At 50.7% G+C, this 144,179-nt stretch overlaps 1 protein-coding gene across 3 annotated transcripts; it reads right to left on the minus strand.

Annotated features, from left to right (window-relative positions):
- Positions 1-1,844: 1,844 nt before the first annotated feature.
- On the minus strand, positions 1,845-120,028 carry SYNDIG1 (synapse differentiation inducing 1). Of its 3 annotated transcripts, XM_049699130.1 has the most exons (5): positions 119,236-120,028; positions 98,880-99,000; positions 58,822-59,376; positions 36,185-36,322; positions 1,845-3,086 (listed from the first exon to the last, which is right to left on the minus strand). In XM_049699130.1, the coding sequence occupies exons 3-5, from the start codon at positions 59,296-59,298 to the stop codon at positions 2,928-2,930; spliced, it is 774 nt and encodes a 257-aa protein (XP_049555087.1). In that variant the 5' UTR covers positions 59,299-59,376; positions 98,880-99,000; positions 119,236-120,028; the 3' UTR covers positions 1,845-2,927. The 3 variants fall into 3 exon arrangements, with proteins under 3 accessions (XP_049555087.1, XP_004270480.1, XP_049555088.1); XM_004270432.3 differs by lacking the exon at positions 98,880-99,000; XM_049699131.1 differs by lacking the exons at positions 98,880-99,000; positions 119,236-120,028 and adding an exon at positions 118,766-119,058.
- Positions 120,029-144,179: the final 24,151 nt, after the last annotated feature.

Genomic DNA, 144,179 nt, shown 5'->3' on the forward strand with positions numbered 1-144,179 from the left:
CCACTGGCAAAGACTGGCTGCGAACATAAACCAAAGTCCTCTCGGGTCCCTAAGAGTCCTGACCCACTAATGTCTGGGCGCAGATGTGATTCCTCACTGTTTTGGTAAACCACAGCTGAGGCCGCGTGCCGTAAGAGGGGGTGACGGGTTAGGGTCTGACCATCTGGGTGGCAGCTGACTTTGCTGTTTCCGGGGAGCATGACTTCGGAGAAATTACAGGCACTGGGTCCCCGCTGCAGAAAGTGTTTTGATGAGAATGCAATGAGCTGGTGCAGAGCGGACACTGTGTCTGCGGTTCCGCCAGGCACCCTGTGGCCTGGGGGGGGTGGTGCCGGGCGGGGCCTGTCCTCACTCTCCAGATGACATTTAGTTGGTGCCGGGCGAGTTACCTGCTCTCACCCTCAGCTCTGACTCCCACCTGCCGGGACTCTCGGGACTTTGTGGGGAAACTGGGCCCAGGGCCTGGGGCAGGGCCTGCCTAGGTGGTGCTTCGTCTGGGGCGGCTGCAGTGACAGTGGGACAATGTAGCCCTAGGGGGCGCACGGTGGCCCCCAAACACTTCGAAGATGCCGTGTGGGCAGCGGCCGCCCACAGAGGCACCTCCCCGACGAGGCCAAGCTGGTGGCGGTGCTGGGCCGCGCTGTGTCCACCTGTCAAGTGAGCTGTAGGGCCACACGCGGCCGGTCAGTTGTCCTCGGACAGGCTGGACCCCGCCCCCTGCACACTCATGGCCACAAGGCACCATGTCTGGTTGTGGTGCGGGTCCTGGGGAGGCCTGGAGGAACCGAGAGGATATCGGGAGGGCTAAACATTTTAAACGGAGGCCAGGGGGAGACGGGAAGAGGGTCCAGGACCCCAGAGGGGCTGGCGTAGAGCCCCCTGATGGTGGCGGAGGAGATGGGGGAGAGGACATAATCAAACCCAAAGATAGGCAACTTTGGGCACCTCTTGAACTAAAAATGGACAATTTAGGACACACACAAAGACCATTTCACACAATGGCTCACGATGAATAAACCCTAGAGATTGGGCTGAATAGACAGGAGGGCACAAACCAGCCGGTGGACGTACCCTCAGGGCCTGAGTGACCGTGACCGCCCATCTCTGCATGCCCGCGGCCAGGCCTGGCCTCCCCGCTTCCCCTACCAGCTGTCCAAGGAGGCGGCCTAACCGTCACCCTCCCCTAGAGATGAGGTCCAGAGAAGTGCGCCCACCTGCCCAGGATCAGACAGCTAAAAATCCCAGATTGGTTTGGTTCCAAATCAGCCTTCTATCACCAGGTTCCTCTGGCTCATCCCGGGATGTCTGGGCATCTTCCCTGTGTCCTTAGAGCGTGTTTTTGGTGCATCTGTAGATGCAAGTGCCTGATGGATCTCGGATCTGACCCAGGAAAGCAGTGCTAATGATTTTCAGAATATTAAGTGTTTAACGTCGAGGAGAAGAGAGGCAAGTGAGGGGATCAACCCTGAGTCCTTATTCCAGGACAGTGGTTCTTAATTTCTGCTGCACTTTGTAATCACCAGGCTGCACCTCTGCTCAACCACATAAGATTTCTGGGGCTGGGACCCAGGCAGCAGGGATGCTATAGGTGCTGTGGGTGGAACCGCTGCCCTAGAGAGACGGCCTCTGTGTCCACTGAGGGTATCGGTATAATAATATTTACTAATGTGTTCAAGTGGGAACGTCAGCAGCTGGGAATGCTGTGATTCTCATCTCAGGACCCCCTGCTACTGCTCCAGCAGCTGAGCCCTGGCGGCTCTGCAGCTACTTCAACAGCAAGGAAAAGGTATTAGTGAAACCCAAGGGTTGATATTAATCAGAAAGAAAAGCCTTAAGCAAAAAGGTAAAAGGTAACTTTTGTTCAACAAGGAACACTCGTGAAACAGCAATGAAATGGTATTAAAATGTCTGTGATTACGTATTTCTCAGCATTCATCTGATAACTAAAGCAGCATGAAGCAATAGTTGCACTTAAAAAAAATGACAAGAAAATAGCTATTCATTTAGTTGACAGAGAAGGTTCGTGTCCTCTGTAAGATCACTAGTGTCACTGTCATCACCAAGGTGAATGTCAGCGCAGGCGGGTAGAAGCATCCCCCTGCGCTCGTCCTTACGCTGAGGGGGCGTCTTGGCTCCTTGGCCTGGAGTTCCTGCAGAAAACCTGGGTCCTTCTGGGAGGAGTCTGGGGAGGGGCTGGCCTGCCCTGGGCCCCAGGTCAATGAGGCCCCGGGATTGCATATTGCCGCGTGGCGGCTGCGGAGTATGGACACGTTCCAGAGGAGGCCTGACGTTCCTAGGCTGGGGACAGCGTGGAGGGAGTGACACTCTGGGCCTGGAACGACTCTGGCTCTGCATTCTCAGGGCTGGACCCCTCTGGAAAGCCGTGACAGCTGGGGGTCCTGCCAGCAGCTGCTCTGTCTCTCTTGCCGCCCAGCCCGTTGCCTTCCTGCAGGAAAGGCACGTGGCCTGGGGGGCAGTGCCAGAGGAGTCAGGTGGGGCCACAGACAGAAGAGCACGTGTCCCCTGCCCCCTGCCTGTTGCACCATATTCCATAAAAATAAACACGTGTTCCTGTTCGTCTATTGCTAATGTTATGGCATTCCAGGCACTGGCACCAGCGTTAATCCACCAGAATCCATCCAGAGACAGCCGCGAGGGTCGGGATCTATGGAGCTTCCACTTAGAAGGGTTAGCAGTGCCCATCTGTCCCATGCTCTGCACAGTGCTGTGAAAACGATATGAAAGGGTGAAAACAAAAGGAATCCATGGGCAGAAGGTCCCAGGGCTTTATGGCGTCGTTGGCGATGACTTACACTGTACAGCATCACGCAGGTGTGTCTGCCTGTGTGTCCACCCTTGCCAGGCCCGCTCCTCTGCACCCGCACACAACTGGCCCAGGCTCTTCATGCGCATGCGCCCGGGGAGGCTCATAGGTGGTTGCTCTTGGAGAGGTAGGCGATGAGGGCCACGGCCACGCCCACGTAGATGCCGGTCCCGATGGTGATGGAGAGCACGGCCAGGAAGAGGGCCCGCCGGGAGCTGGTGCTGGCCTGGTGAAAGTCCCCCTTGGCCACGGCTTTGTTCGTCTGCAGCGGGAGGAGGGAGAGGAAAAAGGGGGCCAGGATGAGCAAGGTGAACCGAGAGGGGACTCACCGAGGGGGAGTTGTGCAGGGAAGGCGGGGGGCTGTCGCTCACCACTGCTCCCCACTGCCCTGCAAGGCAGTCAAAGCTTAAAGCAAAGAAAGCGAAGCCCCAGGGACACCCAGGCCGGCAGTTGTCAGCTGAGCACCAGCCACGGGAGTCCCGGGTCTCAGGCACCAGGACGCGAGGGCGGGGACGTCACAGCTCAGCGGCCCCCTTCTGCCCGGTAAAGATACGTGAACAGTTTTCTAAAGTGTGTTCACACTTACCTCCTCTGGTCCTTACAGCCTACGGCGGTGTGGGGAAGGAAGCGGTAGTGCTCGTTACCCGGAGAGGAACCCGAGGCATAAGATCCTTCAGTGGACGGCGGGTACTGAGACTCCGCCCCTCAGCCGGCGGCGCGGGAATCTGCGTGCCCGATGGCCCCTCCCTGCCGTGGCGGGGCCGGAAAATTCATCCACCAGTGAAATAACTCGAGGTGAGACCAGCGCCTCTATTTCTGGTCACCCGATTGCACAGTGAGGTGTTAGTTTAGCAAGATTCATGTTGCCTCGGGGTCATGAGGCAGCTGGGAACATGGAGGTTTCAGGTGTTGTGTCTGATATGGCGTGTTTTTTTTTTTTTTTTTTTTTCGGTACTCGGGCCTCTCACTGCTGCGGCCTCTCCCATTGCGGAGCACAGGCTCCGGACACACAGGCCCAGCGGCCATGGCTCACGGGCCCAGCCGCTCCGCGGCATGTGGGATCTTCCCGGACCGGGGCACGAACCCGTGTCCCCTGCATCGGCAGGCGGGCTCTCAACCACTGTGCCACCAGGGAAGCCCTGATTTGGCGTCTTGTGCTGGACTCCACCTCCATCACTGCCAGCCCCCTCCTCCTTGTCCCCTCGACAAGGGAGGCCCCGGGCTGTGGGGACCATCATGTGATGCAGCTGTGACATCACGTCTGATGCCCCCTGAGTGATGGCAGATGAGGGTGGAGGCCAGCAGGGCAGGTGCCCCCGGAGCGTCATGGGGCGCTGAGGAGGGCTGACCCCCGGCAGGGCAGGGTCCTCCTCGTCAGGGCAAAGGCAGAGCCCACTCCCCGTGTGGGACGTCCTGACCCCCTCAGGACCCATCTCCAGAAACCGGACTCTCACCGGATCCCATTTTCATGCGTGTTGAGTGTATTTCTACTTTTGCAGGCAGGATGGGAGATGGCATCCTGTTTACTCAGACACCGAGGTCCCAGACTCAGAGGTCACTAGGAGATGACTTTCCGTCCTCCGCAGCTCTGCCCCCGACCTGATGAGACGTCAGGTGGAGAAGGGCCTCCGGTCTGCTCGTGTCCTTTTATTTTTTCCTCTAACTTCTGTTTCTTCAGGGCCAGTTTTATGTCCTCGTCCCCAATTTTTGGGCTTGGAAGTGAGCCTGGGGGTTCCCTGTGGACGATCTTTGATGAAGCGGAGTGAAGAGAACGTGAGCACGAAGCTCCCAGGACAACAGTAACTACGTCTCAGCTGAGTTCACCCCAAACTCTCCAGGCCCCTCCCTGCTGGCCCCCGGCCTCTGTCAGGGTGGGCCCCCCAGCCCCAGCCCAGCCGGGGCTCTGCTGCAGGAGCCACAGACAGACAGACAGACAGACCGGGAGGCCGGGCCGGGCATTCGCACCCCGCGGGGAGCTCCCAGCTCCAAGGGCTGCCCGTCTCATCTGGGTCCATGCACGGCTGGAAGCCCCGGTGAGCTGCTTATAATGCCTGCATCGGCTGGGCTCCCCGAGGGCCGCCCTGGGACGGCCTAACCCGCGGGTGTGGGACCGAATCCGGGCGCTCCGTCCTCTCTCCTGACGGGTGGGCTCACTGTCCTCTGCTGACCTACATCATCCCCAGCCGGGCAGCTTAAATCAAGAACAAGCCGCTAACCTCTCCCAGGTTCCGGGGTTAGGGGTTTGGGAGCCCCTCGGTGGGTGACTCTGCCTGGGCCTGAAGGGGCCTGGGCTGCAGTCTCTTGACGTCCTGGCTGCGTTGTGGGCTGAGGCAGGAGCTCACAGCGTCCCCCTACTGGGACCCACCCGCTCCTTCCTTGTGGCCCCGCAGCCCTCGGGTCCACCTAGGGTCCCCTCCCAGACGGCGGCCTGGCCTCACGGTCTCTGGGGACCAGCTCCTGGGGCCCCTGCACAGAAGCGGGGCTGCGGCTGGGGCTTGGCTGACGTTTGCACAGCTGAAAGGAAACTCTTGTGAAGAAGGACGCACACACAGGGCGACACAGTGGGTGGCCCCTCCTTCCAGGAAGAGCAGAATCCCGGGGGGTGCAGCCTCGGGGCAGTGACAGATGGGGGTCCCGCTGAAGCTCATCCTGAGGGGGTCCCCAGGGGCAGCTTTCTGTCCGTGTGGCCTCTGTGACCCCAGAGGCCGACCCCAGGGCTGCCGCATTGGGCAGAGGGAGGAGCACGGCGTGTGTCACCGGACAGCCCCTCGGGCCCTGTCTGCAAATGGCCGTTCCACTCCCCCCAGGCTGGGAACGTGCCTGCAGCTGGTTTTCCTTCCCTGCCCTTTTGGCCAGAGATCACCAAGTGAAGTTCATTCCTTTCTTTTTTGAGGTCTTTTGCTCAGAAAAGAGGAAGTGCAGGTGACTGGCCTGGTTCTGAGCAGCATCTTCTGTGCGCCAGGGGCTCAGAGGGACCCAGAGAGTGTGCTGTCCACCCTCATGGACGCTGCTTGGAGTATATGTCACAGGCGAGGGAGAGAGTCTTAACTCAGGTCGAAGAGAGCTGGAGGTCAGAGTCAGGGAGTGCCTGGGCCCCCGAGACACCGCTCTCTGGGGACTGGGTGTAGCCACCGCCCTGACCTAGGGAAACGTCCCCTAACCTATCCAGGACGTGCTGAGCTCACGCATAGCCCACTGGGATATTCCACATTCAAACATGTACTCTGGTTCTTTAGGTGAATAACTACCCTCACTCACCTGGTTTTAAAGCTATGTAGAAAACCCAACTTTAAATTCAAGAGCAGAAGTAAAATATTGGTGCTAAAACTCAAGGAAACACTGACTCCCTCCCTTGAATGAAGTGTTATTTAAATGGAGGAAATAAAAATCATAGAAACAGAGAACGCACAGCTGGGACCAATGTGCTTAGCCCAGAATTGACCATCAGAGCCGTGATCCAGATACAGCGTGAGGTCCGTCCCAGGTGCTGCCCCCGCCAGCCTCTGAGGCTGGGACGGCTCTAGGTCAAGCACCCACGCGGAGGAACCGGCCATCAGAAGTCGGGAAGGTCCTCAGACACATTTCAAGCTCGTTTTGTGCAGGTTTCTAGGGTGAGAAATGACCCATTTGCAGGGGAACGAAGTCAAACTCACATCCTCGGCTGCCCTTATCCTCTGACACTTCCTCCCTCTGTGGTGACTGGGAGCATTTAGGGGCTGGTTTCATTGCAGGCTCGTCTCCTGCTCTGACAGGTGCCAGGCCCCCTTTCTTCTGGTGCTTCTGGTGCGTCCAGTCTGGCCCCGACCTGCGGCCATCCTCACCCACTTCCCAGTGCGCGCCGCCTCCCTCCCACCTGAGGCCCGGCTCACCTGAGAGGTTTCTCTGGCCCTCGGCTCGGGGGGCCCAGGTCCTTACTCCTCCCTCAGCCCTTTCCTTCCTTCCTTCCTTTGCTCACTTGCAACAGCTAGAGGTTTGACATCGCGACAGACAACGGCCCAGGATGGCGACGGGGCTGCACAGCCGCGTTTGCCAATTTCCAAAACGAGAACGGAACCGAATTAGAGGTTCTGAAGCCCTCCATTCCCCCGCCCCCCGAGGGGACAAGGGGCCGGGTGTGTGGAGGCGGGGAGGGGATCTGAGGGATCCCCTCTGAATGTGAGTCCGGGTTCTCTCCATGAGGGGCATAGGCGCCGCCTCCCCCTTCAGTCCCACTGAGAGCAGCTCCGACGGGACACTGGGCGTCTGTCTTGATGTGTGTCCCCTGCATGGAGGGCAGGAGACCCTTCCCGCCTGGACGACCCAGAAGGTAGGGGTGGGCTGGGCAGCAGCGTCGGGGGGGAGCCGGGGTCAGCACTCTCTGGGGGGACGGGCCAGCTCTCCCGTTGGTCAGGGGAGGAGTGGGTACTTCCTGGGGCAGACGCAGGCTGCCCGGGCTATCTTAGACCGTGTCCGACAGAGCCCAATGGAGGGGCAAGCAGACCCCCGAGGAAAATTCCAAACTCTAGTCGAGGATGCAGAGTGTGCGAGTGTGTGTGTGGGGTCTGCAGAGAACCCGCCAAATGCCTGGATGAGGAAGAGAGCTGCACACCCTTTGCAGGTGTGAGGCCCCCATGGTGATGTGAGTGGGTGAGACTTTTCTACCCCCATCTGTCTCCACTTGCCATGCTTCACCCCAAAGTGGCAGACCCCATGGTGGCAGCCTGGGTGTGGGGAGAGACCACACCCCTCCTTCCCAGGAACGGCTCAGGCATACCCCACCCGGTACATTGTAAAAGAACAGTGCTATCTGCCACCCAAGAATGGCTCCAAGGGAAGAGAGACACAGTGGAAATCCACACTCTCATCTGGTCCTGCTGAGAGTGTGAATTCCTGTCACTACTTGGGAAACGCAACACTGCTTACAGCTGGACATATAGACACACACATGACACAAGTGTTCCACTCCCGGCAAATACTCAACAGAAACGATGCATTTGTGTGCCAAGGACACCTCCAAGCATGTCTGTAGCCATACTGACCATCAGAGCCCCGGCCTGGAAGTCATCCCAACATCCAACCACAGTAAAAGGATAAATGACAATGGTACCCAATATGGTAATGAAATAAATCTCAGGAACATGACGTTGAACAGAAGAAGCCAGACACAGGAGTCTATTGCGTAGAGTACAAAACAGGCCAAAGTCATCCACACTGTTGGCAAAGGAGCCAGATCGGTGGTGTCCTTGGGGAGGGTCAGTAACCGGAAGAAAACACAGTCAAAACAATTTACTTTTACACCCTAAGATGATTTTAGAAATGATTCTACCAAGAGTTGAATGAACAAATAGGAACCATCTATAAAGAATAGAGAAACCCATTTCGTGAAACTAGTAAAATCTTGATATCAGAACCAGAGAAGGAAAGTAAGAGAAAAGGAAAGGAAGATGCTGATTCCCTACAGACGGATGCAGGTGAGATTCAGTGAGCGAGAGCCGGCTTCTTCTCCACGCTGCTCTCTGCCTCTGCATTTGCTGGGCCTTTATGATCGTCCTTCACACCATTTTCACCCCTAACTCATCTGTTATATGTCCACGGGGCTGTCCCTGCCCCCTGAGGGAGGGGAGGCCCCCGGGGCTCCCAAGTCCCCATCCCAGGCTCACCACGGAGCATTGCAACGGCAGGTTCGCGGGCTCCTCGCAGGACCACTCAGTGAACTAATGAGCCAGCGGCCTTTCCTTCCAGCTCTCGAGGGCGACACGCTTTGCTCAGAAACACCCCCACGTCCAGGAAGCCCTCGGCTGATAACTGTGGGTCTTACGCAGAGTCTACGAGCTGATTAGGAGGATATGCATCAGGCGTAGCCGAGAAGGAAGCGTTTACAACCACAGCTCCTTGCGGGGGTGGCTCTGCCAGGCACCCCCAAGGACCTGGAGGCCGGTTTGGGCAGCACGTGGTGCCTGCATGATGGAGGGGAGGGGTCCACAGTCCTCGGGGGTCCAGGAAGGAGGAGAGAGCGCAGCCAGGAGGGCGGCTGGTGGCTGCCGGGCAGGGCAGCGCTTCCACGATGGAGGCAGCTAATCTGTGCCGCCCCGCGTGGTGGCCACGAGCCACCTATGGCTACTTAGCACTTGGGATGTGGTGAGTGTGACTGTGAGTTTTAATATCATTTAATTTTAATTAATATAAACATAAATAGCCAAATGTTGGGGGCTACCACGGTGGGCAGCACAGACCCAGGAGAAACGGGCAGAGAGTCCCACGGGGAGCGGTGTGGTGGGCGGGATGAACCCAAAGGAGGTGGAAACCCTGCAGGGCGGTTCAGGCATCAGTGCTGGGGGGCGGGGGTTTCCCCGCGCTCGGGAAACTGCTCCACACACGCCTGCCTCTGTGCATTTAACTGTGAATTTATTTTGGTAGCTCAGTGTCAGGTGGAGATGAAGGAGGTTGGGGTGACCCTGTGAGAGGGCAATGCCCATGAAATCTGCAGATGAAGGGGGGCCTTTGCACCCGGGGTGTGGAGTGGGTGTCCTGGTCTGGGGTCCACTGGCATCCCTCGCAGATGGAACCTATCGGGGGCTGATGCTGGGCCCCAGGCCTCCGTGACATGTGGCAAGGTCCTGCGCTCCATCCCTGCTGGGGGACACCTCCCCCAAACCCCGGGAGACGATGCTCCCAGGGCCTGGTCCTGGACTGAGTTCACCACAAGCTTTTGTCAAAGTCCTCATTTCCTTTGGCTGTAAAATACCCACTGTTGTTTGAGTTTCAGGAAAAACATGACTTTCTCTGCAATATATCTCTCCTTTGTTTTTCTTTTTTGTTTTTTTTAGCCGCATGGCTTGTGGGATCTTAACTCCCTGACTAGAAATCGAACCTGGGCCCCGGCAGCGAAAGCGCTGAATCCTAACTACTGGACGGCCACGGACTTCCCCTTGCTTTGTTTTCCTTACGGTCGCTTATTTTAGGGGCAGGAATCGCTAAGGTTGGAGGAGTCCACATCCACGTCTTCCACAGACACGTGGTCCCGCTCCGGTCGAGGAGCTGGGTCCCGGCACAGCCGGGATGGCCTCGGCAGAACACAAAGGCCGGCGCCAGACCCCCGCCTCTGAGGCGTGTGACAGACACCCTCTCTCCTCCACAACCATCTCTCTGGAAATTTATAGCACTCTGGGTATTTTATGGCTCATTTTTCCTCCTGCACCAATATCTGTCGGGCTGGATTACATTTCTCTGCATCATTGCAAAGCTTATTTCCCTTATTTATGACTGTCTACCGCTTGCTGTGTGCTGGCGGGTACCCGGGGCTGCGCTGGAGGAGGGGCCACGTGGCGGTTTAGCAGCCTCCATGGGGAGGAGGGAAAGCCTCTCAGGCCAGGGCTCACTCAGACCCACATGCACGCTGCTTTCCTTACGTGCTTTCGTTCCAGGAGCATTTTTATGACCTCCCCTCCTCCTTTTAAAGCAACCCTTCTATTTTAAGCCATGAAAAAAAAATAAATCTTGTGAGTTAGGTCTGAATGGCAGACAGATCAGCTATGAAACAAACGTACCCCCTGTGCTTGGGTAAAACCCGATGGGAACACAGGCTCCCCTGGGTGCTAGCACCAAGCCCCTTCACCTGGCCTTGGCCTGGGTCACTGCGGGGGCGGGGAGTTACCCATGATGGTGTCTGAGGGCCCCTGTCATCAAGGTCATTTTGTAGGAAACACAACAAAAAACATCAGTACGAGCAAGGGCCCCTGTGCCGTCCTGTGCAGAAGCCTGAGTGACCTTGTTTCCATCCTCCAGCTGAGGTTAGAGGAGCCCCAGGACCCGCGGTTCCTGAGAGGCCCCGCCCAGTGCTTCACTTCCCACAGCTCAGGCCTCCCCCCTATGCTGGCCATGGGGCTCTGCTGGAGAGAAGCCTGCCTTGGTTTCCTCCTGTGACTAATCAGTATGAACTCATGTCTAGCTTCATACGGGCACAGATGGATAACACAAAAATAATTATACAGATGGAAATATTTCTCTCTATAAAGATGTAGACACATGTATTTCTACATATAGAACCAATAACATGCGAGTACACACATGTGTATTTCCTATTTCCTAGCTCTGTTACTGAGCAAACCCAGAATCAATGACACCCCAGTAGCAACAAGCACACCCAGTGCCCAGATAGTGGTTTCTAAAACCACTTTCCAATAAAAGGGGTCAGAACTCCATGGGGAAGTGGCTGATTTCAGGACTCAGGCAGGTAATACACAAGATGAGCCCGGGACGGCATTTTATAGTACAAAAAAGGAAAAGTACTCCAAGATCAAAAGGATGCGGGCATGTCAGGGGGACGCAGGAAATGCTCCCTATAGCCAAAGTGACAAAATAAATAATGTAGTATTGGATTATAAGCCAAAGTGTAAAATAAACATCCAAGGGTCCATACTGATATAAATAAATGATTGGATGAATCAGTTCACTGGGGAGAATAGACAAATCTCCCATATAGACAAGTTCCAAATAATCTATGTAGGTCCTCCGGCCTCAGGGAAGTAAAGCACCCTTTGAGGGTGGGCTGCACAGTGACTTCCTAGGACAGAGGACGGAATGGACGGCGGGAGGAAGAGTGACCTTGCCGTGAAGAAACCTGACAGACACGACCACAGCCAGCATCCGCAGTGACAGGTCATGTTGATGGGACGCAGCACTGACCTTCACCTCCATGCTCCTCCTCCACAAACCCATAACCCCGGTCTAAGCAGGAGGAAAGCACCAGACAAGTCCCGATAGAGGGACATCCCACACCGTACCCCACCAGGTCTCCTCACAGGTGTCAAAGTCATCAGAAACAGGGGACGCCTAAGACGTGTCACAGCCCAGAGGATCCCGAGGAGGCCTGACCGCCAGGTGCTGCGTGGATCCTGGCTGGGACCCAGGGGCAGAAAGAGGGCATCAGACAACCGCTAAGGCGATCTGGACAGAGCACTTAGAGTACAATGGTGCAGGAACACTGGCCTTTACCTGGGGGACAGACGAGCCCCATGTGAGATGTTGATGGGGGTTGGTGGGTGACTGGGCTCAGGGAAGCAGCCAGCTCTGCACCCCTTTGTCCATTTTCTGCAGAGCTAAATTGGTCTGAGATAAGCTGTTTATTTAAAAGGCAGGGTGTGGATGGGGCAGGTGAGAGGCCTTTCTGGTGCAGGGGCACGTTCCCGGGCTCCGTCCCTGAGAGCCGCGGGAAGGGGGGGGAGGCGGGGGGAGGGGCCGGCATACCTGCTCAAACCAGCACTGACAGGGAACTCGCTCAGCCCTTTTGCGGTATGCGGGCCTCTCACTGTTGTGGCCTCTCCCGTTGCGGAGCACAGGCTCGGGACGCGCAGGCTCAGCGACCATGGCTCACGGGCCCAGCCGCTCCGCGGCATGTGGGATCTTCCCGGACCAGGGCACGAACCCGTGTCTCCTGCATCGGCAGGCGGACTCTCAACCACTGCGCCACCAGGGAAGCCCTACTCGCTATTTCTGTGTCCGATTTTACTTTCCTCCCTAAAGCAGAGTTATAACACCTTTCTAGTGGGTGTTGTGACAATGTCAGCAAAGGACACCCTGACCTACTGCTCCACGTCGAGCTCCATGCCAACAACTCACTTGCCTGGCCTTACTTCCTCCTTCCTGACACCACAGAGAATGACTGCTGTTAATACTGGTTTCCATAAATGTACCCTTAATATAACAGTGTGTTAGGAAGACGTTCAAACACACAGAAAAGGTAAAAGAACCTGCAGTGAGCATATCAACCCCATCAGTTCACTATTAGCATTTTGTTTATGTTATTAGCTTCATCTATCCAGCTCTCTATCCATCCATCAACCCATCTTTTTTCTTTTGGATGCGTGTCAGGGTAAGTTGCAGACACTCCCTGCTAAGCATGTCTGCATATGACTCCATTGATGGAGAATGAGAGATGGGGAATTCAGGTTCGGTGTCGAGGGACAGAGCACCTGCCTCCTGGATCCTAACAGGTGCTCACAAACGGAAACTACTTCCATCATTTCATTCTTTATGCAAAAGTCCTGCTTCCTTTCTGGAAACAAATAAGGAGGAGATTAAAGATTTTAAAACCCAGGAGAGGAAAAATCAGACCTTTCTCTTTCAATACCCCTTGGGGACGAGAAAAATTTTTAGGAACAAAAATGAATGTTTGGGCCCTTTGGATCCAACAGTGGACGCAGGCTGGCCGATGTCTGCCCCATGTGTGTGGCCGCTTTCACCATGTGTGTGACACCTCCGGCACATGTGTGGTGGCTGTTCTGTGCCACCGGAAACCTGTCAGGTGCTGGGTCGGTGCCTCTACGGAATCTGGGGGCCCCCCATGTTCCCTGCAGAAGAGCCCCCATGACTGGGCTTTGTCTTGTGCACAACAAGCTTCCTCAGATTGTTACATTACGGGTGACGTGATGGTCCTTTTATTTTCCTGCCAGTCCATGGCACAGAAAACCAATCACACAGCAAACAAAACACCCTTGTTTTAAAAAGTCTTCCCATGACAGGGCCACTAGATAATCACGAATTATATTGCTCCAATGAAATTAAGAAAAGCTTGTTTCTTAAGAAGCAAAGACTAGCAAAGAGTTAAATAAAAAATGAAAAAAATTCAGTGTTCCCTAGTAGACTGGAAATTTGGGAGAAAATCTGAATGCTTTAAAAGATGAATAATTAAATAACCATGTTATATCCCTGTGGTGAGACATTAGGTCACCACAAACATCACTAATTACATGACAAGTACTCATGATATTGGTTACAAAAAGGCATATTTTAAACCCTAATCTTGCCTATACAGAGAATAACGCACACAAAAAGGACTGGACGGAACAGACCAAAGTCTTAAATGTAAATGCTGAGTTTCCCCCTGTTGCTTCACAGTTTAATTCGCTGTCCAGAATTTCAGTGCCGGTAAACAGAAAAAAACCTGTTGATCCCACAGGTGTCATTTCCCATCGGGCCGATGCCTCGGTTTACCCTTCCCAGTGTGTGCAGCCTGTGGAGTCAGTGTTGGTCGTGGGGAGGAAGCCCCAGGGCAGTGACACCCAAGCTCCCCCCAGCACAGCAGGTGCTGGGACCCCCTGAGCCTGATGCCTGGGGCCTGGGTCTGGGGGGCAATCTCTCTGCCCCAGACTTGCTCTCAGGCCTGATCTGCAGCCCCTGATGGCTGATAAACCCACACGGTCGCTGAGCTTGGGGCTGGAGGCCACCGGCTGGGGCCTGGTCCGGGCTCCGTTGGAGATGAGGCGCTCACTGGCTGCCTGCCAGCCCCTCCTAAACCTGTCCCGGCCTCGCGGCCATGGCGCCTGCACAGAGACGCCGTCTGTGCTGCTCTGCGTTCAGACGTAGGTTGCTGTGCTGTCCTTCCCGCGTGGCCTGGGTCGGCCTGGCGTGGGGACCCCGCCTGCTCCACCTCTGCTTCTTGGGCCCTGGAGCCCCTGGAGGGAGCAGGCATAGAACCAGGGCAGGTGGCCCTCCGGCTGGGTTCAGAGCTTCTCAGTGCCGAGCCTGAGAGTGCGGCCTTTGATCTTCAACATTTCTGGGCTGCCCTGAGCATCTCTCATAAAAAACCCAGTGTGTTCGCTCAGTGGACTTGGGAAAGGAAGGGTCGTACACCCCAGGGGAGCCTTTCACGTCAGACCGGTTCTGGCTTCACACTTAAGCCACCGTTTATCAGCTGCCCCCGTCCCACGGTTCCCTTGGTGAGTCTGTTGGTTGGTTTGTTCCGGCAGCAATCGCACCTGCAGATATTCATGCAGTGGAGAATTTAGAAAACATACACTTCTGTTTTTACCTTCCACCATATTGCTGCTCTTAACGTATTTGCACGTTTGTCAGTCATTGCGCTTCCTTTAAAAAATCCACTTTTGCACCTGCAGCAGCAGGTGAGGGCCACCGGCAGGCTCCCAAGGCCTTGAGGGCAGAGTCCTTGGCCGTGGGCGGCAGGGCAGTTCTGCAGCTCCACCCTGATCTCTGTTCCCTTTTAGGGCCTGTCTTCCCAAGGCGGCTCAGGAGGGTGTGTCTCTCTCAAGCGCTTTGACAAACCTTGGCAATTGGCTCCCACCTCCCAGGCATGGGAGGGAAGCGAGGGCAGGTTCTGCCTCTGGCTGAGGTACTTAGGGTTGGGAACAAGGGGATGCCAGGGGTGGCGTCAGGAGCCAGGCAGGTGGCAGTGGCGTAGGGGCTGCCAGTCGGGTGGCAGAGCCCGGTGGGGGGCAACCATTGGTGGACCCACAGACGGTGAAGAGTCAAGATGCCTCGTTTGCACATAGGGCTGTGACATCTGCCCAGACCTGAGAGGAAATGTATGCTGGGTCTGGAGGTGAACTCGACCAGGGGGAGACAGCTTCCAGGCCTGCCTATTCACCGAATTTTTATAATGGCAAGGAACTTGCTGCAGGCCACCAAGCACATCACGTTCACATTAACCGCGATCCATCCTTTGCTCCTGAGTTCCTGGAGGGGATGAGGACCAGAGCAGAACACGAAGAACCACCGGAAATGATGGGGAAGAGTATTCTGAGCTGCGGAAGGCGATGGCAACTTTATTGACCAAGAAGAAACTAAGAAACTTCACAGGAGCCACGGTGTATGCTCCAGGGCCTTCTAACATGCTATGGCTTCTGACACATTTATTCCAGAAGTGAGAAGACAGTTGTGAGGCCCCGTCTGCCAAAGCCCGGGCGTCTCTCCCGCACCCTCATCCTCTTGGCTACAGGAGACCTGTTTCCTTGTGAAGGCACAGCTGTTTGCTGCCCTCCTTCCCCCAAACACTCACAAAATATTCAAAAGAAAGGGCAGCGTCCTGCTGCCCTTCCCAGCTCACCTCACCAGCGGTCGAACTACCCTCTTGTTGCCTGGACTCCTTACAAAGCACGAGAGACGGGACCCGAGTTCCTGGGACGGTTCTGATAAAATCTCACTGAGATGACGCTGCTAGTGGTCTGCACACTGTCACTGTGTGATAATGTCATTAAGTTAGGTGCTCCGTCCAGGCAGCAGGGGCTCCACTTGACTGGAAAGGTTTAAAACGAACTGATTTCCAGTGATCTCCTCACTGCCCACCCCTCCCCACCCAGGCTGGCAGCGCCACCCCAGCACACATTTGGAAAATGAAGGGCTCTTCTGGTCTGGTCTGAGCGCACAGGATAAGACCACAGGGATGTGTTGGGTGGTCAGGGTCCTGGTTGGTGAAACTTCTAGAAATCTAAGCTCTTATCAGAACGTTGGGTCCTGGGTTTCAGAAACCGTCAACACCGCAAGCCGCCATCGAAGACAGGCGACGGTGGGGTACAGGTTAGTGTCATTACAACCCTTCCAAGGGTCCCTGAAAGCAACGCTGACCTCTCCGGACAGGGTTCTGCGTGCTGTCTACCGGGGGAGGCGCCGGAGACACCAGGAAGCACCAGGGCTTTTCATGCCATTTTCGCAACTTGCTCCTTTGCAGGTGGGACCCCCAACGTCCAGACACCCCAGAAGACCTTACACTGTGAGTGGTGCTCTGAGGTCCGTCCAGCGTACTCCTAACCAACTCACCGTATTCCTCCTCATCTGTGAGGCTAAAACATCTCCTTTCTTTGGAAATGACTGTTTTGGTAAATTCTTTCGAGACCAAGGAATATTGCAGTCGAGGCTGATAGTCCTGGGGGCCGGTGAACGATGCTGCTGCTTTCTGGATGAGACCAGGAGGCCACGTCTGCAGGTGCGGGTAGCTGCGAGGCCCGGGGACCCCCTGCTGGACCTCTGCCCTCATGGCCCGCACCCCCGGGGAGATTTCAGCTCCAGACCTGCCGCGGCTTAACTTCTCCACCTCACGGCTCAGCTGTGGGCCGATGCCAGGTCATGGTTTCAACCTGACCTGGGCCCACTGCCCAGAAATTCTGAGTCTGTTCTCTGATTTCCCCAAATGTCGATTTAAAGCCCCCCCCCCCATATCTTCCTGGGTTTCCAGTCTTCCTTGACTTCACAGACAGAAGCTCCCCAGGCTGGCCTTTAGGGACATATTTAATTCCCAGCATCACCCTGTGGATGACACGGGGCACGGGTCCGTGACGTCCCCGGTAAACCCTTCTCCCTTCACATGGGCAGCCACGCTAGTTACTCTTCTACCTTAATCACGGCTCCTTCTTGCTGCCCTCTTATCTCTGTAGTTATTCTCTGTCGCTCTTTATGGCTTTTCCCTTGAATTCCGTTTGTCTGGTGTTAATATCACTGCAACTGGTTGCTTCAGAACCACTTACCCTTCTGGCCAGGAGATTCCACAACTCAGGGGTTCTAGAAGCAATGGGAGAGAGGTGGTGCTCGCAGTGTGGGTGGCCCAAAGAGTATGAAGGGAACTGGTTCTGAAGGGTCAGCACAGGGGCTTCCAGGAACCGACATCTCAGGGGCGTGGGCGCCGCTGCCGCTACAGAGTGGGTTCTGCCAACCTTGAAACCGAGGGGCTCAGGCTGCCCCAACCAAGCTGACCCGGCTGGTAAAGCAGCTTCCATCCACAGAAGCCCTGAGATCAACCCTGGCTGTTTCCGGCTTTCCTGGTTGTTCCATTTTGGGGCTGTGACCAAGGATGCTGCTGTGAACAACCTCTGTGGCCATGTGGGTGCATTTCTCTTGGGCAGATGTCTAGGTGCAAAATAGGGAGAAGGATGTTTACATTTATAAGAAAGTATCACAGCATTTTCCACTCCCAACGGTGGGGGAGGGTCCCAGCCCGTGGGCCCAGTGATTCCAACATGAACCGGGTGCTGTGTGTGCCAGTGATTTTCATCTGTGCTCCCCTGAAGATGAATGATCAGAAGCCCACCTCCTGGGCTCCCTGGTCCTTCGTGCACCTTCCTTTGTGCACGAACGACAAAGGTTTCTGTTTCATTATTGATTTGTTGTCATTCTTTATAGGGTCTCCATGTCACTGTTTTTATAGAGGGGTGCCCACCAGCAGGTGAATAAAATGGGGGGTGGAGACGTGGGGCATCCAGGCAGCTGTCCCTGGAGCACTGGGCTGGGGATCAGCTTCAGATGAGGGCCAGGGCCACACAGGGGTGCGTCAGGCAGAACAAGGGCGGGTGAGGGGCTGGGTGCCTCCCCGCGGGCACAGCAAGCTTGGCCACGGCCGGTCATCCCCTTTCTGACGGATTCTACTGGTCTCTCTGCACGCACACCATTGTCCTCCTTTGCTTGGAGGTAGAACACCTAAAACCTCTGAAACCCCAGGCTCCGGATGCCAGCGCCCAGAGGAAAGCATTGTGCAGTTACAAGGCACGGACACCCTACCAGGTCCATGCACTTCCATGTGCCCTTTGTGCACTGACTATGACCTTTACGTGGATGGCTTCTGTTCCCTCTGCTATAAATCGATGGGCCTTGAGGGGGTGACCCCCATTGATGGCCCCCCACCAACACACAGGCCAGGAGGATGAGCCACACGGGACTCCGAGTGGAAGATGCTCCACTCCACCCAGACTCTGGGTTCATGGCCCATGTTCGCTTCAGAAGAGCCCTGGCTGCCCCGGAAAGCTTCCCACATGCCCTGGCAGCCGGGGCTAATTCCTCTCCTCTTTCCTTCCAAGGGATTTTTATGTAGGAAGGGGGCTGAGCAGCTAAGGACGGCCTGGGAGCTGGAACAGGCAAGCTGTACCCACGACTCGCCCGTTTCAGCTGTTCTTACTCGGTTCCCTGGTTCCCAGTGGGGACCACTCCCCTCTCACTCGCGGGTGTAAGTACAAACCATCAAAAATGGTTTCACGTCCACATTGTACACCCACAACATGAATAAAAGATCTAAAGATATGCCACAGCCTAGAGCACCATTCTTCCTTTTTTTATCACTACCTCTGCTTTCAGGCCCCGAGGTTCTCTGTGCCAGTGACGTGAAAACACTTTATCCTTTGTGAGCCTTTATACTGTCTACAGGGGGTTCCTGCTTCCGGGGTGGGGCTGGAGTCCTGAGGGGCCCCTTCCTTAGGATTCCTTCACCTCGGCATCAAACACAGGCTCACAAAGGTCCCTTCCACTTTGAGAACAAAGCATCTTGCTGTTGAGAATCTAAGGTTTTCCATTTCTAAGCCTGAAGATGAAAACCAGTGTCAGCTCCAGGCACTGGGATTGGGGAGATGTCATGCTTTTAGCTGTTGGAACATCCACCAAGAGAAAGGCTTCATAAGAGCAGGGAACACCATTTTGCTCAAAGGATGTCAGAACGTGGAGACACCTGAGCGTCCTGGCCCCGCACACACCCTACCCCGATTACAGAAAGATGCTTACGAGGGGGCCCAGGCAACAAGAGCTGCTCAAGGTCTCCAGGTGATTCCAACATGCAGCCAATGAGAGAACCGTCGGTGGCACAGAGAGATGGCAATTCCGGGGGAGCCAATGCTCCTTGCTTTCAAGGAATTGGTCCATTTCATCTGGGTTATTGAGTTCACGGGCACAGAGCTCTTCACACTTGTTGAATTCTCTTATTCTTCTCTTAACATCCAGGGCATCAGTAGAGATGACCCTTTCTTTCCTGGTATAGGTAATCTCATTCTCTCTCTACTGGTTAGCCTGGCTAGAGGTTTATTAGTTTTACTGACTTCTCAAGTTTTGTTGGTTTTTCGTCTTTTCAAATCTTTTCAAATAGCCGGCTTTTGATTTTGTTGATTTTCTCTACTGTTTTCCTATTTTCAGCGTCAGTTGATTTCTTCTCTAATTTTAACTATTCCCTTCATTCTTTTTGCTTTAATTTATTCTTGTTTCTCTAGTTTCTTAAGGTGGCTGGTTAGGTTCCAGCAAATGCATCTATCTTTTTCTAACAGATGCATTTGATGCTACAATTTTCCCTCTAAGCACCACTTTAACTACATCCCACAAATTTTGATGTTTTATTTTCATTTTTAGTTCAGAATATTTTTAAATTTCCTGTGAGACATTTTTGACCCATGGGTTATTGAGAAGTACATTTTTTTTTTTTTTTTTTTTTTGCGGTACGCGGGCCTCTCACTGTTGTGGCCTCTCCCGTTGCGGGGCACAGGCTCCGGACGCGCAGGCTCAGCGGCCATGGCTCACGGGCCCAGCCGCTCCGCGGCATATGGGATTTTCCCGGACCGGGGCACGAACCCGTGTCCCCTGCATCAGCAAGCGGACGCCCAACCACTGCGCCACCAGGGAAGCCCGAGAAGTACATTTTTAAAGTGCCAAAAATTTGGGAAATCCCCAGCTACCTTTCTGTTACTGACTTCTATTTTAATTCTTCTGTGGTCTAGAATGTACTTTGTATTTTTTCTTTAAAATTTTTAAGGATTGTTTTTTTGGCCCAGAATACAGCCTATCCTGGTGAACGCCCCCTGTGCTCTTCAGAAGAAATGTGTATTCTGCAGTGTTGGCTGATTAACAGTGCTGTTCAGGTCATCTATATCTTTACTGATTTTCTGTCTGCTTGATCTATCAAGTACTGACAGAGGTGGCTGAAGTCTCCAACTGTAACTGTTACCTATTTCTTCTCTTAATTCTGCAGTCTTGCCTCATATCTCGACTCTGGGGTTAGTGCATTCACTTTACGCTTACGATTGTTATTTGTTCTTGGAGAATTAACCCCTTTATCATTATGCAACACACCTCTTTATCCCCGATAATATGCCTTGTTCTGAGGTCGGCTTTGCATGACATTCACATAAGATACTCCAGTTTTATCTTGATTTGTGTTAGCATAGTATATCTTTTTCCATATCTTTACTTTTAATATTTACTTTCAATCTGTCTGGGCTTTATATACAGGTTTCTTTAAATGTAGACAGTATATAGTTTATAAGTAGACAACATATAGTGGGGTCTCATTGTTTTAAAAATCAATCTGACAATCTCTGTTTTAGCTGGTGTGTTCAGACCACTGACATATAAATGATTATTAATATAATCAGATTAATATTTACCATCTTTGTATATTGTTGCATTTGTTTCTATTTTCTTTTCAGCCTTCTCTGTTTTTTTTCTTTTTAAAATGTGGACCATTTTTAGGGTCTTTATTGAATTTGTTACAATATTTCTTCTGTTTTCTGTTTTGGTTTTTTGGCCGCGAGGCATGTGGGATCTTAGATCCCTGACCAGGGATGGAACCCACACCCCCTGAATTGGAAGGCAAAGTCTCAACCACTGGACCACCAGGGAAGTCCCCGTCTTCTCTGGTTTTAATCGAGCATTTTATGTGATTCCATTTTATCTCCTCTATTGCCTTATCATTTATACTTCCATTTAAAATATATATCTCAGTTGCTAAGCCTACTTTCAAATAGCACCATATTGTCTCAAGTGTAGTGCCAGTACTTTATGATGGAATATTCCCAAATCCTCCCTCTCATCTCTTCAACACTGTTGTCACTTTTCACTTTTACATATTCCCTAATCGCCCAGTGCACTGTTACTATTCGTGCTTTAAACAGACAGCAATCTTTTAGAGAATAAGAAAAATAAAAGATTACATCTCATTTTTATTTATTCATTTTTTGCTGCTCTTCTTTTTTATCAATGTAGATCCAGTTTTCTGACCCATATCGTTCTCCTCTGCCTGAAGAACTTTAATATTTTTCTAGACCTCAGGGGTGCTGGCAGTGAATTCCCCCAGTTGTTCGTTTGAGATTGTTTTTATTTATCCTTGACTCTTTCAGGATATTGTCCCTGGATATACACACAGGTTGGCAGGTTTTTGTTTATTTGTTTTATTCTTTCAACACTTTCAAGATTGAGTTGAACTGCACTCTTAGTTGTGTGGTTTCTGATGAGAAGTTGGCCACAGTTTTTATCCTTGTTTCTCTGTAGGTAAGGTGTTTTATTCTCCTTGGGGAATCTTCAAGTTTCTTTTTGTTTCCTACAGTTTAAGTATAATACATCTAGGTCTTTTTGTTTTTGTTGAATTCTGCTTGATGGTCTCTCTGCTTCTTGGAACATGTGTAATACTCTGCAGTATTATTTCTTAAACTATTTCTTCTTCTTTTGGTATTCCAATTACACATGTTACACCATTTCCTATGGTCTTGCAGTCCACAGTTTTTGGATGTTGTGTTCTTTTTTTTTTTTTTTCACTGTTTTCAATGTGTGTTTCAGTTTGGGTAATTTCTTTTGGGCCATCTTCAAGTTCACTGATGCTTTTCTCAGCTGTGTCAAGTCTACCAACAAAATATTCTTCATTTCTGTTACTGTTTTTTACTTCTAGCATTTCTTTTACAGTTTTTATCTCTCTGCTGACATTACCCAGATGTTCATGCATGTTGTCTACCTTTTCCTTTAGAGCTTTTAACATATTGGACACAGTTGTTTTAAATCCTCTGTTTGATAATTCTAACATCTGAGTCATAATCAAGTTTGGTTCTAATGATTGCTTTGTCTCTTCAGACTTTTCTTGACTTCTAGCATGCCTTGCAATAAAGACATCTTTATAGTGCAGTAGATATTAAAGTAAATAGGCCTTTAGTGTGAGAATTTATGTTAAGCTGGCAAGAAGTGGAGCGTGTTTGATGTTTGTTGTAGCTTTAGGTACCTCTTCGAATGTCTTTATTTTTGTCTTTCCTTTTGGCTTTGGGGCTTTCCTGTGTACTGCCTCAAACAGAGTGTACATCTCATGTCCCCCAGCTCACATCCATTGTTATCATACTGGAAGCTTATACTCACATGGTGGAAGGGTATGGGGGAGGGGAAGCTCTGTAACCCTCTAAGTCTTGTAACTGGAGTGCACAGTGGGCCAGGGGTGCACTCCACAAAGAGGGATGAACTCCACGGTCTTTCCATCTCTCCTCCAGAGTAGGGTTGCTCCCCACCCCCCACCCCGCCCCCATCAAAAGCCTGCCAGAGACCACCCTGCAGCACTTTGCTTTTAGGATAACAAATGAGATGCATGTTGGAGATTAACAAATGCTTTAAGGCGGGTCTCTTTTGTTGAGGTAGTTTCTGTTCCTCTCCTGTACACACACATACTGTAAGGCTGTAGATATTTGAAGAAACATGTTAACTTAGCTTATTTTAAAAATCATTTAGACTATTTAATGCTGTCACTTAGCCTTACCATCACAATGCTGTTTGCTTTGCTAACTGAAGATTCACAAGACTCTCAGCCCTTCTGTCTTCACTAGACAACATCTTCATCATCATTGTCATGTGTGCCAGTGTGCATTGGATAAGTATAATAGCTTTGGAGTAAAAATGCCCTTTGCTTTTTACTATAATCATGTCATGACCTCATAAACTATTAGAAGGCATTTTAGGTCTCAGAAATTTTGTTCATTTGATATTTTCTTTCTGAATATAGTATTTAGGAAAGAAAGTTGTTCTCTCATTATTCATTTTCTGATGGACCTAATAATATAAACATGTTATGTGTATACTTTTCTTTCATCCCTGTAAATGCAGCTGTGGCAGATTATATTTTCCCTGAAACGGCTGCTGCAGTGTTTTCCATCCCTCATATTCTTCTAGATCCTTGACCTCTATGTTCCTTCCCATGAGTCTGGGTAGAACTTTACCAAGGCCTCGGCCAACAGGGTCTGGTGGAGGTGATGCTGCATGGCTTCAGAGGTTGGGTCATAACAAGGTCTCATGATCTGCTCTGGTATTTTTGGGACACTTGCTTTGGGAGCCCAGCCACCATGCTGTGAGGAAGCGCAAATTAGCCCATGTGAAGGGACCACGTGGGAAGGCCAGGTACTGGGTGCCCCTGTGCTCACTCTGGGTAAAGTCCGAGCCAACAGCCAGCATCCATTACCAGACATGGGTGTGAAGACGCTGCAGATGTTCCAGGCTCGAGTGACCCCAGACATTGAGGAGCAGAGACAGGCCTTCCCCATGGCGCCTCCCGGATCCCAACCCAGGAAACCATGAGCACAATGAAAAGGTCATTTCATGCCACGAGGTTCAGGGCAGTTTTCTTTGCAGGAATAACTGGATCAGCACCCAAAATAAAACGCAGAGGTTTATCAGAAAGCCAGGAGCAGGTGTGGTGTGCAAAACACTCATTGCAGAAGCAGGAGGAAGTGCGGGGAGATTGCGAGAGTTTGCTCCCCAAGGCAGCAGGGTTCACCCCTTCCATAAAAGTCTGAGGGCATTTCTCTGGGGAGGCTGGGGTTTGTACCTCTTATTTCTTGGTATACTTTTAACGAGTCCACTTAGACACAGGGCCTGAGTTTCCTCATGTGCAGACCTTGACGGTGCTCCTTGGTCCCTGCAGGGTCTGAAGGCAGAAGGCTCGGGTTCACTCCTTCTCTACCTCAGTGTTGCTCAACTGGAAAATCTACCCTCTGTGAAGTTAGACAAGAAAGTGAGGCTGGGTCACATCGCTTGAGATTTGGGATAAGGTGTGTTCTAGTCACTGTCTAGGAGACAATCCTTCTATCCCTGGAGATTTGAAGTCTGATAAGCTAATGAAAGTATTGTAGTCAGTAAGGGCTATACTATTATACAGTGACACCACTGTATCTATCTGACTTACAAATATTAAAAATAAGTACAAGGTATGGGTAAGGTCCTTAAATTGTGTGTGTGTGCATGTGTGTGCACACACATGCATGGCCCGTTTATGCCGCCTAAAGACCAGCTCCCATAAGATCGTCTGTGGATGGGAACACACGGAGGGTAGACAGAGAAGGGGAGGGGAGAGCTGTCTTGGGCCCACACACTTTCTCTCTGGTCTTCCTTTTGTGTGTGTCTGTCCCTTTGGAAGCCTCAATATTCTTGCCACCTTCTTCTCCATTGTAAGAAACAAGCAAAATCTCTAGGAGAAAAGTGCCTTTCTGGCCGGGCAGTTAGAAACAACAGACTCATCTGAACTTTGCTCTTCCGTATTTCCCACCCCTTCCAGACAATTCCTTTTGGTGGGTCCCACCTTCGGGTCAGGTACAAGCAGGCCAACCTCTGTCTTATTTCTCTCATCACCTCCTAGAAGTGTAATATGTAGTTTTATTTGCCAAGTATACCTCAATAAACCTGGAAAAAATGATAAACTCAAGACCACAGCCTCCCTCTAGACCCTCTGGCAGTTCTAAGTAACAGGGGGCTTCAGACAAGGGCCCTGGGCCGGGGTATGACCTGCACTCCCAGCTACATCCCAAGATCTCAGTCTCCTCCTCCAAGAATCTAGGACTTTGCAGAGGCCATAACTGGAGGAAAGAAGTGTGTCTGTTTCCTCCGCGTCCTTTGATAATTTTCTTTGATGTTGTTTCTGGAAGATGGCCCAGTCACTTGGCTATAGGGGACTGAGAGCTGACATGCAAAGGGGGAAAAAAAGAGCGAAGGAGGAGGGGAAGGACCATGAGGGAAAGAAGAGACTCTTTCACGAAGAAGAAAGGTCACTGCAGCTACTTTCAGCGTGTAGAATATTCCCTTAGCTTTATTGTGTGGAGGACGTTAGCATTATGCACAGCGGGAAGGAACATTTTAATACAGAGCATCTTTTTCCAGCTTCAAAGATGAGAGTAAAATATAAAGGTAATGAAACTGCTGTTGGGATGATGTCTTTTTCTCCTTGGGGCTTTGTGGGTCGGCAGAGAAACGGGCTGGTAGGAGCACAATTTGTGGGTCAGAAATGACCCCAGAAAGAGAAGGAGACAGGCTGAGCCCTTGGTGCCAGTGAGCCCAGCATTCTGACCTGCAGAGACACTGCAGGACCACCTTTCCAGCCCCACTCCAGGACCACCCCTCTGGCTCCCCCAGGATCAGCCCTTTGGTTCCCCTGAGTTAAACAGTTTTCCCCTGGCGCTGGTGGCCACGCTCACAAACAGGAGAAATGCTGAATTTCAGTGAGAAGTTGGTGAAAATCATGAAGAACCCGTTTCCCACCAAGCCCGTGGATGTCCCGGACGGCCTGCCTGCCCTCGTGGGGTCTACGCAATCCCCCCAGAGGAGGGGGGCAGGGAGGGCAAGACGATCCAGGTGTCCGAGCTCCCTGGGCTGAAAGGACGTCCAGGACTCTGGGGACAGGAGGAGACGGGGGTGAAGGTGGGTGGAAGTGGGTGCCTATCTCAGGAACGGCATGTGGGGGTGACTGTGTCCTGTGTCGCCGCCCAGCCGCCCAGGAGGGGAGACCCTGGAGGGGAGGAGTCAGCTCTGCGGGTCCATGAGCAGGACGTGCAGGCTCATTGGGGTTCCTGGTGCTCTGTCCCCATGGAGGTGTCCTCCCAGCTCTGTCCCTTGGAGTTAGGGTGTTGAGGTGTGGCCGATTAAACAGATGTTAAAACATCATCGAGGAAGTTGCCTCCCCTACTTAAGATACTAACGTCACTAAGAATTTGATAAATGCGTACAGCTCATTGGCTGATTTCGACTATACGCTTTCGTTTATTAAAGGAGGCCACTGAAAGAACTCCTTTGAAAATAAACCACTAACTTCTAGGGGACAGAAGTCCTTGGGAGCAATACTGCGGCAACATCTGAGGATCCATGCTTTAAGGTATTGTTACCTTCTGTTCATTGCTTTCCCCGACATGCCCGTTGGGTTACATTAATCTCAGTGTAATAAAGAACTCTATTCTGAGCATTTAAATGGGTGAAGCAGGACTTCTCCTTGACAGCAGCTTGTCAGTTAGGACTTTAACCGTGGGTCTGTCGTATTTATTCCCTGACCACCTCCAAGAAGGACCGAGGAGGGTTGGCTGTTTCCCGAAGGCCAGAAACCCTTCCTCGTCCCATTTCCTCGTTGCTTCCCGAGGTCTCAGTGGACTTGTTGCCCTGACCACCACAGAATTTCAGCCTAGGAACTTGGATGAGTCCCTCTCACAGTGCCTCTTTCCAGCCAAGAAGAGCGGGCGGTTTGGGGAAGAGCTGTCTTGGCCAGGCCTCTGGTTCCTGGACCTGCTCCCCCGTCTCTGTCTTTATGCCAACCAAGCAGACAGAGTGTGTTTACTAAACTCCTGTTCAGGCCACGCACCACGAACACCACATCCTGGAGATGCAGCCGGACTGCAGCGCCCCCGTGGCCAACGCGCTCCATCCACAGACCACCGTGAGCTGAAACCCGTCAGCCAAGCTTTCTGACCGTGACAAACGATTATTATAATCCTCTGCTGGGAGCTGAGGGGGAAGAGCTCTGAGTTTAGATATATTTAGAAATATAGCTCAAGCTGATTCTGCTTGAAGCCTTTCCCCTGGCTTTTGAATTCTGTTAAGTTACTGGGAAATAAAGTTAATCATCTTGCAGGTTAGTGCAGGCTGCGTCAAGGACACTTTTACGTCCTGCTGCCCAGGCTGTTCTTCGGTTTTACAGCTCGCCGGGAGCCTGCGTCGGGCCCGGGGCGTCCCATCTCCTCTCGCACCTGTGGGGAGACCAGGGCCGCAGGTGGGCCCCGGCAGGGAGTCACGATCTTCCCGATCGGATGGCGGGGTGTTTGGGGGCACATCTGATTCTGTCCTGGTGCCAAAGGGCAAAGTCCTCTCTCCTGAGTAAAGACAGCACACCCACATCCCCAAGCCCTTAGCTGGAGTCAGATGGTTCCTGCCTGCTGGGGAAGGGCCGCCCTCTGCGGAAATGAACCCAGTTACTCAGGGCCTCCCTGGTCACAGGTGGTGACAAGGAGTACCAAAGACTTTTCAGAAAGAATTGGCCTTTCTCAGGACAGGCTCTTAGGCCAAGAATGGAGGTGCCCAGAACACCCGGAGCATCTCCAGGTCCAGGCCCGGGAGCAGATTCCAGACACTCCTCCAGGAACCGTGCCTGAGAGCCGGCCCAGGACAGAAGCAGCCCTTTGACCACGGAGCTGAGCCGCCAGCTCCTGCTGCAGCTGCAGCTGCAGCCGCAGGACAGACACACTTCCCAGAGGCAAAGCTGCAGAGGGTGCTTCCCTGCACCCCGGGCTCCGGCCTCCGGGGATGCCACCGGACAGCTTCGGGAAGAGTGGCCACATGTACTGAGGGGATCTGCAACCCTCGGGGCTCCGGCCTCCTTCAGACTCCAGAGAGTCAGCCGAACTCTGTGCCCCACCCCCCATCCAACATTCACGCATAATAAATCAAACCTCACTGTGATCAGTCCTTGCAAGACACCCCGCCAATTACCTGAAAATCAGCCTGAGAGCCAGCGCGATCAGCTGTACCCTCTGTGGGCAGAGCGTGACTCAGGATCCCAGGTCTGACCAGCACTTGCCCCCTGTGCGATGGGACAGGCACAAACGCACTCCCAGCGCCCCTGATGGGCAAGGCCCAGGGATCCTGACGTGGACACAGATGGCTCTGGATGAAGATTTGTTCACTTACAAGCTCCATTCTGGTTTTCAAACCCTGCATGTCATTTCCAGAGGAAAGCAAGGCACTTGTTACACCTCTGAGGGCCAGGCAAAATGATGCAAAATCATCTCAGGAATGCAGAGAATCATCTTAGAATTGAGCTCTAGGGGCAGGGTCTCAAGATGGACTTACCACATCTCCACTGTGTTTAGATGCCCGGGAGGACCACAAAGCACTGCCAGTCTGTTCTTGGTACTTTCTGGGCCTGTGAACCATCCTGGACACCTTGGAAGCTCTTGTGGCTCTCGACGACCAAGAAGGGACCCCCAGAGACCCAGTCTGGTGGTGGTGGGCAGTGCGGGCCTGGGATGGGGGCGGTGGTCTTGGAGGGAGGCAGGAGTGGCAGGAGGCTGGGGTGATGGCAGAATGGGGGTAATGGGGAAGCTCTGGGGTTCAGGCTGGCTTTGAAACCTCCACTCAGTTTGGATGAAGCAGGCAGTGCTGGGGCCTTGAGGGGTGATGCTGTCCACGTGGGACTGAGATGGGCCAAAGTGGACCCAAACTGTGGCACTTCCTGGAGAACCATGGATGGGCCGGGATGGGGGATGGGGGATGGGAAGTGTCCAGGGCCAAATTCACCACCTGCGTGTTGCTCTCTCCCGGCGCAGGGCCAGTTCTAAAGGATACTTTCCGCCTACACGTCTTGCTGTTTCCTGCATCCCCTAAGCAATCTGCGTCGTGTCATCTAAGAACTCGCTGCTTCATCCTTTATCTTTGAATTACTTTGGAGGCAGCCGGCTCCACAGCTCTCCCCAGCCAGCTCATGCTGAGTACGTGGGGCTCCTTCGACCCTGCCCTCGTGTGTGTGTGAACATCACCGCAACGCAAAGCTCAGACCAAAGTAAACATGGGCTGCAGTTGTGTTTCAAGGACTCCTTCCTATTTATATGTACCAATCATTTAAATAAAACCAAAGGTTAGAAATGAAGAATCCCCCGTCTAAAAGGAGAGAAGGGAACGTAAGAGTGAGAAGCTTTACACACAGGTAAGAGGCTGCAGGTCTCAGTACATGCTGTGCTCAAGGTAATTTTCCAGCTCGAAATTCAGCATCTTCTAGGCTCTATGTCTGGGATTCACGCAACCCTCAAGTGCCAGAAAATGCCAAAGCTCATCAAGGAAGCAAGAAAAGAGGGGCCCTCCTGAGAGCAGCCCACCCAGAGACTTGAGCCAGGGTCCCGTCCTCTTGCTGCACCAGTTTTTACAGCCAAGGTGCAGGTGTAATGTCATCAGTACTTTTGACTCCCATGTACAGCTAGCTGGCCCCATGGTTGAGGTAGTCCAGTGAGGGGTCTCTCAGTGAGGAAGACTTAAATTTCATCATCATCAACATCAAAACATCAGAGATGTACCCCAAATGACCCTCATTCCCACGAGAATCTATGATGTGCTCATCAACCAGTGACTCATCACAACTGTTCCCGAATATCTATGTTCTGTTGGCATCACTATACTTGTGAGTCCAGACACAGGAGGTACTGTCCTGCCTGTGAGGTGAGGCTTCGTGCTGCAGACAGTGAGATGGATCAGTGGCCTGGCCTTCCCCGTGGCCACATCCAGGGACGCCTGTGGTGAGACTGGTGTCTGTCATGGACCAGGGCATGTTCAGCTAAGTGTGTCTAGGCTCTGGGCAGGCTGGACTCAGCCTTCAGAGGCACAGCCACTGCACAGAAGCAGGAGCTCCTGGGACTGCACCTTTTGTTCGGTCCTCGGGATGTCATAGGACCTGTGCAGAGCCTCAATCTCAGAAGAGATGGGAAAGAAAAGACCAACCATGCTTTTAGGGGCTATGTCCTTACAGCTTTAGATACATCATCTAAAAGCAAAAAGATCACGCATTTGCAAACGTAATTTGAGGTGAGCATGAGGCCAGAGGGAAGAATGTAACACACGCTGGGATTTTAACTCTGGACTCCCAGGCACTGTGTGGGCTCTGCCCTTGGACAATCAACGCACGGGTTTCTCTGCTCCAGACAAATAATCACAAAATCGAGATAGTAATTACTGAGACAATGCATAAACGATAACTGCAAAAAATCCATCTAATACTCTCCAGGGAACAGAACAGATATGATGCATTTGTTCATCTATCCACCAACACAAGCTGAGATCAGTGACTCAACTCCAGCATGCGTTCTGGAGGAAGAAAAATAGATCAGAAATCTGATTTGTCCTGGCTGCACCAGATCATTAATATTTATACAGAATTGTTTAGATCCAGAAGTTGCAAAACAGCTCTCAGAAGCTACAATCAGCATATCAAATACACATATGGAGAGGGAGATAGAGATGGGGCAGGAGAGATCCAGGGAGGAGGAAGGAGGGGAGGGAGGGAGAGAGAAGGGGGAGGGGAGGGGGAAAGTGATCACTCCAGACCATTAAGCTGTGTTGCATGTTTTCCTGATACAGGTTAAAATATATCCATCTGATATATCAGGCCATCCTTCTAGTCACGTTTATACTCCATTTCTGCAAAGTCAGTGCCATTCCCGCGCCTGGTGGGGCTCCTGCAGCCTAGCCGCTCCCTCACCATAACCCTGGGGGGAGAGGTGGGCCTGGTCCAAATCCTTCCCACCCCCTCGCCCCCTTGGTAGCATCTTTCTTCCCAGGTGGTCCCATCACTCCTGCTTCTCCACACCTCCTGGGGCTGGAACAGGCTTTGCCAGGTCCTCCTCTGTGACTCCAGCAGAGTTCATGGCTTTAGTACTTAGTTACCCTGCTAAACCAGATGATAACTCCACCTGTTAGAGGACCCGTGACTCTCACGTATGAAGTTGGGTCTTGTGCTAATTCTGAATCTGCTACCGCTTACAGACGCAGTCACCAGGCGGTACTCAACTTACTATAAATCAGGGGGCATCGGAGAATAATGAACTTGAGGATAAAAGAGGTGCATGGTGACATATATAAAACATTTCCTCCAGACCTACGGATGATTATAAACCACACCACTGAGTGTGTGGAGGACACGGGGTCCAGTTTTATGTAATGCACCTGTTCTAAGCACACAACTTTGAAAAAAAAATGAGCATTTCCAAAACCTGTCTTTGTTTGTGACAAGGTTTAGCTAAGAGAACGTGGAAATGCCGGTCTCTCTGGTGAGATGAATGGTTAGAGATGGACAGGTGACAGCTCCTAAAAGCATCTGAGGCATCTGCCGCTCAAGGCTTTGTTGTAACTAAGCTCCTGGCGATGGGAGGGTGGAGGGAGGTGAAGAGGCCCGTCTCGCTGCATCTGTCTCATGCGACCCCAAGGCTGCGCAGCAGAAATCCGCAGAGGCCCTGCAGTGCCTGGCACACGTGTCTGCTTGCTTTCTTGTGAAAGGATATTCTGCTCTGAGTTGACTCTATTCCAGAACGTGCTGCTTCTGTGCCGTGTCCTCTGACCACCCTTTATGCTGTTGTATTGCCCACCCTTATTCTCTGGCTTAAAACGCTCAGTTAATAGACAGAATCCAGTTTGCGTTCAAGACTCTCCGGCCCTGCCCTGTCTTCCCTGGCCCCCCAGGTCACCTCTGTCTCTGTTGCTTCCTCCTGGGGGGAGCCCTCAGCCTACGACTGGTGGCAGCCCCTCCTTGGTGGGCAGCTCAGAGGAGGGAGCTCGGCACTGTCTCCAGGGCGCCCAGAGGAGGAGGGGTTCGTGCTGGCTGCTCACCGACCTGCGTGTGGCGCGTGCCCAGAGCATTTAGCAGCTTGACTCGATATTGAGCCGTGGTTACTCCTCCCAGCTGCGTCTGGACACCCTCAAGAGATGCCACGTTTATCAGCCACATGGTTCATCTTTACGAAATGACTGAACAGAACACGGGTGTGCAGGTCTCTGCATCAGACACACGTGTAGCCGGGACTCGGCAAGCCCCCCGGGGCTTTCCATCCTTTATTCACACGGCGATGCCACTTCTGAGTCTGAATAAGGCTCCCATGGGCTTTGTTCTCTTCGTCCCATTGCACTCGGCCACTCACGCAAAGAGCCAGGGCGAGTTCCTGTCAGCGCTGGAAGGAACGGGAATTCAGGTGACAGAAAATCTAAGTTCCTCAACCCAGCCTTCAATTTTCTAATTAAGAAACATTCCTGTTGTAAGAGGAACACGGTCTCTGTAGAAGAACTATAGATTTCTGCTTCTAATGATAGCACTAGTGATCCTTCTGCAGAAGACAGCTACAGATTCTTTAGGAAATATTAAAGAATACTTTGTTTTTTTTTGTTTTTTTTTTGGCAGTATGCAGGCCTCTCACTGTTGTGGCCTCTTCCGTTGCGGAGCACAGGCTCCGGACGTGCAGGCTCAGCGGCCATGGCTCACAGGCCCAGCCGCTCCGCGGCATGTGGGATCTTCCCGGACCGGGGCACGAACCCGTGTCCCCTGCATCGGCAGGCGGACTCTCAACCACTGCGCCACCAGGGAAGCCCTTAAAGAATACTTTGAAACGCTGGTGCTATTCATAAAATTCATAATCTGATGCTTAGTTCCCTTTTCTCATTTAATTATAGTTATAATAATGCAGTTAAGAAAGGAAAGAAACATTTTAGGAAGTGAAATCAAGACATAATAGATGCTCAAATGTAGAAGATGCCTGAGGCCGACGCAGTGCACGGAGCCCTCAGGCCTCCCGCCAGCGGGAGCTCCGGACCCACGGCCTCGGGGCCGCGGAGGTGGGCTGGGGAGTCGGGGAGGGTCTTCCAGCTCCAGTCTCAAGTTCACACCTGCCTGCTGGTGAAGGTGCCCAGGTAAGCGCCCAATCCCGTCTAGAAGGCTTCTCTTCCTCACTGTAACACGCTCCAAGCAGGTGGGGACAAGATTTAGAAGCGAGAGCTGTGCTTTTCTATTTTTGTTTGCAGATAAAAGTCAAAGTTATGTTGCAGGAAATTTGATTTTAAGTGTTAGAAGCATTGATATTTGCATCATGTATCCATACTTGCTACCTCTCTGATTTCTGTGTTATTTAATCCCTTGAAACTTCAGTCTTTTCATCCATAAAAATGGGGATAATAAATTCCCACCTTTCAGACTCATTGCCAAGATTAAATAAGATAAAGTGGGCACATCAACTAGCTCACAGCCATCGCGCAGCAAATTTGGGGTCCTTTCTATCTTCCACATCATTCAGAGCATCGTTTTCTGGGTGGACCCACCAAAACTACACACAACACCTTCCTCTATAAAAAGTGTATAAAACTTGCCTGCACTGGGAGCTGGATCAAATGATTAGCACTGAAGCTGTGGACAAACGCTGCCCTCAGGCCTCCACACTAAGGCCGGGGGCCAGGCCCACCGCCAGCAGGTCTGGCCTTAGGACGCCATCGCCTTCACTGACCCCTGATCCCATGGCCACAAAGTGACGTGATGGCAGTGCCCTGTCACGGACTTCCCATGAGATCACACGTGTGCAACTGCCCAGACTACGGCAGCATCAGGAGCGGGGGGAGGGCTTGTTCAAAAGCCGTTTCCACGCCCCCCCCCCCAGTGGCTCTGATGCAGCGGGTCGGTGGGCCAGGCAACACGCCGTTCTAACTGAGCTGGGGGTGTCGACACTGCTGGCCAGGACCACCCAAGAAGGCAGGTGTGCGGTGTTCAACGCAGGCCGGGGCCCAGAGGTGCAGGTGGTACCCACCTCTCTGACACTTTTACCACCACTGTTACTGCTACTTGAGGCCTTTTTCGAATCATAAAATCTGTTGGAGAAAAGATCCCACGTCTCCTTCCAGGTGTCCCTTGACCTGGGGACCCACGTGTGTGCTGACAATTCCGATTTCCTGCATCTACAGTCAGGCTGAAGAGGCACGAACAGAAGGCCTGGCGGGCTCAAGGCTGGGCTGAAGCACCATGTGCCAGGGGCTGCCAGCCTCCTGGGCCTGCAGTGCAGTCCAGAACCACGCTGACCCTGAAGGGACCCACGCGCCAGGGTCTCAGCCGCGAGTTCCCGTGGAGATGTGTCCACCGAGGGGTCCATGCTCACAGCACAAGAAAAAGAGGGGCTGAGGGCCGGGGACCCCAGAGCCCCTTCTCTTATTCCAACAGCAAAGGCAACCCCGCAGGCCTCAAAATGCTGGCTCTTCACCCCTGAGAATGTGACCAGCGGCCTCCACGGAGACTGTTTCACTTGCCGTTAACAGATGATCAGAATCCTTTCCCATCAAAGGTATTAAACATCCTGACTCATCAGGCCCGAGTCTAGGAGGTTCTTAAGGTGTGAAGGGTCACGTTACTTTCTGAGAAGAAGGATCTCATGCCAGTCTCCTCTGCTGTGGCTGGAGTTTTATTATATTTACCATCTTTTAGACAAGGATGCTGTGCACGGCTTGCCCTGCCCCAGAGACAGGCCTCCCCCAGGGTACGTGGAGAAGCCAAGACCAGGGATGACTTCTGCATCCCGGCACGTAGACAACATTTCCTGGGCAGCCCCACCCCCAGCCCCCGCTTATCCAGGACTCACCTGGCCTCTGCCGGCAGGTGACAAGTGACACCAATGTCCACTTGCATCTCTCTGAACAGGGAGCATCTGCCCTGTGGAACCCATGGTAAAAATATGAGTCCCGTTCTACAACTTGGCAATCAGAACACAGCTCTGGCTTGGAGGGCACGCCCTGGGGGTGATGGGGTTTGTCAGTAGGCCAGGCTGGGAGGCTGGGAGTGGGCCGCCCCCTTCACCCCTCCATGTGTCAAGACTGGGATGCAGGGGGTGGCTGACGTTACACTTGGGCCCTGGTTCTCTGGGCTCTGTCCTCCTGAGCTTCCTTCTCCTGGAGAAACCCTCTTGCCTGTTTGCAGCGCGTTAACCCAGGCTCAGGGCGCAGCTGACACGGGACGCTGGGCTCTGGGCCTGGGGTCTTCTGGGGACACCATCTGCACATCGAGGGTATCTGCCCATGTGCTTTTGTCTGGGTCCCGCTGTGCGTCCCAATCCTTGGTGCACGCAGCGACCGCGGCCACTGCTTGGGTCTGGGAGATCCCGGCCTTGCTCCACCCACAGCTGCTGAGGCCCCTGACAGCTTGGAGTCTTGCCCTGCAGCCTCGGCTTCTGCCCCCAGAGCAGAGGCCTCTGGCATGTGTGGGACAAGGTCACAAAAGAGAAGCTCAGACACATCCTCCAGGTCAAAGCTGGACGTGAAACAGCCACCTGACCCAACCCCAGCGGTGCAGGACGGTCCCCATCACCCCTCCCCGTACCTGTCCATCCTCCAGAGACGGGACCTCAAGCAGCGGCCCCGCCATGTCCCCCTGGGGCCTCTCAGTGTCCCTGTGAAGAGGTGCCTGCCCTGAGGGGGCCACCAGTGGGTCCTCTTCTCCCCCTGCTCCTCGTGGGGTCAGGAAAAGGGGGTCAGGGGACACGGGAACACGCATAAAGGGACTCTCCACTCACCCAACAAACTGAATCAGTACGGACAATGGCAAGAAGCAGTGAGAGGCCAGGGGTCTGTTCTCAGGCCCAGAGGAATCAGTGCTTCAAGCGTGAGACCTGACCGGTAGGCCCCAGAGCCCTGGATGCTGGAGAGGGAGCCCAGTGCCCTGAGGATGCGGTGGGCTCCGGGGCCAGTGGAAGGGGCTGCCTTTATCTCCCGTCTGGTGGGGATGACAGGTGATGCTGAAACTCATGCTTTAATTGGCAAGTACACATCTTCCTTTGATTAATAAAAACGGGAATGTAGATCATTTCTGAATGAAGGTTCCCCATTTGCTAGAGGAAATCTTTCAAAACCTGGGCTCCGTGAAGGCACATGGAGGACGTTTGCTGTGAAAAAGGGCTGGGAATCGACGCCCTTAAAGCACGGAGGGCACGGTTACCCACCAGACAGGCCGTTTCCTCCAGAACCTTAGTTTGGGATAAGCACACAGGCGCCGCAAGACTGGACTCTATTTTACGTGTGAGCCTTTCACGAAGAAAACCAAACCCGCTTTGCCTCCGTTCCCAGTGTGTACCAAGTCCGCGCCCAACATGGGGTCAGTCCCGCTGGTGTGGAGGCCGGGCTCCCAACCCGCTGCTTTCCCAGTAGCCACTGTCAGAGGATGTGTCCTGGGCCTGATGGGGTGAGGCTGGGCACCCCCAGCCCGGTCCCCCCAGATGGCTCTCCGCCCCCAAGCAGGCTCTCCTCGATGGCCTGGGTGCACCAGCCGCGTGCGCGTGATCCACGGGGAGGCCTTACCTCGTGGGACAGGTAGAAGGCGGCGATGCCCAGGGGCCAGAAGCAGCAGAGCATGGAGAAGACGCTAAGGCCCAGGTGGTCCCGTGGGGGCATCACGAGGAAGTTGTCCTCGCTCTCTGTGTCACTGGAGTAGTCGCTCTGCCGGGAGAGATGGGGATGGAGAGCGAGGTTACCAGGGGTCTCTCCATCATCCCCCGAAGCGGGGCTCAGGCCTGGCAAGCCCTCCTGGCAAGTGTGTGTCCCCCACAGGAAGAGAAAAACCCCAAGGATGGGCTCTGGGTTGCTCCATGGGAGACCTGTGGATCTCTGGGATGGGGTGCGGACAGCTGGGTGAAGGTTTGACCATTGGAGGATGGGGCTGGGTGGGAAGCGCACAGGCAGAGTTGGAGTCCACTCTTTGTTCCAAGACTTCAAGCTGGTTTTAGGGTGAGGCAGGGCAGGTGTCGGGGCCAGGACCTGCCCTGAACCCCTTTCTTGCCTTAGACTCTGATCTGAGTAAGGATGTCACTGGGCCTGGTCTCAAGCCCGGGTGTCCCTCCTGTTTTGGTTAATCAAACACATGTAAAACTGCCAATCAGAGCGTCTACTCAGCCTGTGCTAGAAGCTTCCTGCTGGACTGTTTGTGTCTCAGCTGAGAGAAAACAGGTGAATTTGGAGGGGCTCACGCCAATCTCAAGCAGGGACTTTCTCTAGGGGCCCAGGATGGAAGTGGGTGATGCAGTGTCCACACAGTACCCAGCTGCCCCCCGCATGTGCGCGCACACACACAAACACACACACAGACACACACACACGGACACAGAGACACACACAGACACACACAGATACACACACAGACACACGTACACACAGAGACACACACACACGGACACAGAGACACACACACAGATACACACACATGGACAGACACACACAGATACACAAACACACACAGATACACACACGGACAAAAACACACAGAGACACACACACAGATACACAGACACACACACATGGACACACAAACGCACACAGACACACCCACAGACACACACACAGATACACACGCATGGACACACACACACAAATACACACACAGACACACACAGACTCACACACAGACACACACACAGACACACAAACACACACAGACACACACACACAGAGACACACACATGCATGTACCCCATGGGTCCCAATCCCAGGCATCCCTTCCCAGTGAGGACCAGCTCCTTCCTGCGGGGCAGGCTCTTGCCCTGGTTGGTCACCGTCCCTGGGGTCATCTTTCCAGGACCCTGCAGCCTCCCCTCCGCTGGACCAGGTCTGCGGAATCCCTGTCTTTCCTCTGCAGCATCACCTCTCAAACAATAAAGGGAAAGGGAAAGGCCCATCCTCACTGCTGCAGCGAGGGCACGAGCAGCCTTCAGGGAGGCATCTCGCTCGGTGGGATCTGGGGACGGAGGGCTGAGGGGCAGACGCACATCTGCCGGCCCGCAGGGAGGCCAGAACCTTCCATCCAGCTGAAGGACGCCAGGCAGGGTCCCCAGGACGAGCTGCCCAGGAGGCCCGCGGTGTCCACGCTGGGAGCACAGCGCTCGGAGCCTCAGCCTGGGCTGCAACAGCCGACCTGCCCTGATGGCCCTGTGCACGGGGCCTGGGGAGGGACCCTGAAGCGACACTTGCAGGGCGGGATCCGAGGCCCCCGAGAGACACGGAGGATGGGGCTGAAGGACAGACGCCCCGGCGGATGCGCGTCATTCGACGGGTCTGGATGCACCCAAGCCGCAGCTCTGTCTGTGGGCACCTGTTCAGGCTTTGGGTTCGGTGGAGTGTTTCGGTTTTGTTTTCGTTTACTGAGGGTTTAAATACCTGGGCTGGCTGGAATCGTACTCCAAATCTGGAAATAGCTGCTGTGGCTATTTCTCTTGTCATTTCTACTTTACAAAGGACACTGCTGGGATCTGGGTGGTTACAGTGTCCCCAAACTACAGAACCGTCTGGCCAGTGGCCGCTTACTGCAGACTTCTGTGCTGTCAGCTGTCTGGACACCAGCGTCTGGCCACCAATCAACCCCACTGCCCTTAGTTGCTTCTTGCCTAAAGCTGGGGTGTCCTCTCTGTACCCCTTGGCCCAGGGATTTTGATAACCACTTCTCGACTGGTCTGTTGGTGGCCAGTGGCCAGGGTGGTCAGTGGAAAGTTCCGCAATCAGTGAGCAGTGTGGTGTGAGCTGAGGCCACAAACCACACAGGGCTGCCTGGGCGTCGACCCCCATCTTCGGAAACAACTTCAAATGACACCACCATGCCTGTGAAGCAAAGGTTCCCCCCACAAAGTCTTCACAGAATTTTCCTTAGAGCATAAGGGAAACACACCTGTAAATTACAAAGTTGTGGCTACACGGCACCAAAATAACTAGTCCATTTTCATTAAAATAGGTTTTTAAAAATTCAGACAAATGACAGGGCAGACAAAAACAGCCCAGCCCTCTGTACCATCTCCCTCCCATCCACGGCAGTGCTGTGGGTACAAGTGGCCATGGGCATCGCACCAAAAGATAGAGGAGAGGAGAGGAGGACCCTGGGGGCGGGTGGCGACGGAGACACCATCAAACCGAGTAGAGAAAACACACCACGCACAGCAGCTGTTTCTGAAAATCCTCTTCACGGGGCATTAGCTTAGAATATCTGCAAGGCAGGGTGGACGCTTCCAGAGACGCTCACAGTTCACGTGGTTGAAGGAACAGATACTATGAGGGGGCAGAGCAGTACAGGGGCTGCTGTCCTCCTCCCCCAGCCCACCACTGCCCACGCAGTCCGCCCTTGTCCATGACCTCCACGCAGGGAGTTGGCTCTCTGTCCCCTGGGGTTTCTTCCTCGGGAAGATTGACTAGGGTAATCATAGCACCAGGCGGGACGCACATCAGCCCTGTGAGCACAGCCCCAAGGGTGAAGGGGTGCAGGGGCTCGGCCTCGGCCCTCGTCTCTCTCAAGGTCTCACTGTCCCCTCACCACTGCCCGGCTCCCTGGAGCCCCACTCGCTCCTCAGCCCCTGGCCTTCTCTGCTGCCTAATTCTGGGGAGCGTCTCTGCGTGGCCTGGGCGGGGGCGGCGGGAGGAGACCAGGATGGACTCGGGATCGGGATGCCCTGTGGAGCCTGCACGGTGTGTCCCCGACAACACCACTTCAAAAACGCAAAATCACAGAGGACTCTACGTGGTCATGGAAAGTGAGGATGTAGATGTTTATTCATTGCCCTGGAAAGGTGCTTGTAATAACCGAGGGAAAAACCAGGGTAGAAAGTGGAAGAAGTCATATTTCCTCCAGAAAGTCAGAAATTCAGATGCGTCTGGATGGCGGGCATATCAGTGCTTTTTGTTTTTTTTTCTTTTTGCATTTCTGGGGTATAGTTTTCCTACAATAAGCAAGGTTGTTGGGCAATGAAACTCACCAAGACACAGACGTGCTGATAGGTGGGGGGTCCCCCCGCCCTCCGTCCTCCTGTGGAGTGGGATCCCTCAGCGCTTCCCTGAGGCCCTGCTTGGAGACATTGTGTCGGGGGCCCAAGGAGCAGCTGGCAGAGCAGGATGGGAACTCAGCACAGCACCCAGCTCCCTGAGATGCAGGTCAGACCCACCAGGTCACTGAGGGTGAAGATCAGAGCCTCAGCCCGCGGAGCCCAAGTCTGTGTTGACCAGCAAGGCACCACCGCCCCACGGAGCTGCTTAAATTACCCAAATCAAAGATGCCCGACGTAGTTCCTCAGCCACCCTACCACCTGCCAGGGCCTCAGGTGGCACAGGTGGCCAGTGTCCATCACACGGGACAGCACACAGACTGCACATAGCAGGTACCAACAGCACACGTGTTGAATGCATGAAGAATTCCCAAGTGCCCTTAGCCGACATGGACAGCACCTGAGAAGCAGCCAGGCTCCAGGGTTTGCCCAGAGTGCGTGGGAGGAACCGGGCCCTCATTCCACATGGGCAGTCAGCCCCGCTGCCCCAGGCTCCTCTCCTTCCTGTGAGCCCTAGGGTCCTAACCGTCCACTCAGGTGGGACCACAGTGGGAGGATGGTGACTCGGTCAGGTTCAAGGCTGTCTCACCCAGGGCAGCTGATGGACAGAACCGAGGACAAAGGCAGGTGGACGCAGCCCCCCATCCTCCTCGTGTTGGTCACAGACCCTCCAGATGTTCTGGGGCTGCAACATCCCATCCACGTCAGAGGAGCGAGGAGTGTGGGTGAGCGCCGCTGACACCTGGAGCTTCCATAGCCACGCACGGAAGTGCCTCTCCTGACCACTGCCTGGGTTGTGAGCCCTGAGGTCCTTGCAGGTAGGGCGCTGGGCCACACTCCCTCACCTGCACTGTCGGGGTAGCCCCACTGGTCCACTTGTGTCCACTTGGGGGTCTTCCGTGGGCAGGTGAGCTATGGAAGACCAGATCCCTCAGCGCTCGGCAGAATCCTCTGGCCCAGGCTCCCCTGGCACCTCAGGCCCACTGGCCTCTCCTTTACCCGGAATCAGATGAATCAAAACCAGACTCTGCTGGGGACCCACTCCGTGTATTTCACACGGGGTCATAGATGCAAAGAAGTGCCGGGGTCTGGGGGCTCAACGGCATGGAACCTGGGGGACATATTTTAGTATCTAAACACGCTGTGCCCTAAATTCTACCGGGGGGCTGTTACTCAACTTTCCTGAATTAATTTAAACACCGTTTTCTCACCAGCTATGGTCTTCAATCCGATGGTTGGGGTACGACGACAGGCTCCCTCTAAGAGTTGCCCTTCTTCTGATCTGGAAGTGCTCAGGGGTCCTGAGGACAGTCCTACAAAACGTTCTCAGGACCCGTCTTAGTTTAGTTCCCCCAGAAGCAGATCTTGAGTCAAGGACTGGGTGCACTTGTTTTCTTGGTAGAGGACCATGGGAAATGCTGGCAGGGAAGAGGGGAGGTGCCACGTGGCCAGACCAGAGCCAGTAAAGGGCGTTTTACCAAGGCAGATCCTCTGTGGGCGCCTGGAGCCTGGTCCCTCTGGGACCTCGGGGGCCATGTGGTAGAGGGAACCCCCGGGGAACCGCCTCCTGGCAGTTTCGGCAACTGCCTGGGGGCAGAGGTTCTCCCACATTGCGGGGAAGGCTTCAGGGCCCAGAGAAGGTCCTCAGGTGGGCAAAGGCCAGGCCAGGGGGCTTCTCCTGCAGGGGTGACACTTAGGGGTGGGCTGAGAGCATCTGCTGCAGAGGCTGTGGAAGAACTGGGGGGTTAAGACACCCTAAAACTTCAACCAGGGCAAGACCACCACACTCAGCGAACGTCTGGGAGGGTGAGAAGATGGGGACACAGAGGAACGTGGACATCCAGGATGATGAATCCCATCTACCTCCAAATAAACAGGCACAAAGAACAAATACACATCGTGTGTTTTCAAAGACAGAAGACCTGGTTTAAAATAACACTACAGGCATCAGGTAAAACCAACCTGCATGTAGCAAGCAGTCAATCTATGTTGGAAATTATATTATTTTTTCACTGTCGTGTTTTTGTTTTCACAGTGTGGATATAATCAGGTTATTCACTGGACTTCAGATTCTGTCCAAGAAATTGTGATTCCCCTCTGAAGGCCCCTTGCTCAGTAAGGAGGTGGGACTAGCGTGTGCAAAGGCCCTGGGCCTGGAATGAGCACTGCACACACGCAGAGCTATAGGGAGTGAGGGGACTTGGTGTGGGAGAGGGGTCCCCAGCAGACCGTGTGGAGTGCGGGCCGCTTTCCACCGCTGCGACCAGGGCTTATCCCACATCAGACAAGAAACCAGGAAATACACACAGACACAGCCCTCCAGGACCAACCACAGGTGTGGGTGTCACGACCGAGACCAGCCCTGGCGTGTCGGTTTATCACCTGCGGATCCAGTTTCTAAATGTGAATCCCTGCTTCAAACCTGCATTATTCCCACGTGTGATATTCTGCACCTAAGAGCTACATGTACAACTGCATGAGGTGATGGTCGCTGCTTTAGATCTTGCTTCCCCTTTACGTTACGGTTGCCAGAGGGTAACTTACGGTTTGCAGATGGAAAGTCCAAGTTATTGATAGTTTTGGCACCGTGGGTTTGGATTGGTTTGAACTAGGACTTGACTCACGTGAGTGCAGGGTCAGCATCTGAACTTTCGTGGCCTGGGTGCTCTGCTGGCCTCACCTGGTCCGGGGGAAGGATGTGCATCCTCACTTAGAGAAAGGAGAATGAAAACCACACTGAGATATTATGTTTCACCTATCGAGTTGTCAGCAATGAAAAAGCACAACCAGCCATCCTGTCAGTTAGGCTGTGGGCACACAGCCTGGCTGGATGCAAACTGTGACACCTTAGGAAGCAGATCTGTCGACTTGCAACACAATTAAATACGTGCTGAGTTTTTGGTTCAGTAATCTCAGTTCTAGGTGTTATTCTGAAGATTCACCTCCAATAATAGAAAAATACAGACGCTCAAGGTTATTCATGGCAACGTAGTATGTAATTGCAAGATATTGGAAACGACCTAAATGCCCATTCGAACGAGAGTGGTTACATAAGCTATGAGGCATCCAGTGGTTACATAAACTAGGAGGCATCCACCGCATGGGATAAAGCGCAGGTGAAAAAAGAGTGTGTGGTAGTGGTGTGAGCTGTTTGGATTGGATTGAGGATGTTAGTTTCTATCTATCTATAAGTAGATAAAAAATAAGTATGTCTGTGTACACACACATGATTACACAGGCGTGTTTATGTACCTATGTGCTACATGTTTCTCCTGGCTCAGTCTGCCGGAGGGCCTGGGAACAACGCGCCCACCCCCCAGGTGCTGAGAAGACCCAGTGCCCGGACGTTGGTTTCTAGACACGGCTCTCCAACACAAGGAGCCAGGGTGCTTTGGAGAAACGGCTGATTTCAGGGTCAGGGCCGTCAACATCCAAGACAGACCTGGGACAGCTCTCTGCGCAGGAAATAATGATAAACTGGCTAATGGATGACAAGCTGTGTCAAAAGGACACAGAGCCAACCAGAAGGGGCGCCTGCTGTCAAATCTGTAACAAAGTGAGAATAAACACACAGTAAATACCGTAACGGATGGACAGGAACCCATAAAGTAAGAATCAATGGTCCAGCCTGAAATGAAGTAATAAATGCCTACAAATAAATACGGGGGAAGGGAAAACTCTTCCCCACAGCTGAATGCCAGCTAATAAATACAGAAGGAACAGTGGGGTTAGGAGCTTGTGAAGGACGTTAAGACCAGTAGGGGAACAACCAGTGACAAGCAGGATGCCCCATCCTCACACAGCACCTCCTACAAGACACTTATCAATTCCAGAGAAACGTGGCTCAACCAGGAGACACTTGGCAGGCACCGCCTGCAACACGGGATGGAGTCACCGCTGGTCACGGGCACGTGCACCAGGGACACGCCAGCGACACGATACGGGCAGGCAAGCACCTCCTCTGCGGCGGTCCTGCCCAGAGCGCCGTCACCTGAATCCAAGCAGCAGGATCCCCAGACGACCCAGAGGGAGGGCTCCCCTGTGAAATAACCGACCTGCACTCTCCAAGCATGTCAAGGGAGCGAGGGTGGTGACAGAGAAGGTTCCAGATTACAGAGGACTAAAGAGGCACAGCAAGAAGATGCAAGATGGGCTCCTGAGCTGGATTCTGGGCCTGACTCTTGCCTTTTGCTATAAAGGACAATGTTGAAAGAACTGGGAAAATGTACATAAGGTCTATAGATGAGATGACAGTATCGTAACGATTTCAATTTCCCCACTTTTATAATTGAACTTGTTTTTAGAAAATACAACTGTCCTTTTAGGGGTAAAAGGACATCTTGTCTGACACTTTCTTGCGAAGAGCTCAGGAAAACATATGTACATTGAGAGAATGGGAACGCACCCACGGTAAACCGTTAAGACTGAAGGAAACCGGGTGACAACCATATATAGGGGTTGTCTGTACCGTTCTTGCAATTCTTCTGTCCGAAATTATTTCGAAAATAAAAAGTCAAAAAACCCCTCACACGTGTGCCATTTTAGGAGGAAAACAATTATACTTTAAATTGAATTTCTTTCTTTTGGGGATTAAAAATTGCATACACTTTCCCCTCTTTTTTCATTATGCTTTAATGGAAACGCTGTGAGCATTGCAGGGAAAAATGAAAAAAATATCAAATTCACTCTTTTCATGACATACGAATAATTCATTTTACGCTGGTATTTCATCAAGTTCGTCCTCTTTATGTTTCCACAGAGAAGCTGCTTAGTAGTGTTGGATGTCACACACTTGCCCTCGGGAGCTCAGAGGCCTGCGGAGCCCAAGGCGGCTTCTGGAACAAAGCTGGGGCACTGAGCAGTCAGGAGGCTGCGCATGCCCACCACTGGGGCCCGGGTCGCAAAGGTCTCCCGGGCGAATCTGGCAGCGGGTGGCTCACTAGGGCCCACAGGGATGCTGCCCTTGGCTGACAGGCGAGGAGGGTGGAGGGCCCAGCGGAGCACGCACCTCCCGGGAACAAGCTATGGGGATACAACGTCCATCCACCTGTCCTCACCCATCTGTCCACCCACCAGAAAGGCCCTGACTCCCGAGGAAGTGCAAGAGCTACTTGGTGCCACGGGAGGGGCAGGTGGGAACCACGTGCCTTCCTCTGAGAGGCTGGCGGCCACCTCCCTCCACGGACCCTTGCATGCCCTCCACCCTAGGCTCCAGAAACCTCTCTGGCTTGAGTGGGAGTCACGTCTGTGTTGCTCCGGTGAGGGCAGACTGTGGATCCCCTGCCTGGCTTGTTTGAGTTCTCCTTCATCTTCTCATAGCATCAGGTACTGGCCCAAGGCACCAGCCCCTGTACAGCGTGAGGCCCTTGGAGCTACGTCTCCCATCTCTGCAGCAAGGAGAAAGCCGTCTGCCCGAAACTTGGGAGCGGGGACCCCAGAGCCCATCACCCTTCAGCCCCTCGCCACTGACCATGGCCACTGCCCTGCACATTTGCATGTGCCCATGGCCCAGGTGGGCTCCCTAGTTTGTAAGAATGAGAATATCTTCTAAACCAAGGGCTGCCTCTGTGCAAGATCGCATTACAGAAGACCTCTGGTTGTATGTCAAGGTACTGGCTGGGGCTGTTCTAGGTCATCAGATACCAGCCGTTTTTTAAAAATCACTAATTCCCCAATTTACTGTTCTGAAATATTCTGCTTTATTGAAAGGAAAGCAGATATTTAAATTATATATTAGTTAGTTTGAAGATTATAGAGCATTAAAATTCATTAAAGATGGCCTTGTACAATATGTGTATGTATGTATACAGATAGACTATTTCACTCTGTGTGTGTGTGTGAGATGTGATGTCACATCTAAAAACTCTTCAACTAAGTCTTGGTCACAGAGATGTATATGTGTATACACACACACACACACACACACACACACACACACTTACACATACCCTTTGAAACAATTTTAGACTCACATAAAAGTTTCAAAAATAGAGCAGAGTTCCTGTAGGGACTGCAAAGATAGAACAGAGTCCCACATCCTTGACCGCCACCTCTTACATAAGCACGGCCCAGCACCTAAATCAGGACACCGACCCTGTCCAATGCAAGACCCCCGACCAGCCCCCTCAGCATGACGCCCCGAGGGTCACCCAGGCTGCTGGGGTGTCAGCAGTTCACTCTGTTTTGTTCCTGCGTGATTTTCCACGATAGGGAGGTGCCGCTGTGTGTTCGTCCGTTCGTCCACCGAAGGGCGTTTAATTCCAGTTTTTGATTCTTACTAATAAAGGCTGTGACGCATTCGTGCAGGTTTCTGTGTGAACACAGGTTTTCGTTTCTTTAGAGTAAATACCCGGGAATGGGGTTGCTGGGTTGTCCGGTGTTGGTGTTTTTACAGGAAAATGACCAGCTGTCTTCCAGAGAGGCCTTCCCGCTTCTGCGTCCTCACCAGCATTTGGTGGTGTCAGTTCTTGGCATTCTGCCATCCTAAGGGCCATGCAGTGCTCTTTCATCTTGGCTTTAGTCTGCATTTCTCAGAAGGTAGTGATGTTGAACATCTCCGTGTGCTTATTTGCCATTCGTATCTCCTGCTTGGGGAAGTGCCCGTTCTCTCCATTACGTGGCAGCTGGGCTCCATCCAAACTCTCCTGCAAATCCCTGTCACCCCTACCTTAGCTTCCGCCTCCCAAATGTAGACGCTCTGCCCGCCAGGTGGACTCCAGGTGTTATGAGAAGGGACTCAAAGCTGGCAGATCAGTGGTTGGCCTCCTGTGGGCACCCAGCCCGTGCTAAGGACAGCAGATGGGGCTGTCATGGGGGGACAGTTCCAGCTGGAACAAAGGACAGAGCTGTGAGCCCGTAGGAGCACACTGACCTCCTGTGCACACGGCCCGAAGCCAGGACATAGCCCAAGCCTCCAGCAGCTACCCAGCCAGGAGCTCACCTGCCTCCTCTGTGAAGCTGCAGCAGTTGCTGCATTTCTAGAAGACAGGTGTAGAGGATCTCAAGCCATTCTCACCTTCCCCCTGCCACCCTGAGGCTAAGCGTGAGGCAGTGAGGACTCATGGAAAGAGACTGGCTGGGGGAGGGGACCAGAGAGAGGCAGCCAGTGGTGCAGGTGCTGCCCGGTAGCGCTGGCCGGCCTTGGGGAGGGAGGGTCCAGAAAGGGGGTCAGGGACCTCCAGTCTGCTTCACAGGGGGCAGATCACCTCTGGATTATCCATTTCTCGACTCATTTCAAGAGGGATTCAGAGCGACCAGGATGGTGAGGAGAGTAAAGTGATGCCCTACCGGGAAGAGGGGGACCCCGGGGAGGGCAGGGTTGGGGGTGAGCATTGTCTCCATGTGTTAAGGGCCATCCTTAGAAGAAGGAGAGATGGGTCCTCAGGCATCCAAAGGGGTACCAGAGGCGGCCCCTCTCTAGAGAGGGAAACGTTTCCAGAAAGGGTGAGCCTTGTACCTTCTCTGTCTGTGAGGTGGGTTAGAAGCCGCCTGGACCACTGGTCAGCGGAGCTCTCTGTGCTCACTGCTCACACAGTGTGGTCCAGGGGCTGCAGTGTCGGCCTTGCTGGGAGCCGTCAGGAATGCAGACGCCCAGGCCCCACCCCAGCCAGCTGGGACCTGCCCACATGGAGGCTGCCAGGCTCAGGAGAGGTGTTTGGATGGGGAGTCACGGGGGATGCTCCATCGCTGGTGGCGGGGTCGCTGTCTCTCCACCGTCGTGTGTCAGGAACGTCCCCGGTTATCGGCCCTGCTACCTACCTCTGGACAAACATCCACTTCAGCAACTAAACAACAACGGTGACAAACTGTCGGTCCTTCTGTTCTCTGTCCTTGTGCATAAGAAGCACCTCTGACTACGTCCCTGTGACATGATGCTGGTCCTCCCCAGAGGAGTGGCATGGCTGTCACTGGGCGCTTTGCCCCCGCTCAACCCCATGGACACACCGAGGACTGGCCAGGGGCTGAGCAGGGCTGTCAGGGCACCGGCTCCTCTCCTCCCTTCCCCCTGCAGTTATGGGGCAGTTCTGTCCGGCTAGAATGACCTCACGATTTCTCTCTTTTCTAATGAAATGCCGATGGCACTGTGTTCATAACAGTCTTCACGTCGTGCTTTCTCCTTAGTCCTTACTTGGAGCCTGTCTTCGTTTTTGTGGTTTGTGGGAAACATAGTCTGCCCTTGTGTTTCAGCACAGAGTCAGCTGCTGCCAGGATGTCCCACGCGGAGGCCCCGGGGCTGCCGCAGGGCCTACGGGGCGCTAAGTACCAGAGGCCCGGGTCCTGTGTCTGCTCCGTGCACTTGACGTGGGACACTTTTTAAAGCACCTCATTAAACAAAGTCGAGGTCGCATAAATGCTCACCAGGAAGACCTCAAGGAGCCTGGGTGCTCACACAGGTAGCGTCTGGCTTCATTTCTATTGAAAAAAGCATGATACTGACCAGGAGGGCTCCTCTGACAGTCATTCATTTACTAAGAAACCAATCGGCACAAAGGATCATTAGGTGCCCACTCGGTGCTGAGCTTCGGGGTGTATCCAGGAGCTCCTGTCTCTGCTCCTTTCCCAGGAGGCTAAAATCCACTCGCCCACAGCCCCCAGGGCCATGGGGGCACTGCCCATACCTCAGGTCCCGAGGTCAGGCTGGGCCCCCTCTGTGCTTTGTCTGAAACCCCCTCCTTTCTCGACACGCTGCCCCTTGCTCCCCCGCTGACCGGCTGGTCTCCCAGGGGACGTTTCCTAGTAAATCACATGCTCATGAATCTTTGCATTGCGTCTGCTTCTGGGAAACTCAGCCTAAGATGGCTCGGCCGTGTCCGACAGGACAGAAAGTCATCAAGTAAACACACACACACATAAACAACGGCATATCAGCACTGCGACCTGGATGCTGGCGAGAAGGCAGCCAAGTGAAGGGGAGGAGAGAACACTCTGGGTCCAGAGGGGGCTGCAAAGCCGCCTGGGGGCTGGGAAACGGAGGGGGACCAGGAGGCTGGAGGTGGTGGGGACAGAGTGAGAGGCGAGGCGACGGGGGTGGGCGACTGCTCACGGGGCCCCTGCGTGTCTGCATTTTATTTAACTCAGTTTGGGTGATCTGCTACCTAACGATGTATCAAAGGGATCAAAGCAAAAGTACTAGAAGAGGAGACACAGTAATTGACTAGCTTACCAAAGGCTTGAAAATCTCCCTATTTTCTAGAAGAAACACGAGAGGAAAATCCCGTACAATCTACCATATTGAACCACGTCCAGATTTCACCCAGCCTGGGCCAGCAGAGCACGGGATGGTTTGCTGGAGAGACAGGTATCCTCTGGGATCTGACCTCAAGTTACAGCTGTCCCTCCACTGCATCCCTGACCCTCCACCACCAAGCCTCCCTGAAACACCACTGCTTTCTCTGCTAAACCCTTCCTGAATCTGCATTTTACAGTGTAGACCTCTCTGGGTAACGTCTTGTGTAAGGTTATGACTCCAAGCAACGTGTTCTGTTTCTCAATATACTTCTTTCCACTCTGAGGAATGTTCCCTGACTTCTCAAGTTCTACCTGTTTGATGATTACACAGACGCCCCCCAGACCCCCTGGTGGTTCTCACCTTTCCAGACTTGTCCACACGGCACTACCGCAGGCTGGTGTACGTTTTGCTTCATACGACATGAAGACTTACAGGTGCCTCAGATGAACCGTGCAAAGGGAACATTTTCCCACTAACACTGCTCTCAACAGCACTGCTGTGTGGATTTCTTCTTTAACTGGACAAAGGCTGTTTTCCTAACTTGGCCTCGTGTTTCTCCGGTGACGGGGCTGTGGTGCGCAGCGTGGTTTTCATTATCCAGGAGGAAACAGCCTTCCTTCTGGGACCCTTGCCGACACCCAGGCCAGGCCAGGTGGGGCCATCCCGCTTCCTCCCACCTGTGAAGGGGGGCAGCACCCTCCCTGGAGACAAGCCCGACGGGAATCCTCAGCACTTTGCACGGTGAGACCTCTTTCTTGCCTCCTCCGTGTCTGTTTCCTCCAGTGAGTATCAGCACCGAGCACCCGCTGCCCGGGGCCACGAGGAGGGCGTGCAGGCTCTGCATCCGGAACGATGGAGTCTCCCTCACCTGCTAACGGTCTGAACGATCTGATGATTCTCGCACCAGCCAAATGCCTCTTGTTATCAAAAACCTAGCTTAACCTCAGCCCACGAGTGCCGGCCACCTGCACCGCCTCCCCCGTGTTAGTTTCTTTTTGCATCTCAGAATTCACAATGCACCCAAACTACCTGTGTGTCAGTCCTGTGAGCTTTTCCTTCTGTTTTTAGGAAACGCCGTGAAATGGTTTGTTAGGGAACAAATGGAAAATATTGGCAGTCATAAAGTTGGGCTCATCCTGGATTTCTGTGGTTATGCTGCCATTGTTTCCCCAGCAGCGGGACGGACAGAAAGCTGAACAGACCATAATATGGGGGTGACACTTCCCACGATTCCCTTAAAAAGGACGTGGTCATCACCAATACTTTGAATTCAAAGGATGTGCTTCTTCTAACAAACTTGAAACTTTCTTATGACATAATGTCATTATGACATTATGATGTGGCAGGTGGGAGCTGAGGTTTTGGTTACCATGGGCCAAGGTTAAATGGCATTCCCTGGGCTCCAGGCCATGAAGAGCGTTTTCTGCACACCTGGAGGTCGCTGAACGCAGGAGTTAGCGGCAGGCCCGTGAGGAGACACGTTTCATGCACCGTTGAGCAAATTTGCCCCTCGGGGACTCCAAAGGATCCTCTTGGTACCGAGTTTTGTTCACATGAGTATTGCTTGAAATAGGTGGACCTTTGGCTAAGCTTGGGGAAACTTTATTAAACCCCAATTTGGTTTAGAACAAAATTTTACTGGTATTTGTTCAAAACTGAGTATGGAAGAGATTCACCAAAGTCACGGGCCCGCCTTTCACTGTTATTCAAACCACATTTACCGTGTTAGCACGTTCAGCTCACAGCTACCCGTAAATACGTAAAAGCTGATTTCATTACAGTAACTGTAGTCTTACAACGATGAAAGATTCCAGTTCCAGGTGGCCACAGCTACACGGATGGCTCTCTCCCACTTGCAATTCTGAGCAGGGGCTCAGAAGCCACAGCTGAGAGATCAGTGTGAGCTTGAATGAGTAAAAAGGCTTTTATTTCCTTGGCATACAAATTTGGTTTGATGTCCCAACCCTTCCGCTTATCGGAAAGTGTTTCAGGGAAACGTGACGAACGATCCCCTTGTGTTCTTATGACAGATGGGTTTATTACCTCAGAGGTTCTCTCCTCATCAAACGGCTCTAATTACAGGCTCCAGTGCCTTTTCCTGGCACGTGTGAGATGAGAGTATAACGATATTGATTTTTATTGTGTAAGAAACATGCCGCAAGTCCCACATTTATATGAGAGTTTTCCTTGACATAGAAAATTAAACCGGTAAATAGCGCACCGCTGTTCCAATCATGCTTGTATTTCACACAATAGTTTTGAATTTGTCTTTGGAAATCGTAAGTATGTAGGATGCCCTCAAAACATTTACTTCGTAAAGGTAAATTTAATTTCCAGGTGAGAAGTTATTCCCACAGGCCTCTTTACAGAATGAGGTGCTTGAGGAGTGCTAGGTAAGACGTGACTATAGGAAATAAAACAGATTTCCTGTGCGAATGGTCCACGCATAGATCCAAAGAAACTGGAATATCTAAATACATTTCTTTATTTACAGACTGTCTCAAGGGAGGAAAATGAGTAATTTAATTTCCTAATGCTGTAAGTGGATATATGTCATATTATTTAAAGATAATTAATTCGATTAAAATTCTTAACCTAACCACCAGCCATCTGTGGGCATTTGAACATATTCTTGTCCATGTCTAGTGCCTGTTGGGAAATGCATCTAGTACTTCAAATAATATCCTGCAAAACTTCTGGTATAACAGAGCCAGGAGGCAGGCCTGTCCCTGAGAAATGACTGAACAGTATTGTCCAAACAGCCTTGTCAGGGCACTCTGCACTGACCCAGGGCCAACGATAAACTGAGGGGCGTGTGCTTACGAACCACTGCTAAATTCTGAGTCAGAATAGTGTGAGTCTGGGGTGTTCCTGCCCTGGGCTGATCTAAATCCACCACCAGCTTGGCCATGAAGTATTTCTGCTAGGGTGGAGCTACCCTTGGAGACCAGAAGCTTCACTGCTAGAAGGAGCTGAATTGACTGGGGAGCACAGGGTGGAAACTACGGTCCCAGATACAAATTGGAAATCTTGCAGCTCTCCCAAACTATGGCTCTAGTCCTGGTTGGGCCAAGTGGCAGACAGCAGGATAACTCAAGAATTTAACAAGGAGCTCCTGGAAAGGAGAGGACCACAGCGGCCTGGGGATCTCTCCTCACATCCCAGGCTGATGTGAGGCTGTGCAAATGCATATTTGCCACCAAAAGGCAGTGAGAAGCAAAAGAGGAACAACAATAACAAAACATGTAGAAAACAAAACATGTAGAAAACAAAAATCAAAATGGCAGACATAAATCCAACCATTTACAAAATTACAGTTAATGCAAATAGATTAAATACTCCAATCAAAAGACAGAGATTGTAAGACAATTAAAAAAACAAGACCCACCTATGTGTTTTCTATAGAGACACACTATAAATTCTGAGACAAAAATAAACTCAAAGCAAAATGATGGAAAAAGATACCTCGTGCAAACAGTAATAATAAGGAAGCTGTGGCAGCTGTACTAATGCCACACACAATAGACCTGAAGACAACAAATACTATTAGACACAGAGACTGGCATTTTATAATGATAAAATGGTCAATATTCCAGCAACATATAACAATTATAAATGTACATGCACCAACCAATAGAGCCCAAAATACATGAGGCAAAAGCTGACAAAACTGATGAAACGACCAGGAAGATAAGCAACAAAGACAGAAAACGTGAACAGCATGGCCAACTCAACTCAACAAACATTCATGGGTTCTTCACACAACGACAAATACAAGTTCCTTCACAAATGCACAAGGCACGTTTCCCAGAACACACTGTACGTTAGGCCACACGTCACATCTCAATAAACTTGAAGAGAAATTATACAAACTATGTTATTCAACCATATGAAATTAAGTTAGGAATAAATGATAGGAAAAGTGTGGGAAATCCCTGAAATTTGGGAATTAAACAACACTTTTATAAATAACCCATTAAGAAAATAAATAAATCACAAAAACACTTTTATAAATAACTCATTAAGAAAATAAATAAATAAATAAACCCATTAAGAAAATAAATAAATAAACTCATTAAGAAAATAAATAAACCCATTAAGAAAATAAATAAATAAAAACCCATTAAGAAAATAAATAATCACATATTAGATGATATTTTGAACTAAATCGAAAATGAAAAAACATATCAAAATTTATAGCAGGCAGTTAAAACAGTGTTCGAAAGTTACAGCTTTAAATACATATATTACGAAGGAAGAAAAATCTCAAATCAATAACTTAGAAACTAGGTAAAGAAGAGCAAATTTAGCCCATAGGAAACGACAGGAAAATATCATAAATATCTGAGTGAAAATCATTGAAATGGAAAACCGAGAAGCAAGGACAAACCAATGGAAACAGATGACAGATATTTGAAAAGATCAAGGAAATGTATATACCTTTGGCTAGACTGAGACTGAGCAAGCAAGAAATGGAAACTCACCAAAATTAGGCAGGAAAAGAGGAGACATTGCCAACTGTATAGAAAGTGAGAAGATTTAAATGGAATATTATGGACAATGTTATGCTGACAAATTAGGTAACTTGGATAAAATGGGCAAATCCCTAGAATGACACAAATTACTAAAGCTGAGTCAAGAAGAAACGAAAACCTAAAGATTTGCTTTAAAATCATAGAGAAATCAGGGCTGATCAGTAATCAAAAATCTTCCCACAGAGAAGAGCCCAGGCCCAGATGGCTTCACTGTGAATATGAATGAATACCTGAGAAGAAACAGTACCAATGCTGGGCAGAGTCCTTCAGAGAGAAGAGGAGGAAACACTTCCCAACTCATCCTATGAGGCCAGGGTCACCCTGACACCAAAGTCAGAAAAAGACAAGAAGAGAAAGCTGTAGTTGTCAAGGACCAAGACCCCTCACGGGCACAGAAATAAACATCCTTACCGAGTTGTTAGCACATTAAATCCAGCAATATTTAAAGAGGAGCAAACACCATGGCCATGGGGGATTTATCCCCAAATGTAAGGACAGTTTAATATATGAAAATCAGTTAATATAATAGGTCACATAAATACAATAAAGGACAAAAATTCCCAGCATTTGCCATTTTTTATATTAAAAAAACTCCTGCTTAACCAAGTCTTGACAAAGGTTGCTCCCTGCACCCGATTAAGAGCCTCAAGGACTTGGTCCTTAATCTGAGTCTGAGCACTGACCCCGAACCAGGAGCGAGGCGAGGACCCCCAGTCACCACCTCTGTCACCAGCGCACGTGAGGGTCCAGCCCAGGTACAAGGCAAACAGACCAAACGAAACCCGGCCTCCCCGCCCCACCCCGGAGCAGCCGCTCACATCCTCATAGGATGCTAAGATCGTGGTTAAAACACTGCCTGTTATTTTCTGAGTGATTTCAGTTTCCTCTGGGTGCACTCTTCTATTTTTGTTCTTCTGTTCTTTGTTCTTCACGCTTTGGGGTTTTCGTCAAATGTTTGCGAGTCCTCCCTGCTTCGTTCGTGTGTGTGAAAGAGGCCTCTGCAAGGTGCTACCCTGAGTGTGAAACCCTGTCTCTCCCAAAAGGTTTCCGGTTTTTCACGGGAGGGCAGACTCAGGGCTTGGACAGCCCAGGTGAGGGCTCAGACACGAGGAGGTAGCTGTGTCTGAAACAGCCGTTCAGGGACCACAGAGTATCGCCATCAGGACACAAGAGTCTGACACCAGGAGAGCCACCTGGGACCCGTCCAAGCTTCCACCTCTCATGTGCAGCGTTAGGGACAGAGCCTGTCGCCCAGTGTGGCTGCCGGGATCAGACGGCAGGGTGAGCAGAGGGGCTGGCACAGGGAGATGCTCCAGAAACACACGTCGCCTTCTGCTTTCTTCCCGTGTCACCATTTCCCAGTGACGACATCCCGTGTGCTTTCCAATGGATGCTGGAGGCTTGGCTTTGTCACAAAAGGGTGAGGATCAGCCTTTCAACATGCAATGAGGCCCCTCCAGCCCTGACCCGCACCCACTTCATTTCATAACTTTAAGCTCAAATTTTATATTTTGCAGAACTGCTTTATTACTTGTGCCTGAAATCTCTCTGCTTGAGTTTGTTTGTGTGAAAAGGAGACGTGATTTCCTGCGGTTGGGGCCCCGTGAGCTGTGGTTTTAGCTGCGGTCGGGTACCAGGAGGAGGCCCCGGATCGTGCACCCAGAGCGTCCCGAGGGCCCCCGAGGCGCCTGCCCGGTCACCCTCCATCCCCTCGCACCCCTGCAACTCCCCAGGCTGACTCTCCGCTGTGACGGGCTCCCACTCTCCTGGCAGCGCACGGCAAATGCCGTGGCCGAGGCCTCCGCACAAGATGCTTTCAATCAGCTGCAGATCCGCTCACGCCAGCACCACCGCTCCAGAGGCAAATGAAGCTGCAGGAGCTCCTACAGATGTGCGCCCAGTGAGCGGACCCGTCTGGACCAGGCCACCTCCACTCCAAGTGCTGGGCAAGTCCAGGCAGAGGTGGGGGCAGAGGAAAGGCTCCAGTGACAAGGCCCTGCTCCTACCAGGGCAAAGCTCTCTGAAAACTGTGATTTCCAGGAAACAGAATCGATCTGCTGTAGACTGAGTGAAGCCATGGAACTCCCCAAGGAGTCAAAACCACATTTTCCCTTTTATCGGAAGTAGAGCTGCCTTCTGGGAAGAGCCCCACATCAATACGGACCATGTTTTTTTTTATTTGAGTAACAATACGACCAGGACTGTTCTCATTCTGTTCAGTTCAATGATCTTAAAAAGTGATGCTTGCTCTGTGGGAGCTGCTGCAGTCCTGGCCCTGTGGTTGGCATGTTCCTATCCTGTCACCCTGAGCAGCCCCTCCCACACCGACTTTTGTCTTGGCCATGTGACTTGCTTTGGAAGATAAGATGTATAACGTGTGCTCCACGGCAGAGACTTGAAAAGCCCTGGCTCCCTGCTCACCCTGCTCTCTGCTCCCGGAATCCCCACCACGGCCGCCACATGATGAGAGGCATGTGGTCCTGTCACCTCTGTCACCCGGGCCAATAGCCCAGCCCACATTCTCAGGCTCAGGCCAGTGGGGGAACCCGGCAAGCCCAGCAGAGCAGCCTCCATCCAGTTGAGACCCCTGCAGAATGCTGACCCCGAGAATCACGAGCTCACAGGGCTGTTAGAAGCTACCGATGTGGGGGATATTTGTTACACAGCAAATGCTAATGCGTACATGCCCATTATTTTTTCATGGAATGGGAAAACAGAACACTTCCTGCCTGTAGGATGTGACCAGAGAGAGGGGAGACCTGAAGCCCACACGAGTGATGAAGAAACAGCGTAGGCAGGGCTACCTCTACATTTTCAGTCTACTAAGTGTCCCCCACTTTTCACTGCTGGGGATGTTATGTGTTGGAGCTGATTTCTAAGAACTTGTGACAAAGCTGAAAACCCTGTGCCAGCCAGCCTGGCCAATGGGGGGCTTGGGACCCTCTGTGCACAGAGAGGCCCCGAGCCTTCCTTCCTATCTCCTCCAGACAATGGCAGGTACCACTTCCTGAGCATCTGTTCACTTGTAATGCTGCCCTGATTCTCTCATCCTCTTCTATGACAGGCCCCTCGTCCTGCTCTGCAGCCAGAGCAGCTCTGACGATGCACCCCTACCTGAAACACCCCCATCCCCCCAGGATCCCCTACACACGAGCCTGCATGGCGGCACCCCTGGAGCTGCAGACAGGCTGGGCTCCCAGTCTCGGCCCCGCCCCTCCGTGGGGCTCCTCTTGACCCTATTACTGTCCCTCCTGTCTCCAAGCCTCTGGGTTGTGTCCCCACCTAAAATCCAGTCTCCCCGAGACGGCAGTGAGGTCCTCAGGGACAGGACCCCGCGTCCCCTTGGTCCTGCCTTCCCGGCCCCACCAGGTCTAACCCCTCGCTGTCCCCACAGATCTAGGTTGAACACCTCTGTGTGTCATCTGCTCACGACGTCCCTTTGAATCTCACCCCCTACCCCGATGAACCTTCTTGCCGGAGGGTCTCTCTCTCCCCGGCCAGGTACAACCGGGCGCCTCCTCTGCAGGCACAACTGAGCCCCACGCTGAGCTCGGGGGTCAGCCTCTCCTTCGGAGGCTCTCGGAGCGGCAGGTTTCCATCACCATAACTCCCGCGTTTCGCTGAAATTGCATCTTTGTATGTCTGCTTCCTAAACTCCACGCAGCACTTACACTTTGGCTTTAGGCAAAACCCCAGACCTTGGTAAAGGTGGACGCTCAACAGAGGCTCCTGAATGGCAGCTAAAGCACTCGCCCAACTTTCTCAAATTTCAGCACGGCTCAAGCTCACCCCCGCTCTGCCCCTTGACGGGGTCCCCCGGGTGTGCTGGTCTTCCCGACGGCCTCCGACAGCTGCCCTCTGCTCCACTCCCTGTCAGCTGGGTTCGGGGCTCTGTTCACAGCGTTTGCTACAAAAGCACATTTTGTTTTCCATTTCTGAATATCTGTTTGGACTAAAACCACCTCTCCAGCTGCTTCTCGTTCTTGTTTTACCTCCGGTCCTGACGCCCCTGGTCTCCTGGGCCCATCAGTTCCCTGTGACCTCACTGACCTTCTCCCCAGCCTGGGCCCCCGCGGTGGGGCTGTCTACTCGACACCCTCCCTTGCTCTCTCCTGCCTCTCCCAGCTTGCAGGCAGGAAGCAACGAGCTTGCTCTGCCCTGAGCCTCCCCTGCTGAAGGGCGGCCGGCTGTCATGGGGAAGGTCACAGTGCTCGGTCGGGCCTGACCACACCTGCACACAGACCACCCCCCCCAACACTGGCTGTCTCTTCTAGGATGGTCGCTTCCCTGAGTCACTGCCCTGAGGGTCTTTACCCTCCCCCAGCTCCATGACCCTCCCCCACGTGGGCCCTCATCCCATCCTCTTCCACCTAGAGCACTTGGACTTGTTAACCTTCTCAGACAAGCCTTGTGTGGACTGCTTGAGAAAGATCAGACTTCTGCCTGGACGCCAACTCCTGCCTCCCCAGCCCCCCGGCATCCTCTGCCCTGGACGTTTCCCTCCACCCACAGAACGTTCTCACCTATCAAAGTAGGAAACCAACTTCCTTTCCCTCTGACCACACGTTTCCTCCTAAAGGTCTCTCCCTCCCAACTGACAGAAACCGGGCCTTCTCTCCCTGCCATGCATGTCCTGGAGGAACCCCCTCTAGCCTCACAGCAGCAAAATGACTGCCCCCCGGCTTGGGCGCTGGCCTCCTGGGCTCAGACCCCTGCAGCCTCACCCTCGCCCTCCACGGGGGCGGCCGTGCATCACACCCCAGCCAACACGCACGTTTCTGGGCGTGTGATCTGACGTCTGTGCCTGCCCTACGGGAGACGGGACCCTGCAATAATTCAGCTCGTCTGCCCCTTATGCTATCAATTTCAACTGTTTCTTCCAGCAGGTTTCAGCTCTTCCAATGATCCTTAGTAGACGCTCTGGAATGTCAAATTAAGGAAACCACACGTAGCAGCAAAAACATCCCAAATTGTCCCCACACGTGTACTTCCAGCCTTGTGTGGCCCTAGGACCATGAGCCCCCCTCCCCTACTCGCTTTTGCCAGTGACCGGTCTCCCCTGTGGGCGGGGTGTCAGCAGAGCCCCACCCCCTGCCAGCACTGGTCAACCATTATATCCATCTTAGCCCTGTCCTGACGGCTGTGACCTTGTGCCCTCTCTGACCAGAATCTCTGCTGAAGCCCCCCGGGTCCTGGTCCTCAGCTCTTTCTCCGTTCCCGCATCTTCCACAAATGTTCTGAGTGAAGGGCACCCAGAAAACTTCGGTTTCCCTGCACTTGAGCACACTGGCTTCACACCCCGACTTCTGCCTGGCACTCGTATCCCGCCGGAGCCCCACACCCTGCTCCCGAAGGCCCATGACAGACACGCGCTCTGACCTCCAGCTCCTGGAACCCCTCCTCCTCCACGTCGTAGGAGAGCGTGTGGATCTTGATGTCTTCGGGCGAGAGGTCGAGGAACTTGCCGTCGGGGTACTCCAGGCTCTCCTTGGCGGGCGACCGGTCCTCGATGAAGGTGGTCTCACAGCAGTCGGCCGCCACGCTGTCCCCCCAGGGGTGCAGCACGCCCTCCGAGTAGAGGATGATGTTGGGCCGGTAGAGGGACTCCACCGACTGCTGGAGGGTGTTGGGGTCCAGCAGCTGCTGGACCGGCTTGTTCCTGCTGCCGTCCGGGGCGGCCGGCGCTGCGTTGCCCACCATCCGGCAGCTCTGGTACTGGGGCGCCGGGTACACGGACACCAGGCCATCCCTGCTCTCAGACACGAGGCTTCTGGTGTTGATCAGGCCATTCCTCTTGCCGGCCTCGCCGAGCTTGCCGCGCACCAGCCCGCTCTTCTGCTCCACGACTCCAGCCATGGCGCTGTCCTCCCGGCCGGGCGTCGGGCTGGCGGGCTGGACTTGAGGGTCACGCTTGCCTCACGGGGCCCATTTCTCCTGGAGGAGGAAGAAACGGAGATGAGACAAGAAAATCACGCCTGAAGAGCTGCTCATCAGCCAGACCCTGGCTGTCTCAGGGTTTCCCGGTCGCCGGGGTGCACAGCCGCTGGCCCGAGCCCACCTACTCTGCCGAGTTAGACAGGCTCCACGGGGGCAGTGGCCAGAGGGAGCCAGAGGTGGACTCCTTGCATCTGTACTCTAGTCTCTGCTCCAAATGAAGGTGACTCTGCAGGAATTGGAACCACTGCCGCTCTAGAGAAACTCATGATTTCAACCGACCTGCTGAAACCCACAGGCACGCCTACCCTCACCAGCCTCGACCACAGGGGACGTGGGGCAGTTTGTCCAACCCTCCCAGGCCCACGGCTCCTCGTCCCAGCAGAAAGCTCACACCAAAGAAGAGAGGGCTGACTTACAAAGATCTCGTGACTTAGTACTAATGGAACAAAGAAATAAAGCAACTATTTTAGTTTTTGAACTTTTCAAACAGATTTCCAACAAACAACCAACCTACAACCTCTTGTGAATAAAATTTTGACTAGAGGGACATTAAAGTTTTATATTCTAATAAATTCAAGGATTTTTTTTGTGGTACGCGGGCCTCTCACTGTTGTGGCCTCTCCCGTTGCAGAGCACAGGCTCCGGACGCGCAGGCTCAGTGGCCATGGCTCATGGGCCCAGCCGCTCCACGGCATGTGGGATCTTCCCGGACCGGGGCACGAACCCGCGTCCCCTGCATCGACAGGCGGACTCTCAACCACTGCGCCACCAGGGAAGCCCTCAAGGATTTTTTTGAGTAATATATTTTTATCTTTATCATCTTTATTCAGGGTTTTTTTTGGCCTAGTATATCTTAAATATTGATCTATTTTATTTAAAAAATTTTTTCTGAAGAACTAAGTTGCTTTCGCATATAACTTACAATAAAATACCTCTGTGTGATAAAAACAAAAAACAAAAAAAACTCCCCACACAGATTTAGAAGTGATAGGAAGACCTACATGTTAGTGCTGTACAGGGACTAAGTTCCCCGTCTGAGGAAATCTCACACACACATTCTCGTATGTTCTTTCCTTGTGTTAGAATTATCTCAACGCTCACACTTGCCACTGGCCTTCAGCAGGGTCCCAGGAAGCAGACTGGAAATTTCCTTGCCTCAGTGGTGCTCGGCTTAGAGAAACAGCTGGGATACAATTAAGAAGTCTTCTAAACTTTCTCCCTAGATCATGCTCCTTTCTAGGGTTTCAAATGTTAAAAAAGAAAAGAAGATACCCAAGCCTAAGATTTTGGGAGACAGCTTTTCCTCTTTGCAAATTAATAACTGTTATGTAGGAAAACATTCCCTCTTGGGGCTTTCAGGTGCTCCGGCTTTCTATGAGATTTAAGAATTTTCTTACATCATAACTGCTGGGTTTGGTGGTAGCTACAGGTATCCAAATTTTCAGACCGAGCAGAGGAGGAGAGAGTGAAGACACCCTTGCGACTAACTGGAAAAGAGCAGTTTAACTGAGTCGACAGATGACCAGTCGAGGGCAGTATATGCACTGGGAGGTGTGGGTGTCACCATTGTGACACTGTGTCCCATGTCCGAGAGCAGGACACAGTATGGGCTCTGCTGCTGTGGCTCTAAGAAGCCCTCGGCCCTGGGGCCCAGTCACAATCCGAGAGCTAAAACCACCGCTTCTGAGCACCTGCGAAGCATGTCCTGTGTGTGCGCATCACCTCCGCATCCAGTCACCTTCCAAGCTCATCCAGGCGTTTCTGGTGCAAACACCCAGCTTCTCTGGCCTTCATCCTTCCACAGCGAAGCTGCTGGGCCCCTCATGCAGGGCTGGATGTACCAACAAGACCAGAATAACCTTCTTGAAACTCAGTTAGGCTTCTCAGACTCAGCTCCTGCCTGGATCCGAAGTGAGTATCTCACAAAAGACATTTGGTTACATTTATTCAAATTCCGCCTCCTGGACGGAGTCTCCTGTTGCAGTTCAGCCAGAGTGACTTTCCCTTTTCTGGTGTGTTCCCAGCAGCCGGGCTCCGGTTTCTCCTCTACCTCCTTGTGCGTCCTTCTCTGCCAGCGTGACAGCTACTCACGTCACCTCCTCCTCAGCCCCTGCCCTGCCCAGAGCCTGAGACCAAAGAACCATGGCTCCTTCACCCCTCTGGTCCTGGTATGCAGCAGGTGCCCAATGGACAGTCTCAAGGGTTATGGGATTGGGATAACGCTACGTGGGCATCTCCTTGAGCTGCACCAGCCTCAAAGTGGGTCGAAATCATGGCACTTTGAGGCAGGCGCAGCTTAAGTCTCCACCTAGAGGCGGCTGGGAACTTGCACCATTAGCACCACCTGGGATTCTGTCGGGGAGGCACGGTCTTGACCACCTGGAGCTACCGAGTCAGAATCCGCATTAACACGACCACAAGGGTTATTTTGCACCTTGAAGGGAGGGGCCCTGCTCTGTAGTGAATAGTGTGGGTTCTGGCTGTTGGCTCCTTATTACAGCTGTTTCCTATCCTTCTTTTTAGTATTTAAACAAACACATCCAACAGTTTACATTCTTCATCTTTTGGTTGTTTTTGGCCGCGCTGCATAGCTTGTGGGATCTTAATCCCCACCAGGGATTGGACTTGTGCCCTCGGCAATGAAAGCGCGGAGTCCTAACCACTCGACCGCCAGGGAATTCCCCAACAACTTACATTCTTAAAGACCTTTTTTTTCTTCTTGGAGTGAATTTTTCCAACGTTGAGTATGATAAATTATGATTACATCTGAGGTAAAGGGGCTGGAATGAGTGGAATTTTATTTCTGTCCCGTCAGCATCCTTCAATACTATTTCTTCTAACACAGACTGGCTTGTCATTGTCTCTAACCCCTAATTCCTATTCGCTCATTTCCTCTGTGTTTACTTCCACGCACTCCTCCCCGACTAGAGCCGTTCCCGAACCCGAGTTTAGCAGCTCTGAGATAAAACGTCCCGTGCCAGAGCCTGGGGTCTCCTCCAGCATCCTGGGGTCTTACCCATGATGGTGCCATTCCTCCAAGGCTCTTTGTAACAGACGTAAAATTATGTAATATAATCGCTTATATTATATAACAAACGATACTTCATTTTTTTCTCAGTCCATGATATTCAGAACCAGCAGCTGCAAAGAGGAAACCCTTTGACTGGATCCTTTCTTTCTGCTTGAACAGCCTCCGCTCTGTCGAGGATGCTGCCTGCCTTCTGGGAACAGAGATCTTCCTGGGCTGCATCAAGCGCTCCCAATTTTGTCCTCCGGTGAGGCCCTGCAGTCTGCTTTTACGAGTCTGACAGAGGAAGCTGGTCATTCGCGCTACAGCTGCTGCATTACTGATGCTGGTGGTCGGGGGAGGGGAGAGGATGAACAGGGGTCTCCTGGTGCCTAAGGTTCATCCCCTTTCTCCTCCTTCCCTCGTTCTCTCTCTCAGAACCACAGCTCAGAGAGCCCTCCCACCCACGGGTTTGGGTGAACACCAGGCAGGTAAGGAAACTGAGGGGGGTTGTGAAAGAAAACAGACAGAAAGCAGACAGGCAACAGCTGTACAAATTCTGCGTTGTACAGAAACACACTTTTCTTTACTTTGAGGCTGTCAGGATATGAGAGGACGAAACTAAGAGTCAGGAAAGCAGGGATTTACCCTCAGTTTTGCTACTTCCTATGATCTTTAGCAAGTTGCTCGTGGAGGAGGAATTACTGATAACGCAGTTGAGCGAGAAAAGCTTTAAGGTCCCTTCGGCTCTATGATTTGTACCTCATGGCCCATGAGCCTTGGGGTTTTATGGGGTCAGATGGAGCTTTTCCACAAGGTGGTGAAAAACCTCACACTGACCACAACAGGCTAGGCTTCGGTTCAATAAGATGTATATCTGTCAACTGCTTACTGTTGCGAGGCACTGTGTTAGGTGATCGCTGAAGACAGAAAGATGACTTCCCGATATTAAAAGCCGAATCAGCGAACAACAATTACATAAACCAGTGTAACAGTAGTTACACAACCAACCTGTCGGAAAGTCACATCAACATGAAACTGAAATCTAATGTTTCAGAATGAGCTACAAGGAATGGAGAGAATGGTAGACATCGTGAAGAGCAACATAAATCAGGATTGGGAAAATAATCAGAAACAACAGAATTCGAGACTAGAAAGAGACGTGAAAAGAACCCAGGAAAGAATTAGAAATAAAAGAGAAAGTAATTTCAGAAATCAAGGCTAAGCCAGAAGGGACACAGGAGCGAATAAACACAGTGGATCGTCCCTTAAAAGAAACAGAACATGGAAAACAGAAAAATGTTTTAAATTAAAAAAACATGAATACTTCAATTTATATGAAATTCTAGCGGAGTGTTTGTTGTGGAAGCAATCAAAACATTGTTTGAATCAGGGTTGGAAGGACGATTTCGTGCAAAGGGCACAGGGCAGTATCTCAGTCGATGCAATGACTCAGTATCCTGGTAGGGCAGGGGTTATGGTGGACGTTTGCATTTGCCAGAGCTAATCAAACTGTAACACCGAAGACGTGCATTTCACTGTGTGCATTTAAAGTGCTGAAACTATTGTGAAACAAAGCAATAAATGCAGAATAAAGGCAAAGAAAGTACAATATGCATATACAAGGAAACCTCGGAGAAGAAAATAAACAATGGAAAACAGCAAACACTAAAACTATGATTTAAGAAAATGTTCCCAAAGTGAATGTTGAACGGTTCAGTCAGCACCCAGAGAAACAGACCAAGAATGACTAATCCCAACATAAGTTACAGGCAATCTACTAAATGTTAAAGAAAAACAAACAAACATAACACCTTTGGTTATCCAGGAAAAAAAAAAAACCTGGGTCACTCAAAAGGATAAGAAAATCAGATTGTCATCAGGCTGGCCCACAAAATGCTTTAGAACAGAAGCCAATGGAGTAACACACTGAAGATGCAGCGGCAGGGAGACTTGAGTCAAAGGTTTTACATTGACTCAAACTGACCCCGGGCTTAAAGCCTGTGGGTGAGCGGACGGGAGGAGTGTGGGTCCCACGAGGCCTTCCTGTGGAATCCAGATGCCACGAGCTACGATGAACGACCAGAGGGGCGGGCGTGAGGGCTGGCAGGGGTCAGGGGCTACAAGCAGGACAAAGACATGTTCCCTCTTGTGGGAACATATGCCGTCACCCATGAAGCCTTCTTGCCAAACAAACACAGCACAACACAACACAGCAAAACACAACACAACCTTATTTTCATCAAATCTCTACATCTAACTACCAATTAGGAAATTCAGACAACAGAGGGACAGGTCAAATGACATCATGGGTGTATGAAACCAGCAAAATGCGGAATGTGGACAACTCTACAGGAAAAATAACCCAGGAATTGTAAGGATTATCAAACAGAGAGAGAGAGAGAGAGTCTGTGGATTAAAGAGACTTAGAAGACATAGCACCTAATTGCATGTATTAATTTAATTTGGATCTGATTCAATTTTTTGTATGTATATATATGTACCTGTATGTATCGTGCCCATGTATGTACACACAAACACATGCATATACTTACACATACATATTCATATTAAATGACTCTCTACATTTATACACACATTTATATATGTTTATGTATTGAGACATTGGAGAAATGAGTACACTGGCTGGAGCTTTGTAATTTTTTTAGGTATTGTTAATTTTTGGAAGGTGTATGATGAAGATTAAAAAAGAGCTACCTACTTTTAGAGATTCATACTAAAGTATTCACAGATGAAATAAATGATTCAATGTCTGGGATCTGTTTAAACATCATCTGGGAAGGGAAGAGCTGGGTAGGGTACAGAGAACACAAGGTCGGCTCTGGGTTGATAATCAGTGAAGCTGGATGATGGGTACATGGGGTCCATTATCCAATTCTCTCTACTTTCATGTATGTTTGAAATTTTCTATAACAAAGAGTTAAAAAAAATCAACAGATGAAGATGTGTAAGAAAGATGTTCCAGGTAGAGGAAACAGCATGAAACAAAAGCCAAGAGGCAGGGACGCCTAGCAGAGGGGCCAGGGGTCAAGTGGGAGGAGGGCAGGGGCCTCGACTGGAGGGTCTTGAATGTCATCTGCACATAAAACATTTACTGTGATAAACTCTGGGCGTCGTTGAAGATCAGCTCCTGAGTGGATGTGGTATCACGGAGGCTGCTGGGCAGTGGGGTCTGTGGGCAGCATGGGGAGTGGGCGCAGGGGACAGTGGGGGCATGGCTGTGATGCCGCGGGCACCCCTCTCAGCTCAGCTGCTCTAGGGCAGCCAGAGGCCAATGACTGCAGGGACCTCAGGGTGGCACGATCCAGGAGAGCGTGGTTGCGATTTTGCCTCTGACAAATGGGTTGTAAAGAGGCTATTTGAGTAGTCCGGGCAGTGGCCAGGGGATTCCACAGCCGGCAGCCCCTGTGCTGCTGCCAACGGACAAGAGGGCTTCCTGGGGGACACAGGCGCCTGGAGAGCCTGCGGGGACGCCCGGGAGACACACGGTCCTTCCCGGGTAACTGACGCGTCCGTCCTCTCACTCACTCACCCTTCCAGGCTGTGGGTGGTACCCAGTGTCCGCAAGGCTGTACTTCAAGAGGGTCACCTACTGAGGATCTCTGTGTGTTTCTAGAGCTGAGTGGCCGTGTGGCCCGAAGCTGTGGACACAGGCTGGGGAGGGTCCTGGGCGGGTGTACGTGCCCCCGCACAGTCCTGACCTGGATGCGGGGGCCACGTCCCCCCGCAGGGAGGGGCGGCCAAGCCTGGGCCTCCGAGCACCGCATTGCGCTGCCTGCTCAGTGCAGCATCTTCCTGGGAGCCCAGGGTCCCTGGCGGGGTGAGTGGGGCTCATGTGGGAGGAGGTAAAGGCGACAGAGTGGCCGGACTCCTACGGCTGCTCAGGCCAGACAGGACGACCCACCCGAGAGCATTTGTGAACAATTCACAGAAAATAGTTGTGAGCAGCCTGCAAGGCTGAGGAGCCGCCCAGGAAGAGGAATCAGTCGAACAGGAAGGAGAGGGATGGGGTGGGGGTCTGGGAGGAGCTGAGCGTGGAGCACAGGCTCCGGACGCGCAGGCCCAGCGGCCATGGCTCACGGGCCCAGCCGCTCCGCGGCATGTGGGATCTTCCCGGACCGGGGCACGAGCCCGCGTCCCCTGCATCGGCAGGCGGACTCTCAACCACTGCGCCACCAGGGAAGCCCCCCGCCCGCCATCCATTTTTGATTGGTTTTTTGCTTTGTTCCGCATTTGACTCTTGGTGCTTCTGTTGTGTTAAGCTTGGTTTCAAAATCGCTCTCCACACAGCTCATCCCTTTGGTCCCCCAAGTTCAAAAGCCCTTTGTTCCTCCCCCTCTGTTCCGTCCAGTCACCGATTCTGTTGATTTTCCTCAGAGATGCCCCTTGGATCCTGTGACCAGAAAGCCCCCTCGGCGGGGGTCGGGCAGTGGGTCTCAAGGGCAGGCCTGGGCCCCGCGTAGTGACTGGGTACACGGCTGCTACCTACCCCTGCTTTGCCTGTGCCTCACCCAGTTTCCATGTTGCCATGTCTAATTTTTTAAAAGATGCTGAAAATGGAGATTTTATGAAAAATCTCCCAAATTTACTCCTGTTCGCTCATTTTTGTACAAAAATTATGAGTCCATGAGATTTGCTCGGCAAATCCCTCCCCAGGGCTGCTGGGAGGAGGGTCCGGATTATGCTGGGGTTTCTGAGCCCGTCCCCCCGTGAGAGGCTCTCCTGTGCCCACTCCCACATTCTAGGCCTTGGGTTGGGCCCCCGGCTGTGACCGCCCCGTCCAAGCTCACCTCCCACCCCCTAACCCCATACACCGAGACTCAAGACACCCAGCTGTCCGCTCTGAACTGGCCTCTGCGGATGATGGGCCCACCTCTCCCACCACCGCCACCCCTCCCCACCCCCCAAAGCTGCCCTGACTCCACAACCGGCCTTGGCTTGGACGTCACTTCCCCTGTGGAGCAGAGTCTGGCCAGGCCTCTGACACCACCAGCCACGCTGCCCTGAGATGCACTTCGGACAGGACCCTGCCTCCAAGGCCTGGAGCTCCTCTGCGTTAGAGACCCACTCCACCCATCTGCGATTCTGATGGCGAGGCCTGGGTCACTCATGGTCCCCACAAACGCTTGATGAGTAACCAAGGCTGTTTGCCAACATAGGCCACAACCGGACGCTCAAATACGGTGACAAGAACCTCACTGATGAAGACAAAAATCATCCTTCTTCCTCAATCAGGAGAAATTATTTGCTTGGTCAGTAACGTGGAAAGACAGGTAACATAAAGCTCTCCGACCTTAGACCCAGTTACTGAATGCTAGTGGCTTGTCTCGATTTATAAGTAACTTTTCAGTTAGGAAGAAGCCATTCCAGCTGGAAATTCTGTGTCATAAGGGGAAAGCATATTCCTATACTTTTGGTGTGAGGGTTGGACGTTCATCAAGCAACTTCCTGGAACTTCCTTTGGCATAAAGACCTACCATTCTGTTCCCACCCAGGTGTCTGCACAGACGCCAGTGGGAAAGAGCCGCAAATGCCTATGATCCAGCTTAATCCAGGCAATGACTCCCACCTCATTCCTATTTTAATTAAAGATAATAATGCCTAAAGATAATAGAAGCACTGTTTTCCTATGACTCTGCCCGTCGAAGGCTTTCTAAACCTGGACCAGCAAACGCCCCCCAACCCCAGTGACGATCCCCTCTCCGTACAAGTGGAAACTACCCCGGGGGTGGGGAGTCAGGCTCCCAGGGGACAAAAGCCAGTGTCCAGAGTGGACGGCGGCCTGAGCAGAGGTGGCCTTAATCCCCAGTGCAACGTCACCTATAAAAGTTTCAAAATAGGGAATTTGAACTCCTGCCCCCCAAACCAGGGGAAGAAGCAAGTTGGCAGGAATCTAGCACCTAGTACCTGGCGAGGCGAGCATGCAGGGGCGCTTCCGTGCATCCGCCGAGAGGCTCTTGGTGGGCACCGATGGTGAGTGGGCAGTGTGCTGGGCGGGGGGGCCGGAAGGCCATCTGGTCTGGGCGCTGCACACAGCACACGGGAAGATGGTCTTTGAACAAGCATGGAAGTAAGCCCGGGGCTCCAGACCAGGCGAAGCCGGCCTGGAGGGAATGAACACAGCACCTGGGGTCTGGGGGTTCAGAAAGTGCCTCCTGTGCAGATGTCACTTAGGGGAGACGTGAAGCTGGGGCCGGGGTTGGGGGCCAAGGCCGAGGGGACGTGTTCCAGGCTGAGGGGACAGGCTGGGAGAACAAGGAGGCAGGGAACAAGCTGCTGGATGGAGAGAGGGCTGGGGAGACGGGCGTGTGGGAAGTGCGTCCTGACAGCCCTGGGGTGCAGCGAGGGGCGGGCTGGAGAGGAGGGGCCTGGGTGGGCATCTGAGAAGCTGGAGGCAGGGATCCCGGCCGCAGCCCAGGCAGCTGGACCTCAGGACAGGGTGCAGATGAACAAAGTGCACCCCAGGAGGTGTCGGGGGCAGGGTCGGCAGGCCCGGGTCTCCTTGAATATGCATAAAGGGGGGCATGGAGAACGTAAGGGTGAAGCACCCCCCACTCCCCGCTCCTGCCCCAAGCCCTGGTGGACAGAGGTGCTATTTGCCAAGGTGGGAAACGGTGGGGGATGGATCTGGGAAAGTTGGGGTTGGTGATGAACTCTCATTTCCCGGGTGGGCTGACTGACAGGTACCCCACCCCAGGCCCTGGCTGCCACCATCCAATGGCGCTGTCTTGGCTCACACAGGCCAGGTCAGAGGGGTTAAGGCCCTGGTGTTGCTCCAACCAATGACAGATGGACAAATGCCCAGCATCTCTGCCCCTGGGTGGGAGGGTCCTGCACACCATCCCACAGGCCGGCACCCTGGTGCCCAGAGCCTGCTTTGCTGCCGGTCGCGCCCCGTCTCACTTCCCTATTCCGCTACTGCTGTTTCCCCTGAATCCCTGTCCTGGGCCTGCTTCTTGGGGAAGGAACCCAATGCACCAGGCTCTTGTCCTCCAGGCCCGTGAGGTACCTCCCCTGCTATTGCACAGACAAGAAACCAAGCGAGATTCCTCGTGTGTCCCCAGACCTCATCTCCGTGTCACCTAATGACCTCAGCTCGCTCCCCTTGTCAGGACCTGGAGAAGAGGGGACATGTTTCCCTCCCGTCCCAAACAGAGGCCGCCCCAAAGAGCCAGCAAGGTTGAAGGGTAACACGTTGGCTCGGATGAGCACATTTTAAAGCGAAAAGCAAGAGCAGCCTGGGAGTCAGTTAATTCTCTCTGTAAATGCATAAGCTGCCGGGGCCTGTGGGGAGGAGGCGTGCTCACTGCCAACTGATAAACTGGTGGTTGGTTCTGTAGGGCAGTCTCAGAAGGCGCGATCATTTAAGCTGACCCTAAAAGATTCTCTCACAATGAGCTGGGAAACGACTAGGCTTCCTGGCCTCTGAGGCCCAGAGTGAGACCCCGACTCACCGACTCTTCACCAAGAAAATGAATGCCCCCAGCGGCCTCAAAGATTCAGCCTGGGGCCATGTCTCAGGTGGTGGCTTTCAAATTCTACACGGTCCAAAGTCATCACAGCTGCTGATCTAAATACAAATGGAAAAGATGCTCCAGCCAGGAAGAGGAACAGGTGAGATTTGAACCAGGTATGTCTGACTCCAAGGTGTACTGTCTCCTTGCTCAGCTGGAGTAACACCCTCGTGTCACCCAGAAAGTTGGGGAAGCTCGTGAGACTGTGGGCTCCATAGTCAGCCCTCTCATCTGAGGGGCGTGTAGTGTTTGAAGATCCCAGTTTTGTTGCTCTCTCGTTTTAATTAGTAATTTTGTTCATTTAAAAAAAATAACAGCATTATTGAGATATAATTCACACACCAAAAAATTCACCTGACTTTTAAAGTGTACAATTCCAAGGGCTGCAGCATACCCACAGAGTTGTGCAAGCTTCACGCCTATCTAATTCCAGAATATTTTCATCACTTCCTACACAGCAAGCAGCCACGTCCCCCTTTCCCGGCCCCTGGCAACCACCACTCTGCCTGCTGTGTCTACGGATTTCTTTTTCTTTTTAATTTACTTTTGGCTGTGTTGGGTCTTCGTTGCTGCGCACGGGCTTTCTCCAGTTGCGGCGAGCAGGGGCTATTCTTCGTTGTGGTGCTCGAGCTTCTCATTGCGGTGGCTTCTTTTGTTGCAGAGCACGGGCTCTAGGCGCACGGGCTTCAGTAGCTGTAGCACATGGGCTCAGTAGTTGTGGCTTGAGGGCTTTAGAGCGCAGGCTCAGTAGTTGTGGTGCATGGGCTTAGTTGCTCCACGGTATGTGGGATCTTCCCAGACCAGGGCTTGAACCCGTGTCCCCTGCATTGACAGGTGGATTCTTAACCACTGTGCCACCAGGGAAGTCCTGTGTCTACAATTTGATGACTGTGGACGTTTCACATAAAAAGAATCACACACGTGGTCTCCTTGACAGGCTTCTCTCACTGAGTGTCATGTGTTCAAGGTGTATCATGTGTGTACGTGTCAGTGCTTCCTTCCTTCCACGGCCAAGTGGTCATCTGTTGTGTGGCTGCATGGCATTTTGTTCGGGGGTGGGGGGGGTTCTCACTGAGATACTATGTAATACTGGATTAATTATGACTGCATCTCTCTTGTTGAGCGGTTGATAAAATTGAGCTTTCTTTTTCTGGCAAATACATAGAATAAAACTGTCTTCAAAACAGAACAAAGCAAAACAAACCCTCAGCCTGTGCCTCTGGAGTATGGTAAAGGCATTTCACATACAGGCCAGAACACAGAGTGACAGATGCCACAGGTGTGGAGTGAGCAGAGGTGGGATCTCCCCTGCATCAGCTGGACCAGAGAAAGCCCACAGGCAGGCAGGCCACGCAACTTGCTGATGGAGGGAACACCATGGGCTGGGCCTGTCTCCTCACTGGACAGAAAGCTCCGACTTTCTGTCGGAGATGCAGAAATGCAGCAGGCGCTTCAGAACAGAACATGCTTCAGATGCAGAAATGCAGCAGGTGCTTCAGAACAAGGCAGCCCAGCCTGCAGCCTCAGCCCCGTCTCCCTCACCAGAAACAGGGTCTGAGCGATACTGAGCTCCGTCTGCATCTCGCTCCGCTACACACATGCTCCACCAGCATCCTCTATTATGAACATGGCAGAATTATACATGGACCTCTCTGTAGAAACTGGGATTATACATTCCAGGTTGTGTTTTTTTCAACCTTGTTTCTAATGTTTCATAGATGCTCTGCTCTGAGGAAATAACTAGGAAATAATCAAAAGAAAGTTTTGGGAAGCAGCGTTGTAAGTGTAATAATTTCCAAACACAGGTATGAGCAATGAAGTAAAGACAAATGAAGAAGTAAGCCTTCTTTCTATGAGTTGTCCTTTTCTCTGAGCCTGTGAACAATTCTAGATTTTGAAAAAAATCTGTCTCCTGCCCCACCCCCTCACTCATCCCACCCCCACCTCCACAGGAAGACATGAGGATCTGCACTGCTGGGCTTGTTTATGTGTGTGTGTGTTGAGCGGGAGGAATTTCTCAAAGTAGTACCTGATGTCCGTGCTTCTGTGGCTAAATAAGACCCTTATGTGCCAAAGATCTTGTGCAGCGACAGTCCCATTTCACACATAAAACCACCTTTAGAGCAGCATCTCTGAGTCAAAAGAGAATATGGAGCAAAGTAGCTAGGCAGCTGACGGGGAGAATGGAACTAATTAACAGATTCGTTTAGCGCGACATTTGGGACAGGTGACAGGCCTGGATTGTTCCTCACACAATCTGCCCTCATGCAGCTCAATCAGGAAACGTCAGGAGGGCACCAGGTGCGGGGTCTTCCCTAAACCCCAACACTGTCAGACAACTTTTGTGTCAACAGCAATACTTCCCTCCTGCTAAGCAAATAATAGATGTGTTCCCACCAATGCCCAAGTGTCGAGAGAAGAGATCTGCTTGCGAATCCTTATTAAAACAATTAAAATTTGCCTTTAACACAAACACACAGAGAACCCTGTGATTTGGCACTGGAGATGGTTAATGGAGCATTCAGAACCAGATGAGTTATTGTTATTTAACGTTTAAATGGCATGTAACAATTGCAAAATGCTGTATCGCCCCAACTCATCACTTCTGGTGGCCTGGGACTTCCTGCTCACACAGCCGATCCAGACTCCTGCCAGGAGCCAGTCTCTGTCACAGCACCTCTGGGAGGAGCGCAGGGATCTGAGTCTGATTCATGAACGTGGAGAGGAAATGCTGTGATATCGGAAGTGAGAAAAGCTGCGTATCAGGGCCTCTGCTGCCTGTGAAAGTTGTGTCAACTTCCTTTAGCTTTGTGGGTCTCCATCTCAGTCTTAAAGATGTCCTGAGAAGAGCCTTCCACTCCAATAGCACCTCCATGTCCACCTTCACAACCTCCAGGTTTTCATCACCACCACCATCACCATCACCACCATCTCCACCATCACCACCATCACCATCACCACCATCTCCACCATCACCACCATCACCACCATCTCCACCATCTCCACCATCACCACCATCTCCACCATCTCCACCATCACCACCAGCACCCTCATCACCAACATTCCTATTATCACCATCTCTACCCTCATCATCACATTCCTCATCATCACATCACTACCACCACTACCACCACCAGGAAATGGCAAACTATAGCCCACAGGACAAATCCAGCCCGCAAGCTAAGAAAGATTTTTACATTTTTAAATGATTGAAGATAAGAATTATATTCCATGTTACATGAAAACTAAGAAATTCAAAAGTCAGTGTCTATAAATACAGTTTTATTGAACCCCATCCACATCCATTCATTCACATATGCCTCTGACTGTTCTGCACTAAAAGAAAAGAGTTGAGCACATTTAATAAGAGGCCATATGGTCTGCAAAGCCTAAAGTATTCACTATCTGGCTCTTCACAGGGAAAGCTGACTGATTCCTGACCATAACCCCTCCCATGCCACCACCACCACTGCTAACACCACTACCACCAGCACAAGTGATGTTGCCACTACCATCACCATCCACAGCAACGACACCCCACCCCCAGCCCCCATACCACTCTATGGTTTGGAGGTGTGGAGACCACCCACGTGGTCAAAGAATCCCGTGAAAAGGCTGTGAATGAGGACACAGAATCAAGCAAGACTATTCTTCCCCACCAGTGAGTGTGAGAGAGAGAAGCCTTGTTAGTAAGTATTCTTGTCCCTGAGATCCTGTGGGTGAACCTGCAGCCACAAGCCTGCACTCGCACCTGAGTCCTCACACCCTGAGTCCTCACCCTCCGTGTGCCTTGAACACTCAGCTTGGAGTGTCTCGGGCTGGGAACTTCCCCCCCAGCCTTCCCCGATTCTTGGCAGAAGCAAATGAAAATCCCTTCTGGAAGAATGTGCTAAAGACGGGTCTCAGAACATGTTCACAGATCATGCTCTGGAACCTGAGTCTGGGATGAAGCGCTTGAGGAAATAAGCCCCAGTCAGCAGGGGCAGAGCAAACGCTGCACGACCAGGATCACACTGGCTGCAGGTATTGACATCAGGTACAAGGTGTAGAATAAACACGCTTACTGTGTTTGAAAATGCAGGACTTAGAACTTTAAAATTAAAAAAAATTACATTTTTTGAAATTAAAACCTCAATGGACAGACTGTCCGTTCTGGCATTAAAGTTGACGAGCGGCTCCAAGGGATTCTCTTACTACAAAACAAAACCCAGGATTAGAACACATTTGGAGACGTGCTGGTTGTGAAGCAAAATCACCAAAATCACTGCCATTCCTTAAATAACTACTGGGATGGGCAGAGCTGCACTGATTTAGGATGACAAATGCAACAATGACAGTGAGTTATGCAGCCTTGGTAGAGAAACAAGATGATGAAGTTGATCCAAGCATAGACTCCCAGGCCCCCAGCAGAGTTTCTTATTCAGTGGGATGGGGATGCAGAGCCACGGACCACACTTTGAGACCCACTGTTCTGTAGATTATGACAGAGCATCAAGTAAGTGATGACCCCTGGCCACAGGCAGAAATAGAATCAAAACTTTAGGGTGGAAAGCCCCCCAGATGTAAGCACATAATAAGATCAAGCAATGACCTGACAATTAAAGTTCCCCATACACAAAGACTGTATGTCCCTGTGAGTGAGAATCAATAGAAAAAAAAAAAAGCACTTTGGACAATGAAGGACTTCAGATATTGGAATAGTAGGAAGACAGAACAATGGTTTATAAAATATTTACAGAAATATTTGTAGAAATGTAGAGTTATAAAATTTATGAAATATTTATGAAAGAAATAGAAATATTTAAAGATGAACAAGTCACAAGAGACTGTCAGAAATAAACAGAAAAAATAAAAATAGCTTGAATTTTAAAAAGTGAAAATATTTAATGTGTTAGAAAAACACAACAGAAGAATTAAAATAGCAAAATAGATGCAGCTGAAAAAAAAAAAAAAAAACAACTAGAAGATGAATCTGAGAAAATACCCAGAATACATCATTAAAAGAAAAGAGAGAAAACAGAAAATGATGGTTAAGAGTGTGGAGTGCAGAATAAGAAGGTTCAACCACTTCTAGTAGGAGTTCCAGAAAGAGAGAAGAAAGGGCAGATAAACACAGGAAATGCCACACGGACATGCTGTAGTCAAACTGATAAATGTGAACTTCAAGGAGACCTTAAAAGCAGTTGCAGGAAAAGGGCAGATAATTTACTCAGCAACAAACATCAGAATGACTACCGACATCAGGTAACAGAGATGGGCTGAGAGCTTCAGTGTATCAGAAGTAGCTGCCAACTTTAACTGTATGCAGTAAAATCGTCTTTCAAGAACAACGTGAGATAAGATAGATCGAGAAATGAAGAGACTTAAGCCAAAAAGAATTCTATACGATGCACTTCAGGAGGAAGAGAAATGATGCTGGCAGGTAGCTTGGGAGGCAAGGACTGGTGAACAGAGAAACCAACATCACATTCGTGAATCCAAACAAATAATGAGGATATACGACCCCCGCCCCTGAACTGTGAGGTTCATCTAAAAAATTTAAACACTGGAAAACAATAGTATGTAAATCAGGAAGTGGGTGATACTAAGAACCTTTCAATGTTGCACAAATGTCTTAAATTATTCAGTTTTAGACTTAGGTTAAATACGCCTGGGTAAATTTCAAGGATAACTACCAAATGAATAAAAATAGTATACACATTTCAAATCAGGAGAGAGAAAAAGTGAATAAGACTGAAAAAAAAAAGCAGTACAAAAATAAAAATAAAAAATTGAGGTAACTAGTGAAAATATGTCAGCATTCACAATAGGCATTAATTAGTTGAAAATGCCAATTAAAATGGATTTTTACTCAGGGTTTAAAACAGTATCCAGGGCTTCCCTGGTGGCACAGTGGTTAGCAGTCCGCCTCCCAATACAGGGGACATGGGTTTGAGCCCTGGTCTGGGAAGATCCCATATGCCATGGAGCAACTAAGTCTGTGTGCCACAACTACGGAACCTGCGTGCCACAACTACTGAAGCCCACGTGCCTAGAGCCCATGCTCCACAGCAAGAGGAGCCACTGCAATGAGAAGCCCACACACTGCAACCAAGAGTAGCCCCTGCTCACCACTGCTAGAAAAAGCCTGTGCGCAGCAATGAAGACCCAATGCAACCAAAAAAAAGAAAAAGAAAAAAGAATGGAAAGAAAGAAGTAAAATTGTCTCTTTAAAAATAAATAAATAAACAAAACAGTATCCAGACATATGTTATTTATAAGAGACACACCTAAAGCATAAGGACGTGAAAGTACTGAAAGCAAAAGGATGAAAAACATGTATACAAGAAAAATCCTAAGCAGAAAATAAACCTGGCACAGTTTAGTGAATCAAAAACAAAGTAGACACCAAGGAGTAGGAAATGCCACTACATAGCAACATAGATAATACATAGTAAGAGGTTCAACTCACCAGGCTCAATGATCAACTTCTGTGCACACAATCAATTCATATCATAATCTACAAAGCGAAATTGGTGGAATTACAGGGATAATGGGATATCTTCACCACCAGAACAAGAGACTTCAAAACACTCTCTATATTATGTTAAGAAATAGACCAAAAATAAGAAAGACATGGAATATTCAAAAAGCAACAGTAGCAATTTTAAGCAATGAGCATATATAAAACTCTGCATCCAGAAATTAAAGAATAGATTCTTCTAGGCACATGTATTTTTTTTCTGTTTCTCCTTAGTTTTCCTTCCTTCCCTCCCTCCGTCCATTCCTCCCTCCCTTTCAAAAGTAGATCAAGTACTAAGCCATGAAGTACCAACACATTTCACATAATCAGTATCTTATAGACCATGTTCTCTAACCACAACACCGTTGATATAGCAGTCAATACATTTAGTAAAAACCACTCTCATTTGGCAGTGAAGAAAAAAGAAATACATTCTTAAGAAACATTGGACCAAAGAAGAATCATAACAAAATATAAATTTATTTAGAACTGAATCACAGTGAAAAAACTACATATTAAAACAAACTACATGGGGGATTCCCTGGTGGCGCAGTGATTAAGAATCTGCCTGCCAATGCAGGGGACACGGGTTTGATCCCTGGCCTGGGAAGTGGGATATCCCACATGCCATGGAGCAACTAAGCCCGTGTGCCACAACTAATGAGCCTGTGCTCTAGAGCCTGCGTGCCATAACTACTGAGCCCGTGTGCCACAACTACTGAAGCCCACGTGGCCTAGAGCCTGTGCTCTGCAACAAGAGAAGCCACGACAGTGAGAAGCCTGTGCACCTCAATGAAGAGTAGCCCCTGCTCACTGCAACTAGAGAAAGCCCATGCACAGCAACAAAGACCCAACACAGCCCCCCCGCCAAAAAAATAATAAATAAATAAAAATAAATAAAACAAACTACATATCAAAACCTAGGGATGCAGGTGAAGAGATACTTAGAGGAAAAGGGATAGGCTTAAATGCATATATTAGGAAAATAAAGGCTGAAACATAATGAGTCAACATCCAAATAATAAATTAGCCAAAATAATAACAAAGGGAATGAATACATGTGACAGGTAGTAATAAAGATAAGAGCAGAAATAGTGAAATAGAAAGCAGAGGCACAACACAGGGAACCAGCAAAGACAAAGTCTGTTCTTTGGAAAACCCTCTGGTGGCCCTGATGAGAGGCTGGGTGCCCATGACCAAGCTGGGCTTCTGACCCTGGATGGAGATCTCATTAAAATACTACTGAAAGAATAAGAGAGGCAGAGTCAAGATGGCGGTGTGGGAAGACGTGGAGTTAGCCTCTTCCCACAACTAGGGTGCCTACTGGCCACTGGTGGGGGACTCTGACGCCCAAGGAGACAGGAGGAACCCCAAAGTGAACTGGTAGGACATAGTGGGACTGAGTGGGGAGGAGAAGTGGAGGCCAGACAGGATCAGGAGAGGCAGGCAGGAGGGACTCTCTGGGAAAAGCTGGAGAGGAGCAGAGGGCGATCACCTGGCCCACTGGGGTCGGAGCCTGCTGAGCTCCCAAGCTGGTACCCCACCTCCAAAGCCCCATCCAGGCCGTGTAGGTCCTGGGAGCATAGGAGAGAGACTGGGGAGATCAGGAGAGGCAGGTGGGAGGGGCCCTCTGGGAGGAGTGGGAGAGGAGTGGAGGGTGATTGCCCCACCCACTCAAGCCCAGGAAGCCTGCTGGGCTCCCAGGTGAGGTCCCCTGCCCTCTGAGACCGGGGTGGGGGGCATGCCTGGGCCCCTTCTGTTCCGTGAGCCCAAGCCCAACCCCCTACAGCCCCCAGGGGCTTTTCCAGTGCTATGGGTCCTGAGCATTGGCCCTGCCCACTGTGCAAATCTTGCCCTTGCTTAGGCCCTGCCATCCACAGTCAAGGCCTTCCCCCTCCTTTTTTTCTTCTTTTCCTTCCTCCTCTTTTTTACTATTGTGGTACTGATGTACCTTCCAGTTTACTCATCTATATTTTTATTTTTACATTCTTTCTAACATATCTTATAGTCTCCTAGTCTAATTTTATTTTTTACTTTTTTATTGTTTTTTTTTTTTTTTTTTTGCTGCCCCACACAGCTTGTGGTATCTTGGTTCTTGAGCCTGGGGTTGGGCCAAAGCTCCTGCAGTGGGAGCTCCGAGTTGGAACCACTGGACTAACAGAGAACCTCAGACCCAAAGAAATATCCATTGGAGTGAGGCCTCACGGAGTTCCTCATCTCAGCACCAAGACACAGTTCTACACAATAGCCTACAAACTCCAATGTTGGAAGCCTCAGACCAAATAACCAGTAAGACAGAAACACAATCCCACCAATAAAAAAAAAAAAAAAAAAAAGAGACGGCAAAAAAATATGTCACAGATGAAGGAGCAAGGCAAAAACGTACAAGACTAAATAAATGAAGAGGAAATAGGCAATCTACCTGAAAAAGAATTCAGAGTAATGATAGTAAAGATGATCCAGAATCTCGGAAATAGAATGGAGGCATGGATTGAGAAAATACAAGAAATGTTTAACAAAGATCTAGAAGAACTAAAGAACAAACAAACAGAGATGAACAACACAATAACTGAAATGAAAAATACATTAGAAGGAATCAATAACAGAATAACTGAGGCAGAAGATTGAATAAGTGAGCTGGAAGACAAAATGGTGGAAATAACTGCCGAGGAGCAGAATAAAGAAAAAAGAATGAAAAGAATTGAAGACAATCTCAGAGACCTCTGGGACAACACTAAACGCACCAACATTCGAATTATACGGGTGCCAGAAGAAGAGAAAAAGAAAGGGTCTAAGAAAATATTTGAAGAGGTTATAGTTGAAAACTTCCCTAACATGGGAAAGGAAATAGTCATTCAAGTCCAGGAAGCACAGAGAGCCCCATACAGGATAAACCCTAGGAAAAACACACCAAGACACATATTAATCAAACTAACAAAAATTAAATTCAAAGAAAAAATATTAAAAGCAGCAAGGGAAAAACAAAAAATAACATACAAAGGGATCCCCATAAGCTTACCAGCTGATTTTTCAGTGGAAACTCTGAAGGCCAGAAGTTTCCAGAAGTATCCAGAGTGGCAGGATATACTTAAAGTGATGAAAGAGAAAAACCTACAACCAAGATTACTCTACCCAGCAAGGATCTCATTCAGATTTGATGGAGAAGTCAACAGCTTTTCAGACAAGCAAAAGCTAAGAGAATTCGGCACCACCAAACCAGCTTTATAACAAATGCTAAAGGAACCTCTCTAAGCGGGAAACACAGGAGAAGAAAAGGACCCACAAAAACAAACACAAAACAGTTGAGAAAATGGTAATAGGAACATACATATTGATAATAACCTTGAATGTAAATGGATTAAATGCTCCAACCAAGACACAGACTGGCTGAATGGATACAAAAACAAGATCCATATATATTCTGTCTGCAAGAGACCCACTTCAGACCTAGGGACACATACAGACTGAAAGTGAAGAGATGGAAAAAGATATTCCATGCAAATGGAAATCAAAAGAAATCTGGAGTAGCAATACTCGTATCAGATAAAATAGACTTTAAAATAAAGACTGTTACAAGAGATAATGAGGGACACTACATAATGATCAAAGGGTCAATCCAAGAAGAAGATATAACAATTATAAATGTTTATGCACCCAAAAAAGGAGCACCACCATACATAAGGCAAATGCTAACAACCATGAAAGGAGAAACTGACAGTAACACAATAATAGTGGGGGACTTTAACATCCCACTTACACCAATGGACAGATTATCCAAACAGAAAGTAAATAAGGAAACATAAGCTTTAAACGACACAACAGACCAGATAGATCTAATTGATATTTATAGAACATTCTACCCAAAAGTGGCAGAATACACATTCTTCTCAAGTGCATACGGAACATTCTCCAGGATAGATTGCATCTTGGGTTACAAATCAAGCCTCGGAAAGTTTAAGAAAATTGAAATCGTATCAAGCATCTTTTCTGACCACAATGTTATGAGATTGGAAATCAATTACAGGAAAAAAAACCTGTAAAAAGCACAAATACATGGAGGCTAAAGAGTGTGATATTAAATAACCAAGAGATCACTGAAGAAATCAAAGAAGAAATAAAAGAACACATAGAAACAAATGACAACGAAAACACAATGACGCAAAACCTATAGGATGCAGCAAAAGCAGTTCTAAGAGGGACGTTTATAGCAATTCAATCTCACCTCAAGAAACAAGAAAAATCTCAAACAGTCTAACCCTACACTTAAAGCAACTAGAGAAAGAAGAACAAAGAAAACCCAAAGTCAGCAGAAGCAAAGAAATCATAAAGATCAGAGCAGAAATAAATGAAATAGAAATGAAGAAAACAATAGCAAAGATCAATAAAACTAAAAGTTGGTTCTTTGAGAAGATAAACAAAATTGATAAACTCTTAGCCAGACTCATCAAGTAGAAAAGGGAGAAAATGCAAATCAATATAATTAGAAATGAAAAAGGAGAAATCACAACTGACACTGCAGAAATACAAACGATTATAAGAGACTACTACAAACAACTATATGCCAATAAAATGGACAACCACAAAGAAATGGACAAATTCTTGGAAAGGTACAATTTTCCAAGACTGAACCAGGAAAAATTAGAAACTATAAACAGACCTATCACAAGTAATTAAATTGAAAGTGTAATTAAAAATCTTCCAACAAACAAAAGTTCAGGACCAGATGGCTTCACAGGTGAATTCTATCAAACATTTAAAGAAGAGCTACCACTGATCCTTCTCAAACTCTTCCAAAAAGTTGCAGAGAGAGAAACACTCCCAAATTCATTCTATGAAGCCACCATCACCCTGATACCAAAACCAGAAAAAGATATCAAAAAAAGAAAATTATAGACCAATATCACTGATGAACATAGATGCAAAAATCCTGAACAAAATACTAGCAAACAGAATCCAATGGCACATTAAAAGGATCATACACCATGATCAAGTGGGATTTATTCCAGGGATGCAAGAATTCTTCAATATATGCAAGTCAATCAATGTGATATACCACATTAACATATTAAGGAATAAAAACCATATGATCATCTCAATAGATGCAGAAAAAGCTTTTGACAAAATTCAACACCGATTTATGATAAAAACTCTGCAGAAAATGGGCATAGAGGGAACCTACCTGAACATAATAAAGGTCATATATGACAAACCCACAGCAAGCATTGTACTCAATGGTGAAAAACTGACAGCATTTCCACTAAGATCAGGAACAAGACAAGGATGTCTACTCTTGCCACTCTTATTCAACACAATTTTGGAAGTCCTAGCCACAGCAATCAGAGAAGAAAAAGAAATAAAATGAATACAAATTGGAAAAGAAGAAGTAAAACTGTCACTGTTTGCCAATGACATGATACTATACATAGAAAATCCTAAAGATGCCACCAGAAAACTACTAGAACTAATCAATGAATTTGGTAAGTTTTCAGGATACAAAATTAATGCACAGAAATCTCTGGCATTCCTATACACTAACAATGAAAAATCAGAAAGAGAAATTAAGGAAACACTCCCATTTACCATTGCAACAAAAAGAATAAAATACCTAGGAATAAACCTGACTAAGGAGGCGAAAGAGTTGTACTCAGAAAACTGTAAAACACTGATGAAAGAAATCAAAGATGACATAAACAGATGGAGAAATATACCATGTTGTTGGATTGGAAGAATCAATATTGTGAAAATGATTATACTACCCAAAGCAATCTACAGATTCAATGCAATCCCTATCAAACTACCAATGGCATTCTTCACAGAATTAGGACAAAAAATCTTACAATTTGATGGAAACACAAAAGACCCCGAATAGCCAAAGCAATCTTGAGAAAGAAAAACGGAGTTGGAGGAATCAGGCTCCCCGACTTCACAGTATACCACAAAGCTACAGTAATTAATACAGTATTACTGGTGCAAAAACAGAAATATAGATCAATGGTACAGGGTAGAATGCCCAGAGATAAACCCATGCACATATGGGCACCTAATTTATGACAAAGGAGGTGAGGATATACAATGAAGAAAAGACAAGCTCTTCAATAAGTGGTGCTGGGAAAACTGGACAGCTACATGTAAAAGAATGAAATTAGAACACTCCCTAACACCATACACAAAAATAAACTCCAAATGGGTTAAAGACTTAAATGTAAGACCAGACACTATAAAACTATTAGAGGAAAACATAGGAAAAACACACTTTGACATAAACCACAGAAAGATCTTTTTTGACCCACTTCCTAGAATAACAGAAATGAAACCAAAAATTAAAAAATGGGACTTAATTAAACTTAAATGCTTTTGCACAGCAAAGGAAACCATAAAGAAGATGAAAAGACAACCCTCAGGATGGGAGAAAATATTTGCAAATGAAACAACAGACAAAGGGTTAATCTCCAAAGTATACAAACAGCTCGTGGAGCTCAATATCAAAAAAACAAACAATCCAGTTAAAAAATGGGCAGAAGACCTAAATAGACATTTCATGAAGGAAGACATACAGATGGCCAAGAGGCACATGAAAAGATGCTGAACATCACTAATTATTAGAGAAATGCAATCAAAACTACAATGAGGTGTCACCTCATGCTGGTCAGAATGGCCATTATCAAAAAATCTAGAAACAATAAATGCTGGGAAAGGGTGTGGTGAAAGGGAACCCTCCTGCAGTGTTGGTGGGAATGTAAATGGATACAACCATTACGGAAAACAGTATGGAGGTTCCTTAAAATACTAAAAATAGAACTACCATATGACTTAGCAATCCCACTACTGGGCATATACCCTGAGAAAACCATAATTCAAAAAGAGTCATGTACCACAATGTTCATTGCAGCTCTATTTGCAATAGCCAGGACATGGAAGCAACCTAAATGTCCATCAACAGATGAATGGATAAAGAAGATCTGGCACATATATACAATGGAATATTACTCAGCCATAAAAAGAAACGAAATTGAGTTATTTGTAGTGAGGTGGATGGACCTAGAGTCTGTCACACAGAGTGAAGTAAGTCAGAAGGAGAAAAACAAATACCACAAATATATGCTAATGCATGTAAATGGAATCTAAAAAAAAATGATACTGATGAACCTAGTTGTAGGGCAGGAATAAAGAGGTAGACATACAGAATGGACTTGAGGACATGGAGTGGGAAGGCGAAGCTGGGGCTAAGTGAGAGTAGCATCGATATATATACACTATCGAATGTAAAACAGTTGGCTGGTGGGAAGCAGCAGCATAGCACAGGGAGATCGGCTCAGTGCTTTGCAATGACCTAGAGGGGTGGGATAGGGAGTGTGGGAGGGAGGCTCAAGAGGGAGGGGATATGGGGACATGTGTATACATATCGCTGATTTGCTTTGTTGTGCAACAGAAACTAACACAGTATTGTGAAGCAGTTATACTCCAATAAAGATCTATTAAAGAAAAAAGAATAAGAAAGGTCTTGCTAGAAAAGAAAGTAGTAATAAATACTTAAAGAATTTTGAAAAGCCACAGTAGAGCTGAAAGAAGGAAGGGACGAGGTGGCCGAAGCTTGGAATCCGGGGGGAAACGGGTGGTGGCTGAGGGGACGGGCACACAGGCTGACACCTGACTTTTCATTAGAACAACACAGGCTGGAATGACAGTGGGGTCGTGCCCTCAAAGTGGGGAGAAAAACTTTAAGTTATGCACCCCAGCAAGCAATCATTCGAGTGTGAGCAAAAACAAAAAGGAAACCGAACAACAATGGTAAATATTTTCAGCACTCAGAATATTTACCTCGCACACGCCCTCTCTAAATAAGTTGCTCACACATTTACTCCAGAAAAAAAAGTGACTGTGAAAACCAAAGAAGTGGGTAATCAGGGATAAAAGAAACAGTGAATATCCAGAAATGAATAAAAAGAAATCCCTGTATAGCAGCTTTCTTGCAGCAATCTGTTTAATTTATAACAAACATCTGTGGGCTTCACAAAGGCAAATTATGTTTGTTGTGTTGTTTCCTCAACAACAGGAAAGACAGAAAAAACACGGTGCTAGAAGACACCAGTGATGCTGGATGAAGGGACAGGGTTCTTCTCTCAATGTTAAAAGAAGGTTATTTAGAAACTGCAGGAGAAACACACAACCAGAAAAACTGTACAAGAGTTCCATGTGTCTAAATACAAAGAAAACAAAATTTCTCACTATTTTGGGGCAGCTTTGGAACATAAAAGGGCAGAACCCGTTTGACCTGGACACTAAGACTATTTCTTCTTCTGGTACAGGAGGTCTGCTACTGGCAACTAGTACAGAGGAAATAGTATTTTATCACTACAACTTGAGTTTACAGTCAGTAATATTTATCGAATCATGATGATAACTTTAATAATTTAACATTTGGAATCTACATAATTAAAAAACAGATTTTAAAGGTTACCAGTCCTGACCAAGTTGTCATCATCATCATTTTGGCCAAGAAGTGCTGGGCGTTTCCTAAATGCCAGGCACTGTGCTAAAACCTTTATAAGGATTATCCTGTTTAATTTTCAAAATAACCCCTTGAGGTAGGTATTACCGTTATCCTCATTCCATCAATGGGGAAACTAAGGACCAAGAGGCTGAGTACCCTGCCCTCACCTGCAAGCAGAGCCAGAGTCACAGCCAGGAAGCCTGATTTCAGGATCTGACTCACAGCCACTAAGCGAGACACACTCACCCCAGAGTTAATTCAGGAAACAGCCGAGCTCACAGGAAGGCACATGGTATGAGGGAAGAAGAGTGGGCAAGCGTGCCACCCACGGCCTCCTCCTGCCTGGTAGGAAGATGGGAGATGGGGGTTTAATCACGTCCATTTACAGATACAATAGTAACAGACAGAAGAATTCAAAATTACACACCAGAAAGGTTGGGGGAGGTGGAAGGAGATGGGCAGCAATATTAGTGATCTTCATTCTAGCCTTCAGTAAGAGAAATTCTCCCCTGTCGAAGCAGGGAGTCCACTGGACAGAATCTAAAGCCAACAGAGCAAGAAAAAACCAGATGCACCCAGCAGTACAGGTGTCGTGATGGCTATCGAGAGGGACAGGTGGCCTCTGGGGAGCAAGATGGGGGTATGACTGATGTGTTAGGAGTCAAGGTGAGAGGTCTGGAATTTTCACTGCTAATTTTGTCTACTACTTATTATTTTACTGTGCCTTTGTTATCCTTGCTAAAATAACCACCAAAATATTTTTTAAGTCACTTATTGTGGAGAAATTGGAACCCTTGTGCATTGCTGGTAGGAGTGTAAAATGGTACAGCCACCATGGAAAACGGTTTGGTGGTTCCTCAAAAATTAAACAGAGAACTAGCATATGATCCAGCAATTCCACCTGTGGGTATTTACCCAAAAGAACCGAGAGCAGGGTCTCCAGGAGATATTTGCACACTGTGTTCGTAAGAGCATTAATCGCGACAGGCACAAGGTGGAAGCAACCCACGTGCCCATCAACAGATGAAGGATAAGCAAAATGTGATACATCCATACAATGGAATATTATTCAGCCTTAAAAAGGAAGGAAATTCTGACATGTGCTACAACACGGAGGAAACGTGACGCTAAGTGAAATAAGCCAGATACAAAAGGACAAATACTGTATGATTCCACTTCTAGGAGGTACCTCCTGGTCAAATTCATAGAGATAGAAAGCAGGGTGGTGGTTACCAGGGACTGGGGGATGGGGAAGGGGAATTATTATTTAACGGATATAAGGTTCAATTCGGGATGACGAAAAAGTTCTGGAGATGGGTGGGGGTGATGATTGCACAACAATGTGAATATACTTAATATTACTGAACTGCGTATCTAAAAATGGTCAAAATGGTAAATCTTATGTAATGTGCATTTAACCACATTAAAAAAAATGACTTTCTTCAAAAAAGGAAGCAACGACTTTGGCGTCCAAGCCAATAAGGTACAGTAAATTTGAAGTTATTTGAGTTTAATATAAATTAGTTCTTTTACCACTTGCTGGAAAATACAAGAACCTTAGAACATGTTAATTCAGATTACAGTCCCCCAATTCAGTACTATTATTGCCCTTATTTAAAATCATATATATATAATATATACAAAATATTATTTTAAAAATATATAATTATATTAAGTATATATATTTAAACGCTATAATACTTTGTTATTGTTTTGTGCAGTCAATATTCACTTAAATTTGCTCACATACATAAAGATACACTCAGGGAAAACCCTTGTCATATTTCAACAAGTCTCAGTAGCCATTGATAGTAAGATGCGTCCCTATTTCAAAATTTCAGAAACGTTGAAGTGTGAAGACAGTGCCTATTAGAACTGGAGAAATACAATATTAAAGAGAACCTCAGACTGCAACATCTACTCAGAAAATCCTTTCGGGTGGGCTGCTTACTGAATAGGCTTAACCTGCAGTAGTTACATCCTGTGCTTTGTGGGGTGGTAGGGATGTGTGTGCGTGTGTGTGCGTGCACACACACACACACGTGACTGCGCAGGGGAGAGACAGAGGGAGAGAGAACTTGACTTTGCACCCAGCAGACCAGAGTTTCATGAGGAATAAAATTACCAAAGGATCAAAGGAGCCACACAGCAGCCCCTCTATATCCACAGAGGAGACACACACAGAAGCGGCCTGTGGATTGGCTGTTGCTAGGATCCATTTCATGGAAAAGAGTAAAAAGAAAGCTGTAAGAATGACATGCTTCTTACCATCCCAAATTCACAGAAATGAATCCAGAAGGAGAACGCGGCCAGGTCCTCATTCACATCATAAACCGTCTACAGAAAGATGCTTAGGGGGCAGCATGAGACCTCAGGGACCCACAAGAACAGACTGCGAGAGGGGTTTGCTCTTTCCCATGCAATGGGGTATTACTAACCCTCAGATTTGCTAAAATACACTAAAAGCATAAAAACGAAAAATGACATTCCCTCACATTTTCCCCATAACGAAGGGCTTCTTTAACCCAGAAACACTCTTTATTACAAGGATTCAGAAATGGAAGCACAATCTCACACTGGGTCCACGGCCCACTTTCTAATTAACACAATAAACGCTCAGGCTGCTTTCCAGACCTTCGTGTGAGAAGCCCAGGGCCAGCTCGGCCTGAGAAACGTGCGACATCAGTAGCCGAAATGCATGCACCAGAGTCTGCCTTAGACAGAGCAAGTCACCTTTCACCCAGGCGTGGGCGACATCTCAGACTTATTCCCCGCTGCGTATTTTCAGTCCCTCTGCCAGTCTGGCGGCTTCCACACACCTAGCAAACACAACTGGAGTAAGGGAGCCTGCTGGGCCTGCCTGGACCAACGACAGAGGGCAAAGGCCTTAGGAGGCCGGGGTGGGGACCTCATCGCAGGTCACCGGCTGCTTCATCAATTTTGTTACCTTGCAGCAGATGGGAACCGGCTACTTCTCAGGTGAATTCCTCAATGTGCAGTGGATGGGGCTTTATGAGTGAAGACGCAGAGTTCGGGGATGCTCAGGCCGTCACACACAGGACGCGGCAGGAACCAGAGGCTGGGACGCAGGCAGGGCCAGGGGGCAGCTGCTCCTCCTACAGGAGCTTCAGAAGAGCCGAGCTTTCCTTCAGAACAAGGGGTTTCTCTTTGACGAAAACATTTCCCCGAAAGGTTAGTTAAGTCCCAAGACGTGAGGTAAGGGAAAAATCAGCCTTGCTGGTGATACAGTGTTTCCACCAGGACACAGAGAATTCCTATTAAAAATTCTTGTTTCTGCACAAAAAACCCACTGCAGCCACAAACCTGCCTCAGCCTTTGCTTCTGAGTGATGCCCTCTCTCACCAACGGCCGTCCCAGCCCCGCTGCTTGGATACAGGTTCCTGTCTAGGCTTCTCTGCAGTGTCACCCCCATCACTGCCCCCTCCCCAATTGTTCCTGAGAATCACTGAGCACCAGCCCCAATCGTCAGGACCCTCCTCCTCTGAGGATGCTCTCGAGAATCTACGCAGCCCCCCCTTGACTTGTGGCAGCGGCTGAATACGGCCACTTTCATTTGATTCCAGGCTGTGCTCCTGCTGGTCTTAGCTGGCGGGCTTCGACACAGTGAGCCTTAAAGTTAGAAAAAATAGGCACCGAATGAGGCTGGATCACAAACACCAGCACAGGGACCAGGATAATATTCCAAGTGACAGATTAGCGGCTGACCGCAGAGCACTTGCCCCACCCATGTTTCTAGCCTATTTCAGTCCTGGTGTCACCAGATCATCTCATTTCTCGGGAGAAATCTGCTTTCTCCATTGAGGCAGACTGTGTACACGATGTGTAACCTTCTGCAACAAAGCATCTGACCACGTTGCATAGCAGCAGATGCTTCAAAAGGCAGAGCTGAGCGCACAAGAGAGCAAGGGAAATATTCAGGGGCAGAAATGTTAAAGACGGATGCGAAATACAGAGTCTGAAACCCGAGCTGCTGCTGCTGCCTCTCTCGGGAGAGGCCAGTCTCTCTGGGCTTGGGTTGTAGTGGTCCCTCCGGGAGGAGTAGGGACTGAGGCCCCACATAAAGATGGGCTCCTCAAAGGATGACACGTGCAGTGAAAGCACTGCCTAGAATCACTGCCCATCAGCACAGTGTGGGCCTGAGACTGTGGCACGTTCTCTGCTGGAAACTGCACATCATGCAGAACCGAGGTCTGAAATGTTATTGTGCACGTGGTCAGGAAACCCCTCAAGCTGAGAAACTCACATTAAAAAATGGTCTCAAGTCGGGGACCCCCTGGGCACCTGCCAGACGCACCTTCCCCTCAGTAAATCCTCAGCCAGAATTTTCAGAGTTCCAGTGAGATGGATCACAGTATAAACATTTAAAATTTACCAAGAAACAACCCACCATGTGCCTGTGTCAGCGGATGGAGCTGCCTCCCAAGAACTTTGGATAAAGGACAGTAAGAAAGAGGTGATACGGTAAGTCGCTTTACGATGTTCAAGGCGTGCAAGGAGGCACTAAACCACATAGAGAAAAGCACGCTATCAAAAGAGTCTAGGCAAATTAGAATTTCCTAAAGTAAAAATATGTATTGAATTTAAAACACGACGGAGGAGTTAATGAGCACACTGGACGTATCTGATGAGGGAATTAAGGAACAGTAATATGGCAGTGCTGTTACTGCCTGTAGTCAGCATACAGTGAGAAACATGAAACACAGATGAGAAGACAGGAAGATAAAATGAGAAGGTCCCTTAATCAACTGATAGAAATACTACAGGAAGAGACTGGGATTCCAGAGAACATTGAGAAGGAAAGAAGCAACGTTTAAAGAGATTTGAGATTTTATCAGAACTAGTGAAAGATGTAAATTTGCAGATTCAGAAGCACATAATGCAGGTAATTCCACACCTATACATCTTAGAGTAAAACTACAAAAAATATGATCCTGACAAGAGGAAAATATATAGATTGTCTCTAGGAAAAAGGCAAACCAAGAGTAGATTTCTCAACAACAGCTATAGAAACCGTAAAAAAATCAAAAAGACCTCAGAGAAAGTGCGAAAACACTCTGGACCTAGAATTCAGTAACTAAACTATTCTTCACAAATGAGAACAAACTGCATTTGGCCAAAGACAGAATAAACCACCAACAGACCTTCACTGAAAAGGCTACTGAAGCATGTTCTCCAGACCAAAGGAAATTGACTGCAGAATGCAGAAATGAGGTGAAGACGTAAGGAAGGGAGAAATGTGATCAATCATTAATAAGCATTGACTACAGAAGATGACAGCAGCCATGCAGCAATAATGATGAATTCTGGTGTCACAAAGCGAGAGGGAACAGAAATCCTGAACAATCATGCAAGGCATGAGGAGGATTCTAAGATCTTTATATCACTGAGGAGAAGGACGATGACAGCACTAACTCTAGTTTGTACATTAAGGAATGCACATTAAAATTTTAAGAGTCATACCTAGCAATATGAATAAAAAGTATACCTTTAAATAAGTTGAGGGAGAAAAAAAGAATAAACAGTTCACAAGAAACCAGAGACCCAGATTTATTTTAAAATGACAACTAATTGAAGTTGTGTGTGTGTGTGTGTGTGTGTGTATGCACGTGGGCACTGAATCACTGAACCCCTCTGGGGCTGAATAAAACATGTCTGCAGCCCAGCTGGTCATAAATTCTGAGCAACTGGCATCTGTGCCAGGGGTTTCTGCAAAAATTACAGGGACCCAGGGATATCATACAGTAAAGTGATACTCCGGAGAGAGATTTACACCGCAAGCCTTTGGAATCCTTCATACATTTTATTTATGGTCTTTTTACGCCGTGTTACTTTCTTAAGTCACAATGAATGCATTCTGTTGTGGGACTTGGCATCCCTGCAATTGTGTTTTTATTTCTTATTGGCCTGGTGGCAATACTCTTTAAGTTAATCTTTAGGCTCCTTACTTCTACCTCTATTTATTTCCTTTTCCCTTCAATTCTCACAAGTATGCCAGAGCGTGCCTGTGGGTAGGTGGGGCTGGGAGCTGGAACAATCATGTCTTTTGTTTTTTTTAATCATTTTGAAGAACTGTATCTATTTAGCTTCCAATTCCTAGTCTTGTCTTAACATTTGTGTGCTCATTTGGTTTTTGTTTTTATTTTAAATTTCAATCTTTAACTTCTAGGCTTTCCTCTTAATTTTGTTGCCTCTATGGTTTTTGTTTGTTTTAACATTTATCTTCAATCTTTTTCATCTCGTTGACTTTTTTCTTCCTTGGAGAGTTAAGCTATCTGACAGTTAAATATCATTCCTAATTCTAACTTTCCACTTCCCCACTGTTAACCACTGGGTCACCTCTTAACCTCCTTCTCACCTCCCTAGTCTGTTTTATCCCCTCCTCTTCTCAGGCAGGTTTCTTTACTTCTTTACTGGCCTTTGCTTTTAGGCCCACACGTGCCTCAGGGAGACCCAGACCCTTCTCTCTTGTTATGCCTGAGCGGCCCCTTTGGGCCGCGGCTCTTACGAGGGATCACGGCTGGCTGACCTTCCTGATTAGGGCTTCCTGGATTTGCGGGAACATAGCACCTCGTGCCTAAGCCCCGCCCTTCTTGGCGCTGAGCTCCTTGCTTGGGATCCACGAGTTCTGGGCAAACCATCCACAGTGCGTCCTAGACCAGGAGGAGACAGACGGCCTGCAGGAGGCCAGCGCAGGCTGCTTCCCTCCTGGTGGAGAAGGCTGGCCTTGCTGTGGGCGCCCTGCTCACACCCGCCGGGGGCTCACTTTCTTTTCTCCGGCAGAGGGGTCCCCAGAAGTCAGAGGAGGGACCTGCCACCTCGCTGACACCTGTCCTGTGTGCTGAGCAGGTGCAGCGAGGGGCTTCCTCTGGGCTCCGTGGCCCCCTCCCCTGGGGCTCCCATGCTCACAGCCCTCCGACCGTGGCGAATTTGGGTTCCTGTTGGTGCAGAGGGCCAGGCTAGGAGCAGGCTTCATACAAAGGGGGGCCTAAGGCCTGAGCTCTGAACAGCATCTTTCAGAAAAGCCCAGGCTCTCAGCAGCCCGGGATAAACTGACCCTGCCTCTATTTGCTTCTCCCTCAGGAGCCACCGGAAAATAAAGATGAAGAATCAGGAAGTTCTTGCGTTCCTGGATTTGCAGATGCCGACGGCCCCTGCCCGTATGCCTGCGGCGCTCATCACGGCAAGCAGCAGAAGGTACCCTCTGGTCCAGGTGTCTGGTGGGCTGTGGAAGGAGTCAGTGGCCCAGGAGTGGCCTCAGCTCCGTGGACCAGGTGCTATGACCTCCCCACACACTGGACCTGGTTGCCAGTGGGCTGACCCTTGACAATGAGCCGGGCGGGTCCGCGGAGAGCCGCTCCCTGGAAGTGAGGTCACCAGGCACCTTTGCTGCAGGCGGGGCCACGCCTGGAATGCTTTCTTCTCCAGCTATGACCTGTTGGGGCTTCTGTATCAGGATGTTTCCTGCCAGCCCTTAATGTTACACGACTTCAAGAAACTTGAATTCTGGGAAGTTTCAAGTTTGAGAATTTATTTCTTCAGCTTTCAGGGGAAAAAGTGATGTTACACCAGGACGTTGGCCTCCTTAACCCTGGTGTAGGGACAGCTGCTGTCACCCTCTCATGTCTCCGGGGACGTTGTTTCTCCTAAACCTGGCTCGGTTTCTGGACAACTTGACTTGTGACCCTGCATGTGTTTTTCTTTCCTGCGCCGTGGAAGCGCTGCTCCTCCGACACTGGGCATATTTGGGATAAAGGTGTAAATTTACCTCATCCCACGTGCCCTTGGTCTTACAAGTTGCCTGGATTAACAGACCCCACCCCCTGCCCTCAGCGCGGCTGCATCACCTAGAAAGATTCCCCCCCCCGAGGTGATCCATCAGCGGAGCCTGGTGTGTCACGCTGAACGATGCGGGTAGATTGGGGCCAGGGCTGGACAGGTGGGACTAATCACACCCCCTCAGAGTCAGCATTGAGACTATGTCACAGCCCCTCTTTTATATCTGTCATCCTGGGACACATATTCTGGACCGACAGAGGAAGCCACCTCCTTTAGCCATGTTGTTTTAGACCCAGCCTCTGGTTCCCCCTGTGCCACAGCATTTAGCAGGAGGGAAACTTCGAATGACACGTCACCATCCACAGACGCCTAAAACCTGGCCTCAGGTGCTGCGGGTAAGGCCTGCCCTTACCTCCCATGTTGGGCCTTCGGATCTCCTGAGAAGCCCCAGCCCACTTTGCTCTCATGTCCAGACCTGCTCCCGTTAGGAGAACGCAGAGCCCTGCAAGTCGGCACATCGCCCCAGCCAGCTCAGGGAGGCGAAGGGCGACAGAACAGAATGGGTGGGGGCCGCCTGGGATCCCGCTGAACTCAACTTTTGTTAATGATGCTGCAGCACCGCCAAAAAACAAACCCCAAGGCGTGACATCTGGTCGCCTGCACTCCACCCGAATCCAGCTGGGAAGCTGAGTGAGGGGGCAGATCTGGGGCATGGATGTGCAGGGACCAGGCTGGTCCTGCCCCCACCCCCCACCATGGACCAGGAAGAGGCTTTCATGCCTCATCACCTCCACCTCCAGAAACAGCCCCCGACAGCCTCTTCTCCTCCAGGCCATCTCCTCGAGGCATCCCTGACGGCCCCCTCTCTTGCTCTGCCCCCGCCCCAGGTGTCCCCACCCCCATTGCCAGGCCAACCTCCTCCGTCCAGCCCTTAAATGCTTCACCCACGTGCCACTGCCCACCAGACCCCCTAGAATCCCCACCAGGACCTCTCAAGAGCGTCACACTCAATGCACCCCAAGCCCTCTGCTGGCTCTCGTCCCACGTGTGTCCGTGAACAGCCACCACCTGTCCACCTGTACGAGCCCCAAACCTGGGAGCCTATTTTACCACCATCTGCTCCTCACTGAGTCAAAATCAAGTCACTGAGCCGTCCTGCGATTACGTCTCTGACCCAGGCCAGCCCCGCCACCTTCCAGCTCCTCCCATACCCATTCCTGGCCAGGGCAGTTGCTGGTGACACCCTGTGTAAGTCCCGCCAGTGACACCACTCCTGGATGCAGACCAAGGCCTGAGAGGCCCAGCACATGCCAACCCCTGTCTAATTCTCCACCTCAACTCCGACCACCGCCAGCTTTCCGTGCTCCAGCCCTACCGGCCGTTTTTCACTTCCTTGGAGTAAGTTACTCTTCACGAACTACAGATTTCAAGTTTGGGTCTTGATCCACTCTGAAGAATACTGCAAACTTAAGAATGTCCACGCTTCACAGTGGGAAAAATAAACGCCCAAGGACCAGCCCCCTAATAGCCTCACAGCCATAGGTGGGGACCGAGGGGCCAGGTGGAGACTGGTCAGCCCACAGGCGGTCTGCATGGGTTTCCTCAGTTTGTCTCAGTTCCCTCTATTCTCTAGCTCCCTTCCATGGGCTTCCTTGAACATTTTTGTTTGTTTATGTGGTCCCTTTATACATGGCATCTTTATCTGACCCTTGGACTAGAAATGCCACAGCCTGTATTGCACTAAACAGGCCACCAGAGACCCACAGGCCAAGCATGTCTGCAGCAGGAGCTGCTTGGGCTGGAGGCCAGTCTCTTCTTTGCAAGGATCAGACCTGCCGAAAGGAAAAGTTCCTCAATCCACTCAGCCAGGAACACAGGCGGCTGGACGCTGTCCTTGGTGCTGGACGCACGTCGCGGCCACCGAGGAAGCCACATCCTCGTGAAGCCCACGCTCTACCTGAGGGTGGGAGGCAGACGTGAGTGACATGGGTGGGAGCTGTGGACAGGCTGGAGCAGGGCAGAGGGCCTGGGAGCGGGGTGGGGAGGCACCCAGGGGTGTGTGGGGGACACTGTGTGTTGCAGTGCATTGTTGCTTCCAGGAGGACTTTGCATCTCATCTCAGGAGCAGAAATAGACAAGCTGCGCATGAGCCTGGGCTATTTTTACCGCTTGGACACCATGAGTCATGCTGCTCAGAGTGTCTCCCTCTTTGCACTGTTGCTGTGAGCTCTCAGCCAGCTCTGGACACCATGATAGGATTTGGGGCACTGACCTCTCTCCTGGTCCTGTCTCATTTTTTCCCTAATCTTTTTCTCTTCACCTCATTAGTATCACCTAGGGATGGGCTGGAGAGTTGGTAAATCAGTCTTGTTAACTGCCACGCATCCTTGTCACGCCCTGGGTGATCGATGCTACACATCAATTGTAGATTCCCAGCCATCAGTAGCCCTTCTTTTTTTTTTTTTTTTTTTTGCGGTACGCGAGCCTCTTACTGTTGTGGCCTTTCTCGTTGCGGAGCACAGGCTCCGGACGCGCAGGCTCAGCGGCCATGGCTCACGGGCTCAGCCGCTCCGCGGCATGTGGGATCTTCCCGGACAGGGGCACAAACCCGTGTCCCCTGCATCGGCAGGCGGACTCTCAACCACTGCGCCACCACAGAAGCCCAGTAGCCCTTCTTCCTTCAGGGAAGCCAGCCCCGCTCCATGGCCCGCGGGAAGGAGCAGCTCAGAGGAGGGGACAGTGTGGTTTGCTCACCAGCTTTGCTTCAAGGCCACAGAGTTTCTGAGACCCTGACCACGAATCTGGGGCAAAGGATGGTTCATGCATCTGGTATAAAGGGTCCTTGAAACTTGGAGCACAAGTGTGACATGCTTAATGCCCTGACGTCTGAATAAGCATGGAACAAGCTTTGTCAGAGTTAATTTAATAAACAGAGAAGACCTCAGTCAGAGTTTAAAGCAGAATAAATATAAGTACTGATAAAACTCTTGGAGGTGCTTTCCAGACACCCCAGAAGCATGTTTCTTTGTAATATGGTTGCTGGCACGCTCTTCTTACTTCTGTGACCTTTGATTTTTGTCACTTTTAATGGCCAAGGACAGCCCGGCAGGTCTTCACACCTTCCTGACCAAATGGTGCTGTACGTGGGGATGTACGTTTGATCTGGAAATGCAAGTTACATGTTCTTAAGAGATTCTGGATGGGATGTCCATGGATTGACGCTTTCTCTTAAAAGTCACTAAAATATCTGCCGAGGCCAGTGAATATTTGCTTCAAAGTCACATTCTTTCCCAGCTGGCTCTGCAGGAGAAGATTCCTTTGTGAGCATCCGGAGAGGTTCTGTCTCGTCCAGATTCACTGCCGTCTGTGCCTGGGAGATGATTCTTCCTGAGAGGCTGTGATGCTCTGTACATCGGCAGCGACATTATGCACAAGCAAGGCTGCTTCCCAAGGGGACACTGCCTCCCAGTGACACCCCAGCCCCTGCCCTCGCCGGCCTGGGACAGAGCTCACCTCATGAGCAGGAGACAAGCACATCCTCCCAGGAGTGCCACCATCTCAGTGGGGCTGAGACTCCACATCTATGGCGATGCCCGAGGCTGCCGGGCAGGCTGGAAACAAGGACTGGAGTGTAAGCAGTTTATTTGGGAGGTGGTTCCAGAAACACCGGGCAGGTAGTGGGGAGTAAGGCAGGGGGCAGAGAGGAGCCAGGAAGGTGTGTGCTATTAAGCCGCTTCTGCTGCTGGCAGCTGGGCCCCATCCTGCCGGGGAGCCCAGGGACCATGCAGAACCCTCAGGCAGAGTTATCCCACCCGAGGGGCCTCTGCACACCAACCCCCATCCACCACTGGTCAAGGGTCGCTTCCGGCCCTCGCTCCCCGGCCCTGGTGCAGGCTGAGGGGGCTTCCACTGCTGGACAGGAGCGGCGGGTAGAAAGTGGCAGGTGTTTTTTTGCTATAAGGAACTTGGGCTCCCAGAGGTGAGGGTGCAGAGGCATCTGCACACGAGACTCCTGGACGAGACCGCGAGGCCGTCTTGTTTACCTCCATGGGTACACTCGAAGCGTGATGGGTGATAACAGGGGGGCAAGGTGGGCAAGCCCCTCACAGTTGGTCTGTCCCCACCATCCTGTAAAGTGGGTGCTGTTATTGCCACCACCCCCTTCAGAAGAGGGAACTGAGGGGCACAGGCAGGAAGTCTGAGGGTCAGACAGCTGGTAAGTGCAAAGTGGACTTTGAACCCCGCCCATCTGGCCTCAGAGCCCCGTCTCCAACCTCTGCTCTGTGCAGCTCCCTGTTAGGAAGGCAGCTGGGCACAGAAACGGACACGGCTGGGCTGCTTACAGCCGCCTCAGGGCCTGGAACAAACTTGAGGGCTGGACTCTGCATCACACAGACGACATCTTACTGTCACCCAGGGCCGGTGCCGAGGATGATGCAAAGTCAGCTGAGCTGCCATCAAGGTACCACAGACAGGGCGGCTTAAACAACAGACGTTTATCCTCTCGCCGCTCTGGAGGCTGGAATCTGAGACCAAGGGGCCAGTATTTCCGGCCAGGGTCTCCGCCTAGTCTGCAACGGCCTCTTTCTCCCCGTGTCCTCCTCACACGGCCTTGCCTGGGTACCTGCACTGCAGAAGGGAGACCTCTCTCCTCCTCTTTTAAGGCTACTAATATTCCATCATGAGGGTTCATCTCACCCTAGTCACCTCCCAAAGGCCTCACCTCCAAATACCATCACAGTTGAGGTTGGGATTTCGACCTATGAATTTTGGGGGACACAAACACTCAGCCCATAACACGATTAAATAATAATTTTGAGGCGTTTTAGTACATTATCTATAAAAGCATAGTCAAAGCAAAGCGTAGATAGTACTACATAAAGTATAAAATAGAATGTATAATATACTTAAGTATATGAAATCTGCAAATATACTATGTACCTAGATCAGTAGATATATATCTTCCTAAAAGCTCCAAATCATTCCAGATGTTTGCTAGCTTGAGGAAATCTCATTCTTTTTCAGTTTTTTAGTGGTTGTGTGGTGGAGTTGGTAAGCCATCTGTTTCTGCTTTCCATTTTCTTCACTGATTAGAAAATGCTCCTGTGGGTCCCACCCAGGGGTCCTGAGCACATGTCCCGACTGGCAGCGTCAGATCACTAGTGTAATTTATTCCGCTTTGTGGGAAATGCATCACCCCCAGCAGCGGCTTCTAAGTAGAAATCCCACGTCCTCTGTCCTGTGCTCCTCCTGGGGCAGCACTGATGTTCAGATAGACACACTGATAAGAGTCAGCATCTTTAAAGCTGTGCTTATCCAAGCATCTCACGGAGCCAGACGGTGAAGCCGTGTGTGAAGCATGACGCCCCACAGGGCCTGGACACGGATGCCGCCTTGGATCTTAATGTCCTATAAAAATTCCATGTTTCTAAGAAAATATGAGCCAGCAATGAGATAGTAAATGATGAAAGTTGTATTAGTGCTACTTGGACGAGAGAAAATTCTTTAGTAAGCCCATAAAAGCTGGATCTAGGGCAAAAAAAAAAAAAAAAAAAAAAAAAAACTCAAAGGGATTTTTCGGGGGTAGGGGATAAGGAGAAATTGAAAATTAGAAATAGATAAAAATTATATCACTCAAAAGAAAAAAAGAGTGAGGGCTTCCCTGGTGGTGCAGTGGTTAAGAATCCTCCTGCCAATGCAGGGGACATGGGTTCGAGCCCTGGTCCGGAAAGATCCCATATGCCGGGGAGCAACTAAGCCCGTGCGCCACAACTACTGGCCCTGTGCTCTAGAGCCCGCAAGCCACAACTACTGAGACCGTGTGCCACCACTACCGAAGCCTGCGCGCCTAGACCCTGTGCTCCGCAACAAGAGAAGCCACAGCAATGAGAATCCCACGCACCGCAACAAAGACCCAACACAGCCAAAAAAAAAAAAAAAGAAAAATTAAAAATATGTAAACCACCTCATTAATAATTTTAATTAAAAAAAGAGTATTTTAAAAAAATATTTTAAAATATCTTAAGTACAAAAGCAGACAGATCTTCTTTTCCTCGACTCTGTTGGGGGTATTTTAACTTAGTGTATGGGGACAAGATGTCATAGGTGGAAAAAAATCATCATTTTCACTGCAGATGCGGTAAAGGAAGGAGTAAAACTAGTATTTACTTGCACTGTGCTGAGTTCTCTCACGTTCATTAACAGGGTGATCACCTCGCCGACCCCAGCATGGGACATGATGCCCACTTATGGAGGAGGAAGCAGATGGCCAGAGAAGCTGGTTACACACCTGGTCAGGAACAGAGGCAGAGTTTACACCCAGGTCTGTTGGAAGCCCACCCTCATTCCATCACATAAAATACCACACTTTTAGAATCAAGAAGAATAAAATGCATTTAACAGAAGAAGCTGAAATGTGTACACCAAAAACGATCAGACTCCATTACAGAAATTACAGAACGAAGTAAAGGCAGAGGCATTTCATGTTCACAGACTGGAAACGGCGCTGCCGCGATGGCCACACTCCTCAGGTCAGCCTGCAGATTCCATGCAACCCCATCAACACAAAGCTGGGTTTTTGGCAGAAAGTGACAAGCTTACCCTAAAATGCACCCAGAAATGCAAGAGACAGGGTTCCTCTCCTGCTGCTTCTGCAGCATAGGTCAACCTAAAGGTTACTGAATATAAAATAGTAACAATCCCATTTATCGGGCAGTTACTGTTAGCCTAGGGGTTCATATACCTCACCAAGGTGATCTTGATCAATCCCCCCAAAAGTTTAGGATCACACAGAACTGATCCTATTTCACGCCTGAAGAAAGCGAGGGCCAGGTTTTAGGATTTGGCCCTAGTTCTGCCTGAGTAAATCCCCACTGGATTGTCAGAAAGGAAGGTTCTCTACCGTCTTTCTTCCAACCTGATCGACACTGTCTGAGGCTGGGATTGTCAATGGGGTGAGTCTCACCCAAGCTGCCTCCTGGTCCCACCCCAGGTGACACCCAGGCTTGCTGCCCTCAGGGAACCAGTTAGCCGTGGGGAATGGAAAGATGTGGGCTCAGATTATAAACTGGGTTATGCCCAGGACATAAATGGAGGTGGGGGAAACAAAGGATGAGTGCTTTGTATCTCCCCAAAAGGAGGTGATGGGGAGGGGACCCCAAAAGGCGGTCAAGTAGCTGAGCTCCAGCAAGTTGGGCAGCAGGCGGGGGGTCTGAAGGACGTTTCCTGCTCACAGAGGCAGGCCTGTCATCTGAAGCATCTCAGAGGGACCCCCCTCCCTCTCCACAGGTCAAAGAGTTGAGTTGGCAAATCCCATCCTAGCAGGGGAGCTGCTAGGACCCGGATACACGGGTCCTTTGCCAGGTCAAATCCTTGTCTTAGTTTAAATGTATCCAGTGTAAGTGTAGTCAGTACGATGTCAATGACCACAATCACAGTAGGTGCATGAGCGACTGTTCCAATAAATAGAAACTCTTTCTAACCGATTGGTGTTAGGTAGCAAATGAGAACTGGCATTTCTGGGACCTTGATTTGAGCAGTGTACACCATTCCTAACAGGGGCACCTACACAGACACAGAAACTTAGCACGCTGGGAGGGACCTCACACCTGCCCGTGGGATAAAGGGCATCTGTGGGTCCAGCTCGGAGGGGGAGGAGGGCTGCCATGTGCCCCCAGCCAGGGGCGTCAAGAAAGCCAGAACCACGTGGTACCATGCTGGGGTCCCCTCCCCAGCACGCGGGGGCTCCCCTGCACAGCCACTCTGGCCTTCTGTACAGCAGAGGGGCCAGCAACCAGAATGGGGCCCCTGGTCCTCCCCGTGGCCAGTCCTGGTAGCCCCTACCCTGCCCACTCCCTCCTGCCACCTGCAGGAACCGCTCACAAATGGGCGATGTCACACCTGCCACCGTCTCTCCACCGGTCACCTCTTATGTCACTGTTCTGTGGTTTCAGGGTCCACCCAGCTCCCCGGCTTCTCAAGGGCTTCCCTCCCGTCCTCAGCATCCTCTCTCTGATACCTCCACTCACCTGCCGGAGCGTCAGGCCTCCACCATTGCCCCCAGCACTGAGCTCCAACCCACGGACCTTGACATCTCTCACTGTCTGATCACCTCACACCCCAATCCCACAGTGTGATCTCTGATCCATCGTTACAATCCCACACTCACACACACAATTCCCTTGCCTGTGTGCTTTCTTGGCGAAGCCCCTGCCCCCCTCCAGCCTCCCTGACCCCACACCTGGTAAGTGAAGAGGGTGGTTGAGACCCTCCAGCCTTGGCCTCCATGGCCCGAGATCTCACAGGGCCGAGCCCACGGTGTCTGTTGCCCCTTATTCCCATTAGCTGGGCTGATCCTAAGTCTCCTTTCCAGACTCCACAAGCCAGGAGGACGCCTGGTCCTTTCTTCATCTTTCCTTTCTTGCCTCTCCCGTGGGTGGGCTCAGCCCGTCCTCAGGCTCAGTACCCACCACATGCTGGTGGTGTCCACACTGGCACCCACCAGGCCCCCTCTGAGCGGGCGGCCGGCCCGGCACTCCCAGGGGCCCAAGCCCCCCAGTCCCGGAGCCTCGAGGCAGAGCCCGCCCTCCCTCCACCCCTGACCCAGCTCTGCACAGCTCGGAGTGCCCGCTGGGATTCAGGTCACTTCTGGGCCCTGGACACCAAGCAGTGAGCGAATAGGAGCCCTGCCTCATGGGCATCCAAGCCCCTCAGCCACGTGGTCCTAGACCTGAGCCATCCTCCATTCGCCTCTTCCTGTCCCTCCCAGGAGTCCCCGGCCAGGGCCTGCCCGCCTGCTTCCCCTTCACGGACACAGCAGAGTCGGACCCCTCAGGAACCAGAGCCTCTCGCTACTGCTCCAACCACCTGCGAGGGTCCCGATGGACTCAGAACACAGCCTGGCCCTGGCCCCTCCGCCTGGAGAGGCCCCGCGGCCCCGCCTTTCCCTCAGCATGGCCGGCTCTCTGCGTGGGTCCATCGGGACTCGGCTGCCGTGCCCACACCCTCTGAGCATGTCTTGTCTCGGCTGGATCCTTCCTGTCCTTAGGATCTCAGCCCTGAAGTCGTTCTCTTACAGATGCCAACCATGTCCACCACATAGATCGTTCCAATGGCCCGTCTGCCTGTCACGTGAGCCTGCTTCCTCCACAGTCTAGACTGCCTGCCTGTCCCCACACCACCCAGGGAATGCTCAGCTCTTGGCAGGATGAAAAACCAGTCTTTCTGGAAGGCTCCAGCCCACACCGATCCAGGTGACTGATTCACATCCACCATCACGTCACACCTGAGCGTTTGCCTGAATCCGCTTCTTCATGATTCACCACCAGACCAGCCACTGCTGGGCCCGAAAGGAGGCACTGGCTCTGCTCCGACCTGGACTCACTGTGAGTGGGCATCGTGTCTCTGCCACGGGGCCCTGGCTTCACCTTGTCCGTGACCCCGGACTCAGAGGGGACCAGGACAGAGTGTCAGCTCAGCAGAAGTGACCAAGGAGGTCAGACCAACCGCAGCTGCATGGAGACTCTAGGGAAAGGCCGTCTGAAAACTGCCAGAACTTATTTTAATATAAGAGATTACTGTTTCCAAAGGATATTTGATTGGGGGGAAAATCCAGTTAAAATAAATCCACTTAAACCGGGAACCAACCTTCACGGCAGTGTGTGCACACGTGGGTTTCATGCCCCAAAGGGAACTCGTTGTAGGAAGTGAGTTCATTTAACCTTTAACAAGGTTTACAGATAATTATGAATGTGCGAATTCTCAGAGCAGGGATGATCGCGTGGTCAGGTTTGCTGGTGTAATTAATTCTTCCAACAAAACTGATTTCACAGCAACTGGAAAGAGGATGATTTTTGCAAAATAGTCAGGGTTTCCCTAACTTTTGTGAGGACACCTCTGTGTTTCCATAGCCTTGAGTTACAAAGGGCTCCACCTGCCCTCTCCTGGCACCTGTCCTCGACGGCCACCCTCGTCTGCATGGCAGTCAGGCCCTGAGGAAGTCCAGGACCGCCTGCACTGGGCCCCCTCTGCTGGGCCAGGGAGGCGGTCCGGGATCCCCTGGGATTTCTCTGCTCCCTAGCTCTGCCCCACACAGAGGGTCCAAGTTTACAGAGTGTCCGGTGGGGCTGCTGACTTGGCATCTGCCTCCCCCTCCTCTGTGCCCACCGGGACCCCGGCTGCCCAGCTTCCCAGCATCACCTGGCCGCCCCGTGCATAGCCCACTCTCGGTTAAGGCCCCATATGTGGCAGCGCCAGCCCCCGGGAGCTGCCCCGACTTCGGCTAACACCGCTGAGCACTGCCCCCTCTCAGCTCAGGTAATCGTCAAGACAACACTGGGGGCAACTGGTGCCTCCTCTTCATTCATAGGGAGAACGAGGCACAGAGAGGTTGAATAACTTTGCCAAGGGCCAGGCGTAGGCCAGGGCTCAGACCCGGGCAGGCGGACCACGGAGTCCCCAGCACAGCCCCTTTGCACACCACCTCCCTGCCACCGTCCCTCCGGCCCAGCCTCTCTCCATTTCCCAAAGGCCACAAGCAAACCCCATCCCGAGGGCTCACAGGCAAAGCATAACTGCTATTTTAGGTAAAATAACTCTATAAATAAAAATCAAGAAGCTGCAAAGACAAGCCTTATATAAACTCCTCCAGGAACGGTTCTCTTCCCCGTGTGGAAACAGACCAACCCACAGAAGGACCGAACACGGCAGAAGAAACCCCATTGCTTCCGCCTGCCACTGGACATCGCGGGAGCAGAACGGAAAGAATCCGCTTACCTAAAAGCCTGGGCCCCAGATTTGCCCACGTCCTCGCCCGACATGTGCTCTCAGGCTCCTGGCTGCCCACCTCCCACCCTGCTGCCCCTCTGCTGTTATCTGTGGGCACAGGGGCAGCGGACCCACCCCTGGGGACCACGTTCAGATCTGCCAGCTGGACGAATCGGGGGCTCCGGGGCACTAGAGGGAGGGCCACCTAGCGAAGAAGAAAGCATTCCACGAGGTGTCTTCATACAGTCCAGGCACGTGGCTGTCTGTGTCCCCAGAAATGTCCTCTGGCTTGCTGTCCCCCCAGGTGCCCCCACGAGCAGCTCCTTCCGGAAGTGACGTTCATGGCGGCAGAGTCTACTGTTCAGGGTGTGAGTGTGTTTCTGTAAGTGGATATATCCATGTGTGTGTTGGTATGTATATGAGTGTTGTCTCTGTGAATACGTCTGTGTGTGTGTGCGTGTGTGTGAAGGAATGGGGAGGGAACGTGAAATTCGTCTGCCTACGATATTGTCTTCTAAGAGGAGCTGGATCTCCAGTTCTAGGTCAGGGCACCTGCAGGAGTCTCAGCCTCCACAGGCAGCTCCGACTTGCCAAAACCATGAACAGGGCTGAGTCACTGCAGGAGAAACGATGACTAACGTGCAAAGGCTTTTTACATGTAACCCGGGGATCAAACGCTGGCCCTTTCGTCCCAGAGCCGGCAGCACCCTGGTGAGTCCCTGGCCAACGCAGGAGCCGTGCTTCTAGCTGAGAATCCTGGTGGAGAGTCTTCCTCCATATTTAACTCCTGTTCTGCAAACCCTCATATCTGGTCCCCTCAGCTGGTCGATAAGGCACCTGGGCCCAGAATACAGAGCCCTCAGCGACAGCCGACTCAGCGGGGATCCATCTCTCTAAGCAGAGTCAGTGTGTGCACGGGGTGGGCTCTCTGCACCCACGTCCACAGGTTGCAGCACAGAGGCCGCCGGGCCCCCTTCAGCTGGTCCCAGAGCCCGCAGGACGGTCTGGAGCCTGGATGATTATTGCCACCTTGCTCTGGTGCTCATCCATCTGGTCTACCTGTTCTCAACCCGCTCCAGGCAGTGGAGCCACAATTAGGTCACCAAGGGACACGGAGAGCTGATGACGGGGAGGTCGCTTGGCAAGGCACTGTTTTGAGCACTTTGTGTGAGTGAAGAAGGAGCGATGTCTGCCCGGCTGCCAGGTCTGGTGCCGAGAAGGCAGCAGCTCACGTGGGGCAGCGTCCCCCGCAGGGGCCCAGGGCTCCCGGCTAAGTCACTTCCCACCTTTCCTCTGCAGGGGAGCGATGGCCTGCTGAACTCCCATCCGACGTTTGCTCAAGGGCTGCAGTGTTGAATTCAGTACAAACATATATTTTTATGTGGAGGTATTTTCAGCCCACTTTTCTAGCCACACGTGTCAGTTATTACTTGCTGTGTAACAAACACCCCCAAAGTTAGCAGGTTACAATGGCAGCTGTTTTATTTGCTCACAATCCGCTGGGTCAGCAGGTGGGCGGAGCTCGGCTACTTGGCTCTTGGCTGGTCTGTCCTGGGGGTTACTCCTGAGGCTACAGTCACTGGGGCTCCACTGGGGCTGGGGAGCCCAGGACAGCCTCACCGGCATGGCTGGTGGCTCCTGGTAGCTGTTGGCTGGACCATGTGCTGACCTGGGCTCCTTCACAGGCCTGGCAAGGTCCAGAAGAATGAGTCCAAAGAAGCCTGGGCTTCTCAGAACCAGCACATCACCCTCGCACTTCACTGTGTTGGTCAAAGTCAGGCAGGTGGCCAGGCCACATCCAAGGGTGGAGAAATAGACTCCCCCTCTTGACGGGAGGGTGGGGTGTCACTGTGCAAATGGGGGGGTGTGGGGAGATGAGAGGAACCTTGTCGCCCATGTTTGCAAACAAGCTACTGTACCTCCCACCGGGCAAGATATTATGGAAGGAAGGAGACATGCATGATTCCTGCATGTGCACACATGCATACATGCACACTATGTGTGTCTATACATGTGGACATGTATTCACGTGTTTATTATGCCTGCTGCCTGCCGAGAGGTGCGCTGGACCCTTTGTGAGACATTCTATCACTTTCTTTGAGAAAACAGCACTGGTCTGAATTTGGAAGTGGAGACAGCAGAGCACAAATGAAAGAGATGGCAGGATGGCCCGGATGGCCCCTCTGAGCCTGGGTCACAGCTACGACCCCTGCAACACTCACCCCAGGAAACCCAGAGGCACAGCAGTCGCCAGCTCTAGCATTTGTTTCCTACCCCTAAGTGTGTAAAGTAAAGGGACACTAAGAACTTGGTTTTTAACAAATATTACATAAGACAAACTTCAAGCACATTCTATTCCTTGACCCCAAATGCAGGCTCTGCAAGTTTACGTAAGGTGCGTAAGCTGACAGGTAATTGTCGGCAGGCTGGCATCTCCCACTAAGCAGCCGGGACCCTCCCTCGGCTCAGACCAGGGACAAGGGGTACCGTCCTCCTCTTCCACGCCCCCCCCCCTCCCACCACCTCAGCCCTTCATTACCTGCCCGCCCAAAGTGCGACCTGGGACCAGCGGCATCCTCATCACTGCACACTTGTTAGAAATGCAGAGCTCAGGCTCCAACCCAGACCTGCTGAGCCCGGGTCCGAACATCTGCAAATCCCCAGGTGTTTTGTGTGCATTAGAGTTTGGCAAGCATGGCTTTAACAGGTGTTTCAGTAAGAAAAGCCAACTCAGCTGCTCCTTTAACATTATTAAACTCAATTTGTATTCTTTACGTTATTTGTGTACAAGCCAATTTTCAACGTCCCCTGGTGAACCTACTGTGCAGCCAACTTTGAGAAGCACCTGGACTTGGGCCGCTCAAAGTGAGGCAACATCAACATCTTGGTGCCTGGCGGGGACGCAGGGTCTCCTGCCCTGATCTGCTGTCCCAGAACCTGCATTTCCCAGCCCCCAGGAGATGCGTGTGGTCACTCAGGCTGAGCGGCTCTGCCTGGCCTCAGTCCTGGCTGCTTGGCTCAAGTCCAAGGTTTGCCACCTCCCTTGTACCCCCCTGCCTGCCATCCATCCCACACACACTACACACAACTTATCACCAGCAAACCACCGTGTTCTCTTGTGTTCACAAGTACACATGATCTGGTCTTCCTATCCCACCCCTATCCCTGTCAACTCCTCTCATTGACAGGGGGGCAACAGTCACGGGCTGAGTGGAGAACCCACCACAGGATATCATCTTTGCCCATCTTCACCTGGAGGCTGGAAAAGTTAAATCCTCCTCCTTACACCAGGCTTTCTTGTAACCAAGAGTGGTCACACACACAGCTCTGGCCAAAGACTGCTGCGGGCAAATGTCTTCTGAGGGGCTCTGTCCACCTCTCCCACCTTTTGTCTTGATCTCAGATGTGATGTCCAGGGCTGCAGCAGCCTTCTGGGAACCAGGAGGTGGTAGAGATGCAGCCCTGACTCCACTGAGGTGCCGACTCAGCACCTCCCACCTCCAGGCTCGTATCATGTCAGCAAAATAACCCCCATAGTTCAGCTCCTGTGCCCCTGGTTTTCTGTCATTGTTGCTGTTTCAGTTCTAGGTTCATAGGTTAGAACCTGTGTTCTAACCTAGACTTAAACAGGCCTTTTTATTTTGCACATAAATAGGGAAAAGAAGAGAATAAGAAGTGAAAAAGCAAAACAGTTAGATCCAAATCAGCTTTGCCACTGATTTCCATGTAAATCTGAGGAAGTTAATAGACCTGCGAGGACATGAAACTTCTCCCTTTTTTCCTCACCTGTCCCTTTTACCTCTTCAGCGAAAACACTGGAGAATGATGGAATTGAACAAAATTCCCAAGACCTAGAATTCACTCACGTAATAACTAATGTACACACGTGTTGTGCAAAACTGGTGCTATTAACCTATGCCCCAGTTTCTGACTATGGGCCTAAGATAGCATCACATTCTAGAATATACTTTTGAGAAACAATGTGACTTGTGACTCACACATAGTTGATGGGATGTGGCAGGAGTTACTCCTGAGGCTACATCAGAAGAGTCCACGTCAATTATTTGCTAGTAATTAGAACCTTAGCGCTCCAAATAATATAGGTTTATTTCTTATTGTGGTAAAAATACACAACATACAATTTACCACATGGACTATTTTCAAGTGTACGGTTCAGTATTGTTAAGTAGATTCACGTTGTTGTGAAACAGATCTCCAGAACTTCTTTTTTTTTTTTAGGACTGAACCTCCCCACTTCCCCTACCTAAGTTCTCTCTCTACTTCATCCTTTATTTGCATTTTCATAGTAATTCCAAGAAAGAGGTGGGTAGGCATCTTCTCCATTTTACAGATGGGAAAGCACCGGAGTCGGGTGGCCTCACCTGCATCCCCTGGGCTCTTGAATGGCAGGCTTCTGGGTCGTCTGGTACCCAACCCACAGCTCGTGCCCAGAGATGGGGTTCTCCTGAGCACCAGAAGCGGCCAAGCAATCCTTTCCACAGTTGTGTTTTTGTTTTATTGAGGTATAATTGACATATAACATTATGTTACTTTCAGGTGAGCAACAGATGATTCGTTATTTGTATATATTGTGAAATGATCACAATAGGTCTAACTAACATCTATCACGAGGCACAGTTACAACTTTTTTCCTGTGACGAGAACTTTTAAGATCTAGGCTCTTTCAAATATACAATACAGTATTGTTAACTTTAGTCACTATGCTGTACATTACAACCCATGACACTCATTTTGTAACTGGAATTTGTACCTCTTGACCCCCTTCACTCATTTTCCCCACCCCAGCCCTACCTGTCTGTGGCAACCACCAATCTCTTCTCTGTATCTATGAGTTCAGAGTTTGTGTTTTTTTCAGATTCCACATACAAGTGGGATCCTATGGTATTTATCTTTGTCTTATTTCACTTACCATAATGTCCTCAAGTTCCAGCCATGTTGTTGCAAATGGCAGGATTTCCTTCTTTTTTATGGCTGAATAGTATTCCATTGTGTATATATGTGTCTATTTCTATAGCTATATATATCACATCTTCTTTGTCCATTTATCAGTGCTACCATATCTTGGCTATTGTAAATAATGCTGCAGTGAATACGGGGTACATATATCTTTTTGAGTTAATGTTTTCATTTTCTTTGAATAAACCCAAAAATGAAATTGCTGGATCATATGGTAGTTCTATTTTTTATGTTTTTAGGAATCTCCATACTGTTTTCCATAGCGACTGCACCAATTTACATTCCCACCAACAGTGCACGAGAGTTCCCTTTTCTCCACATCTTCAACAGCACCTGATTTATTGTCTTTTTGATAATAGCCATTATGACAGGTGTGAGGTGATATCTCATTGTGGTTTTGATTTGCATTTCCCTGATGATTTGTGAGTTGAGAACTTTTTCAGGTACTTGCTGGCCATCTGTATGTCTTCTTTGGAAAAATCTTTATTCAGACCCTCTGCTCATTTTTTAGAAAAACTTATTTATTTATTTATTTTTGGCTGCGTTGGGTCTTTGTTGCTGTGTGCGGGCTTTTTCTAGTTGCAGTGAGCAGGGGCTACTCTTCGTCATGGTCCGCGGGCTTCTCATTGCAGTGGCTTCTCTTGTTGTGGAGCGTGGGCCCTAGAGTGAGCAGGCTTCAGTAATTGTGACACGTGGGCTCAGTAGTTGTAGCTTGCAGGCTCTAGAGTGCAGGCTCAGTAGTTGTGGCATACAGGATTAGTTGCTCCACGGCATGTGGGATCTTCCCGGACCAGGGCTTGAACCCATGTCCCCTGCATTGGCAGGTGGATTCTTAACCACTGCACCACCAGGGAAGCCCCTGAGATCTTCTGCCCATTTTTAATAAGATTTTTTTTTGTTATTGAGTTGTATGAGTTATTTATATATTTTGGGGTTTTAACCCCTTATCAGACATATAATTTGCAAATATTTTTTCCCAGTGAGTAGGTTGGTTGCCTTTCATTTTGTTAATGGTTTGCTTTGCTGTGCAGAAGGTTTTTAGTTTGATGGAGTCTCACTTGTTTATTTTTGTTTTCGTTGCCTTTGCTTTTGGTGTCAAATCCAAAAAATCATTGCCAAGACCAATGTCATGGAGTTTACCACCTATGTTTTCTTCCAGGAGTTTTGTGGTTTCGGGTCTTACATTCAAATCTTTGATTCATTTTGAGTTAAGTTTTGTGTGTGGTGTAATATAGTGGTCCAGTTTCATTCTTTTGCATGTGACCATTTAGTTTTCCCAACACCACTGATTGAAAAGACTGTCCTTTCCCCCTTGCATTTTCTTGACTACTTTGTCATATGTTAATTGACCATATATGTATGGGTTTATTTCTGGACTTTTTATGCTGTCTCATCGATCTATGTGTCTGTTTTTATGCCGGTATCATACTGTTTTGATTACTATAGCTTTGTAATATAGTTTGAAGTCAAGAAACGTGATGCTTCCAGGACAGTTCAGCTGGTCAGAGTATGAGGAGGGTGAAAACTGTGGGGTCCTGCCAGGCTCACACATCCTGGCCAAGAGGGTGGGGAATACAAGGAGGTCAGGGTGGGGAAGAAGGATTCAGAGGAGAGAGAGGTGCAGATCAGGACTGTACTCCCAAGATGTTTTCTAGGGCTGAGCTGAACTCCAGTGGAGACGGGGTACCTCTGATTTGTGCCCCCAAGAAACAACTTGAGTTCACCTGGACTTCACTCTCCAAGAAAGGCACCAGTTTAGTCTTAAGGAGAAAGGGAAGCAATGGGCAGAGTCTAACTCACTGAAATATGTTTTTGAAATATCTGAAGCTCTGAATACAAATTTCAGGAAGACCAGCATTTCTGGGCAGCATCTAAGGACATTTCTATCTTCTGGGGAAAGCCTTGTGCCCAGAGCGGGAAGGAGGTCTCACTGGGCAGCCTGCCATCCTGTTTAATATACCTGGATATTCTCTGTGCCATCCGGGGCCTGTGGCATTAGAGGAAACAGTTTCCCCTCTGACCGTGGTGTGTCGTGCAGGAGATTTCTATTCTCCTGGACAGCTGCAGGCACACATCCTCCCAGCTGGGCCACAGCTGGGCTTTCTGCTCACCCTGGGTCACTGTTTGGTGACCTGCATGGGCACTCTCCTCCCAGGAAACCACCACAAAGTACAGAAGGACAGATGACCCAGCTATGTTTGTCCCACTTCGCCTCCATCGTAGAATGGAACATCTGCATCTGCGTGTCTGCCCAGTGATGACACAGGACGGGCAGCTGTCCTGAGCTTCACACCAAGCGCAGTGCCAGGTTGGGGGTGGGCAAACGTGACCTTGAAACAAACACTAAACGAACAGATCCCTGAAGGGTCCACACACAGGGCCCTTCCTCTGGCAACATGAGGCTGCAGATCGGGCTGGGAACCCCTGAGTTTCACCCCATCAAGTTTGATCGGGACTCCAATCAAACGGGATGCTATACACATTTCCCACCATTATCCTCCCTTCCTGCCTGGGAGGGAGATGCAGTATGGGGCAAACAGGAGAAGCTCCTGTGGGTTTCCTGGAATAAGCACCGGAGAAGCTGCAGATGAGCTGTGAAAGCTTCAGTCCAGCCCTTCAGACTCAACTCCTCCAAGTTCATGAATTCGCCTCGTTTCACCTGGAAACTGGACAGTGGGGTCCCCTTGGTGCAGCCAGGCCAGTCCTGGGGTGAGGCACCAGCTCAGATGGGCACAGCAGCTCCACCTGAGAGAGGATGGAGAACTGGGCCACTGCCCAGGGAGGGGAAGCTGAGGACCGCGTCCCTGCAGGTGGGTCCAGACCCCAGGGTCCTGGAGCCCCTGCTACCCGCGGTGCAGGAGGGGCCCCTCTTGCCAGCTCTCAGCCTCCCTGGGCCCGGCCTCACTCATCTCTGATCCCACAGCCCCCGTTTCCATTGAAGAGCGGCCAGCTCCCCCGGCACCCAGGACCTACTGCGGCCATGAGGGCAGGAGCCCAAGGGACTCACCATCCCTGCCCTCCTGGCTGGTCAGGGCTCTGCCGTTGCCATGTCCATGGTCCAGAATCTCCCGGTCACCCCAAGAGCCCCTCTCCTCTTGTGCTCACCCACTCCTGAAGCAGGCCTACGTCACCCCCATGCTGCCCCCAGCCTCTGGCACGCACGCATCCACATGCCCACGGGCCCTCGCCCCAAGGATGGAGAGATGCCCACAGGTCTGGGGACACGTTTCCGAGAGGTCATACGCTCTCTCCTGGACGCTGAGCGGATAAGCCAGGAGCACGGATCCTGAGGTCAGGGTGGCTGCAGGAGCAGAGGCCGCACTCCCATTCTGCAGACGGAGCGGGGACACTCAAGGCTGGTGGGGAGATCTGGGCTGGAGGCGGGAGCGGTGCCCTGGGAAGGTCCTGGGGAAGGATCTGCTGGTGCCTCTCTGACAGCAGAGAGGGGAACAACCAAAGCTCCAATGAGGAAAAGCTGTTGGCCCCTTTCCTCCTCCTCCCCCACCCCATGTCCCAGCGCCCGAGCAGAACAGAAGAGCTGATGACAGATAGACCAGGGTCCCTTCCACCAGGCAGCGTTTCTCCAGCCCATAGTGGGACGTGGCTGCACTTCTACATTGGACGAGGTAATGGACTATCTGAAGGCGACCAGACACCTGTGTGGGAGCCCAGGGCCCTGGAACAGCTGGAGCACAAGACGTGGGCGGCTCTATATGGGCCGCAGCTCGGGAGCCCAACCTCATCAAGGTCACCGGGAAGCCCTTTTGCTCGCACGTCTGGGAGCCTGGCTGCCGCAGTCCTGGGTACACAGAGCAGCCGGAGAAGGCAGAGCGGCTCCGAGTGGGGATGAGCTCAGAGCCAGCGGGGTGCAGCCTGCGCCCACCGAGGAGCTTCTGAGTCCGGGGGCAAAGAGGTGAACAAGAAGCGGGGGCGGAGGTCCCTCCAAAGCGGCCACTTTCCTGATGGAGCGCGGGTGCTGGGTACGGGAGCACGTGAAAACCTCCCTGCGCGGGACCACGATCAAACACCTGTGGGCAGAGGGCACAGCCACGCGTTCACAGCTGCACTGCGGCCACTCGCCCAGCGGGCGGGTCTGTCCTGCACACACACAGAGACGACTAGAATCTGGGAAGAAACTCATGTCTGTGACCCAAGAGCCTGAAGTATGTGTTCTTCCTGGAAAGGGACTTGGCAAATCACTGCTCAAGTCCAGCAACAGGGAAGGAAAGGGCATTATTCTGCACAGTTTGAGTCCACAATACATTTTCCTCTATGGTTTTAGAACAGACTGTGATGTCCCCAAATACACCCAAATGTCCCTATTCACAGGTAATGCACCTGTACCCCGAACATTCAGATTGGCAATCCTGCCAAGAATATTGTGCAGAGGACTCGACAAGTGGGGTTAAAGGGGACGACAGAAGGTCTGGGATGCGGTCACATCAGGGGCCCTCCTGTTCTGGGTCGCTCAGGAGGTACGTGCTGAGTCCAAAGGCTGTTAGGAGAGATACCGGCAAGAGTCTTGAGATCTCATTCTGAGCAAAGGGAACAAGGAAGTGGGCGCCCATGTGTCAGGTGGCACATTCCATCCACAGCTTTGAAAATAATAAGAGTGAAAGGCAGAGAATGAACTTAGAACTAACAGAAGGGATGACTTCCCTTTACTTAAAATTGGCTTTTAACAGAAATCCATCTTGGTGATGGAGTGGGGCTACGGCCCTGCATGGAGAACTGAGCCGGGTGTTCTGTGTCTCTGGGTTTAGTGTAGAAAAGCAAAGCCGTGAGGCAGTGAGCATGCTAGTTCATCCGCTCAGAGCCTGTGTTTTGAAGCTGCTTGTACGGAGGACACGAGGGGAGAGGAAGAGAGTAGGAGAGAGAAATGGGGATGGGGTCGTCTGCAGGCGAGAGGCCCTGGAAGGCGTTTCGGGGCTGGGCTGGGCTGGGAAGGGTGGGCTTGCCCAGCACGGGGGCCTCTCCACCGTCTGCGTGCACACAGGGCACAGTCTGGAGCAGACGCCCGGCTCTTAAAACACATCTACCAATGCCCGAGCCACAGGCACGGGCCAGACCCTGTGCTCAGACGGTGTCTCAGACCCAGAGCACACGGCTGACCTGCCTCATTTCACCTTTCCTGCTGCCCCACAGGACACAGCACCCTTACCCCAACTGGAACGGATATGTTCCCTCTAAGGGAAACACTTGGGAAAGGGCCGAGGCGGAAATTTCAGATACTAAGGTTGGCTGCAGAAATGCACATACTTTATTTAAAGGCAATCTGAGACACTGCAGAAACAGAAGTATTGGTAGCAATCTTTGGTGGCATGACCTGGGCATCCGTGGAGTCCCTCTGATGCTAAACAGAGCCTAAGCCCAGCCCTCAGGGCTGTATTTCCCAGCCCTGACCTAGGACTTAATCGCGCTGTAATCCTCAAAAGCAAACCCTCTTATTTCAGACCCTGCACAGCTGAAAGCCCGTGGCACCAATGTGGGAGGGCCAGGATCAGGAGAATCGGTTAAAAACTGCATCTTGTACCTGAGGCAGAACGGTAAGTTTATGTCACATGCTCGTTTTTCTGCTTCCCTGAGCAGGGGTGAAGCCTCAACATATTTGAGGTAAGACTATTTGTCTCCTTCAGAAGTATCTTTGGTTTAAAGTTGAGGCAATGGAATAAAACTTCTGTGTTTCTAATTGTCTGAAACGTTTGTTTGCTTTTTGGTTTTGTTTTGGACACTGACACTTCCCAACAGAAAAGATTAAGAAAGGAACAGATGGGAGGCACTTTTGAAAAGTGGTTACTCAATGAGGTCAAATGTTTGAGAAGTAATACATTTTAAAAATATGAATTTAGGGCTTCCCTGGTGGCGCAGTGGTTGGGAGTCCGCCTGCCGATGCAGGGGACGCGGGTTCATGCCCCGGTCCAGGAAGATCCCACATGCCGCGGAGCGGCTGGGCCCGTGAGCCATGGCCGCTGAGCCTGCGCGTCCGAAGCCTGTGCTCCGCAAGGGGAGAGGCCACAACAGTGAGAGGCCCGCGTACCGCAAAAAAAAAAAAAAGAATTTAAACTAAGCAGGCCCTTCATGAAAGACTCAACCTGCAATCAATAAACACTCATGTTCTCTCCTTCAGAGTCACAGCCCCTAAACGTCACTATAGCATTATCAGGAACTATGTTTAAAAATGACTGTGATTAACATAAGATCCAACTGGGAACTAAAAACTCAAAATGTTTTACACTGAATATTGCTTTGAACTGCAAGAGCAAAACCTCCACCTCTCTGGAATAATGTTAATAGAACTCCTTGGTAAATTCTTTTATGCAAGCCAATATGCAGAGTTGTCCCCTGGGTTGATCTTCAGGAAGCAACTTTTATTTTTATTATTTTCTACACATGTATATTGTTTCCTGGTTGTGTTATTCTTAGTTCTAACAGTTCTCTGATTTGTTTTTGTTTTCCTTAAGTATTTTATTTCATTTTGTGCAATTTAATAGGTTATTTATCATAACACGGTTTAAGAGGACTCAGAATTTTGATCGAAACAACGTTTGTAACTTAAAACATCATGCATTATAAGTGGTACTTTGTGGTTTGTTGAGAACCTGCTTTAAAACGTTTTATCCTAAAGAACACGTGTCATGTAACTTTTATAATGTGATGTGAGTCTAAATGAAGTTGTGCTAGAGATATCTTTCATAAACCTTTCCCACACTCACCCTCTGAACCCACCCAAGGGGAATGTTGACACCACTCAGGCGGCTCCTACGTGAGGACATACCCACATGGACAGGTGCCCCTGACATTACCCCGACGCTTGCCAACAAGAAGTTGGGGGATGCAGGGGCAAGGATGGGCCGGGGCCCACACTGTGTCCTGAGAACCATGGGGACACAAACTTCACCCAGGGAGACATCCAAAGACTCTGACTAAAGTGCTCCTAAACCAGAGTCAGCCCTATTTTAAAAACTGGGGCAACCATAAACATTTTGTTCTCAAAATCCTGGAAGGAACATGGATGGAAGGAAAGAGAATCTCAGAAAAGTTAAGTGATCTCAGATCATTCAACAGGCAAGCAGCAGAGCCTGGAGATGGAGGCCTGTCTTGGCACGGGAATGCCAGAGGATGTCCTGGGGCGGGGCAGCCACCTGTATCTCCGGACTCCTCCCCTCCCTCCTCCTCTCTCCTCTCTCCCCCCTGCCCCCTCCCTCCCCCCTCCCAGCCTTAGTCCTCAGGCTGCCTGATCTAAACTAAGCCATGTTGAGGGCACTGAATTGTAGCCCAGTGCCTGAAAGAGTTACAGCTGTTCCTGTTTCAAACATGGGTATAAGCTCTCAGGAAAAATTTGAAATTGCACAGAGAACATAGAAGAATCACATTTGTTTAAACTACCGACTACTACCTACGTTACTCCAATTCTGCGGGCATGGGCAGGATCCGGGTCAGCCTACGGTCAATGTTCAGAATATTTAATATTTGAACACCTTTCACATTTTGTTTTCTGACATGTTGGCACAATGCCTCCAGGGCAGGGATGCTGGGCCAAAGCTGTGGTCCCAGTGTCGCTCCCTATCAGCCCCTTTCCCCCCAGACAGCCTCATGTGACCTCCCACCGAAGGACCAGGCCTTTCTGCTTCTCAGTAGCCCCAGGCTGTGCTGATGCCCACACCCCAACACCCCGGGCCTCGATCTTTGCACCTTTGCCCCCTCAGTCCGAGGGTTTGCTGATGACGTGAGTCTGTTCAGACTACAGGTCGCAACACTGCGATCGGCCCGTTTGGCCGTGAGGATCCCCAACGCGCACGGGCCCCACAAAGGCCAGAAGGAGGAGCTAGGGGTCATGCTGGTTTTATCTGGGGGAAGGAGGACATAAAGGTGCTGGCCTACAGGATGGTTATTCGTATCACAAGAGGCTGGCCGAGGATGCCATTAAAGAGTGCACCGTATCAAGGTATTCAAAAGTTTGCCAGCTCCTCCAAGCATGTCGTTGACAATTTTTAGGATAAGCTTTTCTGTAAAAGAATGTGCGGAGGTGTGCAGAGTGGGGGGGGGGCACGTAGGTATGGGGGTCCCCTCCCACAGCCTCTGGAGGCTGGTCCCAGGCTACCTTCTCCAGCCAACAGACTCCACACTCGGAACCCATCTGAGGGAGCAGAGTCTCCAGATGTGACCAGGTGACGAGCAAACATTCTCTAATTGAGAGATGAAATGTCAGCACTCTCACGAGCCTCAGAATAGCACCAACTAGTGTCTCCCATAGAAAACTTACATAAGAAAATATCTTTTTATTCTCTTATAATAGTAATAACTCCCGAGAAAATATGCGTTAGAGCTAATGAGAGAGGGAGGCAAGTCAGTGCAGCACTTTAAATTTCTACCAATGCTAAATGTGGAAGAAATGAACTGCTTATGACTTAGGAATTGAGTTTTAAATTTTTTTTTTTTTTTACCAAAAAAGTAATGTTCTTTTGCTTGTATCGGTTCAGCTGGAATCTGTTTCTTCCCTGCACGTCCGCTGGCAGGAGTCAAATGTAATTGTTTCAGATGTCTCTTTTCTCAGGGTCTGAATTTCCCTCTCCTCCTTCAACCCCCCTCTTTGTGCCTCCAGGAATGTTAGCAGGTTTCTTTTCTACCCCCAGATGGACAGGGGGGCACCTTCATTTCTATTTAACATCACCTATTTCTAATGGAATCATTCAAAGAAGTTGTTTCTGCTGATGGTTATGTGAAAACGAAATGAAACGTCATCAGCTGGACATTCATGGGCCGCATTTAGCAGTGAAGTGAGCTGGGAATAAGTTTCCAAATCCTTCCTCAGACACGGGCCTCCCAAACTCGCAGGAGGGTGGTAAACAGGAGGGAAAGGCAGCAGGGTGGATGAGGGGCACACTGCAGGGTCAGTGCGCTGTTCTTCCCACCTCTGCGAACCACTGACATTTTCCACTGTAAAAAACTTTAGACATAGATTTCCCCAGTTTTTCCTTTATTGAACAAGGCTCTCTTGATTATGACGATTCCATTTTCATGCAGTAGGTGGGGGCAGGGTGGGAGAGGGCACCAGATCAGTGACAAACCAACGTTTGCTCTAGGCAAAGGGACCCTGGAGTGTTGGAGAGAGGGTGGGAGGGAGGTGGAAGGCTCACCCTCAAACGTCTCACAGGCTCACACCTGTGGTCTGATCTCCAGAAAGACATTCCACACAACCACCAGGCACACAGCAGGCGATAATTCATCCCCAAATCTGCTCCAGCCACTTCCTGTCTTAGCCAGAAAGGACATCAGCCCCAACGCTGGGCTGGCTCTCCACTCTGGCTGCTGTGAGCATTTAGGGAGCCAGACCCCCTCAGGAGACCACATCCCAGCACCAGCGCTGACTGCCCAGCAATCTCTCCTCAGCAAAAAAAGTTGGCTGGCTCTGGGGTTTGTTACAGGCCGCTCGCCCCACAGGCTGCAGTTCTGCTCAGGGCAGAAGCCGCTCCCTTTGGGCTCTGACCAAACACACTGGCCAGCAGGAGGGGGACCCACAGATACACTGACCCAGGTGCTCGCCCCACTGCCTGAGCCTGATTCTAACTGCAAATCGGAGCCACCTACCCCCAGCCCCCAAATCTGCCAAGCCCTCGGCCAGTGTCCGCTGCACCAAACCCGAACCCGGGAGGTGGCCCGGGAAGGCGCAGACGGGAGTCTGGCCAGGAGCCTGGCGGCGCCAGCGCATCTGACGCCGCAGAAGGGCTGCACGCACCTGAAGTCTGGGTGATAGGCGCCCACGCCCCTGCGTGCAAGGGGCACCCAAGGAGACGAAGGCGACGAGAAGACCCCTTTCTCTAGTCCTTCAGGAAAGCCAAGTGACCCCACCGGCAGCCTCCCCAAAGCAGGACTGTAAGCGCCCACTCCACTGGAGTCTCGCAGAAAACGCATCGCGATCAAAGCCCCTTCCTCCGGAAAAATGCCCCATTCTGCCTGTAATCCAATTCCCTCTCCCCGCACCTGGAGAGCGCGCACGAAGAGGCAGAAATCATACCCAGGGAAATTGTGACCAGAACTTGAACCCCAAACGCATCCACTCATTCCCCGCTCCGCGCTGTGGCTGGCGGCTCCCAGGGCTCCGGGCTGTTGCGGCTGCCAGGGATCAGACAGCGCGCGGAACCGAGGGGCTCCCAGAGTCCCGGTCTCCGTCCCGGTCGTCGGTCGGGAGTCACCATCCCCAGCGCGCTCGCACCCTCGCCTTCCTTTTTCCCTCCGCTCGGCAAATCGAAGCCCGCTTCCCTTGCCTGTCCCAGATGGACCTCGGACCCCAGCTCCGCGGCGGCCCCGCTCACCAGCCCCAGTCGGTCTCCTTTGGGTCGCTGGAGGGGGTCTCCCGGACCCTCAGAGCCAATGCCCGCCGCGCGCCTCCACCGCCCCGGGCAGCCCCGCTCCGCCGCGCTCCCGGGTTTTGGTCTCAGCAGCTCCCTCCGACTTTGCACAGCGGCGCCTCCGCGCCGCCGGGGCTCCTGGGGTGGCGAGGCGCCAAGCTGCAGCCCGGGCTGCCGGCGCCCGGCCCCTTCCTCCACATTTTCCTCGTCCGCTCCGCTCTCCCTGGCGCCTGGCGACCCCGCGCCTCCCCGGCCCCGCCGCCCCGACCACCCGAACTCACCCCGGAGCCGCGACGCCGCAGGTCTGCGCGCTCCGAGGCGGAGCCAGGACGCCCTCCCGCGCGGGGGCAGCCTCTCTGCCGCCTGCCCGCGGCCCCCGCCCCGCTCCCGCCGGCCCCTCTGCTGCCCGCTCTGCCGTGGCGGTCGGTACTCACCTCCCGGACAAGGTGACCCGCTAGTGCGCCCGGTGGCGGCCCGCGCGTCTCCGGAGGCAGCAAGCGCGCGGGGCGCGGGGCGCGGGGTTTGCGGCGCCCGCCTCTGCTCCCGCCTCTCTCCCACGCCGCCCGGCTTTTTCCCTTCCGTCCACTCCCTGCCGCTCGGCCCTGCGCTCGCCGCCCGCGCCCCCGGCTGCCCCGCGCGTACTGGAGCTCCGGGCGCGGGGCAGCGGCGGCGGCCCGGGCTGCTGGAGCGAGCTAGCGGCGGCGGCGGGGCGGAGCCCGGCCCTCCGGCCACCGGGAGAGGAGGGTGAGAGGAGACTCCCGCGGCGCGCACCCGGCCGGCGGGTGGGCGAGGGGCGCCCGGGGCGCGCCGCTCGGCTCGGCTCCCGAGCCTGAAGACACGCGTGCCGGAGGCGGCGGCCACGGGCTCTAGGGATGGCAGGAAGGAGGAGGAGGAGGGAACGGCTCCGCGCGAAGGCGCCGCCAACTTTGCCCCAGGCCGCCGGGCCCCGCGGGGGATCGCGTCTGGCAGGTGGCCCGGGCCCGGTGTCTGGGAATGTGGGTGACAGAGGCTGGGGGAAGGGGGCATCCACTGGGGACTAGGAGGGCGGATTTGTCGCCTGGTTCGGAGAAGAGATGGCTCCCCTCGGTCCTAAAGGCCTCTCCAGGCTCTGGTTCGTTCTTTCTGAGGTTCCTAAGGACCCTCTTTATAGGCCTGAATCTCCTCGGGTCCTGACCAGCCAATCAACCCCGTGAAACCAGGCGCGGGGCCCAGACTCCAGGACCTCGACCCAGTGTCAAACCGGTCTGATGTGCGTGCAGGGCTGGCCCTGGGCAGTGGGAATTGAGAGGAAAACTAGGTTGTCGGGAGAAGGGGGCTGGGCATAAGCCTGGTGAGGAGAGTGGGCAGTGGGGAGGGAGCGAGGGAGGGCACCTCCCAAGATAGTCTGCATTTCCAGCGTTGAGGGAGGCGGGGGAAGTGGTGTTTGCAGTTGGGATTTCAGAGAGAAAGAAGTGAGGAGGAAAGACGTGCCAGAAGGGAGTCAAAAGTGATTTAGGAAAAGAATCTGTGAGCCCACTTGTGTCACAGGCACAGAAGCGCCCGGTGCCCCAGCCCGGCTGGCACTGGCTGCACCCTGGTGTTCGTTGTCTGTTATGCCCCAGGAAACCCTCCTTGGTGCAGAGGCCTCTCCCTGCCTGGTCACCGACCCCTTGGCCCTGAGAAGGCACCTCTTCCTCTGCCCGGGCTCCTGGGGTGGAGTTTCCAAAGGGCTGGGGTTGGAGGTGGGACCAGAACACCAGGTCCCTCCCCGTGTTCCCTTTGTGGGACTGGCCTCCTGTGGGTCCTCAGCAGCCCAGAGAGAAAACTCAAGTCCCAGTGCACCTGTAAGGGGGCAGGTGGGTGGAGGTGCAGGTCAGTGGAAGCGGCACCATCTGTGCTCTGTCTTTATCCACCTGAATGCCATCCCCCCTCCATCTCTGTCGCGTGGCAAAGCACAGCCAGGCTTCTGGCTCCAGATGCCACAGCTGCAAGGCTGTGGTCTGGAACGCTCAGAAAAGGCCACGGTCCACTCCTCCCGGCTTGAAGAACTTCTCAGATGGGAGGAAGATGCCATCTTGTCCTAGTCAACTTGCCACTGTCCCTGGATCCTTTCCGCATCAGAACATCACATTCTCTCATCTGAACCACTGAGCTGAGCAGATGTCATTGGACTCATTTGAGGTGGAGAATCCTTACTCCTGTTTATCAGATGAAGAAGCTGAGCTTTTTGAAAAATATCATCTGGGGTTTTCGCAGCCACCAGAGCTCGGGGGCGGCCTGACCTGGGTTCTCACCTCTCAGAGCACTTGTGTATCTAGACTTTGGGTTCGCTTCGGGGCCAGTTTTGTTTTCTTCGTGAGAGAACAGCAGCCTGGGGCGCAGCTGGCCCTGCCTGTGCCTCCAGGGCATGGTTTGCAGTTTCACTTGGACTTTTCATGACATACCAGGCGGGCCCTCATGAGAGCAGCGTAACACGTGACCCCTGACTGTCACTGGCTACCCGTGCACTGCTCCCTCCAAAAGTGAGGGTTGCAGAGTGAAAGGAAGGGGATGCCTTCACCGTGGCCTCCTGTGTGGAGTTCTGTGGGCTGCCTCTCTGTCGTGTCCTTGGTACTTTGGAACGTTCCAGGCTGCTGCTTTGGAACTTAGTACCCCAGCTCTTCCAGGTGAAGTGTGGAGCATGGGTACACGCGGGGGGGGTGGGGGAGGGTACATTTCCTGACATTTTCTAAGGCTTTGTTTTCATAACACACCTCGCTCAATCTAGCATTTAAACATTCCCATGGCCTTCTACTGTGGAATGAATATGGTGGACCCCTTAAGTCACTGTGTTTTATTCTCATACAGCTCTTGGGCACATCCCAGGTACTGAACAAATAGTGATTGACTGCATTAGATGGGGGGAAGGGGTACAATTAAATGTCTTTGAGGAAAGAGGGTAGTTTGGAGGACAAGGGAAAAGTTCATGACGTGGAAGGTCGTTTAATATTATTATTATTAATTTCTCCCATGCCACTCGCATAGCTTCAAGGTCTCCAGAAGTATGTTATCTTTTCTAGACCCTGACCCTGAACGTGCACACACAACTTTTAGTGTTTCCGCAATCCCAGTGGGTGTTACCGATCGTTGCATAAGAAACTCTCCAGGGCCAGGAATCTCAGATGAAGAGAGGGGCGTCCCCTGCTCCTGGCAGATGTGGCAGTTCAGGGAAGGCACCCACGGCTCCGTGGGCACCTGAATGGTCTGGGATGGTAGGTAGCTGCACGTATAGGGTGGTTTCTCTTGAGTCTGGATCCCTGGTTGTTGCTTAGAAGGTTATCATCAGTGTCGTGCTGTGATGCCACACTGAAATAGGAAAGCAAACAAGGGGCGGTCACGTACTGAGCAGAGGGAGACAGCAGAAGTCACCGAATCTCCTGGGTATCGGGTAACCTTCTCGACAAGGCTTATCTCTTAGGAGAGATTACAGAGGAGCTAAGAGAGGTCTCTGGGGCCAATTCCTGTGCTGTGAACTGTCGCTCAGTCACCAGCCAGCCGTCAGGCTTCTGGACAGCTTTCGGGAGAAGCTGTTAGTTCCCAGAGGCAGGTGCCCAGATGAGAGGAAGCGCGGACTGGAGGTCTTCAGGCAGGAGGCGTTCCTCAACACGTTGTGAACTGAAAGGTTCCAGACACCAGGCAGAGCACGTGCCCTGCGTGGTGGCGGCAGCTCAGTGAAGCTCCTTCTAAACCAGCTTTAGGTCAAACGTGTGAAATGCTCAGCCTTGTTACGCGTTGATTGTAATACTAACAGTGGAGAGGGTGTACCCAATTTTAAGGCAATGTCATTCATCCAGTTTTTTCTTGTCTCCTCCCCAGATCTGTTATTAAATCGTCTTGATTGATGACATCCAGGAATTGAAAAGCTGCAATGTCTTATCACAGGAGAATCCTGTGGACTTAGAAGGACAGAAAGATGACCACTCAGATGTTCAGTGTAGACATGATAGGTGAGGCTCTAAGAAAACTGTGAATTGGCATCAGAAATAAAAGGAGAGAGATTCAAAACCTACACAAAATTTTGAGGCAATGTTGAAGTGAGAGTTTAGAACAGGAAAAGATACACCAGCACACCAGAACATCAGAGCTGGAGGAGTTCTCGGTGCTCTCCTGGTACGGCCCTCTGATTCTCAGGTGGCTTGAGTGGGGAGTGAAGCCCAGGTCTGGGCTACAGACTTTGCAGACTGGCTCTGCGTTTGTCACACCACTTTGGAATGAATCAAGGAGAGCAGTAAGTTAACAAATTGTAAGCCACCTCTGTGGTGCAGTGGACCAGTTACCCACCGCTGCAAACAAGCCAGCCCAAACATTGTGGCTGAAAACGGCAGCCCTCTATTGGCTCACGGCCCCGAGGGTGGCGATGAGGGCTGAGCCGCTGGGTGGTGTCACCTGTGCTCCCTTGGGCATCCGTGGTCAGCTGCCCAAGAAGCCCGCCTCATGTGTCCGGGGCGGTTGGCTGCGGACTGGGGGGATGGGCTGCTGCTCCCCCAGGGCTGGCCCGGGGCTCCTCACAGAGCTGGTGGTGCCCAGCGCTGTGGGCCCAGTGCACATGGTTTTCCAAGCCCACGTCACACTGCTGAGGTCTCCTTTACCAAAGCTGTCGCATGGCCCAAGTTCAGGAGGTGGGAGACAGCCTCCGGCTTTTGATGGGTGGGGCCGTGAGGTCCCGCTGGAGACTGGATGCATGGAGGTGGGAGGCGTTTGGAGCTGTTTTTGCAATCAGCTGCTGCTGAGAGTAAGACTTGTTCTCAATGCACATGACTTCCCTGAATCTGGACCTGAGCTCGGTGGGGAGGCAGGAGTGACCCCAGGAGATGAAGAGGTTGAGCGTTCGGCCCGGTGGTCTCGCAGCCAGTGAGCGAGGAAGGGGCTCAGATCTGGCTTGTCTTCAGCTCGGCGAGCAGCCATCCTTCACGGAGGGTGTGCGTCAGGGGCGAGCTGAAGGCTTACCACGGTGAGGGGCTCAGCGAGCCTGGGAGTAGGTGTCTGCCACTCCCGTGGCCTGTCCTCACACAGGGAGCCTGGTTTCCTCCTGTCTAATGAGCATGGTTATAGTATCTGCTGCCTGGCCGTGTACAGATAAAGACGTGCTCCACGCGCGCGGTGTGTTTCCTGAGCAGGGATGGCGGGTTATTGTTTTAAAGACAGTTGGCAAGACTGCGGGGCTGCTGGGGACTTTTTGCAGGGGAGTTGAGGGGCATGGCACAAAGCATGCTGGTGCTAAAAGGCCTTCAGATGCCACACGAGAGGGGAGATTGATGTTACCGTTCATCCAAGTGCTTCTTGTTTCAAGGGGGCCGAGGCTGAGTGAGGCCAAGTCTGTTGTCAGACCCTCCAGGTCCTTCTGTCTGGTTCCCTCTGCCCCAGCTGCCATGGGCCTTGCTGCTTAGGACCCACCCCTGCCTATTTCTTGGCTTCTCATCCTGAACAGCCTTCATCTCTCTCATCAGAGCGTGAACACGTGGGCTCGTGCTCCACCCTGCCCCAGACTTTAAAGTCAGAGTCCGGAGAGACGGCTCAGCGAGTGTAGGACCACGGGACACACGTGGGACACATACAGGACACACGGGACACACTTGCGACAGTGAAGCGGGCAGGTGTGGTGATGCTGTCCCGCTGGGATCGATCCTACACCTTTCCCAGGAAACAGCCCCCACACACCAGGAAGTCAGGGACCAACCAGGAAAGAGATCAAGTGCAAGGGTTCCCCTGTTCTCCATGCTATCGTGAACCCTTTCCGCTGGGGGTCTCCCACCCTCACCCATTCCCTCTCCTGATTTTGACAATTTATTTCTTCTTCCTGGACCTGAACACAGATTTGGCCTCACGTTCTCCTGGATACGTGATGTCAGGTGACCACACAGACTGTCACACCAGAGCCTCCAGCACCGGCCCCTCTGTTGCCAGCAGGGCTGGTCCTCTGTTCTCCCCCTGACCTGCCTCGGCAGGTGACTAATTTCCATGACCCATATCTATTATCAGGACAGAGGACAGTGTCAGAATAATCAGTGTCTTTAAGAAATTGTATTTTATCTGGAAGCAGGAAAATATGTTTATTTCCAGGACTGTTGGAGAGAAAAATAATTAGGAAAAGCTTAGCTTTACAAAACCTTGCTTTCGGGATGGACTGTGAAGCCAGAATGTGAACCATGTGTTCAGAAACACTAGCCTCAAAAAATGGATTCATAAATCCACTTTGATCCATGCACCAAAGTGGACAGTGCACCTCCTTCACTCAAACGAAAGAAGACAGTGTTTTTCTTGCTGAACAGAAGAACTGTGTGTACCGATGTGGCTCTAACATAATGAGAAACTGAGAGGTTGGGGTCCATGAAAACATTGCTGGTGCAACACTAAGTGTTCAAACACCACCATTAACTATTAGCATCATTTCTGGCATTTCCCCAAAAGCCTACAAACTCATTTTTGGCTCAAGAAAATATACTTTTTGCGGCATGCACTTTTTTTCTGCAAAAAAAGAGAGAATTCTATGGCAAAAATAACCACTTCTGTAATTTTGCAGGATGTGGAACTGGAGGGAAAACCCCACGAAATTAAGCAACTTCATTTTTATGATTCCCAGTTTATCACTCACATTTCAAGAAAAGGATGCCTTTGAATAAAGGAATTCCCTCGGGCAAGTGCCGGAACCTGCCCTCTGTGCCCGGCTGTGCTCCCTGGGCGACCGTCATGCACATCAGCGGCTGGTCCTGCCTGGGGTGCCTTAGGTATGGTTTGCTGGATGTCAGGACACCAGGGGACAGGATGATCTCCTCCTACAGCAGGCGCCAAGTGTGGCCACAGCAATAACCCACTTTGGGGCTGACAGCACAAGGAAAGAGTCCTCTCTGGACCAGGTGCCATGACCCACTGGTTCAGGGCAGCATCTCAAGTTCCCGTGGCTTTTCCTGTGCTCTGGATCAGGCGTGCGTCTCCACCTGCCCCTGGCCCGGCCCACGCGGGCTGCACTGCGTCTGCCCACAGGCAGGCCCGTCTCCAACATCCCCACTCCCGGGACAGCACCTTGGGGGCCCATCCTCCCTTCAGCCTGGTGGTGGGAGCGGTGCCGGCCGGTCTACGGCTCCTTCTCTCGCCTCCCCGGGCTCTGCATTGTTGTGGGGCGCAGGTGAGCCTCAGCACTGCGCACATGCAGGAGCGGGTCTACTGTCCACGGCGGGAGAAGGCGCTGGGCTGCACTGGGTACTGGGCAGGTCTCTGGACTCCGGGGCTGCGCACTCAGGCCGGCTCCTTCACAGGCATCACAGCCCGCGTGCAGAGACGCGGTTCCTGGGCTGTCGTGTGTGAGCGAAGATGAGGGGGCCTGGCTCTGAACCACACCCCCAGGCCCGGTTTTGCCCCGATTCATTTGGCTTTTCACCTTCCTGGCAACTCATCCACTACTTACCTCCCTTTGCCTTGGTCTTTGACCTTGAGCCACGTTCCGGTTTCAGACCTCAGCCTTTCCCACCTGCAGGTCTGGGGCCAGACCCCGACTGGCCTGCCCGCAAAGCCCTCTCAGCTGGGAGCATGGCCTTATTCCTAGAAGTGGGGATGGGCAGCCCTTGGAGCTCCCCATGGCCTTGAGGATCCCAAGGTCACATTTGCCAAGTGGCAGAACTGATGCTTGCATCCGGGTCTCCCGAGTCTGGGTTTTCTCCAGACCATGGCCTGCACCTGGGCTCGCTGACCTTGGAGGACTCCGTCTGAGGGGAAAAGATCAGAGCAGGGAGAGGAATGAAGGGCCTTGAAGGCTTTGCTCATAGAGCGGAAATGTGAGATGGGAGGCAAGGGCAGGCACAAAACCTGCTCGTGCTCCAGATTCAGGAAGCAGCGACTCCATCCTCTCTCGGTTTTTGTATCTGTAAAGTGGGGCTGCTTGTCCCCAGGTTGGGCCTCACACCCCAGGGCATTGGAAGACGGATGGGCCCGAGTCCCACACAGCCCTGATGTGATGCAAGGTGCCGCGTGAATGACTGCAAGAAATAGAAACAGTGGAGCTGACACCCAGGAGGCTTCAGGTGTCCCCTAATGCCACTGTGTTGACTCAACATGAATTCTGCTCAAGCGAACGAGTGTTGAAATTCCTCTGAGCAGCAGCGAGTGCCACCTTCCCTGGGCACAGGTCTGTGCTTCTCATTTATTTTTTTATTTTTTATTTTTTACTTTTCGGTACGCGGGCCTCTCACTGTTGTGCCCTCTCCCGTTGCGGAGCACAGGCTCCGGACGCGCAGGCTCAGTGGCCATGGTTCACGGGCCCAGCCGCTCCGCGGCATGTGGGACCTTCCCGGACCGGGGCATGAACCCGCGTCCCCTGCATCGGCAGGCGGACTCTCAACCACTGCGCCACCAGGGAAGCCCTGTGCTTCTCATTTAAAGTCATCCTGGTGGATCCTCCGTTGCTTGCTCTTGGCTCTGATAGTGTCTGTGCCGCTGACCGCACACGGCAGGGCCTGGCGCCACTGCCACTGTTCCCACGGAGGGGAGGGGGGCTAAGTGATGCGCTGAGGGCCCTCCACTGAGACAGCCGTGACAAGTTTCTAAAGCCAGCAACTGTACTTTCTTCAGCGGACTCAGGCCACAGGGGCTGCTTGCCCTGCAAACTCAGAGAGCTGGACGTGCCGAGGGTGGTGTCCTGCCTGGAGGGCTGTGAGGACAGAACAAAGCCTGAAAGTCCAGCTCCCTTGCTTCCATGCCGGACAAAGTCAGAGGTGTCGCCCGCCCTCCAGAGCCTTGGGGGTCCGGCTGAGGCTCCCCTCTGTAGGACCCCCTGAGATCCTGCCTCCCTTCCCGTCCCTTGTCCGGCTTCCTTCCTGACCCCCACCTAGGACTTGTTCTGTAATCAGCCACTTGCCTGTGGGTCCCCATCTCGGGGCCGATTCAGGGAGACCCTGCCCGAGACGCTGGGTTTCAGGATTTGCTCATGTTCCCGATAGTTTCTCTGGCAAACCTTCCCTGAGTGACCTCCAGTGCGCTGTCCCCCAGCTCCTGGGCTTGATTTCTCACTTGAACTAGAGTTTCTACCAGTTTTAACTTTCCGAGACTCTGCAACCAAGATCATGAAAGGAGGCTGCTGTGAGGGGTGTATGTGCACGTGCCTGTGTGTACCTGTGTGTGCCTGTGTGTGCATGTGTGTGTATGCGCCTGTGTGTGCATGTGCGTGTATATATGTGCCTGTGTGTGCATGTGCATGTGTGTGTGTGTGTGCCTGTGTGTGTGTGTCTGCATGTCTGTGTGCACACGTGTGTCTGTGAAAGAGGAAGAAAGACAAACCCTGGGCAAGCGCTTAATCTCTCCAGGCCTCAGGTCTAATCTGTAAAATGGGGTTGGTGACAGGGTCTCTTCACTGTGTTGGGAGGATTAAATGCCATATCATGTAACATGTTTGGCATGGGACCTCCCAGTGGCATCCAACACACTTTAACCCTCTGTCCTTCATACCTGTCCTGCCTAGGTCATAGCCCTGAGGGCACCCGTGTCTGGGAGGAGCGCCCTCCCGCTGCCTGGGGCTAGGAGCAGGTGGAGAGACCCACCCATCAGGGGACACCGTCTGACGTTTTGCAAAGGGTCACCGGGAGCGGGAGATGCAGGGCCCCTTCCAGGCCCCCAACTCAGGGGCTGTGGGCTGAGCGCAGGCACCAGGCACTGGCCTGCGAAGGGTGGGGGCGGGAGGACTCTGCTCTGCACGAATGAGAAGACTGTCATTCCTGGAGTCAGGGAGGGAATGTCAGAAACTTACGACCAGTGCCTGCTCACCGGGTGCCTGAATATAAGAGAGAAAAGGACAAGACACTTAGGGAAATTAGAAGCCATTTAGAAAATGAATCCCCAGGGGATCTGTTGAATTTCAATTGGCCGGGACAACTGCTCTTTTCTACTACATTTTCCTGTCTCTTTCTTCATCCCCCGCCAGGCCATCCTCCTGAAGGGCTAGCTGAGTCCTCAGCCTTGACCAGCAGGAGCTCCTGAGCGGCCACGGAACCGTGACTGGAGGAGGTGGGTCTGAATCCACAGAACTGTCCCTCCTCCAGGTCAACGGGCAGAGGGTGGACGCGGTTCCCTCATGCACACAGTGGTTCAGGGCGTCTCCTTAGATGCCGCACAGGATACAGAGATGGTTCCAACACAGCCTTTGCCTGGCGAGGGCTCATAATCTAGGAGGCTGGGGGCGGGGAGACAGATCCAAGAATGTGCAAAGCAAAGAAAGGCGAGCTGTGAAGGACCAGCCAAGCAAGAGCACTGGGGGCCGAGACAGGGATGCTGTCTGATGCTCCTCCCACCGGTGGGGTGGCCCCAGGGCCAGCCACCGCTTTCAGACCCCTGCGGCCAGACGATGGTCTCCCCACAAGAGTTATTTTATTAAACGTTTGGTCCAAAATAATTGAAAACCAAGCCTGCAGACATTATGTTTTAGTTTATTCCCAGGTAGCTTTGGATCAATGTAAATATTTTCATGATATAAAAGTTTTTCCCAGAAAGAAGATTCTATTTTATTACATCACAAATATGCAGAGTAAGGGACTGAATCAAGACTTGACTTGGGGCCCAGACTCAGTGAGAAGGTTAGTTAGCTGTCGTTGTGGCTGCATTTGGAGAAAGCATTTACTAAAAATCTTCCCAGTCAGCCTCGGCGCTGTGGCATCACAGCTGAGCTTTCTGGTGGCAGCACAGGCGATGCCTACAGGTGATGCCCACATGTGATGCCCAGAGGTGATGCCCACCACCGCCTCAGGTTCACCTCTGCTTCTTCTGCTCCCTTGGCGAAGCACTATTCTAAACAGTCAGTGTGGATTCTCCTAGCCCACCACCTTCTGCATATTTAACAAAATCAACATACTTTTATGATTGTCTCTAATCAGTTTCCTGATTTTAATTTCTAATTAGATGCACCACCAACATGTTGCATTATTTAGAACAAGTCATTTGATTCACCAATACATTCATATTCTTTATTTTTTTTTTTGCGGTACGCGGGCCTCTCACAGGTGTGGCCTCTCCTGCTGCGGAGCACAGGCTCCGGACGCGCAGGCTCAGCGGCCATGGCTCACGGGCCCAGCCGCTCCGCGGCATGTAGGATCCTCCCGGACCGGGGCACGAACCCGTGTCCCCTGCATCGGCAGGCGGACTCTCAACCACTGCGCCACCAGGGAAGCCCCATATTCTTAATATGTCTCACTTGTTGCAAAAATATCTGATTAATTCATTAAACTGTGCTTAATAGATTGAGTTATATTATAAATCATGCAATGGTTTAACATTAAAATAAATATTAGTGGCTAACCCAGAGGGGCAAGGACGCTTCTTCCGCCTGATCCCTTCTTTCATCGTGAGCATACGGATCGTCATCGACCCCTTCCTAAGCAGACACACTTCCTTCTGCATGGATTCAAGCTTGCCTTCCTTCTGATGAATACTGAGCACTGAAACCAACAGGATTTCCTGTGCCCGTGTTACATGGTGCTGGGACCAAGTACACAAACCAGCAGACAAAACGACAGCCAGGTTGCCTGCTCCTGGGGCCCTGGTCCTGGAAGATGAGCCACAGCAGAGACTCTGCTTTTGGGACTCCTTCGAGACCCTCCCTTTGCTGCACCCACCAATGCAAGGCTACTTCGTCATACACTCTGCCCAATTCCAACAATTCTTCACTTTTCAAGACTTGCCAAGAATCTCTGCACTCAGGGCCCATCACCAATGAGCACTGTCTGCTGACTTTGCTCTCTGAGCACCGATGCCAGCCAGGTAGGTGCCCCTTCCCGCGGTGGGTCTCTGTCTACGTTCTTAACTGTGGGTTCCGGGTGGGGGTGGGGCAGGGGGTGAACAGAGCACGGGCTCTATGGAAACCAGGGCATCTCCTGAGAGCCGCTGGGGCTCGCCCTATATACCAGCAATTATTCCCTCCTAGACCTGCCCTTGGAAAGTGGGTTACGTGTTGGACATTTTTCAAGATAAATCTGAGTGGGGCTGGCAGAGGATCTGGAACGGCAGGCAGAGCAGAGGTGGCCGAGAGCGTTGAGGAGCAGGGGCGTCGAGGAGGGGCAGTGGGTGGGGGGACGGCGCCGTGAGTGGTGTGGATATGTGTGAGTGTGAGCGCGAGTGTGCAAGCAGCGGGGGGGACGGCCGGGGTGGCGGGAGGGTCTTAGTCCTTGTGCCGCAGGTTCGTTCCTCACTCTGCTGAGTCCACTGTCTCCACTGACACCTGGCCCGACGCAAATGTATATTTAGACACAAACACATTCTGGGTGTGGAAGGACAGAAATGCACGGCTGCTTTTCTGTACAAACTTTCAGGATTCAAAATGGCCTTGAAAAGCCAGAAGTTGGCCCCAAATTGAGAAGAATACATTTAGCAGGATGGCCCTGGCTGCCACAGTTTGAAAGGGACACTGAGAAGTGAGACCAGACAGGTGAGGGTTGTCAAGACGGGCAGGATGAGTACGTGTGCGCTCTGGGGAAGGGGTGTGACTGGGTCGGCGAGGGTTGTCAAGACGGGCAGGATGTGTACGTGTGCGCTCTGGGGAAGGGGTGTTCAGCCCAAGTAGGAGCTGACAGAGAGCAGGACAGCGGGTCCACACGACACGTCTGCGTGTCTCCAGCAAGGTCAGAAGTGCCCCGAGTGAGGGGAGAACTGCTCCTGAGGGAGGGGCTGCCCCAGCTCCTCTGGTCTGGAAGTGCCCTGGGCAAGGCAGAGAGAGGGCCCTGTCTGCTGCTTCCCTTCCAGGCAGAGGATTTACTTTACCCGAACACAGGGAGAAAGCCAGAATTCTGGAAAGGGAACCTGTGAAAGCACCCTCAGCCACAGGCAGTAGGGGACTTTGGTTCAAATCCAAGCTGTGTGACTCTGGACAAGTCGCTTAACCTCTCTGTGCCTCCATTTCTTCATCCTGGGATGTGGCTATGATTTCCAGTACTTTTACCGGGGAAGATCGGCCAGTCAGCGGACACAGTTGGTGACTGAGAGAAGGAAAACCTCGGTGACAGCAAGCCTGTGAAGAGTCCAGATGGGATCTCTGCTCCCCGCCTGGCACAATAGTAAACAAGCGAAGGGGGTAGTCAGACTTTCTCCTCTCCGCAGGTAAGGCTTCCTTGCTGGGCTTGCAGCCTGTCCAATGACCCTGATTCACACTGCTGGTTGGAAGACCCAGTCTTCTGATTTCTGGACCATTTTGACAAATACCCTCAAAGGGCAGGTGGATAACATCTCAGTGTTTTGTGGGTCAAAGCTGACCCAGAGAACGTGGCTGAGTTGAGGACTCATATTTTTGCCCAGTGAAGGGAACTGATCTGGCCAGTTAGAGAGAGCTGGTAATAGCCCTGGTCCTCAGCTCCCTTTTAGGAGAAATAACTAACCCCCCTCTTCCCTTCCAAAATGAAGCTTATAGATGGTATAACTCACATGCATACATTGTTTCAAATAATTCAAATTTCAAATCAATTTAATGCCCTAATCATAGTATGAAGGAGAGGTAACAGGTGTTAAATTATGATGATCACATGCATATTTCAATACGTAAGTTCTTGGGCCTGAACACACTGTAGGGAAATAAAGACCCGAGAGGTGATAGGCTCCGGAATGAAAACCAGCCTCTGAGAAAAGTAATGAGGCCAGAATGGTTTGCATTTCCTGGGAGGATAAGGGACTCACCTTCCCTGAGGTGAAGACCACAAGCTGGGAGGACACAGGCGTCCAACACGGAGGAAGTGAGGCTATGTGGCCCCGTGGACGTGCTGGTCTGTGCACACATGCAGGGTCAGTGGAAGCCCCCTCGTCATGGTTGTTGAGACCCAGGATGGGCGCGAGAGTGACATGGGCCAAGGGCATGGATTTCTTATCTGAAAACCCCACATGTTGGACATTTATTCAGCCTCCAGTAGTTAAAGGGAACTTGGATGCCATATACTTTGACAGGTGATGAAAAAGAAAATGTAGGTAACCTTTCTGGTAGACCCCTGAGGAAATAACTGGCCCCCAAAGAAAGAAATATATTTAGTATCTTATTCTCACAACCTAGATTTTCTTGCTGTGGTTGAGTGCATGTGTACACACACACACACACACACGCACACACACATCTTGTGGCAATTATATAAAATGTTTTTTAAAACTACTCCTTGGTGAAATCAGGTGAGATCCCTGCATTTCCTGTATCTCTGCCAACGTGACAGCACCTGCTTCTAGGGCTGCTAAAGGGTCCTCCGTCTCCTCCTTACAGGGTGGCTGCCAAGGTCAGGAGGTTCTATGCAGAGTCATAGCCTGCAGGGGAGGGGGAGGGGGAGGGGGAGGAGGAAGGGAGGAGCGGGCTGTGTTCTTATAACAAACATTTTCTATTTCTAATGTAAAAACTGTGCCTATCCATTCAAAATTTCTCTAGAAACATGGAAAATTATAAGAAAATAAAATTCACTTCAAATTCCAATACAGTTAAGTCCCCTACATATGAACGAGTTCCATTCTGAGATTGCATTCGTAAGTCCAATTTGTTCGTAAGTCCAACAAAGTTAGCCTAGGTACCCAACTAACACAATTGGCTGTATAGTACTGTACTGTAATAGGTTTATAATACTTTTCACACAAAAAATACATAAAAACAAGCAAGAAATAAAGAAAACATTTTAAATCTTACAGTACAGTACCTTGAAAAGTACAGTAGTACAGTACAACAGCTGGCATATAGGGGCTGGCATCGAGTGAACAGGCTAGAATAGTTACTGACTGGAGGAGGGAGAGGAAGTGGGAGATGGTAGAGCTGAAGGATCGTCAGCAATAGGAGATGAGGGCAAGCTGCAATTTCACCCACGCCTGACGTTAATGGCACAGGTTCTGCTTCCTTGCTGGATTCAATTCTACCTACCATCTTGAAAAAAAGATCCAGTGATGTCTGGGTAGTAGCTCTTTTTACCTCATCATAGATGACATGGTAGTACTGGATTGAATTCTGAATGGCTGTTGAAACTTCGTGTACCATTCTATGTTTGGGTCCTGTGCCTCAAAAACTAACAGTGCCTCCTCAGATAAAGAAAATCCCATTGCCATTTCCTGAGTCATGAATCTCTTTGGTTCTTCAGTTACTTCTTCCTCTTGTCTCTCTTTGTCCTTTCTCTGGGCCTCCAATTCCATCAGGTCTTCATTAGTAAGCTCGTCATGTTGCATAGCAAGGAGTTCAATGAAGTCGTCCTCTTGCAGATCTAGCTCCAGCTTCTCGCTGAGGGTCACTACGTCGCTGAAGACTTCTTTGGACTCCTCATCCACCTTCTCAAATTCATGAAAATCATGAACAAACTGCAGGCAAAGTTTCTTCCAAACCCCATTCATGGTGACGGCCATGCCCTCACACCAAGCAAAGTCAATGTTTTTATGGCCTTGTAGATGTTATAGTCCTTCCAAAATTGTCTCGTTGTTCCTGATTCGTTACTCACCTTTACTGCCTGGCAAAAAGTGTGATGTAAATAATATTTCTTGAAAATCGCTGTAACTCCCTGGTCCATAGGTTGGATGAGCGATGTAATATTCAGTGGCAGATGCACTACTTTGACGTTGGGATGAAAGTCATCCATGAATGGGAGGTGGCCTGGATCATTGTTGAGCAGCAAAAGAATGTTGAATGGGGTGTCCTTCTCCAAGAAATATTTCTCTCTCTCTGGAATAAAGTGGTGGAAAAACCAGTCCTGGAAAATGGCCCGTGTAACTCAGGCTTTGGGGTTACTCTTCCACACAACAGGAAGAGAGCCCTTGGCTATGTTTTTAAGGGCTCTTGGGTTCTCTGAATGATAAACTAAGACAGGCTTCAGCTTCCTATCACCAGAAGCATTGCCACCAAACAACAGAGTTAGCCTGTCCTTTGCTGCTTTATAGCCTGGCATCAGCTTTTCCTCCTTACTGATGTAACTTCGGTCTGGCATCCTCTTCCAGTACAGTCCTGTCTCATCCACGTTAAAAACCTGCTCGGGTAAATACATGCCTTCATCAATAATTTCTCGAAACATTTCAGGAAATTCCCAGGCAGCTACTGGTCTGCACTCGCTACCTCGCCACTTAGTTTTACGTTGTGAAGGTTGGCTCTAGCCTTGAACCGATGAAACCAGCCATGGTTGGCATTAAAAGATGTGCCCTCTGATTCTTCACCATGTTTCTCCTTCAGGTCATCTTAAGGGCTTTTAGCTTTCTCTTGAATCACCATTAAGCTGAGCGGGACTCGTCACTGATGCTGATCCTGCAACCACACACTGAGGAGTGTCTTCATCTCCTCCATCACTTTTCCACGCTTCTTCGATATTATTGCCGACATCATCCGCACAGCAGACTTCACATGTTCCATGATCTTGTCCTTGTTCTTTAGAATTGTAACGATGGTTGAACAAGTCATGTTATAAGATCGAGCGACGTCTACCATGGAGCCTCCAGATGCCGAAACTGCTGTTATTAAATGTTGATCCATTCCACTCTTGTACCTCCTTGCCGAGTGTTTTCTAAGGGCATTGTGTGCATCTGTATTTTATCCCACCACTTTTTTTTTTTTTGCTGTACACAGGCTTCTCACTGTTGTGGCCTCTCCCGTTGCGGAGCACAGTCTCCAGACGCACAGGCTCAGCGGCCATGGCTCACGGGCCCAGCCGCTCAGCAGCATGTGGGATCTTCCCGGACCGGGGCACAAACCCGTGTCCCCTGCATCAGCAGGTGGACTCTCAACCACTGCGCCACCAGGGAAGCCCCCCACTACATTTTTATTCAACATTTGAACCAAAGCATTTTTTCATGATGTATAGTAAGAATAATAATTCTTATTATTAAAGAATAATTTGCCTGAAATTACTACAGTTTGTTTGGTTTCGCACACCATGAGGTGCTGATTCCAAATTTCTTCTCTTTGGAGTTGAGGCCACGGATTTGGAACAAGCTTAAGGGGAGGCTTAGACCTTCCATGTGGATGCACAGCTCCCCTGTTTTGTCAGTCAAGGCTTCCAATCTTCTGAGATGGGATGTAAAGCCACACCTTGAAAAATCACTGTCCTAGATTATTCAATTAGCCATTTTTCTGTTTATTTTTGATCTTCAAAACTCTCCTTTATTTTGAATAATCAGTATTTAATGATTTGTTGGTGAAGTGATACCAGCAGAATACAGTAACACAGATGCTCTTTAGCCATCCCAGTTTGGACAGGAAGCAGGCAGGACAGAACTTATCAGGAAGTGTTGCCCACATACAGGAAGAAACACTGTTTGGGAAGCCAATTCCTGGAGAAAAAAATTCTGAGCCTGACCACATTTGGAATGAAATTAAGGTAAAAACTAGAGTCTTGCTGTATTCCATGATCCAAAAGAAACTACATCTGCCTGAGAGCAGAAGCCTCTGCTTTTCCAGGGGCAACTGTATCACAAGAGCTGCAGAAGCAAAACTCCGTCTTGCACATGTTGGGCAGGTGAGCGTGATATGAGGAACTGCATGCTGAGGGGAAGTGGGGCCCCGGGCCTCAAGGTTTCCTTTCATGAGCCGATGTCACCTCTGCAATACAGGACTTCCTGGCTCTGAAATTTGCTCCAGCTCTGAAGACTGCACAAGACTGTTGCTACTTGAGAAATCTTGCAGCAGGACTTTGGCCAAAAGTAATAAAGCCTCACTTACAGAAGAGACGGATGCTCAGAGGGAAGGGGAAACATCTGTCCACTGCAATTACGAGGAGATGCTGGGCTTGGTGAGGAGGGGACAGAGCACTGCGGCTTCCAGCTGAGGCCCCATCGTTGGGAGAGGAGTCCCGTCATCCCAGGGGACAGAGAGGAAAAGCCAGAGCTGGGGCACAAAGCACAACCAAGAGCTCCCATCCCTGAGCACCCGGACGGACCATCACATTGTCTGCACTTCTGGAAAACCACCATTGAATGTGCTCCTTACCAATAATTGCACGTGGATGACACAGGGGAGTGGAGGGCAAGGACCCACCCAGAGGAGGGTTAGCGAGCTCGTAGCCCAGGATGTATGTCTACCTGCACAGCGATGTCAAGTCACAGGCCAGCCTCCCAGCAGACATAGACCAACCTCTTCTCATTTGCTCAGAGGGGCATCTGTACCTCCCTAAACCCAGATGGTCATCCAAATTCAAATACCTCTCTAAATAGGTAAATCCTTGTCTAAATAGACAAGTACCTGTCTCAACCCTGACACCCATTTCCAGCATCCTTGGCAGCCAGAAGGGATCAGGTGACCTGGTTCTGACCAATGAGAGGTAAGGTGAAGGGCTGCTGCAGAATTTCTGGGGAAGGAGACTTCTTGCTGCCACTTCCCTCATCCCACCCCAGCCCTATTTCCTGCTTTGGATGTGGGTGTCCAGAGCTGACCGTGAGGCACAAAGGTATTTGGGTGACAATCCAAAGCCCCGAGGATGGCAGAGCAGAAGGATGAAAAGAACTGGGACCACTGATGATGAAACTGAGCAGAACCCTGGGGCCCTCCCAGGCCCCAAAGCCCCTCCAGGTCCCCAGTTTCTTGTTTGCAAGAGACAGGTTTCAGCCTCCTTGACCTTTCCTGAGTTCCAAAGGGCAGATTCAAACAGTGACTAGTTAAGGGAGTGAGAGAATACAGAAAGAAAGAGTAGTGCAGTATGGGGCCTGGTCCTGTTTCCTCCTCCAGGTACATACATAACAGTTTGATACATCTCTCTGAGTTCATCTACAGGAGCCGATCAGAGGACGGTCACACACCCTGCAGCCCTCCCACCAAATTTGGCCTAGAAAAACTTTTGCCCCAGAACCATCGGGGAGTTTGTACTTCTTGAGCACGAGCTGCCCGTTCTCCTTGTATGGCCCTACAATAACCCTTTCTCTGCTGCAGACTCTGACATTTTGGTTTGTTTGGCCTCACTGTGTGTCAGCCTCATGAACTTGGGTTTGATAACAGTGAGACCACAGAACCCCTGGACACGCGGACAGCCCTGACCCCTGGGCGTCCTAGGTTGTGAAGTGAATCAGCTCCATATCCTTAAATCACTTTGAGTTCTGTGCTCTGTTCCTTGCAGCCAAGCACATGCTACTTGACAAGATGTGCTTTAACTAGAGCTGCCTTTTTGAGACTATATTGAAAGAGTTTACAGTCTTCTTTGAATAAAGGATGCAGGAAATTTAACACATAAGGAAATTCAGCTCGTTATTGTATAGACAACCTCTAAGAAAATGACTTAGACAAAGTGAAAAGTATAATTACCAATAAAATTATGAAGAAGGCCCTTATTCATAAGGGGACACTTCTCATTAGTAACAATATTTTCATACACATGCCATCATTTTGTGATACTCATGTTAAGAAAGACAGGGAGACGGCAAAAACATCTGATAGTCCAGGGACTTTTGCTTAGAGCCAGAAGTGCATATTTTTGGCTTGCGTTTGTGGGCCAAACATTTTTTTGAAACTTTAAATTTATTTTCTTTTATGAGTAGGTAATATATGACTCACAATCAAAAAATGCAAAGGGATATTCAGGTAAAAACCTCCCTCCATGTTCCCCAACCAGCCAATTCTCCTCCCTGGAAGCAAACAGCATCACTAATTTCTCTTACATCTTTCCAGACACAGGGACAGATTTTAAGAAGTGGTGGGGCAGCCCATCAATGGAAGAATGGATAAAGAAGATGTGATTGATATATATATATATATATATATATATATATATATATATATATATATATATACACAATGGAATATTACTCAACCACAAAAAAGAATGAAATAATGCCATTTGCAGTGACATGGATGGACCTGGATATTGTCATATTGAGTGAAGTAAGTCAACAGAGAAAGACAAATATCATATGATATCGCTTATATGTGGAGTCTAAAAATATGGTACAAATGAGCCTATTTACACTACAGAAATGGAGTCACAGATGTAGAAAACAAACTTATGGTTACCAAGGGGGAAAGGTGGGGATAAACTGGGAGATTGGGATTGACATATACACACCACTATGTATAAAACAGATAATAAGAACCTACTGTATAGCACAGGGAACTCTACTCAATACTCTGTAATGACATATATGGGAATAGAATCTAAAAAGGAGTGGATGTATGTATATGTGTAACTGAGTCACTTTGCTGTCCTGCAGAAACTAGCACAGCATTGTAAATCAACTATACTCCAATAAAAATTAATTAGAAAAAGAAGTGGTGGGCCAGACATTCTCTGATGTGAGCTCTCATCTCTGCCCTTGTAGTTCAAAAATAGCCACAGACAACACCTAACAAGGGGATCTGCTGTGTTCCGATGAAATATCTACAGAAACAGGTGGCAGGTGGGGTGTGGCCCCTGGCTGACTCCGGAGATAGACTCCAGGATAGAAAAGGCAAGAGGCCTTTGTCTAGTATTCTGCACCATCGATTTTTCACATATATTTACCTACTTTAGTCCTCACAGCACTTTTGTAAAATAGACAGCCAGTTAAGAATAAAATACATCGTCCAGTGCTGCCAGCTTAGCGAACGACAGAGCCACGGTTCAAACCCAAAGCTTGAAGCTTCACACCATGTCTATACTCATTTCGGAGAATTCCTGTTCCCCACCCTTGGAAGTGACAGAATGCTGCAGACACCTTCATGATTTATTGTAAGAGGGACTCTGCTGTCTGCCCTTCCCGCACACCTGCTGACACATTGCTTTGCCTGAGGAGGAAGGAGAACCTGCAGGCAGGTGAGGGATCCCCAGGCCGGCACCTGCCAAAGCACCTGCCATCTGCCCTGAGTGTGTTTAAAGGCTGTGGAGGAGGCCGCCTCCCTCAGTCCCCACACAGCGGACAGACGGCCCATGGAAGGAGGCCGAGGTGCACGCACACAACATAGTATCTAACAGTGAAGCATCATTTATTCAGCCATAACGGCATCCGTGAATGTCTGCCTTATTTCCAATTCCCTCCTTCTTAGTATAAGCCAAGCTGCCGTGACATCTTTCTTCTCCTTCAGGAGCAGCTAGGGCCCCGTCACTCTCCCAAATGCCACACCAAATTCACACTGCCAAGAGGAGCCCGATTTCTCCCTCTTTTGGGTGCGGGGAGGGTAGAGCCCGGGCTCTCATATTCTACTTTGAGTCCTTTTATTAGACTCAGACACGGTGCCCTGGGCAGAGAATCTCACAAGAAATGTCTCTAATTAATAAACTTCAAGTTGTATTTTCTCCCACCTATGAAGTCCCTTCAAAGCTCCCTCAGGAAGGGAAAAGGGAAAAAGCAAAATGTTACCACCAGCGGCTGGGAGAACCCACCAGCCACAAGGCAAGGGCAGGAGGGGCAGCAAGAATCAAAGCAGGTCTCCCCTCCGATGTGGTCCGGGGTCTGTCTAGGGGGCGGTTTACACAGCTTTACAGAAATGGCAGAATTAAGCCACCGGCATCTGACTACTTATCACCTCTGGGATTTTAGCTCTTTCAGACTCAGCTCAGTTGCCCTGACCCTTGTGTGTGTGCCTGTGCATGTGTGCCAGTGCATGTGTGGGTGTGTGTGTGTGTGCATGGACATGCATGTGTGTGCACACGTGTGTTTGGGTTGACTCAACCCTAGCGTAAGCTGGATACAAAAATGTTTTACTTTATTTTATTTCATTTTCATATATTTCAAATATTTACACACCATGATAGAAAAAAGAAAAATCTTTACATAATGTTCAATCAATAACTGCTATCAATATTTGAAAGTCTTGTCAATCTGATAGATTATCATCATTAGTTTCATTACAATTTCCTCCTTTTCTATACATTGACTAGCCATATGAATTGCTTATTCTGGGAATTACCTAGTCTCATATTATATAATTATTTCCCCATCCAGTTACTATTATTTTTCTTGAATATCGTAGTGTCTTTTTTTTCTACAATAAAGAAGCTATCCCTTTGCCAATTACATGTGCTAGAAATCACTTTGCCAATTATATATGCCAGGCTGCTTTTGTTAATTGTGTTTTATTTTGTCCATGAGCACATTTTAATTTTTTTGAAGTCAAATTTATCCATCTTTGTTTTTTCTTGCTTCTGGACTTTCTGTGTTTTTAAGAGGGTTTTCCTGCACCTCAAGGGTATACACACATTCTACTGAAGCTGCTTCCATTCTCTCCTGGCCCCGCCCACACACATCTCACTGACCTCTGTGTTTGTAACTCTCAAACCAGATGTTTTGTTGTATTTGGCTCATTAATCAATCCAAAATTTATTTTTATATGTAGAATGGTAGAAGTCTTACTTTTTCAAAGTTGTATTAGTTTACTGTTGCTGCTGTGATAAGTTACCAAAGACTTTGTGGCTTACATCACCAGAGTTACTGTGTTCCAACTCTGTAGACCAGAAGTCCAATGAGGCTCATGGACAAAGACCAGGATGTGGGTGGGCCCTTTCCCTCCTGGAGGCTTGGGGAGGATAGGCTCTCACATTTTCAGTCCCTGGAGGTGCCCATGTTCCTCCATCTCAGGACCTTTCCTCCGTCTTCAAAGCAGCACTGCCTCATCCTCGACCCTCGACACCAGCCAGGACAGCTCAGCTTTCGAAGGCTCTTGGGATTGGTTTGGGCCCCCCATGTGGTCCGGGGTCAGCTCCCCATTTCAAGGTCCATGAACTTAAGTCTGTGAAGTTTCTTCTGCCATGGTAAGTCTAGGGGGTAGGTTGGGGGCTTTGGGGGTTATTATTCTGTTTACCACAAAATGGAGTGGATTTGCCAAAATTCAACGTATTGAAGGATCCATCTTTTCCCCACTGTTGCACATCCTGCGTGTATCACATACGGATCTCTTCCTGGATTATCTGTTCTCTCCGGCTCATCTGTTTGCTTAGCCCTGTGTCAACACCACACAGATTTCACTACTCTGACTGCCTAGGCTGCTTTCATATCTGGTAGGGCAAGTATCTCATTAATACTGATATTTTAAAAAATTCTTACTATTCTTTTATATTCTCTTTTCCATATGAATTTTATAGACACCTTGCCCAGGTTCATTAAAAATTACCACAGGATTTTGATAGCGAGTTTTACGTTTACTGATAGATTTAAGCGTACTTCCATTTTTGCAGCACAGGGCATATCGGCATCTCTTTCTCATTTTCACATCCTCCCGTAAACGTAGACCAAGTCATGTGGGTATGGATATTTTTAACCCGCTGTGTATGCATTTCTTAATTGGCTTATTCCTGGGTATTTTATTATGTTTTCACTCTTTTGAATGCCATCTCTTCTTCTCCTGGTCATTGCCGGTGAGCAGCTCGGCTGGCTTTTCTACAGAGTTGTTACCAAGTCACCTTCGGTACCCTTACTGGTTCCACTATTCGGTCGGTTGATTCTATCGGAGTTCTTAAGTAGACAAATATTTGGAGTTAGAATTTCAGAAACACAAATTAAGGTTGTTAATCATTTCCTTTTCATTGTTTTGCCCTAAGGTTTTTCCACAGTCAAGAAAAAAGGCAGAGTTAAATAATTTCTTTAAGAGGATGTGCATTCACCTCACTCTCAATTTATTCAGGAGAAAAACAGAATGAAAGCCAGGAGGGGAGGGAGTGTTTTGGCTGGAAGGCCAGGGCCTCCCAGTGGGGAGGTGAGTTTGGTGAGTGAGCACAGAGGGGAGTGGACGGAAGCGACACTCCCCTCTCTTTTCAGGGATCCCAGCCCCCTTTGCCACTCCACTATCCCGCTGCCTCCTAATACATCTTTTTCCTCTGGATACTTTTAAGATGTACCTCAGGTCTGATGGTTTTCCTTGTATTCATTCTGATTGAGATTTGCCAAGATTCATTCATCTGTAAATTGAGGTTTTTCTCCATTTGGGGGGAAACTTTTGGTCATTATTTTTTCAAATATTTTTCTACCTCATGCTCATTATTCTCTCCTTCTGGAATTCCAATGACCCAAATGATATTATGGCAAAGATCATAATATATTTTGATCTGTTTATATTTTTTCAAACTTTTTTTTCTCTCTGTTCTTCAGACTGCACAATTTCTATTGATCTGTGCTTGAGGTCAACGACCCCTTTCTTTTGCAATCTATAATCTGCTTCTATAACCCATGGGAATTTATAATTTATGTGTTGTAATGATCAGTTCTAGAATTTCCATTTGGTTCTTTTTTTACCATTTCTATTTCTACTGAGATTCTCTGTTCAATCACTACCATTCAACTTTTCCTTTAAATCTTTCAACACATTTATAAGCATTGCTTCAATGCTTTTATTGCTAATTTTTACATCTGTGTTAGCTTTAGGTGTGTTTCTACTGACTGCTTTTTTTTTTCTAGATTACAGATCATGGTTTCCTGCTTTTCTGTATGTCTAGTAATTTTACATTGTATGCTAGGCCATTGTCTTCAGCTCTCTCAGCTGCTGGAGGGGAAGCCAGGCATCCGTTGGGGGGTTGGCAGCCCTCCAGTCCCTCCTGTGACGTCCCCACTGCTCGTGCTCAGGTGCTGTTTGTTGTCTATGAGGAGCTCTTCCAAGGAAGAAGAGTCAGAGTGCAGCTCCAGGGTCAGAAATGGCCCGGGTCTGCCTGCTGCTCCCCTGCCAACAACCGCCTTCACCCTCCACTTGGCATGAAACTCCTGAAAGTGCCTTCCTCTGGCTGCCCCTGGAGAGCGTTCTTGCTTCTCCCTCGAGGAGGTGGGCTTTACTTGGCCAGTGAAGCGCTGTCTGCCATCCTCAACCCAGAAAGCCCAGGATGCTGGGGTCAGTGGTCTGGTTGCTGGCAGCGTTATCCGGCTGTGCCTTAAACTCTCAAAAGGACCATCAGGATTGAGGACTGGTCACTTATGCCAGGGGTCCCTCAAGTGGGAGGGAGCAACAGAGGGTTTCCCAAGGACACTGCGGCTGCAGCCTTGGGGTCACCCAGAGCAGTCACTGTCCCTGTGGTCACTCTGATCGAGCGTGGGCTCCATCCAGCTACTGGAATCACTTCCGGAAGATCTGGGGACAATCCGTGATTACTGAAGCCAGGAGAATTGGGTGCAAAACTTGCAAACTTGGCCTGGGAATTCCGGAGAAAGGAAGAGACCCTTCTCTGAATCCTAGGATGGGTGCCTAGTTTAGGAGCCCAAGGAAAAGCAAACAGTGACTCTGTTACCATTCACTTAAATGGAGAGCTCAGAAGTCCATTTCTGTAGCTTGCAAAGCCTACAGTGCAGGCTTCAGATATTTGAGAGGAGGTGTTCTGTTCTGTCTGGTCTGATCCCCGCAGGCAGGCAGCAGGCGTCGTGGTACCAACAGCTGCAGGAAGGCTGAGAAGGTTCACGGGTTCCCACAAGAGCAGAGTCAGAAAAGGGGCTGGTGGGAGCCCAGGGCCCAGCCTCCTGCACACTCTCTGCTTCTGCAGGACCATTTCCAGCCAATCTCCACGCTGTACACTGCAGGGAAGAGGCAGGA

This window comes from Orcinus orca, chromosome 16, assembly GCF_937001465.1.
Source record: "Orcinus orca chromosome 16, mOrcOrc1.1, whole genome shotgun sequence".
Lineage (NCBI taxonomy): Eukaryota > Metazoa > Chordata > Mammalia > Artiodactyla > Delphinidae > Orcinus > Orcinus orca.

Excerpts from the sequence above, each read along its gene's own strand:
- SYNDIG1 (XM_004270432.3), bottom strand. The coding sequence starts at position 59,298 with ATGGCTGGAGTCGTGGAGCAGAAGAGCGGGCTGGTGCGCGGCAAGCTC. Across the intron at positions 36,323-58,821 it reads AGGGGTTCCAGGAGCTGGAG|AGCGACTACTCCAGTGACAC; the intron begins GTCAGAGCGCGT and ends CTCTCCCGGCAG. Across the intron at positions 3,087-36,184 it reads CCTTCTACCTGTCCCACGAG|ACGAACAAAGCCGTGGCCAA; the intron begins GTAAGGCCTCCC and ends CTCCCGCTGCAG.